The sequence below is a fragment of the Triticum aestivum genome, chromosome 3A, assembly GCF_018294505.1.
Source record: "Triticum aestivum cultivar Chinese Spring chromosome 3A, IWGSC CS RefSeq v2.1, whole genome shotgun sequence".
NCBI lineage: Eukaryota > Viridiplantae > Streptophyta > Magnoliopsida > Poales > Poaceae > Triticum > Triticum aestivum.
Window position 1 is genome coordinate 680,323,804 of NC_057800.1, and position 144,179 is coordinate 680,467,982.

General features: G+C 45.5%; 1 protein-coding gene across 1 annotated transcript; it reads right to left on the bottom strand.

The window, feature by feature from the left end:
- Positions 1 to 122,135: 122,135 nt before the first annotated feature.
- Positions 122,136 to 125,419, bottom strand: LOC123059056 (uncharacterized). The gene is made up of 2 exons (XM_044481702.1): positions 125,085 to 125,419; positions 122,136 to 122,345 (listed from the first exon to the last, which is right to left on the bottom strand). Exons 1-2 carry the CDS (start codon positions 125,404 to 125,406, stop codon positions 122,149 to 122,151), a joined length of 519 nt encoding a protein of 172 aa, XP_044337637.1. The 5' UTR covers positions 125,407 to 125,419; the 3' UTR covers positions 122,136 to 122,148.
- Positions 125,420 to 144,179: the final 18,760 nt, after the last annotated feature.

The window sequence follows — 144,179 nt, forward strand, 5'->3', positions numbered from 1 at the left end:
GGTCCAGAGAGATAGTCCTATATAAGCATGAGTGATAGCTATATGAGACGAATATCTGGATTAAAGGGGATTCAAATATTTAAACTGGAGATCACGACATCGATAATATCATAACGCAAATTGGTGTATCAAACATGCATATTCATTTGAATTTGGGCACACGTGTAATGTTATATAGTTTATCAATATTGGTGATCCATAGATTCTTCAATTACAAACAATGCATGGTTTATATGCAATTAATGTCTAAACGGGATTACACTATATGTTGCGTGTGTGAAACACATTATACATGTTTGAGAAGTAAAAAAACCCGCATGAAACACACATTAATTGGAGACAGTTAGCGAGGAATGCATACATTGGATTTCAACATAAAGTGGTTTCAAATATTTGAAAATCCAAATTGATGGATACAACCTTATGAATCTGAGATCATGCCATTTGTAAACCATATTTATGTATAAATGGTGTTGTGCTTTTGAAAGTATATATAAAAAAATGATGTATATAGAATGTAATTCCAATTGAAAATGGATCCCGCCCGAAAAAAATAGAATACAAACGGGATTCGAATTGAGTTGGCACGGTAAACGTGCACTCTGCAAAATTTGAACGAAGCGGGGAAAGTCGCAGTAACCGTCCGGAACCAAAATCTGCGAGATGGAAATCACTGCTGCCTATCCCTGCCACGCAAAGCCTATATGCTGGATTTCTATAGGTTTCGATAGGGGTAGGTTTGTAATTTCACCCAAACGTGACGTAACCGCCTCTCACCCGGATTCATACACGGTGGGCGCCAAAACACGGTGTGTCCTCGACCGAAATCGACTCCCTCCCCGATTCATATTCATACACGGTGGGCGCCAATAACAAACTCTCGTCGGCAAATATTCGGTGTATGCGAGATTACCGTCCTATCCCCGACCGACTAGTGTTGCTGTGATGTAGTAGAAATTTGAAACGGGGGCTAAGTTTGTAAATTTCATCGCATTTGAGACAAGCGCGCCCTGAATACATGGTTCCCCCTTCCTCTCTACCTCCCTTTTCCCCATTCGTACACCGTGGGTGCCAAAACACCCTCTCCACCCCACCCTCCTCCGTCCGCCACCCCATCCACCACCGTCCTCCTCCACCATGCCGGAGCTGATACCCCGATGCTGCCGTCCATTACAAGAGATCGACCTCTCTCATCCATGGCTTCGGACCGGGATCCTTGCCTCCTGTCCTCTCGCTTCATCCCCGCCATCGTCCACCTTGTCGACGCCGCTCCTACGACCGTCTCATCCACCGCGCCCCGCCGCCACCGTCTACCCTCCTAGATCTGCTTCCATGCTGCCGACAGCCATCGCTACCGTAGCACCGTCAAATTCTTAGCAGATGCCTACACGGCGCCGCACCAGAGGCGGTACTCTTTTGTATCTGCTCAAATTATTTATCGCAGCAAGAAAATAGATCGCCACTACTTTACTCTGATTTCTTGTCTTGGTTGCGAAGTTGCCTTTGTCCGGTTTGCACCTTCAGATCCGCCATGGCACGCTCAACACCATACTCGCAATGCTTATGGTTTTCCCATTTTATATTCCACACTAGTTAAATCACAGTAGACTAAAATTCAAAATTGGGTCAGTCGATTTTTCAGAGCTCGCCGGAGTTCGACGGTGCGATCGAAGGGGCTCGGGTGGTTGTGGGGCCTTGCCGAACGAAGAAAACTCGACATGGGTGGGGGTGGGGTGGGGGTGGGGGTGGCGGAGGAACACATGCGGTGGGGGCCGGTGGTCCGGCCGGCGGCCCGTGCGGTGTTCTGTATGGGAAGAATTAGAGACAAGGAAGAAGAAGGGTTAGGAGACGTAGGATCTTCATCCAACCGCCTGAAATGGTCGAGAGACAGCTAGGAGTTGCATTCTTAATGCGCTCTGGTTCATCATGTGTGGGCACTGCGCAACCAACATTTTATTATCCAAAATCTGCTTGCTCTTCTTTACCATGTTCCTCTTCCGTTCTTCTTTAATATGTACTCTCTCCGTTCCTAAATACAAGTCTTTGTATAGATTCCACCATGGACTACATATGGAGCAAAATGAGTGAATCTACACTCTAAAATGTACCTGGATACATCTGTATGTGATCCATAGTGGAAATCTCTACCAAGACTTATATTTTGGAACGGAGGGAGTATGATAGTAGTACAGTATGTTCCTTGTACTGAAGATGAGCAGGGACATTTGCAGTGTAGAGGTCTATACGGTCGGTTGTGATGGACACTTTGAGCCTCTTTGATTCGTAGGATCTTGTAAACATAGGAATAGGATTTGTAGTGGCCTGCCCACTTGAATCCTATAAGAATAGCAAGGAAATGCGGGGAGCTGTGTCGCCTTTGAGAGTTACATTGATATTAACAGTACCGCACCTTCACTTGAAGAGAGCTGGTATCCGAAGCCTTTCTAGCCGTACCGGCAATACTAGCACATATATTCCAGCAAGTTCCACTTTGCTGATTTTACTCTGATGCTTAAGGTTTTCCCGTTATATCTACACTATGATCTGTGTAGCTGCTTTGTGTCGCACTAGCAGCAGTCCACTCTTGAAGCTAAACACTGCAATGACTTACAAAATTGGCACCAAGGCATTGAGTGCCATTCTGGATGCAATGAAACTCATACGCTCCCCACCTGTTGATTCTTGTTCAGAATATCATCCTAATGACTATTCTAACCTCGAGGAGTCAAAGGCAGATGGCCTGTCCTGTTCACCCATCAAGGTGCCTGTTCTAATTTGGCAATGTTTTATTGATTGCGGGTATCTTGCATATGTTGTCTTGCATTTCTACTTTGTTGCACCGCCATCTGCTTAGTTTACTCATCATATATGTCGAGATGCCATGCCCATCCATTATCAATACATATTCCATCTGTCATCATACCATGTTTTTCCACTCAAATGCTGTTCTTGTGCATCAGACATCAAAAAGGAAGAGGGTTATTGCCGAACCTGAAGGAGCACCAGCAAAGTCCTTGAAAAACGTGGTGGTGCCGAAGAAATCAGACAGCACCCCGCTTATATTGGTTGTACAACCAGTGACACAAAACGTAGTATCGACTCCAGCAGACTGTACCCATACTTCACTGGCCACACCACTAGCCCCACCACACAGGACCTGCACTCCAGCAAAAGGTATACCGATTTCATTTGCCATAGCACCTGTTGTACCACAGAAAAATCCCACTCCAGCAAAAAGTACAGCAAGTCCACCGGCCGAAGACCTATCCCAACTGCAGAGATGGCCAATTCCTGCAGATTGAAACCCCATTCCATTTATTCCCAGTTTAAAATACAATGCTTTCAATGTTGTTAGGGACTACGTGCATATATTCCCATCATGGGAAGATTATTGTGAAGACAAACACCATTTTCACATCTTCCTGTCCAACTTACGTGTAAGTGCTATTATTCATGGCTATTATTTTCCTGTTTTCTGCTGATTGAACACATCAATGTTTTACATTACATTGTTGTAACTAGGTGAGGGTCAATCTGGATAGTCATGACGAGCTAAGGTTGCTTGTGATTTTCAAGGAAGCATTGCAGCAGTATCAGTGTTACCTGAGGAAATCACACTTTGATGGCAAGTCTATAAACGAATTTCTGGTGAAGTCTCCTGTGCTAAATTTAGAAGACATTGAATGGAAAAACCTTGTTATGCACTGGTCTCATTCCCAGGATGAGGTACTGTCTATGAAATCACATGACAATTTGAACTTCTACTTTTCCGCATGTGCCTTTGGATCTTTTTTGTAGGAAATCTGCTCGAAGAAGAATTCCGGGTTGACAAGAACGACAGGATATCTCAAATATGCTGCCCGATGCTTTGCTCTTGTTAGTACTTGTTGTCATGTATCACTATACTTGCATACATACCTGGTTCATTATGTGACAGCAGTATGCATGATAGCTTGCTTATCAATTGTTCCCTCCAAATTATCTGATCTGTATGAATGGTTACATTAGTGTAGAATATATCCAATGCCAATGTTTTTTAGCTCTGCATTGTTCTTGTAAGTACATGCCGTCCTTTATCAGTGTACTTATAATGACAGGTAGTTGTTCATGTACCATCACTCTGCAGCTTATTTTCCTTTGCCCTCCATTTTCTACACATCATATATATATTTACTCTTACCATAAGGTTGATACTGAAGAAGTTTAGCTGTGCATTGCTCTTGGCTGTACCTTTTGCCTATATCGCTGCACTTACATTTATAGCTCCTTGGTTATGTAGCATCACTCTTCATCGTATCTTAAATATTCTCCATTTTTTCATATATTATAACATCTATATTTACTCTTAACAAAATGTAGAATAAAGGCAATGCTTTTGAAGAAGATTCTGTGGTAAACTTCTTGAATTGCCCCCCCCCCATCAGCATGGACAAGGCCTTTATAGAGCCTGTCTTCACCAATAATGTAAGTTTGTCCATCTCAAGCCTTCCAACTTTGTTGTATATATTTGGTTAGGCATGACTGCAACAGCTGTTTATTTTTGGTGTTTGCATCAAATTGCTTGTATAAAGTTTATTATATGTAGTTCATAAACAAAAGTTTGTCCTTTCTCAATTTAAGTTTTCAGTTGTACAACCAAGTTCCTTCTTCATACCATGTAAATTAAACTATACAGAGCAAGTGATCTTCTTTTGCACTGCATGTATGCTTCTGTTCTTCATCTGTAATCTAGTGATGTGGTGAACCTACCCACTACAGCACAATGTCATATTCTGCAATGTCTTAACTATGAAAAATGTCATATCATTCTACTATTATTTAAAACGTCTCTTTATTTGCCAATCTGAAATGGTATAAATTGAAAGCACACTAACCATTGATACTTATGAGTTCTTGATCTGTAATCCAGTGGTGTCGTGAAGCTGCCAACTCCTTCACAATGTCATTTCCTGCCATGTCTTGACCTGAACAATACCATATTGTGTTAATGCAATTTAAACTGTGTCACTTTATTCGTCAATAATAAATGTGATGAATTGTCAGCACTGATACTTTTATGTGCAAAACTTGTCATGTGTCTGCTTGTTTATCTTTCAGAGTGAGGAAGATATAAGTGTTTAACAAGCGCAGTCTCATCATCTTGCTCAGCTGCTTGCGCTGCAGCTCCCTAGCAGGGCTAACATTTCTCGAACTCTATTGAAGTATTGTCGGTTTTGTATATTATTTTGTCGGCGTGTTTATTTGCACTGGTGGCGATCTTTGATACCCAGTGTATGTAATCTACTGTCTGCTTGTGCTTTATTATCATAGTGGTGAACTTTGATGCCCAGTGGATGTAATATGCCATAATTTCTTTATTGTATAGTATAGGTTTTTTCTTATTCACGATGCTGCAGTTATTTCACTGTATATATATATATATATATATATATCCTGCTTCGCAGTAAACCGGCCAAACCTAAAATTATGGTACATAATCGGGCCGTCATGCAATCATGATGTAGGTTGGGCCTGAAACGTGCCGATCAATTCATGGGCCGGCAGCAGCCCGAAATGAACCCCGACCCATGATTGTGTGAATCAAATCACGGGCTTTTAACAGGCCAAAATTGTCTGGGTCCTTGTTTGGCCCAATCAGATATCAGCTACGAGCAGGCCAGCTGCAAATCGGGCCGTAGTTAGGCCCAACTATATGACGGGCTTTTAACAGGCCGAAATTAATATAGGGCCGAAATGTTAAACGGGCCCTTAACAGGCCAAAACTAATATCAGGCCGAATTACTAAGTGGGCCTTTAGCAAGTGGGCCCAAAAGCATAGTGTCCAGTTTACGGGCCGAATCTGATATGGGCCATAATTGAGCCCAAAGCCTCTTAAAGGGCCGGACCTGATCTGGGCCGTAATTTGGCCCAGAACATGGTAGGCTTTTAATGGGCCGGATCTCATATGGGCCACTATTAGACCCGGAGCGTGGCAAGCCATTAATGGACCGGATCAAACACTACTAGGAAAAGGGCTATAGATGGAAATGACACTAATGGCGCACCAGACATGTGGTGCGCCATTACTATATACTAATGGCGCACCGTCTGTTGGTGCGCCATTAGTGTGGAAGACACTAATGGCGCACCAGGCACATGGTGCGCCACTAGTAGCAAAATGTTTTTTTTCATTTTTTCAAACATACTAATGGCGCATCCGGGCAGAGTGCGCCATTAGTAGTTAGAACTACTAATGGCGCACCAGCCATAGAGTGCGCCACTACTATATTTTTTTTACTTTTTTGCAAAACTACTAATGGCACACCGTTGCATAGTGCGCCATTACTAGTTTAAACTAGTAATGGCGCACTGTGCCACGGTGCGCCATTAGTATAAAAATTATTTTTTTTACTTTTTTGCAAAACTACTAATTGCGCATGTCTGTGTGGTGCGCAATTAGTGTGTTGGGTTACTAATGGCGCATGTCTCTGTGGTGCGCCATTAGTAACCTGGGACCAGCTAGATATTTTTGGATAGCCACACCTACACACTCACTTTCCCCACTTCATTCCCCCACCTCCTTCTCTAAGCTTGTCGGCTGCCTCCTCCTCCTCACCTCATTTGCACCATAGATTCATCAAAATTAAGTGTTGAAAATACCTTTTTTTATAGGTAAGTAAGGGGAAAGCTATCTTCATGTTGTAGATCTACTTTTTTTCTCCCTAGCTCGCTCCAACAACGTGCACATGCACTTTTTGTGGCCTAGCTAGATCTATGTATGTTTGTGGTGTTGCATATGTTTGTCATGTTGCATATATGTTTGTGTTTGCAGGTACCAGTATTTGAAATGCGACAGTTGCCAATATTTTGCCGGAATGTTGATTCATTTCCGTTTCGGCGAGAATTTTGGCACTATGCATTCTTTTTGGTCCTATTTTTAGGGAAAGTCATGCCAAATTTTTTCTTGGTTCTAAAATATCGTTTTGCTCTACCCCGCAGGCGACCATGGTCCGCACGATGACCGAAGGCATCGTGAATAGGTTTTTGAGCTCCGCGAAGGCCGAGATGCTTCAAAAGAACGAGACGAAGATAAGATGTCCGTGTCGAAGATGCAAGCTGAAGAGCCTTATTGCGGACCCGAATTCCGGGCAGGTGCGGGACCACCTGCTCCTGCGTGGTTTCATGGATGGCTATCGGTGGCAAGGTGATGAAGATGACTATGAAGTCGTCCATGGGGGCCGGGCAAGAAATGAGGAAGGGCAGCAAGACAACCACTACAAGAAAATGTCAACTTGTGACCACCACTATTGGTCACTGAAAGGTCATGGTTTTTCATTCGCGACCTTTTTGTGACCAAAAACAGAAGGTCAAAAGCTAGCGGTCATAAACTTACTATAGCGACCTTTCTTCTGGAATGGTCGAAGACGTTTATGACCAAAATACGTCTACTGTGGCGTTTTGGTCACTAGCAACCTCCCCAGGCCACGTAGGCATCCAGCGTGGCAATCTGACGTGGCACAAGATTCAACCCGGTCCAATTCGATTTTCTACATGGGCCTAGCCCAACAATTCGTCCTATTTGTGTTTTTTCTGTCTGTCAATTTTTGGTTGGGTTCATGGGCCAAGCCCAATATTGCAGCCTTTTTATTGTTGGGTTGTGGCCTTTTTGTCTAAACGAATTTAGTTTTTTTTCCAAAAGAAGGGTCGACTAGTCAGATGGGTCCCAGTTGTCAGGTTCTAGTAATAGGTTCCCATTTGTCATGTTGTGGTAAGCGGGTCCTATCAATTGAGACTCATATTCTTCATATTTCAAGCATTATTTAGATTTTCGGAGACAAAAACACACATGATACTTAAATAAGAGCAACCAGATCACATAATACAAGCTCTATCCATTCCAATACAGAAGACCATACTGCTTTACAAGCTCTACAATTGTAATATAGTACTGCTTTACAAGCTCCTTCCATGTGATCACAAACTACCTGCTCCTGTCGTGAACATACTGGACTCGCTGGATGAACATAGTTGCCAACAAACAAAAGTAAGAAAAATAGGGTGAGTTCTTAGATTTAGACTCCTAACAAGCTCTACTAGATGAACAACATGTCGGACTCGCTCGACGACCATAGTCAGGGCTGGGAACAAACAAAACAACAACATGGCTTCCACTGTCATCCTGTTACATGAATCAGAGAAGAATTAGAATAACTGGGGAAATATATGTCGTAGCTAACAAAGTAAGAAACAATAGTTAACAAGTCTGGGTCGTAGAAGCTAGAAGTGTCCCTTCAGAGAGACAAGAACTTAGAATTGATGCATGGATCTTATTCTAAACAGCATAAACACCATGGCAATAACAAATTAACAGTAACAAGATCAGTGTTAGTAGAATTAAGTACAAGGCAATCACGGGTACCAATCCAGTGCAAGTTAATAGAGAAAATATGTCAAAGTTACTCAGATTTACTAATGTGCTTTTCATACTACCAAATTGAAGGTAAAAGATGTGTACTGATTCAACACTACAAACTAATTTCTGAAAGCTTTACCAAAACATTGTTTAGTCGCTTGGTGCTAAAGCGATAGATGTTGAACACTAACTGCCAGCGATAGTGCTAACCAGCAGGTACTGCACCTGCGACCGCCATCACTAGCTTGGAAGCAATAAGCACAGCATAGGTTGGATAGGAATCATCCTGGTTGTGTGTTCACGAATCACCTACATGTACCAGACCCCACCTACCTATCCAAATTGGCAAACAATTCAGATCTGCTCAATGATCTTGCAGGCTAAAGTTAGAGAATATGCCCAGAATGACAATGCCAAACCATTTACATGTACCAGACTCCATCCACTGGTCCAAATTGCTAGCTAATCAGTTCACATATACTTGCACAATATCAACAAACATGAACAACATGGCCAACTCAAATTAGAGCGTTTGGTCGGTCCCAGGCATGGATTTGGCACACAGATAAGCAGTAAATCAGGAATCTGTGCTAGGTAAGGAGGGATTGAGACCGGAGAACATTACCATCCGGAGATCCCAGCTCGCAGAGGTTCTCTCCTCAAGGTTGGGTCGTGCGCGGATCATAGCTACATTGATGTTGCATCTAGCAATTTGCAGGCGGCCTGTCGTGAACATGAACATATTATGTCAGGGAAAGCGGATACTTCGTCTAAATAAATACATCTTATTGCAGGAACATTTCGCTGATTCCGTGGCGGAAACGTATAACACAGATGATGATACACTAATACACTGTGCATACTTGAAAATGCCAGAAGAGTTAAAATTATTAAACTGAGAGCAGTCACAACAAGACAACATACTTGAAAATGCCAGATTTAGCATACCTCTATTCCTACGTACTACTACACATAGGTTAACAACTAGGAGAGCAACAGAGCATGCCAAGACTGCAATTGGCTGACTGATTGCTTCATAGTGCCAAGAACAATGCTACATGTACAAGTACAACAAAATAAGAATCTCAGGCCTCTATAATTCTCTAGTTACTTAGGCAACAAACATCATTGCAAATTTTAATGAAATGCATAGGTCCAGCCGATGATTACACAACAGCAACTACTACAGACATTGGCTGGAGAAATGCTCATCTTTTTATTCATTGTAAAAGAAATTTTGAGTTCAAGCAGTAGTACTAGTTACTGACTACACATGTAGGTGCATATGCAGGTTCATACTACAGACTACAGTACAACACCAACTTGACACCCGAGTAGTCCAACTTGATAGGTGGGAGTAACATTTACAGTATCAAGCTTGGACTTGCATCCCACATGTCAATTATTCTACTACCTTGAAGCTAGAGCATGCATATGCAGGTGGTATAACATAACATAAAGAGCAATGACTTGATAAGTCTGCCCCAATAGTCTAAGTGATGGAAAACCAAATATTTCAACTAATCAAGAAAGACCTTGCAGAAATGGCCTCGTCCACGCCTTTTCTTGGCCCCAAACTGAGGCCTTCCATCATCCACTCGAATTCGCCATTGTTGCTCAATGTACAAAAGGTCCCTGCCAGGAGGACGAAATCAAATGAATAAGAACCCCACATAAACAAAGAGGCTATAACAATGATTCTGCAAAGTATATTCACATATGTTTGCTTATGAAGCCAGAGCTAACAATCTAAAAATTCAGAATCATAGTGCCTCATTCGATAAATTATTGTATACACATGAATATTTTGGAGCTTCTAAGATAGGGCACATGTGAAATGTATAGTACAATACTGTATACTTGCTGTGTGCATATGTATAATTAACCTTCAGTGTATCGCATATCGAATACAATTAGACTACTAGTACCTAGAAATCATATGCAACTTTGTTTTTGCTCTAGACCAGCCACAAGATCATAAAAGAAATCATAAGTATCTGGTGCATTTGATATACTAAAGCAGCTGCCTGAACAAACAGAAGTTCTACATCTTCACTCTGTAGCAACATTTCATGACAAATGGTGATATTTACTCTGTAGAAACATGTGATCATCTAAATTAACATGCTCCAAACTGAACCAGGCACTAAATTTACATTCTGACAACATTGCAGTGAATTTCCTTATAATTTTTGTACTACTACTAGGAGGTAGAAGATGATAATTGGTTTGGACGAGCAGTGTGTCTATCCCGGCAAGCCAATGATTAGAATTTAACACTTTTGAGCAAAGAGGCAAAACGAAGACTGGTGGGAAGGGCTCTAAACTACAATCCAGCACCTGATTCCTCAGCCTCAGATGCAGCCGCCCACCTGCGGTGCTTTCTCATGCAATCATTACCAAGGTGGAGCGGTGGAGATCCTGGTGGGCGCCGGTGGTCTCGTCCCTGACGGAACATTGCAACGACGCATTAGTCAGATCGGGACCAAGCAATTCACAAATCGGGACGGGGTGGGATCGGGGCGCGCGCGTGCGCGATACCTTGGGGTACTGCTGCTGCTGGTGCTGGGGCGGCGGCCTTCTTGCTGGCCCTGCATGGCTTGTCGGGGTCCTCGTCGTCTCCTCACGCACAGGCGCGCCAGCCATCGTGGTTTCGGCGACCTCGGATGAAGAGGAGGGCGTCAGCGTCCTTGGAGCGGAAGCAGAGGAGACCGATGTAGCGGAGACCAGTGGCGGGGTCGGAGACGAGCACGAACGCGTTGCTGGAGTTGCAGACGGTGAAGACGGGTGTGCTGGTGAGTGCGTGCGCGACCTCATTGGGCCCGAGCATGAGGGACTGAGCGGCACTACAGGGCCCCGGCGAGCGCGGGACGGCGAAGCGAGAGGTAAGGTTGGAGAGTAGTGCTGGAGGAAGGAGGAACGAGAGTAGTCAGCAGCGGCTGCGTCACCGCAGAAGCTGCAGAGGAGCACGGTGCGCGGCGATGGGACGCGGGAGATTCGAAAGGTGGGAGGGAGAAGGGAGGGGGAGCTCGATCTAAGGGAGGGAGACGGCGGTGGCAGGGATCGAGGGGAGCGCCATCGATGGCGGCGGCGAGGAGATGGGGGGAGGAGGGGTGCGATGGGAGGAGGGGATTGATGGGACCTGGGTAGGGTTTGGGTAGGTGGATGCGGCGCATGCACGCGCCTGCGAGCAAGCCAGCCACGGTGGCGCCCCTCTCTCCATTGCGGCGGTGCCTCTCTCTTAGTCTGGGAGAAGGGAGAGGCAGCGAGAGTTGATCGGGGGAGAGGCGGCGGGAGTGTATAGGGGGAAAGGGGAGAGGCGGCGACGGGAGTGGATCGGGGGAGAGGGGAGAGGATCTGAGTTAGGGTTTGGGTAGTTGGGTTGTGGTTGGGTGAAGGGTGAGGGCTGCCGTTGGATGCGGAAGCATCCGATGGGGGTTGATGCGTGATCCGCGTGATATGCCCATGGACCAATCAGAACGCAGCAAACCATTTGATGACCTTATGACCATATAAATTGGTCGTGATCAATTCAAGATAAAAATTTCATTCCATTTTTCAGTGCTCAAAATGATTTTTTTTGTGAAAGTCCTACCAAGTATGTGTTCAAATGATATCATATTTTTCACAAGTTTACATTGTGGATTTTCATACAATATTGACAAAGGGAGTTTTCATTTTCTTTGGACGACAATTTTTTTTTCCATTTCTCGAGTGCCCAAAATAAGTTTTTTTATGAAGGACCTATAATATATTTGTTGCAAAATTGGACCAAATCAATTTTCTAAAATACTAGGACATATCTAATGCACAATTGACCAAATGGTTGGGTGTAAAAAGTTTTGATCCACCTCTCGTGAAAAAGACAAATTTCCGCCGATTCAGCTGGAAGCGGGTCAAATTTGAACTGCAGCTGCCTCATAGTTTGCTATTTATTTTTTCAAAAAATCATTTCTAGGTACATAAGTATCTATTTAATCAGAGAAACACCAAAAAAATTCCAAGATTCAACCACTAGCTAGGAACGGTCATTCTTGCCGTTTTGACCGCATTTTGAAATGGGCATAAAAAATTCAAAAAAAAAACAAAAAATTGGGAAACCTTCGCATGGTGTCATTATATGTGGCCATGTTCCTTGGAAAAATAACAAACTTGTAATATGGCAATTATTTTAAAAAAGTGTTCTAAAAAACGAGCTATCACGTGTGGAGATCAATGGCTTTCAAGCCAAATGATCAATCTTATGGTCACATTCATGGCATAGTTTGTTCAAATGATCTCATATTGTGCACAAGGGTGCATATTGGAATGGCAAACAATGTTGCCTAAGGAATTTTTCATTTTCTTTGGACAAAAAAACCATTTTCGATTTTTCGAGTGCCCAAAAGGAGGTTTTTTTTGTGAAGGACCTCCCAAATAATGGTTGCAAAATTGGACCAAATCAATTTTATAAAATACTAGGCCATATTTAATGCACAATTGACAAAATGGTTGGGTGTAAATTTTTTTGATCCACCTCTCCTGAAAAAGACAAATTTCTACCGATTCAGCTGGAAGCGGGTCAAATTTGAACTGCAGCTGCCTCATAGTTTGCTATTTATTTTTTTCAAAAATCATTTCTAGGTACATAAGTATCTTTTTAGTCAGAGAAACACCAACAAAATTCCAAGATTCAACCACTAGCTAGGAACGGTCATTCCCGCCGTTTTGACCGCATTTTGAAACGGGCGTAAAAAATTCAAAACAAATCAAAAAATTGGGAAACCTTCGCATTGTGTCATCATATGTGGCCAAGTTCCTAGAAAAAATAACAAACTTGTAATACGACAATTATTTTAAAAAAGTGTTCTCAGAAACGAGCTATCACGTGTGGAGGTCAATGGCTTTCAAGCCAAATGATGAATCTTATGGCCACATTCATGGCATAGTTTGTTCAAATGATCTCATATTGTGCACAAGAGTGCATATTGGAATGGCAAACAATGTTGCCTAAGGAAGTTTTCATTTTCGTTGGACGAAAAAACCATTTTGCATTTTTCGAGTGCCCGAAAGGAGGTTTTTTTGTGAAGGACCTCCCAAATAATTGTTGCAAAATTGGACCAAATCAATTTTATAAAATACTAGGAAATATTTAATGCACAATTGAGAAAATTGTTGGGTGTAAAAAGTTTTGATCCACCTCTCGTGAAAAAGACAAATTTCCGCCGATTCAGTTGGAAGCGGGTCAAATTTGAACTGAGCTGCCTCATAGTTTGCTATTTATTTTTTCCAAAAATCATTTCTAGGTACATAAGTATATTTTTAATCAGAGAAACACCAACAAAATTCCACGATTCAACCACTAGCTAGGAACGGTCATTCCCGCCGTTTTGACCGCATTTTGAAACGGGCATAAAAAATTCAAAAAATTGGGAAACCTTCGCATTGTGTCATCATATGTGGCCAAGTTCCTAGGAAAAATAACAAACTTGTAATACAGCAATTATTATAAAAAAAGTGTTCTTAGAAACAAGCTATCATGTGTGGAGATAAATGGCTTTCAAGCCTAATGATCAATCTTATGGCCACATTCATGGCATAGTTTGTTCAAATGATCTCATATTGTGCACAAGAGTGCATATTGGAATGGCAAACAATGTTGTCTAAGGAAGTTTTCATTTTCTTTGACGAAAAAACCATTTTCCATTTTTCGAGTGCCCGAAAGGAGGTTTTTTTGTGAAGGAACTACCAAATAATTGTTGCAAAATTGGACCAAATCATTTTTATAAAATACTAGGCCATATTTAATGCACAATTAACAAAATGGTTGGGTGTAAAATTTTGTGATCCACCTCTCATGAAAAAGACAAATTTCCGCTGATTCAGTTGGAAGCGGGTCAAATTTGAACTGCAGCTGCCTCATAGTTTGCTATTTAATTTTTCCAAAAATCATTTCTAGTTACATAAGGACCTATTTAATCATAAATACATGGTTTGGTGGCGATACGTCGAGGTTTGGGCGGCAGCCGAGGGACCCAACTCTAGAGCGCGTAAACTTGCATGCCCGCCGCGTGGTCACCGCGCGATCGTGACGTTGCCATGTGTTCTGCGTGGCATAGGCATGTCTAGTGGGTTGGGCACTCCCCAGGTTGGTGCTAGGAAGAAAATTACAACATAAAATTCTCACCAGGAGACCGATCGATGCTCAAACATGAATTAGCAGCCAAGTGTTTGATTAGCGGTACGGGAAATGTACATGGCTAATGGGCGTGAGTTTTGGCTGAGGATGATCAATTACTAAGAAGACCGTGTTCACAAATTTTTAGCTCAAAAGGAGGAGCCTAGGTGGTACTTGCTTTGCAAACTACCACACTGGACATAACTACGAATGTTGAAGCTCGGCTCAAAATAATGAATGTATTGAGCTAGCATTTGGTGGAGAATGGTTATTTGGGCATAGGAAAGCGCTGTAGAAAATGGATACTATTTGGACATGCCAAAGTGGTACTTCCTTCACAAACTGTTGTTCTGAACAGAATAGGAAAATGAATATTTTTGAATTATTTTTGAACTAGGAAAGGAAGGTTTTTACATATTTGACGAAGATATGACCCAAAGAATTTATGAGATTTTTTTGGGAATTTTGGGAATGACAGAAATATAGGTTGCTTCACAACCTAGGGCAAAAACTGCCACATGGACATGACACATAGGCAAAACTGATGAGATGGCGCCTAGTCATCGCAACCCACCACAATTTACAAGGCTATGACCATCTATATTGGTCGTTAACAACTAGAAATAAGCCAGCGGACTAGCGTTGTTTGCTTTATGACCATTTCGTGTAAGGAAATTATGACCTTTCTGACCAAAATGGTCGTAATGGTTTAGGGTTTGGAGCCCCCCAGACAGCTTTTGACCAATTGGTCTAAAATGGTCATAAATTTATGACCAATTCTTCGAGGGTCACTGACAGAAGTTCATAAGTTGACATATTTCTTGTAGTGAACCACCGCGGCTTGGGCGGGCGAGAAGACGAATAATCTCCTGGACATGATCACGGCGGTGATGCTGTACACAGTCATCATGTAGAAGATGCCGTACATGATGATGAGGAAGATGCCGGAGCAGACGAAGGCCATGATCATGAAGATCTAGATGCCGGAGGAGCAGACGACGATGGACCATCGATGGGCTGGGTGTAGGACCCTCATATTCAAGAGCTGCTTCTCAAGTAGACGAATAACGCAAGAGCTGTCGCCCGAGAGAAAGCTAAGCTGGATCAACTGGAGATAGACGCAGTTACTCCATTGTATGAAGGATGCAGACCCGAGGATACCCGCCTGAAAGTAACGCTCATGGCTTTGGAGGTGAAGGTAAAACACAAATGACCGATGCATGCTTCGACGAGAACATGTCAATCTGGCACGAACGTCTTCCCAAGGGGAACAAGTGCCCGACCAGTTCCGAGGAGGCGAAGAAAGTCGTGTGTCCTCTGGATTTACCGCACGTGAAATACCATGTGTGCATGAACAATTGCATCATTTATCAGGGCGAGCACGCGGATTCTACCATATGTCCGGTGTGCGGCGTCACTCGATACAAGAGGAAGAAAGCTCCTCGAAAAGTGGTGTGGTAGTTTCCGATCGCTCCTCGTCTGCAGCGGTATTTCGCGGACCCTAAGGTAGCAAAGCTCCTGCGTTGGCACACGGATAGGGAGGAGAAGAAGCGAGTGTTGGAAATATGCCCTAGAGGCAATAATAAATTGGTTATTATTATATTTCCTTGTTCATGATAATCGTTTATTATCCATGCTAGAATTGTATTGATAGGAAACTCAGATACATGTGTGGATACATAGACAACACCATGTCCCTAGTAGGCCTCTAGTTGACTAGCTCGTTGATCAAGAGATGGTTACGGTTTCTTGACCATGGACATTGGATGTCATTGATAACGGGATCACATCATTAGAAGAATGATGTGATGGAAAAGGCCCAATCCTAAGCCTAGCACAAAGATCATGTCGTTCATATGCTAAAGCTTTTTCTAATGTCAAGTATCATTTCCTTAGACCATGAGATTGTGCAACTCCCGGATACCGTAGGAGTGCTTTGGGTGTGCCAAACGTCACAACGTAACTGGGTGGCTATAAAGGTACACTACAAGTATCTCCGAAAGTGTCTGTTGGGTTGGCACGAATCGAGACTGGGATTTGTCACTCCGTGTAAACGGAGAGGTATCTCTGGGCCCACTCGGTAGGACATCATCATAATGTGCACAATGTGATCAAGGAGTTGATCACGGGATGATGTGTTACGGAACGAGTAAAGAGACTTGCCGGTAACGAGATTGAACAAGGTATCGGATACCGACGATCGGATCTCGGGCAAGTATCGTACCGCTAGACAAAGGGAATTGTATACGGGATTGATTAAGTCCTTGACATCGTGGTTCATCCAATGAGATCATCGTGGAACATGTGGGAGCCAACATGGGTATCCAGATCCCATTGTTGGTTATTGACCGGAGAGTCATCTCGGTCATGTCTGCATGTCTCCCGAACCCGTAGGGTCTACACACTTAAGGTTCGGTGACGCTAGGGTTATAGAGATATTAGTATGCCGAAAGTTGTTCGGAGTCCCGGATGAGATCCCGGACGTGACGAGGAGTTCCGGAATGGTCCGGAGGTAAAGAATTATATATAGGAAGTGCTATTTCGGCCATCGGGACAAGTTTCGGGGTCACCGGTATTGTACCGGGACCACCGGAAGGGTCCCGGGGGTCCACCGGCTGGGGCCACCCACCCGGGGGGCACATGGGCTGTAGGGGTGTGCGCCTTGGCCTATATGGGCCAAGGGCACCAGCCCCAAGAGGCCCATGCGCCAAGAGATGAGGGAAAGGAAGAGTCCTAAAGGGGGAAGGCACCTCCGAGGTGCCTTGGGGAGGATGGACTCCTCCCCCCCCCTTGGCCGCACCCTTCCTTGGAGGAAGGGGCAAGGCTGCGCCCTCCCCTTCTCCCTTGGCCCTATATATAGTGGGGGGAAGGGAGGGAAACCAGACCTAAGCCCTGGCGCCTCCCTCTCTCTCCCATGACACATCTCCCTCCTCCCGCAGCGCTTGGCGAAGCCCTGTTGGAATCCCGCTACTTCCACCACCACGCCGTCGTGCTGCTGGATCTCCATCAACCTCTCCTTCCCCCTTGCTGGATCAAGAAGGAGGAGACGTCGCTGCTCCGTACGTGTGTTGAACGCGGAGGTGGCGTCCATTCGGCGCTAGGATCATCGGTGATTTGGATCACGACGAGTATGACTCCATCAACCCCGTTCTCTTGAATGCTTCCACGCGCGATCTACAAGGGTATGTAGATCCACTCCTCCCTCGTTGCTAGATGACTCCATAGATTGATCTTGGTGACACGTAGGAAAATTTTGAATTTATGCTACGTTCCCCAACAGTGGCATCATGAGCCAGGTCTATGTGTAGTTTCTATGCACGAGTAGAACACAAAGTAGTTGTGGGCGTTGATTTTGTTCAATATGCTTACCGTTACTAGTCCAATATTGATTCGGCGGTATTGTGGGATGAAGCGGCCCGGACCGACCTTACACGTACTCTTACGTGAGACTGGTTCCACCGACTGACATGCACTAGATGCATAAGGTGGCTAGCGGGTGTCTGTCTCTCCCACTTTAGTCGGATCGGATTCGATGAAAAGGGTCCTTATGAAGGGTAAATAGCAATTGGCATATCACGTTGTGGTTTTGCGTAGGTAAGAAACGTTCTTGCTAGAAACCCATAGCAGCCACGTAAAACATGCAAACAACAATTAGAGGACGTCTAACTTGTTTTTGCAGGGTATGCTATGTGATGGGATATGGCCAAGAGGAATGTGATGAATGATATGTGATGTATGAGATTGATCATGTTCTTGTAATAGGAATCACGACTTGCATGTCGATGAGTATGACAACCGGCAGGAGCCATAGGAGTTGTCTTAATTTATTTATGACCTGCGTGTCAACATAAACGTCATGTAATTACTTTACTTTATTGCTAACCGTTAGCTGTAGTAGTAGAAGTAATAGTTGGCGAGACAACTTCATGAAGACACGATGATGGAGATCATGATGATGGAGATCATGGTGTCATGCCGGTGACGATGATGATCATGGAGCCCCGAAGATGGAGATCAAAAGGAGCAATATGATATTGGCCATATCATGTCACTATTTGATTGCATGTGATGTTTATCATGTTTATACATCTTATTTGCTTAGAACGACGGTAGTAAATAAGATGATCCCTCATTAAAATTTCAAGAAAGTGTTCCCCCTAACTGTGCACCGTTGCGACAGTTCGTAGTTTCGAAGCACCACGTGATGATCGGGTGTATAGATTCTTACGTTCGAATACAACGGGTGTTGACGAGCCTAGCATGTACAGACATGGCCTCGGAACACATGCAAACACTTAGGTTGACTTGACGAGCCTAGCATGTACAGACATGGCCTCAGAACACAGAAGACCGAAAGGTCGAGCATGAGTCGTATGGTGGATACGATCAACATGAAGATGTTCACCGATGTTGACTAGTCCGTCTCACGTGATGATCGGACACGGCCTAGTTGACTCGGATCATGTAATCACTTAGATGACTAGAGGGATGTCTATCTGAGTGGGAGTTCATAAGATGAACTTAATTATCTTGAACATAGTCAAAAGGTCTTCGCAAATTATGTCGTAGCTCGCGCTTTCAGTTCTACTGTTTAGATATGTTCCTAGAGAAAATTTAGTTGAAAGTTGATAGTAGCAATTATGCGGACTAGGTCCGTAAACTGAGGATTGTCCTCATTGCTTCATAGAAGGCTTATGTCCTTAATGCACCGCTCAGTGTGCTGAACCTCGAACGTTGTTTGTGGATGTTGCGAACATCTGACATACACATTTTGGTAACTACATGATAGTTCAGTTAAACGGCTTAGAGTTGAGGCGCCGAAGACGTTTTTGAAATGTCGCGAAACATATGAGATGTTTCGAGGACTGAAATTGGGATTTCAGGCTCGTGCCCACATCAAGAGGTATAAGACCTCCGACGATTTTCTTAGCCTACAAACTAAGGGAGAAAAGCTCAATTGTTGAGCTTGTGCTCAGATTGTCTGAGTACAACAATCATTTGAATCAAGTGGGAGTTGATCTTCCAAATGAGATAGTGATGTTTCTCTGAAGTCATTACCACCAAGCTGCTAGAGCTTCGTGATGAACTATAATATATCAGGGACATATATGATGATCCTTGAGATATTCGCGATGTTTGACACCACAAAAGTAGAAATCAAGAAGGAGCATCAATTGTTGATGGTTGGTGAAACCACTAGTTTCAAGAAGGGCAAGGGCAAGAAGGGATACTTCATGAAACGGCAATTCAGCTGCTGCTCTAGTGAAGAAACCCAAGGTTGAACCCAAACCCGAGACTAAGTGCTTCTGTAATAAGGGGAACAGCCACTGGAGCAGAATTACCCTAGATACTTGGTAGATGAGAAGGCTGGCAAGGTCGATAGAAGTATATTGGATATGCATTGTGTTGATGTGTACTTTACTAGTACTCCTAGTAGCACCAGGGTATTAGATACCGGTTCGGTTGCTAAGTGTTAGTAACTCGAAATAAAAGCTACGGAATAAACGGAGACTAGCTAAAGGTGAGCTGACGATATGTGTTGGAAGTGTTTCCAATGTTGATATGATCAAGCATCGCACGCTCCCTCTACCATCGAGATTGGTGTTTGCGTTGAGCATAGACATGATTGGATTATGTCTATCGCAATACGGTTATTCATTTAAGGAGAATAACGGTTACTCTGTTTATTTGAATAATACCTTCAATGGTCTTGCACCTAAAATGAATGGTTCATTGAATCTCGATCATAGTGATACACATGTTCATGCCAAAAGATATAAGATAGTAATGATAGTACCACCTACTTGTGGCACTGCCACTTAAGTCATATCGGTATAAAACGCATGAAGAAGCTCCATGTTGATGGATCTTTGGACTCACTCATTTTTGAAAAGTTTGAGACATGCGAACCATGTCTATTGGTGTATATGCATGAAGAAACTCCATGCAAATGGACCGTTTGGACTCACTTGATTTTGAATCACTTGAGACATGCAAATCATACCACATGGGCAAGATGACTGAAAGCCTCGTTTTCAGTAAAATGGAACTAGAAAGCAACTTGTTGGAAGTAATACATTTTGATGTGTGCAGTCCAATGAGTGCTGAGGCATGTAGTGGATATCGTTATGTTCTTACTTCACAGATGATTTGAGTAGATGTTGAGTACATTTACTTGATGAATCACGAGTCTGAATTATTGAAAGGTTCAAGTAATTTTAGGGTGAAGTTGAAAGATCGTCGTGACAAGAGGATAAAATATCTATGATATGATCATAGAGACGAATATCTGAATTGTGAGTTTGGCATAGAATTAAGACATTGTGGAAATTGTTTCACAACTAATATAGCCTGGAACACCATAGTGTGATGGTCTGTCCGAACATCATAACTGCACCCTATTGGATATGATGCATACCATGATGTCTCTTATCGAATTACCACAATAGTTTATGGGTTAGGCATTAGAGACAACCACATTCACTTTAAATAGGGCACCACGTAATTCCGATGAGATGACACCGTATGAACTATGGTTTAGAGAAACCTAAGCTGTCATTTCTTAAAAGTTTGGGGCTGCAACGCTTATGCGAAAAAGTCTCAGGCTGATAAGCTCGAACCCAAAGCGGATAAATGCATCTTCATAGGACACCCAAAATAGTTGGGTATACCTCCTATCTTAGATCCTAAAGCAATAAGGGATTGTTTCTAGAATCGGGTCCTTTCTCGAGGAAAAGATTCTCTCGATAGAATTGAGTGGGAGGATGGTGGAGACTTGATGAGGTTATTGAACCTTCACTTCAACTAGTGTGTAGCAGGGCGCAGGAAGTTGTTCCTGTGGCACCTACACCAAATGAAGTGGAAGCTTATGATAGTGATCATGAAACTTCAGATCAAGTCACTAACAAACCTCGTGGGATGACAAGGATGTGTACTACTTCAGAGTGGTACGTGATCCTGTCTTGGAAGTCATGTTGCTAGACAACAATGAACCTACGAGCCATGGAGAAGCGATGGTGGGCCCGGATTCCGATAAATGGCTCGAGGCCATAAAATCCGAGATAGGATCCATGTATGAAAACAAAGTGTAGACTTTGGAAGAACTACTTGATGGTCGTAAGGCTGTTAGGTACATATGGATTTTGAAAGGAAGACGGACAATGATGGTAAGTATCACCATTAAGAAAGCTCGACTTGTCGTTAAGATGTTTTCCGACAAGTTCAAGGAGTTGACTACGATGAGACTTTCTCACTCGTAGCGATGCTAAGAGTCTGTTGGAATTATATTAGCGATTACTGCATTATTTATGAAATCTTGCAGATAGGATGTCAAAACATTGTTTCCTCGACGATTTTCTTGAGGAAAGGTTGTATGTGATACAACCGGAAGGTTTTGTCAATCCTGAAAGATGCTAATAAGTATGCAAAGCTCCAGCAATCCTTCTAAGGACTGGAGTAAGCATCTCGGAGTTGGAATGTACGCTTTGATGAGATGATCAAAGATTTTGGGTTTATACAAAGTTTATGAGAAACTTGTATTTCCAAAGAAGTGAGTGGGAGCACTATAGAATTTCTGATAAATATATGTTGACATATTGTTGATCAGAAATGACGTAGAATTTCTGGAAAGCATATAGGGTTATTTGGAAAGTATTTTTCAATGGAAAGCCTGGATTAAGCTACTTGAACATTGAGCATCAAGATCTATAAGGATAGATCAAAATTCTTTATGGTACTTTCAAATGAGCACATACCTTGACATGATCTTGAAGGTGTTCAAGATGGATCAGTCAAAGAAGGAGTTCTTGCCCGAGTTGTAAGGTATGAAGTTAAGACTTAAAGCTCGACCACGGTAGAATAAAGAGAAAGGATGAAGGTCGTCCCCTATGCTTTAAGACATAGGCCCTACAGTATGCTATGCTGTGTACCGCACCTGAAATGTGCCTTGCCATGAGTCAGTCAAGGGGTACAAGAGTGATCCAAGAATGGATCACAAGACAGCGTTCAAAGTTATCCTTAGTAACTAGTGGACTAAGGAATTTTCTCGATTATGGAGGTGGTAAAAGAGTTCGTCGTAAAGGGTTACGCCGATGCAAACTTTGACACTAATCCAGATTATTCTGAGTAGTAGACTAGATTCGTATAGTAGAACAGTTATTTGGAATAGCTCCAAATGTAGCGTAGTAGTTGCATCTACAAGATGACATAAGAATTTGCGAAGTACATACGGATCTGAAAGATTCAGACCCGTTGACTATAACATCTCTCACAAGCATAACATGATCAAACCCAGAACTCATCGAGTGTTAATCACATGGTAATGTGAACTAGATTATTCACTCTAGTAAACTCTTTGGGTGTTAGTCACATGGGGATGTGACCTTGAGGGTTAATCACATATCGATGTGAACTGGATTATTGACTCTAGTGCAAGTGGGAGACTGTTGGAAATATGCCCTAGAGGCAATAATAAATTGGTTATTATTATATTTCCTTGTTCATGATAATCGTTTATTATCCATGCTAGAATTGTATTGATAGGAAACTCAGATACATGTGTGGATACATAGACAACACCATGTCCCTAGTAAGCCTCTAGTTGACTAGCTCGTTGATCAATAGATGGTTACGGTTTCCTGACCATGGACATTGGATGTCATTGATAACGGGATCACATCATTAGGAGAATGATGTGATGGACAAGACCCAATCCTAAGCCTAGCACAAAGATCATGTAGTTCGTATGCTAAAGCTTTTCTAATGTCAAGTATCATTTCCTTAGACCATGAGATTGTGCAACTCCCGGATACCGTAGGAGTGCTTTGGGTGTGCCAAACGTCACAACGTAACTGGGTGGCTATAAAGGTACACTACAGGTATCTCCGAAAGTGTCTGTTGGGTTGGCACGAATCGAGACTGGGATTTGTCACTCCGTGTAAACGGAGAGGTATCTCTGGGCCCACTCGGTAGGACATCATCATAATGTGCACAATGTGATCAAGGAGTTGATCACGGGATGATGTGTTACGGAACGAGTAAAGAGACTTGCCGGTAACGAGATTGAACAAGGTATCGGGATACCGACGATCGAATCTCGGGCAAGTATCGTACCGCTAGACAAAGGGAATTGTATACGGGATTGATTAAGTCCTTGACATCGTGGTTCATCCGATGAGATCATCGTGGAACATGTGGGAGCCAACATGGGTATCCAGATCCCGTTGTTGGTTATTGACCGGAGAGTCATCTCGGTCTTGTCTGCATGTCTCCCGAACCCGTAGGGTCTACACACTTAAGGTTCGGTGACGCTAGGGTTATAGAGATATTAGTATGCGGTAACCCGAAAGTTGTTCGGAGTCCCGGATGAGATCCCGGATGTCACGAGGAGTTCCGGAATGGTCCGGAGGTAAAGAATTATATATAGGAAGTGCTATTTCGGCCATCGGGACAAGTTTCGAGGTCACCGGTATTGTACCGGGACCACCGGAAGGGTCCCGGGGGTCCACCGGGTGGGGCCACCCACCCCGGGGGGCACATGGGCTGTAAGGGTGTGCGCCTTGGTCTATATGGGCCAAGGGCACCAGCCCCAAGAGGCCCATGCGCCAAGAGATGAGGGAAAGGAAGAGTCCTAAAGGGGGAAGGCACCTCCGAGGTGCCTTGGGGAGGATGGACTCCTCCCCCCCTTGGCCGCACCCTTCCTTGGAGGAAGGGGCAAGGCTGCGCCCTCCCCCTCTCCCTTGGCCCTATATATAGTGGGGGGAAGGGAGGGAAACCAAACCTAAGCCCTGGCGCCTCCCTCTCCCTCCCATGACACATCTCCCTCCTCCCGCAGCGCTTGGCGAAGCCCTGTTGGAATCCCGCTACTTCCACCACCACACCGTCGTGCTGCTGGATCTCCATCAACCTCTCCTTCCCCCTTGCTGGATCAAGAAGGAGGAGACGTCGCTGCTCCGTACGTGTGTTGAACGCGGAGGTGCCGTCCGTTCGGCGCTAGGATCATCGGTGATTTGGATCACGACGAGTACGACTCCATCAACCCCGTTCTCTTGAATGCTTCCGCGCGCGATCTAAAAGGGTATGTAGATCCACTCCTCCCTCGTTGCTAGGTGACTCCATAGATTGATCTTGGTGACACGTAGGAAAATTTTGAATTTATGCTACGTTCCCCAACAGCGAGAAGATGACGCAAATGATCCGGAGATAAATAAAAAAGACAAGATGCTGAGTCACCCTAAGGATGGGAGCCAGTGGCAAGCGTTGAACTTCGAACACCCAGAATTTGGGAAGGATCCAAGGAACATCGTGCTAGGCGCGAGCACCGATGGAGTCAATCCGTTTGGCAGCCAGAGAAGCACACATAGCACCTGGCCTGTGTTTGTGTGGATATACAACCTTCCCCCCTGGTTGTGCATGAAGAGGAAGTACATTCACATGAGTATGCTAATTGAAGGGCCGAAACAACCAGGGAACGACATCAATCTGTATCTGGGGCTGCTGAAAGAGGAGCTAGACACACTGTGGAAAACGCCAGCCAATACGTGAGACACCGCAGAGAAAGAATATTTCCCTATGAGAGCCGCACTGCTCACGATGGTGCACGACTATCTCGGTTACGGATATCTCGCGGGGCAGGTGGTCCACGGATTTTCTGGATGCGTTAGGTGCATGGATGACACAACGTATCGCCAGCTAGATAGAGATCCCGGATCTTCGAAAACCGTGTTCATGGGACATCGAAGGTGGCTTCGCGACGATGACCCATGGAGGAAACGCAAGGATCTGTTCGATGGTGAAACCGAACTCCGAAGACACCCGCGTACGAGGAGCGGCGAGGAAATAGACGGGCTGTTGAAAAATTGGAAAGATTGCCCACTGCCGGGAAAGAAGCAAAAGGCGCCAGAGCCAGGAAAGAAGCAAAAGGCGCTAGAGTCGCTGCTGAAGGTATGGAAAACGAGGTCTGTTTTCTGGGACTTGTCATACTGGAAGATCCACCGTGTGCCTCACAGCCTTGCTGCCATGCATATCACGAAGAACGTGTGCGGGAGTTTGCTTGGTACCCTGCTCAACATGCCAGAGAGGACCAAAGATGGGCCGAAAGCAAGGGCAGACTTGAAATCAATGGGCATCAGGCAGGAGCTTCACGCTAATGATGATGATGAGGCGAAGCAGGACACAGAAAGTCGTCGCAAAGGCAAAAAGGCCAAGAAGACCGGAAATGACTACCCTCCCGCGTGCTTCACTCTAAGTCAAGAGGAGATCGAGCAGTTTTTCATCTGCCTCGTAGGAGTAAAACTTCCTTATGGTTATGTGGGGAAGATAAGCAGATACCTAGACCCAGCGAAGCAGAAGTTCAGCAGGATGAAGTCTCACGACTGTCACGTGCTGATGACGCAGATACTTCCAGTTGCAATCCGTGGGATCATGGATGCGCACGTCCGTGAAACGCTATTTGGCCTATGCAACTTTTTCGACGTCATCTCTCGAAAGTCGGTTGGCGTGAGGCAACTCAGAAGGCTACAGGAAGAGATCATGGTGATACTATGCGAGCTTGAGATGTACTTCCCGCCCGCATTCTTTGATGTTATGGTGCATCTGCTGGTCCATATCGTGGAGGATATCATCCAACTCGGGCCGACGTTCCTGCACAGCATGATGCCGTTCGAAAGGATGAATGGTGTCATCAAAGGATACGTTCGCAACATGTCATGTCCAGAGGGAAGTATAGCCAGGGGCTTTCCGACCGAAGAGTGCATCTCCTACTGCACGAATTATCTAGGCATCGAGAACCCCGTTGGTCTGCCCGTTAAGAGGCACCTCGGCAGGCTCGCTGGATGGGGTCACCGTGAGGGTCGCCGCGAAATGCATGTCGACTTCGAGGGTCAACTCGTCGACTTTGAAAGAGCAAACCTAGTCGCGCTACAACACATAGACGTGGTCGATCCTTGGGTGGTAGAGCACAAAACCTTTATTGAGAAGACGTACAATGACCGAGGCCAACAGAGGACGGATGGAGATATAATCAAAGAGCACAACTCATGTTTCACGCGTTGGTTCAAGCAGAAGCTTCTGTCGTACCCTTTACATGAGGATTCTTCCGTATAATCAAAGAGCACAACTCATGTTTCACGCGTTGGTTCAAGCAGAAGCTTCTGTCGTACCCTTTACATGAGGATTCTTCCGCGGAAGAACAACTCATATTCGCCTTGTCACAGGGCGCCGAGCACAACCTGATGACCTATGAGGCGTACGATATCAACGGCTACACATTCTACACCAAGGACAAGGACATGAAGAGCGATGGTTATCAGAACTCCGGGGTAACGATGGAATCCTACACCGGTAACGACAAGGACAGATACTACGGAAGGATCAAGGAGATCTGGGAGCTGAGCTACGCTGGAGAGAAGGTCTCGATGTTCTGTGTCAGATGGGCCAAGAGCGTCCTAAAAGAAGACCGGTATTTCACCACCATGGTTATACCCGAAGCCAAATCCAAGACCGCGGGCGCAAACGTCACCGCGAAAAATGAGCCATGGGTACTGGCTTCCCAAGTGGACCAATGCTTCTTCATTACCAACCCGTCAAAGCCCAGTCGTGTTGTCGTGAGGAGAGGCAAAAGGAAGATCATCGGAATGGATGGAGTAGCCAATGAGCAAGACTTCGACAAGTACGGCGACCCGAAGATCGAACATGACGACGACGATGAAGTAGCAGCATACACCACAAGAAGAAGCAGGACCACCCTACCTAAAGGACGTCCGTTCCACAGAAGAACTCCATTTGCGGAAAAGAAGGGCAAGAAGATTATGAACAGATAGCTAGCTAAGATCGACTGTATTTAAATCGTAGTCTTCATTTCTCGATTGTATTTCATGGGCACTTTTTGATATCATGAATATTTTTAAATTTCATGGGCACTTTTTGAATTCATGAATATTTTTTCAATTTTGATGATATTTTTTCATATTCAATATGATAAAATATTGAATATTCATGAGGACACTCGATCTCGATCCCCCTCCATCTCGATCTCGATTCCCCCTCCATCTCGATCTCGATCCCACCCGCGCCTCCTCTCCCCTCTTCATTTTTTAAATAATAATAATAATAAAGTGTAGACTACAATTGTTGTTAAACAACAATTATTACTGTTTTTATAAAAAAATATTACTGTTTCATATTCATATTCATTTTCTAAAAAATTATTACATGCAACAAAAAAATTACTTATGGCGCACCTCTGGCTGGTGCGCCATTGCTATATATATAAAAAAAGATTACTAATGGTGCACCTCTGGCTGGTGCGCCATTGCTATGTAAAAAAAAGATTACTAATGGCCTCTGCATGGTGCGCCATTGCTATGTAAAAAAAAGAATACTAATGGCGCACCGACCGCAGGTGCGCCATTAGTAAGATTCCCCCCTAGCTAATTCCCTCCCTCTCGCCAGATCCCCTTCGTCCCTCTCCCTCGCCCCCTAGCTAATTCCCCCCGCTGCCCCGACCCATGCCACCGCCGCCCCCGCGCCTCCATCGCCGCCCCCACGCCGCCGCCGCCCCCGCGCCTTCGTCTCCGTCGCCGCCCCGACGCCGCCACCGCCCCCGCGCCTCCGTCTCCATCGCTGCCCCCGCGCCTCCGTCTCGGTCGCCGCCCCCACACCGCCGCCGCCCCCGCGCCTCTGTCTCCGTCGCCGCCCCCGTGCCTCCTCATCATGGTCAGGTAACCCTCCTCCCTCTGACTCTCTTCTCCTCTCTTCCTCCTCTCCTTAGCTAGTAGTGTATAATAATGGGAATTGGAGCTCATTAAGTTAGCCACGGTTGGGTGTCGATATATTCAGGCGCAAGCTCTCGTGATTTTGTTTACTTCTATACTAGTACTACTCTCCACACACATTGAATAATCTAGAACCATTGGGTTAACCCGAACTTAATTTTGTGATGGTGCATTAGGAGGATCAGGAGACAAGTTGCAGTGCTGCAAGTGGCAAGAAGAAGAGCAGCAAGCATTAGATGCTTGCACTCCTGCTCTTATTTGCTTTTGAAGCAAAGTTTTTTTCCTAGCTGGAATAACATAGTAAAAAAGAAGTGTCTGAACAAGCTGTTGCTTTTTGCTGTGAATGTGCAGGTGTTCCTGGGCTGAGGGAGAGGATAGAGGCACGAGGAGGAGAAGAGCACCTGGACCAGAGGTGAGGATGAATGAGCTAGTGTTTAAACCATGGCTAACTTAATTTGTGTTTGGGGTTGGAGCTGGGAAAGAGAGACAGAGGGATAGGAGGGGGAGGGGAAAGAGAAATGTTTATTTTAGGGTTTAATTAGACTCAAGATTCTGGTGTTTAACCCTGTTGTGTTGCTTCTAGAAATAATATAAAAGCTGTGAAAAAGAAATCTGTGGAGTTGGCACTTTACATAAGGTTGTAGATCATTGTAGTGTCCTAATGTCTAAGACTATTGCATTGGAGGTTCATCTTGCAAACATATCAAAACTTGCAAACATTTTATTACTTGTTAAGTAGGATCAACTGCCCCTCCATTCTTGCTGCATTAAACCATAGGTGGAAATAGGGCCAAGTGATTAGGCCCAACTTAGAATTCTCCTTAGCATCAATAAACCCTAGATGATAAACCCAACATAGGTGGCAATAGAGCCAAGTGATTAGTGCCAAGTGATTAGGCCCAACCTAGGGTGCCTCGGCATCGATAAACCCTAAATGATGAAAACTTAACTTGGCTTCTATAGGGTGCCTCGGTGTCGATGAGAACCTAAATGATGTATGCTTAGGATTTTAGGGTGCCTCGGCATCGACAAAACCTAAATGATGAAAGCTTAGGCTTTTAGGGTGCCTCGACGTTGACAAACCCTAAATGATAAAACCATGGCTTTTAGGGTGCCTCGGTGTCGATAAGAACCTAAATGATGAAAGCTTAGGCTTTTAGGGTGCCCCGGTGTCGACAAACCCTAAATGATAAAAGCTTAGCTTTTAGGATGCCTCGGTGTCGACAAACCCTAAATGATGTAGTTTTGAATTATGAACGTAGGATATGTCGTCATCATCATCGGACGACGAAAGTCTCCCGGCGGAGTGCGACTGGTGCCACAACGATCGACGTCTGTGCGACATGCCTCACCTGGACGATGATCGGCGCTTCAGCATTAAGCTCGAGGAGACCTTCGAAGTTGAAACGGTACACAACGGCGATAAGTGTTATTTTCATAATTAAGCATGACTTCAACTATTTCAACGTGTAATTTTCATCTTTTACAATTCGAGTATAGCTTATCCCATGCCATGCAAGACGCTATGTCTTGGAGAGGATGGATTTTGAAGACCATGAAATTTCTAAAACAAAGAAAATTCAACTAAGGACTCATCACGATGTGGACTTTGAAGTAAATCTATATAATTCTGAGAGCGTAACCCATTTTGGTTGCAAAAATTGGGAAGCATTTTGCAAGATGTATGGTTTTGATGAGGGTATGCTTATCACCATGGACCTTGGTAATCCTGACATCAACCAAGACAATATGGACATTTGGGTCCTTGTTGATACGCCTCCAGTTCTACCGCTATGTGAGTTTCTCAAACATAGTTATTAGCTAATTTATATTGTTTATTTCAAAATAGTTGACAACTTATTTCCATTGACAGCTTATTTTTATTGTTCAAAGAATGTGCGGGAGATGGTAGACAAAACCCACTACACCGATGGCTCCGAATTAACAACTTACAAGGAGAAAAATCATCTGGTCGGATTTTGTACTGACATTGAGAATTACATTATCCACAATCAAACTCCTCAACATTATGGTAAATACGTGCCACTAGTGCATGTGTTCAACTATGGTAACTACCATGGAGATACCCTAGTAAGATTTTTACTATTACGACATCCGTGCATCTTTTGCATACTTCTAAAACTAGTACATCATTGCTAACTATGAAGTTATTACTATGTTTTTCAACAGATAATCCCAGAGAATTGTGTGCCTCATATGATGTATCAGAAAGGTAGTGTTAATGTTTTGAACATACAGCCAGGTCGTCCTACGAATCTCAACTATCCATACGAGATTTCTAAAAGAAGTGGAGACATGAAAATCAAAGGATGGAAAAAATGTATGGACAGTCGTAAGGAGCTTCTTGGAAGCAAAAGGAAGCAAAGCGCAAGAATTGGAGACAGGATGTTCTCCATTCTCCATAATGGAGAGTCAGGGTCTATATTGTTTTATGCTATTTTAGCTTAAATAGGGTATTTAGGTCCTTCGTAATACTGATGATCATATGCTAAGAACAATTAAGTAGGGTTGGTTCGATGACTATCAAGATGATGATCGTATGACTTGTTATGAATAATGAGTAGAAGTTGTATGATGATGATTAGTAGGACTTGTTAGGATTAGTATTACTTCCGACAAACTCGATACTCGCGGTCTCGAGACTTGTAATGTTTTATCTTTGTTCGGTCTTTTGAATTCGGAGACTAATATGATAAATTGTATTCAGAGACTAATCTTCTATTGAATTCGATGAATCTGCTATTGCTGTGTGCTACTAAATAATATATTTTGTAACCTGTGCAAAAATACGAAAAGTAAAAAAAAAACCTAATATTCATACTAACGGAGCATCACTACAGAGTGCGCCATTAGTATGCCAAGTATACTAATGGTGCATCCATCCGCAGTGCGCCATTAGTGTGCCAAAGACATGGTTAAATATGGCCCTGGGAGGCATACTAATGGAGCATGGTGTTATATACTAATGGCGGTGCGCCATTAGTATACCAGATACTAATGGCGCACCAGTGGTGCGCCATTAGTAAAAAAATACTAGTGGCGTGATACTAATGGCGCACCAGTGATGCGCCATTAGTAGGCAAAACTGGTGCGCCATTAGTAGGCCTTTTCCTAGTAGTGAAATATGGGCCGACATTTGGCCCAAAACATGGCAGCCAGTTAATGGGCCGGCCTACTAGGGACCTCAAAATCTTGTGGGCCTACAGCTGGGCCAACCCATTAATGTCGGCAAAATCTCGTGGGCCTTTAGCTGGGCTGGCCCATTATGACCCGCAAGAATCTTGTGGGCCTTTACCTGGGCCGGCCCATTATGGCACAAAAAAATCTTGTGGGCCTTTACCTGGGCCGGCCCATTATGGCCCGCAAAATCTTGTGGGCCTTTAGCTGGGCTAGCCCATTATGGTCTGCAAAATTTCATGGGCCTTTAGCTGGGTCGGCCCATTATGGTCCGCAAAATCTTGTGGGCCTCTAGTTGGGCCGGCCCATTTAAACTTGTTGGGCCGTGCCACGTGTCGACGTATCATAGGCGCCTTCTGTCCAGTGAGTGGATGACATCTGTCCCGACGATGAGCCGACACGTGTTTCCTCTAGCCAATGATGATTTTACACGTGGAAAATCCCCATTGGTCGGGGCTGTTAACGGGTTATCGGATCCAAAACCTGACCCGATAGCTTAACGGCGTTCCATTACGGTGGATGCCACGTGTCGGTCACCCTTGACGAAAGCACTTCTGTGAGGCGCGATTTATCGTCATGGAAGTGGACACTTCCGTGATGATAATTTTGGTAATGTCATGGAACACTTCTACGACAGCACAGGTATGACTATCTTGATTCTGTCATAAATTTGTCATGGATGTACATACATGACAAAAAAGCGACCTACTGTGACAAACACGTATCATCACAGAAGTGTATATTTTTGTAGTGTCCTTTTTTGTCTTCTCCACATAACCCCCATCACCATATTCTATTCCACCCATAGTGCTATGTCCATGGCTCTCGCTCATATATTGTGTGAAAGTTTATAGGTTTGAGATTACTAAAGTATGAAACAATTTCTTGGCTTGTCATCCGGGTTGTGCATGATGAGAGCATTCTTGTGTGACGAAAATGGAGCATGACTAAACTATATGATTTTGTAGGGATGAACTTTCTTTCGCCATGTTATTTTGAGAACACATAATTGCTTAGTTAGTATGCTTGAAGTATTATTATTTTTTATGTCAATATGAACTTTTATCTTGAATCTTTTGGATCTGAATATCCATACCACAATTAAGAAGAATTACATTAAAATTATGCCAAGTAGCACTCCACATCAAAAATTCTATTTTCATCATTTACCTACTCGAGGACGAGCAGGAATTAAGCTTGGGGATGCTTGATACGTGTCCAACGTATCTATAATTTTTGATTGCTCCATGCTATATTATCTACTGTTTTGGACATTATTGGGCTTTATTATCCACTTTTATATTATTTTTGGGACTAACCTATTAACCGGAGGCCCAGCCAAGAATTGTTGTTTTTTTTGCCTATTTTAGGGTTTCGAAGAAAAGGAATATCAAACGGAGTCCAAACGGAATGAAACCTTCGGGAACGTGATTTTCTCACCGAACATGACCCAGGAAACTTGGACCCTATGTCAAGAAATAAAGGAGGAAGCCACGAGGTACGGGGGCACGCCTACCCCCTAGGCGCGCTCTCCACCCTCGTGGGCCCCCTGTTGCTCCACCGACGTACTCCTTCCTCCTATATATACCTACGTACCCCCAAACAATCAGAGAAGGAGCCAAAACCCTAATTCCACCGCCGAAACTTTTTGTATCCATGATATCCCATCTTGGGGCCTGTTCCGGAGCTCCGCCGGAGGGGGCATCCATCACGGAGGGCTTCTACATCAACACCATAGCCTCTCCGATGAAGTGTGAGTAGTTTACCTCAGACCTTCGGGTCCATAGTTATTAGCTAGATGGCTTCTTCTCTCTTTTTTGATCTCAATACAATGTTCTCCCCCTCTCTTGTGGAGATCTATTCGATGTAATCTTCTTTTTGCGGTGTGTTTGTTGAGACCGACGAATTGTGGGTTTATGATCAAGATTATCTATGAACAATATTTGAATCTTCTCTGAATTCTTTTATGTATGATTGGTTATCTTTGCAAGTCTCTTCAAATTATCAGTTTGGTTTGGCCTACTAGATTGATCTTTCTTGCAATGGGAGAAGTGCTTAGCTTTGGGTTCAATATTGCGGTGTCCTTTCCCAGTGACAGTAGGGGCAGCAAGGCACATATTGTATTGTTGCCATCGAGGATAACAAGATGGGGTTTTATCATATTGCATGAATTTATCCCTCTACATCATGTCATCTTGCTTAAGGCGTTACTCTGTTTTCATGAACTTAATACTCTAGATGCATGCTGGATAGCGGTCGATGAGTGGAGTAATAGTAGTAGATGCAAGCAGGAGTCGGTCTACTTGTCTTGGACGTGATGCCTATATACATGATCATACCTAGATATTCTCATAACTATGCTCAATTCTGTCAATTGCTCAATAGTAATTCGTTCACCCACCGTAAAATTCTTACGCTCTTGAGAGAAGCCACTAGTGAAACCTATGGCCCCCGGGTCTATCTTCATCATATTAACCTTCCAATACTTAGTTATTTCCTTTTCTTTTTTACTTTGCTTTTATTTTAGTTTGCATCTTTATCACAAAAATACCAAAAATATTATCTTATCATATCTATCCAATCTCACTCTCGTAAGTGACCGTGAAGGGATTGACAACCCCTTATCGCGTTGGTTGCGAGGAGTTATTTGTTTTGTGCAGGTACAAGGGACTTGTGTGCAGCCTCCTACTGGATTGATACCTTGGTTCTCAAAAACTGAGGGAAACACTTACGCTACTTTGCTGCATCATCCTTTCCTCTTCAAGGAAATCCAACGCAGTGCTCAAGAGGTAGCAGCGTCGGTGAGTCGCTTCATCAGGCCGAAGTAGCTGCTAGGAATGGTTTCGGCTGGCCACAGTCGGACTATGATGTCCTTCATGGCCAAGCCAGACATCCTATGCAGCTCCGCCAATTGCATCATCTGGTTGTTCAACAGCGTCGGACGCTCCGGCGCCAGGTACTATGACCAGAAGAGCTTCTCCGTCATGTTTCCCTCTTGGGCCTGAAAAAACTGTGCGGCGTCGGCAGCGCTCTTCAGAAGATCAGCAAAGGCGTCTGGAGAACTTCATAGTCGAGTGAGCAAGGCATATTTCGGACTGCCAAATTTACTTTGCAAAAGAAAGGGCTTACGAGACGCTATCTGTTCGGCCTAACGGATCTCCTCGCGAGCCGCCCGGGACTCGCTCCGCGCTTCCTTGCCCTCTTGGAGGGCCTTGGCGAGATTGACCGCTTGGGCTGTATTCTTCTCCTCCAAGGCCTCGCACTTGCCGTCGGCATCCTTGAGCTCTTGCTCCACCTTGATCACCCTCTCCTCATACTGGCAGCGGGCAACCTGCTCGGCCTTTAAATCCACAGCCGCTTTGCCTGAGGCCGCTTTGGCTTGCGCAAGGGCACTCTTGAGGGTCTATACCTCGGCCGCGCTACCTGCAATCATATTCATGGCAGCGCATGAGCTTAAACTGCGCATTTGAATATCCAGGTGCATAAAACAATCTTTTAAAAACATACCTTGCGCCTCATTGAACCGCTTGTTAATGCGGTCGATATCATCATCAGCCAGCTTCAGCTTCCGCTTGAGTTTGGAAACTTCAGCGGCCTGGGCGGTCGCCACCAATAGGGAAGTCTATTTACCAATAGACAAGCATGTTACCTCCTGCGATTATTACTTGATCCTCTTTTTGGCCGTTTTTCAAAACCAAACAGAGTCTTAGGGGCTACTATCTATAAACAGGCATATTTTTCATATCAAAAGTGGCTAAGAATATTACATCGCATACCTAGAAGCTTGTTAGCAGGCTGGTGAAGGCTTCGTTCAGCCCGATCTTGGAGGATCAAACCTTCTCAACCACCACACCCATCAGGGTGCGGTGTGATACATCCATTTTGCATCATGCTTCTATACCAATATTTATTGCATTATGGGCTGTTATTACACATTATGTCACAATACTTATGCTTATTCTCTCTTATTTTACAAGGTTTACATGAAGAGGGAGAATGCCGGCAGTTGGAATTCTGGGCTGGAAAAGGAGAAAATATTAGAGACCTATTCTGTGCAACTCCAAAAGTCCTAAAACTCCACGGGAGTCATTTTTAGAATATATACAAAAAATTGGGAGAAGGAAGTACCAGAGGGGGGCCACCCACCATCCATGAGGGTGGGGGCGTACCCTACCCCCAGGCGCGCCCCCTACCTCGTGGGCCCCCTGGCATGCCTCCGGTGCCCATCTTCTGCTATATGAGGTCTTTCGTCCGAGAAAAAATCATAAGCAAGCTTACGGGACGAAACTCCGCCGCCACGGGGTGAAACCTTGGCGGAACCAATCTAGGGCTCCGACGGAGCTGTTCTACCGGGGAAACTTCCCTCCGAGAGGGGGAAATCATCACCATCGTCATCACCATCAATCCTCTCATCGGGAGGGGGTCAATCTCCATCAACATCTTCACCAGCACCATCTCATCTCAAACCCTAGTTCATCTCTTGTATCCAATCTTTGTCTCCAAACCTCAGATTGGTACCTGTGGGTTGCTAGTAGTGTTGATTACTCCTTGTAGTTGATGCTAGTTGGTTTACTTGGTAGAAGATCATATGTTCAGATACTTTATGCATATTAATACCCCTCTAATTATGAACATGAATATGATTTGTGAGTAGTTACGTTTGTTCCTGAGGACATGGGAGAAGTCTTGCTATAAGTAGTCATGTGAATTTGGTATTCGTTTGATATTTTGATGAGATGTATGTTGTCTCTCCTCTAGTGGCGTCATGTGAACATCGACTACATGACACTTCACCATTGTTTGGGCTAGGGGAAGGCATTGGGAAGTAATAAGTAGATGATGGGTTGCTAGAGTGACAGAAGCTTAAACCCTAGTTTATGAGTTGCTTCGTAAGGGGCTGATTTGGATCCATATGTTTCATGCTATGGTTAGGTTTACCTCAATACTTCTTTTGTAGTTGCGGATGCTTGCAATAGGGGTTAATCATAAGTGGTATGCTTGTCCAAGGAAGGGTAGTACCCAAGCACTGGTCCACCCACATATCAAATTATCAAAGTACCGAACGTGAATCGTATGAACGTGATGAAAACTAGCTTGACGATAATTCCCACGTGTCATCGGGAGCGTTTTCCTCGATATAAGAGTTTGTTCAGGCTTGTACTTTTCTACAAAAAGAATTGGGCCATCTTGCTGCACCTTATTTACTTTTATTACTTGTTACCCGTTACAAATTACCTTGTCACAAAACTATCTGTTAACGATAATTTTAGTGCTTGCACAGAATAACTTACTGAAAATTGCTTATCATTTCCTTCTGCTCCTCGTTGGGTTCGACACTCTAACTTATTGAAAGGACTATGGTAGATCCCCTATACTTGTGGGTCATCAAGACGCTTTTCTGGCGTCGTTGCCAGGGAGTGAAGCGCCTTTGGTAGGTGGAATTTGGTAAGGAAAAATTTATATAGTGTGCTGAAATTTACTATCACTTGTTACTATGGAACATAGTCCTTTGAGGGGCTTGTTCCGGGTATCTTCACCCTGACCAGTAGAGCAAAGAGTTGCTCCTCAACCTACTGAATCTACGAAAAATGTTTACTTTGAAATTCCTTCAGGCATGATAGAGAAACTGCTAGCTAACTGAGGGAGTCCTGGATTAGGGGGTCTCCGGACAGCCGGACTATCTCCATTGGCCGGACTGTTAGACTATGAAGATACAAGATTGAAGACTTCGTCTCGTGTCCAGATGGGACTCTACTTGGCGTGGAAGGCAAGCTAGGCAATATGTATATGGATATCTCCTCCTTTGTAACCGACCTTGTGTAACCTTAACCCTCTCCGGTGTCTATATAAACCGAAGGGTTTTAGTCCGTAGGACAACGATCACAACATACAATCATACCATAGGCTAGCTTCTAGGGTTTAGCCTCTCTGATCTTGTGGTAGATCTACTCTTGTACTACCCATATCATCAATATTAATCAAGCAGGACGTAGGGTTTTACCTCCATCAAGAGGGCCCGAACCTGGGTAAAACTTCGTGTCCCTTGTCTCCTGTTACCATCCGGCCTAGACGCACAGTTCGGGACCCCCTACCCGAGATCCGCCGGTTTTGACACCGACATTGGTGCTTTCATTGAGAGTTCCTCTGTGTCGTCGCCGTTAGGCTTGATGGCTCCTACTATCATCGATAACGATACAGTCCGGGGTGAGACTTTTCTCCCCGGACAGATCTTTGTATTCGGTGGCTTTGTACTGCGGGCTAATTCGCTTGGCCATCTGGAGCAGATTGAAAGCTACGCCCCTGGCCATCAGGCCAGATTTGCAAGTTTGAACTATACAGCCGACATCCGCGGAGACTTGATCTTCGACGGATTCGAGCCACAGCCGGGCACGCCGCACTGTCACGATGGGTATGACCTAGCTCTGCCGCCGAACAGTACCCCAGAGGCCGCGCCCGCATCAGCTCCGACCCTTAGCTCGGAGCCAACTGCGCCAATCGAGGACGGGTGGTTAGACACCGCCTCAGGGGCTGCAGTCTCAACGGCGATCGAGCCAAACACCAGCATAATCCTCTGTGCAGCCCGTGACTCCAAGGTGCCGGACTCTTTCTCTGACTCCGAACCATCCGTGCCCCTGCCAATCGAATCCGATTGGGCACCGGTCATGGAATTCACCGTCACGGATATCTTTCAGCACTCACCCTTTGGCGACATCCTGAATTCACTAAGATCTCTCTATTTTTCAGGAGAGCCCTGGCCGGATTATGGCCAACAGGATTGGGATGCGGACGACGAAGAAATTCGACGCCCACCCACCACCCACTTCGTAGCCACTGTCGATGATTTAACCAACATGCTCGACTTCGACTCCGAAGACATCGACGGTATGGACGACGATGTAGGAGACGAACATGAATCAACACCTATAGGGCACTGGAAAGCCACCTCGTCATATGACATATACATGGTGGATACACCCAACGAAGGCAATGGTGATGACATAGCGGAGGATGACCCCTCCAAGAAGCAACCCAAGCGCCGACGTCAGCGGCGCCGCTCTAAGTCCCGGCAAAGCAAAAGTGGTGATACCGGCACAGGAGATAATAACACTCCGGATAGTGCTGAAGACAACAACAATCCCCTCCAGCAAGATTTAGAGCAAGAGGATGAAGGAGCCAGCTCTCCTGAGAGAGCGACAGACGGAGAGGAGGAAGAGGATCACATGCCCCCCTCCGAAGACGAGGCAAGCCTCGGCGACGATGAATTCGCCGTACCAGAGGATCCCGTCAAACAAGAGCGCTTCAAGCGCCGGCTTATGGCCACGGCAAATAGCCTGAAGAAAAAGCAGCAGCAGCTTCAAGCTGATCAAGATCTGCTAGCTGATAAATGGACTAAGGTCCTCGCGGCCGAGGAATATAAACTCGAGCGCCCCTCCAAGAGTTACCCAAGGTGCAGGTTACTACCCCGACTGGAGGAAGAAGCGTCTGATACAGCTGATCGGCCACCTCGTGGCCACGATAGAGAGGCATTCTAGCCAAAAGCTCAGCCTCCACCCCAACGCCATTCAAATAAAAAGGCATGGGGAGATACGCCAGACCCGCAAGACATATTGGAGGACAAGGCAAAGCATTCAAGATCGATCTACTTATCACGAGGGCGCACCACTCTGCAATACAACAAATGTCACGCCGGATACAGTAGAAGCAAATCTGGCCGGGCCAAACACAGCGGGCAAGACCCATTCGAGCTGCGTCGAGATATATCCCAATACAGAGGCGCCGCACACCCCTTATGCTTCACAGACGAAGTAATGGAACATCAATTCCCAGAAGGTTTCAAACCTGTAAATATTGAATCATACGACAGCACAACAGATCCCGCAGTATGGATTGAGGACTTTCTCCTCCACATCCACATGGCCCGCGGTGATGACTTACACGCCATCAAATACCTCCCACTAAAGCTCAAAGGACCAGCGCAGCATTGGCTTAACAGCTTGCCAGCGGACTCCATTAGCTGTTGGGAAGATCTGGAAGCCGCATTCCTCGACAACTTTCAGGGCACTTATGTGCGACCACCAGACGCCGATGATTTGAGCCACATAATTCAGCAGCCAGAAGAGTCGGCCAGGCAATTCTGGACTCGGTTCCTTACAAAGAAAAATCAAATCATCGACTGGCCGGATGCGGAGGCCTTAGCGGCTTTCAAGCACAACATCCGAGACGAGTGGCTAGCCCGGCACCTTGGTCAGGAAAAGCCGAAATCTATGGCAGCTCTCACGACGCTCATGACCCGCTTTTGTGCGGGAGAAGACAGCTGGCTGGCTCGCAGTAATAACATATCAAAGAACCATGGTACCTCAGATACCAAGGATGGCAACAGCAGGTCACGTCGCAACAAGCATAAGCGCCGCATTAACAGCGAAAATACTAAGGATACGACAGTTAATCCCGGATTCAAAGGCTCTAAACCCGGTCAGGGGAAAAAGCCATTCAAACAAAGTATGCCGGGTCCGGCCAGCTTGGACCGTATACTCGATCGCTCGTGTCAAATACACGGCACCCCGGACAAGCCAGCCAATCACACCAACAGGGACTGTTGGGTGTTCAAGCATGCCGGCAAGTTAATTGCCGAAAACAAGGATAAGGGGCCGCATAGCGATGACGAGGAGGAGCCCCGGCAGCCGCACACTAGAGGACAGAAGTGGTTTCCCCTGCAAGTGCGGACGGTGAACATGATATACCAACCCACATTCCCAAGAGGGAGCGGAAGCGTGCGCTCAGGGACGTATATGCGTTGGAGCCAGTCGCCCCAAAATTTAACCCTTGGTTCTCCTGTCCGATCACCTTTGATCGCAGGGACCATCCCACTAGTATCCGTCATGGCGGATTTGCCGCACTGGTCCTAGACCCAATCATTGACGAATTTCACCTCACTCGAGTCCTTATGGACGGCGGTAGCAGCCTGAACCTGCTTTATCAGGACACAGTGCGCAAAATGGGTATAGACCCCTCAGGGATCGAACCCACAAAAACGACCTTTAAGGGCGTCATTCCAGGCGTAGAGGCCCATTGCACAGGCTCAATTACACTGGAAGTGGTCTTCGGATCCCCGGATAACTTCCGAAGTGAAGAGTTAATCTTCCATATAGTCCCGTTCCGCAGTGATTATCACGCGCTGCTCGGGCGAACCGCATTTTCTAGATTCAATGCGATACCGCATTATGCATACCTCAAGCTCAAGATGCCAGGACCTCGCGGAGTTATTACAGTCAATGGAAACACAGAGCGCTCTCTCCGAACAGAGGAGCACACCGCGGCCCTCGCGACAGAAGCGCAAAGCAGCCTCTCAAGGCAATCAACCAGTTCAGCATTTCAAAGCCCGGACACCTTCAAGCGCGCTCGGGGCAATCGGCAAATAGACCGCCTAGCGCGATCTGAGCTCGCGTAGCAACATGGTGGCCACCCCAATCCCCACCCAACGGTGATATTCGTGCCGCGCGTACATAATTATGCATTAAAAATACCATGGGCACAGGTGGGGAGGGGGGGCACAACTGCGGCACGCCCCAAAACGCGGCCTAAACCGCACTAGGGGCTTCCCGTTTGGTTATTTTTCTTTTTCTTTCAGGACCTTAATCTCTGGAAACACTGTCCGGCAGCACTATTGCCGAACACATGATGCAGCAACCAAGGAGGCAGACAACTACGTTATATAACAGAATTCCCAGGTTGATTACAGATTTCATATCATTCCTCAGCTCGCCCTTGGAAGGGACATAGTCCTACTCTTTGCTTATCGCACTATCTGTATCACTCCGCTTTAACGCAATTTTTCAATAAACAATGCATGACATTACGACTATTATTGCATTCTTGTTATATATATATATATATATATATATATGTGTGTGTGTGTGTGTGTGTGTGTGTGTGTGTGTGTGTGTGTTCATTAATGACGCCTTGCAACCATCCACTCTGGTACGGCCGATACACCACAGGGGCTTACGTACCCCACAATGCGGTGTGAAAAGTCCGAACACTTTTACAAGTGCGGCACCCCGAACTTATAGCATTATATGCATCAGCTCCGAATCATGTCTTTGGTCAAATGTTGGGTTTGCCTGGCTCCTATGTTTTGGTACCTTACGTTCCGCTCTATCGGCTAAGGTAGCGCTAGGAGAACTACTGCGATTGTGCCCCGGTTCTGCTGGGCTGAGCACCTCAGTAAAGAAAGCTAAAACTGACTGTCATGATAAGGCGAGAGACTGGTCGCTGTTCGGCGAGGTTTTTCGAGTCCCTAAAGACTTATGCCGCTTTGGGCGAGGGTCCGGCCCTGTCCGGCTTAAAGGCGTGTATCGCGCCCCGAATTTGGCCTTCCGAATACCAGGGGCTTCGCTGAAATTTAAAATTATAGAATTCTATGGCTAAGTGAGAGCGATAAAGCATTATTAGTCTGGTTGCCTTGTTCGTTGTGCTGAGCACCTCCCTCGAAGGACCCAAACATGGGAACAAGAGTGCTCAGGTTTATCCCGAACACCCCAGCACTCGTGGCATGGGGGCAGAAGCCGAGGGCTAGCCATCTCTCAGATTGGATAAACAGCCAAACAGAAGGTAATACTTTAATTTCCAACAAGCATTGCATAGCGCATATGAAACAAGTTTTCATACATACAGGATAAAACGAGCAAGTCTCATTCAAATATTACATCTTTTGAACACTCATCCGCGATAAGACGGGCACCCGGCAGAACACCCTTGTAGTACATCTCGGGGTGGCGGTGCTCCTTGCCCTCCGGCGGCCCCTCCTTGATCAGCTTCACGGCGTCTGGCTTGACCCACTGCATTTTTACACGGGCGAAAACCTGGCGTGTACCTTCAATGCAGACAGATTGCTTGACGACCTCTAGCTGTGGGCAAGCATCCACAAGCCGCCTCACCAGGCCGAAGAAGATGTTCGGAAGGGCATCACCAGGCCACAACCGGACTATAAGGCTCTTCATGGCCTGATCGGCCGCCTTATGTAGCTCGACCATCTGCTTCAGCTGGTCGCTCATCGGCACCGGATGTTCGGCCTCAGCATACTGAGACCAGAACAACTTCTCCATCAAGCTTCCATCCTCGGCCTAGTAAAATTGTGCGGCATCGCACACACTGCGGGGCAAATCTGCGAATGCTCTTGAAGAGCTCCGGATCCGGGTAAGTAATCGGTAATTTACTTTTACATGCTTGCTTTGCATATAGAAAGCCTTACCCGCCGCTATCTTCTTCATTGCGTCGATCTCCTGGGCCTCGGCCTTGGCACTCTTTGCGCTCTCAAGGGCCGCGGCAAGCTCAGACTCTCGCGTCTTCGAGTAAAGCTCCAACGCCTCGTGCTTTGCCACGAGAGCCTGGAGCTCTTGCTGCACCTCTCCCACTCGAGCCTCGTGCTTCTCTCGCTCGGTGCGCTCCTTGGCCGCTGTATCTTCGGCCTTGGTTAGCGCTTGCTTCAGGGTCGCCACCTCGGTCGTGGCCCCTAACAAACATACAATGATCCTGTCATTTTGCAATCGCGTCCTTTTTTATATATACATATCTATAGACGGGGTATTACTTACCCTTGTTCTCCTCGAGCTGCCACTTGGCAAGGCCGAGCTCTTTCTTGGACCCCTCGAGGTCCTGCTTCAGTACGGCGACCTCCGCAGTTAGTGCAGCGGACGCCAGCAGCGAAGCCTGCATATGCATATTGACATACTTATATTAGACTCCTGCGATATTATTTGATCCTCCGTTCGGCTTTTCTTTGTGAACACCGAACAAAGCATCAGGGGCTACTGTCTATGCGGTAATATTTCTACTACATTTGAAACACACTTACCTCAAAGCATGTTAGAAGGCTGGCACAGGCTTCAGTCAATCCGCTCTTGGCAGACTGAACCTTCTGGATCACCGCACTCATGATAGTGCGGTGCTCCTCGTCGATGAAAGCGCTGCGAAGCGCTTCCAGTAGATTATCCGGTGCCTCTGGATGGACAAAGGACACCGACATAGGCGTTTTGCCCCTCTTAGAAGGAGGCCGCCTGCCCAAGTCCGAAACCGCTGAAGGGTCCGACACGGTGTTCAGCTGAGGGCCGAACTCGGAGCTCTCGGGGGCCCCATCCCCACGGCTCCCGGAGTCCGGAAGGTCGCCTTGAGACGCCTCCGGGACTGTCTCCCCTCGATCCAGTGCCTCTTGAGAAAACACCTCAGCATCGTCGGCAGGATGAGGGGAGGTGGCGGTCGGGACCGGATCGCTATCCATGTCCGACGAGCCCAGGGAGCCGTCCGATGATACCTCGATATTGGCTCGTGGCGGCCTGCATAATTATGTTCGGAGATTAGAGAAAGCAGTGCGACAAAGGAATCCTATGGGTTACTTTGGTATCCGAATACTTACGATCTCCCCAGGGGCTTGACCCTGGGCAACCACTCGCCTTCGCCCTCATCGGCGGCGGTGGAACTGTCCGGAAGGAGAGTCCTTCCCTTCTTGGACCCTCCGACCTCCCCGGTTGGGGCGGCCATTCTTTTCTTGTCTCCCCCAGTCGGTGGGGGAGCATCTTCTTCTTCCTCGTCTTCGGGGGAAGAGTGCACCGTAGAGTCATCGGACGGCGAGTCTGACGACGCCTGGCGTCGGGAACTCTTTCGGGTTCCCTTGGCCTTCTTGGTCTTCTCCGGCACCTTATAAGGGGCCGGAGTCAACATCTTCGCCAGAAGAGCGTCTGCGGGGCCTCCGGGCAAAGGAGCCAGATAGTCGATCTGTCCGGCAATCTTCTGCCAGTCCTGTCAAAGGTACGGGAGTTTAGATCCCATATAGAGTCAATCTATATAAAAAGTATCCTGTGAAAGGTAAAGCAGCTTACCGCACTGGCTTGGCACTTCGCGCTAAATCCGCGATCCTCAGTAATAGGGGGAGGGACCTCGGCACTTTTGAACAGCACCCTCCAGGTGTCTTCATGAGTCGTGTCGAAGAGCCTGTTTAGAGTCCGGTGTTGCGCCGGATTGAACTCCCACAAGGTGAACTCCCGTTGTTGGCACGGGAGTATCCGGCATATGAGCATAACCTGGACTATGTTGACAAGCTTGAGCTTCTTGTCCACCATGTTTTGAATAAATGTTTGGAGTCCGGTCAGCTCTTTCGAACTACCCCAGGACAGGCCCATCTCTTTCCAGGAGCTGAGCCGCATGGGGATGCAGATCGGAACTCGGGGAACGCTACCCATGCGGGGTCGCGCGGCTCGGTGATATAGAACCACCCCGATTGCCACCCCTTTATAGTTTCCACAAAGGAGCCCTCGAGCCATGTTATGTTGGGCATCTTGCCCACCATGGCGCCTCCGCACTCCGCCTGGCGGTCGCCCACCACCTTCGGCTTGACATTGAAGGTCTTCAGCCATAAGCCGAAGTGGGGCTTGATGCGGAGGAAGGCCTCACACACGACGATAAACGCCAAGATGTTGAGGATGAAGTTCAGGGCCAGATCATGGAAATCCAGGCCGTAATAAAACATGAGCCCTGGACGAAGGGATGGAGAGGGAATCCCAGTCCGCGGAGGAAATGGGTGAGGAATACCACCCTCTCATGGGGCCTGGGGGTGGGGATGAGCTGCCCCTCATCTGGGAGCCGGTGTGCGATGTCGTCGGGCAGGTATCCGGCTCTCCTCAGTTTCTTGATGTCTCCCTCCGTGACGGAGGAGACCATCCACTTGCCTCCCGCTCCGGACATGGTTGGAGAAGGTTGAGGTAGGAGTGTGGACTTGGGCGCTAGAGCTCGAGTGTGCGGGAACGGATGAGCAAAGGAGGAAGAAGGCATGGATAGAAAGGTGAATCCTTATCCCTTTATATGGGAGGACGAAACTAAGCGTCCCCACTTGCCTGGTAAAACTCGCTTATCCCCCAAGCGCCACAATTGATGGCGCGGTTGGGTTACCCACGCCCGTATTGATGAGAATCCCGTAATAAGGGGACACGATCTCTGCTTTGAAAGGACATGTCGAAAACTGCCTCGCGGTATGTGCGGGGCTGGTTAAAAGAAACGGTTTGAATAATCACCGGGCCATGACGTAACATCATGCTGCCAAAACAAGCCAGCAAATTAGATCTGCGAAAATATTATTCTCTCTACGGTGGAATGTGGAACTTATTTTGTAGGGTCGAACACTATCCTCATTTTCAAGTTCTTCCGTGATGTATTTTCAAGTTCTTCTGTGATGTATTTGGAGAAGGAACCCGCCTTGCAATGCCGAAGACAATATTGCATGCCGGACTCATCGTCATTGAAGCCTGGTTCAGGGGCTACTGAGGGAGTCCTGGATTAGGGGATCTCTGGACAGCCGGACTATCTCCATTGGCCGGACTGTTAGACTATGAAGATACAAGATTGAAGACTTCGTCTCGAGTCCGGATGGGACTCTACTTGGCGTGGAAGGCAAGCTAGGCAATACGTATATGGATATCTCCTCCTTTGTAACCGACCTTGTGTAACCCTAACCCTCTCCGGTGTCTATATAAACCGAAGGGTTTTAGTCCGTAGGACAACGATCACAACATACAATCATACCATAGGCTAGCTTCTAGGGTTTAGCCTCTCTGATCTCGTGGTAAATCTACTCTTGTACTACCCATATCATCAATATTAATCAAGCAAGACGTAGGGTTTTAGCTCCATCAAGAGGGCCCGAACCTGGGTAAAACTTCGTGTCCCTTGTCTCCAGTTACCATCCGGCCTAGACGCACGGTTCGGGACCCCCTACCCGAGATCCGCCGGTTTCGACACCGACACTAACCCTTTTACATGAGATGGAACATTGCATCCCGATTTGCACCTAATCTATGTGGATGAAGTTTGTGGATTATTTAAGCTTGCAGGTATGCCCGAGGATGTTATCAAGAAGAAGATCTTCCCATTATCTTTGAAGGGAAAGGCATTGACATGGTTTAGGCTATGTGATGATATGGAATCATGGTCGTAATTATATTAGAAGTTCATCAGAAGTTCTATCCTATGCATCTTGTTCATCATGATCGTAATTATATATATATATATATAATTTTTGGCCTCGCGGAGGAGAAAGCATCACTCACGCTTGGGGGAGGCTTAAGTCAATGTTATACGCATGCCCCAATCATGAGCTCTCAAGAGAAATTATTATTCAAAATTTGTATGCTCGGCTTTCTCTCAATAATCGCTCCATGCTCGATAGTCGATACTTCTTGTACTGGTTCTTTTATGATGAAGACTATTGAATTCAAATGGGATTTATTGGAAATAATTAAACACACCTCTGAAGATTGGGATCTCGACGAAGGTAAGCAGTCAGGTATAACACCCAAGTTTGATTGTGTTAAATCTTTTATGGATACCGATGTTTTCCGTGAATTTAGCACTAAATATGGACTTGACTCCGAGATAGTATCTTCTTTCTGTGAACCCTTTGCTACTCATGTTGATATCCCTAAGGAGAAGTGGCTTAAATATCATCCTCCTGTTGAAGTAAAAGTAGTTGCACCTATTAAACTTGAAGAAAAGACTATCACTTATAATGTTGATCCTATTGTTCCTACTGCTTATATTGAGAAACCACCTTTCCCTACTAGAATAAAGGATCATGCTAAAGCTTCAATTGTGGTTTGTAAGAGTAATACTAGAATACATACACCCCTTGAGCAAATTAAAGTTGAACCTAGTATTGATATGGTTAAAGATCTCTTGGCCGATAATATCGATGGGCATGTTATTTACTTCTATGATGAATCTGCTAGAATTGCTAGACCTGACACTAAAAATAAACATAGACCTGTTGTAAGCATGCCTGTTATTTCTGTTAAAATAGGAGATCATTGCTATCATGGCTTATGTGATATGGGTGCTAGTGATAGTGCAATACCTCATTCCTTATACAAAGAAATTATGCATGATATTGCACCTGCTGAGATAGAGGAAATTGATGTTACAATTAAGCTTGCCAATAGAGACACTATTTCACCACTTGGGATTGTTAGATATGTTGAAGTCTTGTGTGAGAAAGTTAAATATCCTGCTGATTTTCTTGTTCTTGGTTCCCCAAAAGATAACTTTTGTCCCATTATATTTGATAGACCCTTCATGAATACTCTTAATGCTAGGATAGATTGCAAAAAGGATGTTCTTACTATTGGTTTGGGGGATATGTCTCCTGAGTTTAATTTTGCTAAATTTCGTAGACAACCCCATGATAAAGAATTTCCTATTAAGGATGAAATTATTGGTCTTGCTTCTATTGCCGTGCCTCCTAATGATCCTTTAGAACAATATTTGGTAGACCATGAAAATGATATGTTTATGAATGAAAGAAGGGAAATAGATGAAGTATTCTTTAAACAGGGACCTATTTTGAAACACAACTTGCCTGTTGAAATCCTAGGGGATCCTCCTACACCCAAGGGTGATCCTGTGTTTGAACCTAAACCTTTACCTGATACTCTTAAATATGCTTATCTTGATGAGAAAGTGATATATCCTGTTATTATTAGTGCTGACCTTTCAGAGCATGAAGAAAAGAAATTATTGAAAACTTTGAAGAAGCACCGTGTTGCTATTGGATATACTCTTGATGATCTTAAGGGCATTAGTCCCACTCTATTCCAACACAAAATAAAATTGGAGAAAGACGCGAAACCGGTTGTTGATCACCAACAATGGTTAAATCCTAAGATGAAAGAAGTGGTAAGAAAAGAAATACTAAAGCTTCTGGAGGCAGGTATAATTTATCCCGTTGTTGATAGTCAGTGGGTAAGTCTTGTCCATTGTGTCCCTAACAAGGGAGGTATTACTGTTGTTCCTAATGATAAAGATGAATTGATCCCACAAAGAATTTTAACAGGTTATAGAATGGTAATTGATTTCCGCAAATTAAATAAAGTTACTAAAAAGGATCATTACCCTTTACCTTTTACTGATCAAATGCTAGAAAGATTATCTAAACATACACATTTTTGCTTTCTAGATGGTTATTCTGGTTTCTCTCAAATACCCATGTCAAAAGAAGATCAAGAAAAGACAACTTTTAGTTGCCCTTTCGGTACTTTTGCTTATAGACATATGCCTTTTGATTTATGCAATGCACCTACTACCTTTCAAAGATGTATGACTGCTATATTCTCTGACTTTTGTGAACAGATTGTTGAGGTTTTCATGGATGATTTCTCCATATATGGAACTTCTTTTGATGATTTCTTAAGCAACCTTGATCGAGTTTTGCAGAGATGTGAAGAAACTAATCTTGTATTGAATTGGGAGAAGTGCCACTTTATGGTTGAGGGAGTCCTGGATAAGGGGGTCCTCGAACAGCCGGACTATATCCTTTGGCCGGACTATTGGACTATGAAGATACAAGATTGAAGACTTTGTCCCGTGTCCGGGTGGGACTCTCCTTTGCGTGGAAGGCAAGCTTGGCAATTCGGATATGTAGATCTCCTCCCTTGTAACCGACTCTGTGTAACCCTAGCCCCCTCCGGTGTCTATATAAACTGGAGGGTTTAGTCCGTAGGACAACAACAATCATAATCATAGGCTAGCTTCTAGGGTTTAGCCTCTACGATCTCGTGGTAGATCTACTCTTGTAATACTCATATCATCAAGATCAATCAAGCAGGAAGTAGGGTATTACCTCCATCGAGAGGGCCCGAACCTGGGTAAACACTGTGTCCCCCGCCTCCTGTTACCATCCGCCTTAGACGCACAGTTCGGGACCCCCTACCCGAGATCCGCCGGTTTTGACACTGACATTAGTGTTTTCATTGAGAGTTCCTCTGTGTCGTCACCATAAGGCTTGATGGCTCCTTCGATCATCGGCAACGATGCAATCCAGGGTGAGGTTTTTCTCCCCGGACAGATCTTTGTATTTGGCGGCTTCGCATTGCGGGCCAACGCGCTTGGCCATCTGGAGTAGATCGAGAGCTACGCCCCTGGCCGTCAGGTCAGGTTTGAAAACTTAAACTATACTGCAGACATCCGTGGAGACTTGATATTTGATGGATTTGAGCTCGTGTCAGGTGCGTCACACATTCACGACGAGCATGACTTAGCTCTGCCACCAGACAGTGTTCAGGAGATCACACCTGTGGCAACTCTGGCCCTCGATCTAGAGCAGATCGCGCCGTCCGAGGACGGGTGGATGGACCCCTCCACGGAGGCCGCACACTCAGCGGCGATAGAGCCGAATACTTACTTCACCTCCTACGAGACCTGTGTTGCCAGATCCTTGGATTCGTCCCCGGTCACGGGCTCCGAACCGCCTGCGTATGTGCCTATCGAATCTGATTGGGCGCCGATCATGGAGTTTTCCTCCGCGGATATCTTTCAGCACTCGCCCTTGGGCGATGTGCTAAATTCATTAAGGTCTCTCTCCTTGTCAGGAGGCCCTTGGCCGAACTATGACCGGCTGGAGTGGGAAGCGGACGACGAAGAAATTCGTTCCCCACCCACCACCCACTTAATAGCCACTATCGACGACTCAACCGACATGCTTGATTTCGACTCCGAAGACATCGATGGTATAGACGATGATGCAGGAGAGGAACAGGAACCACCGCCCACAGGGCGCTGGATAGCCACTTCATCACACGATATATACATGGTGGATACACCCAAAGAAAACAATGACGAGGAATGGAAGGATGCAATGAAGGATAATCCCCTCGAGAAGCAACCAAAGAGATGACGTAGGCGCGCTCCAAATCCCGCCTCGGCAAAAACAGCGATAACAGCGCAAGAAAGAATAATACCCCGGTCGACTCCAAAGCAAATGACGACCACATGGACCCACGGACAGAGTAGGATGAACCAGCGGACGGAGAACATAGTACGGAGCCACTATCCCATCATGGCGACGCCGAGGGTAAAGCTCATCAACCTATCTCCGGAGAGGAGAACACTCCGGACGACGATGCACACATCATCCCGGAAAGGCACTTGGAGCAAGAGGACCTCCAGAGGCCTATTGCCACCGCGAGTAGTCTGAAGAAGCAGAAGAAAAGGCTTAAGTCCGTGCAAAATACACTTAACAGTAGATGGAACAAAGTGCTCGACACTGAAGAAAAGTACGGTGCCAGCCGCCACACAAAGAGCTATCCAAAGCGCAAGCTGCTGCCCGAATTCGATGACGAGGCCTTAGAGCCTATACAGCCGAAAAATAAAATGGCCGATCAGCCGGATCGACCACCCCATGGCCGTGATAGGGCGGCTAATGATGTTGCACATAAGTCAGCACACGATTTACGTGAGGACTTGCACCAAAAAGCAGGTATGACCAGGGCCATCTACGGATCTAGGAAGCGCACTCCGACATAGAATCAAAACCAAACACTACAACCGTCAGAACGCCATGACACATCCAAATACAGGGGTGCCGCGCACCCCCTATGCTTCACCGATGAGGTTCTGGATCACGAATTTCCAGAAGGATTCAAACCCGTGAACATAGAGGCATACGACGGAACGACAGACCCTGGGGTCTGGATTGAGGACTTTATCCTTCATATCCACATGGCCTGCGGAGATGATCTCCACGCCATCAAATACTTGCCCTTCAAGTTGAAAGGACCAGCTCGGCACTGGCTGAAGAGCCTCCCCGAAAACTCAATTAGAAGTTGGGAAGAGCTTGAAGATGCTTTTAGGGTTAATTTTCAAGGGACCTATGTCCGACCTCTGGATGCAGATGATTTAAGTCATATAATTCAACAGCCCGGAGAGTCGGCCCGAAAGCTTTGGAACAGATTCCTCACTAAGAAGAATCAAATTGTCGACTGCCTGGACGCCGAAGCCTTAGCGGCTTTCAAACACAGTGTATGGGACGAATGGCTCGCCAGACACCTCTGTCAGGAAAAACCGAGGACAATGGCAGCCCTAACAAGCCTTATGACCCGCTTTTGCGCGGGCGAAGATAGTTGGTTGGCCCGTAGCGGCACTAGCAACCCAAGCACATCCGAAGTCAGGGATGGCAATGGAAAACCACGACGTAATAAAAGCAAGCGTCGAAACAATGAAGACAGCCTGGACAACACGGCGGTAAACGCCGGATTCAGGAGCTCTCGACCCGGTCAACAGAAAATGCCATTTAAAGGCAGCAGAGATGGACCGCCCAGCCTAAACAAGATTCTAGACAGATTATGTCAGATTCATGGCACCTCCAACAAACCCGCAAATCACACCAACAGAGAATGCTGGGTCTTCAAGCAGGCCGGCAAGCTAAACGCCGAACACAAGGGGAGGGAGACACCAAGCGAAGATGAGGATGAGCCTCGCCTGTTGAACACTGGGGGACACAAAAAATTCCCACGGGAGGTCAAAACAGTGAACATGATTCACGTAACGAAGAGGAGGAGAAAACGCACACTCCGAGACATATGCGTCGTGGAGCCCTCTACCCCCAAGTTTAACCCTTGGTCGGCCTGCCCGTTCACTTTTAATCGCGGGGATTACCCGACTAGTATCCGGCATGGAGGATCGGCTGCCTTGGTACTAGACCCAATAATTGATGGATACCATCTCACCCGAGTCCTTATGGACGGCGGCAGTAGTCTTAATCTGATATATCAGGACACAGTCCGCAAAATGGGGATAGACCCAACAAGAATCAACCAAAGCAATACTACCTTTAAAGGAGTAATAACAGGCCCGGAGGCCCGCTGCATGGGCTCTCTAGTACTAGAGGTTGTATTCGGTTCTCCCGACAACTTCCGAAGTGAAAAGTTAACCTTCGACATCGCTCAATTTCGAAGCGGCTATCAAGCACTACTCGGAAGAACGACCTTTGCTCGTTTTAATGCAATACCGCATTACGCTTATTGAGGGAGTCTTGGATTAGGGGGTCTCCGGATAGCCAGACTATATCCTTTGGTCGGACTGTTCTACTATGAAGATACAAGATTGAAGACTTCGTCTCGTGTCCGGATGGGACTTTCCTTGGCGTGGAAGGCAAGCTTGGCAATACGGATATGTAGATCTCCTCCCTTCTAACCGACTTTGTGTAACCCTAGCCCCCTCCGGTGTCTAAACAAACCAGAGGGTTTAGTCCGTAGGACAACAACAATCATACCATAGGCTAGCTTCTAGGGTTTAGCCTCTACGATCTCGTGGTAGATCAACTCTTGTAATACTCATATCATCAAGAACAATCAAGAAGGACGTAGGGTATTACCTCCATCAAGAGGGCCCGAACCTGGGTAAACATCGTGTCCCCTGCCTCCTGTTACCATCCGCCTTAGAAGCACAGTTCGGGACCCCCTACTGGAGATCCGCCAGTTTTGACACCGACATTGGTGCTTTCATTGAGAGTTCCACTGTGTCGTCACCGTAAGGCTTGATGGCTCCTTCGATCATCGGTAATGATGCGGTCCAGGGTGAGGTTTTCCTCCCCGGGCAGATCTTCGTATTCGGCGGCTTCGCACTGTGGGCCAATTTGCTTGGCCATCTGGAGCAGATCGAGAGCTACACCCCTAGCCATCAGGTCAGGTTCGGAAACCTAAACTACACTGCCAACATCCGCGGAGACTTGATCTCCGACGGATTCGAGCATGTCAGGTGCGCCGCACAATCACGACGAGCATGACGTAACTCTGCCGTCGGACAGTGTTCGGGAGATCGCATCCGCAACTACTCCGGCCTCCAATCTGGAGCAAATTGCACCATCCGAGGATCGAGGGATAGACCCCGCCATGGAGGCCGCACTCTCAGTGGCGATGGAGCCGGATACTGACTTCACCCCTTACGAGAGTCGTGTCGCCGAATCACGGGATTCGTCTCCGGCCGCGGACTCCGAGCCGCCTACATCCATGCCTATCCAATCAAATTGGGCGCTGATCATGGAGTTCACCTCCGGGGATATCTTTCAGCACTCGCCTTTCGGCGATGTGCTAAATTCATTAAGGTCACTCTCCTTGTCAGGAGAACCTTGGCCAAACTATGTCCGGCTAGAATGGTGTGCGGACAACGAAGAAATTCGCTACCCACCCACCACCCACCTAGTAGCCACTGTCGACGATTTAACCGACATACTTGACTTCGACTCCGAAGACATCGACGGTATGGACGACGATGTAGGAGACGAACAGGAACCACCGCCCACAGGGCACTGGACAGCCACCTCATCACATGACATATACATGGTGGATACACCCAAAGAAAACGATGACGAGGAACGGGAGGAGATAGCGGAGGATGACCCCTCAAAGAAGCAAACAAAGCATCGGCGTAGGCACCGCTCCAAATCCCGCCTCGGCAAAAATAGCGATAGCAGTGCAAGAGAAAATAACACTCCAGTCGACTCCAGAGGAAACGACGACCACATTGCCCCGGCTGCAGAGCACGATGAAGCTGCAAACGGTGAACATAGTACGGATCCGACGTCTGAACACGGCGACGCCGAGGATAAACCTCATCAAACCCCCTCTAGGGAGGAAAACAGTCCGGACGAAGATGCACACATCATCCCGGAAAAGCACTTGGAGCAAGAGAACCTCCGCAGAAGGCTTATTACCACAGCGAAGAGTCTGAAGAAGCAGAAGCAAAGGCTTAAGGCCGCACAAAATACGCTCAACAGCAGGTGGAACAAAGTGCTCGACAACGAAGAAAAGTATGGTGGAAGTTACCACGCAAAGAGCTATCCAAAGCGCAGGCTATTACCTGAATTCGACGATGAGGCCTTAAAGCCCACACAGCCGAAAAATAATACGGCCAACCGGCCGGATCAACCACATTGCGACCGCGATAGAGCGGCTAACAAGGTCGCACATAAGTCAACACACGATCTACGTGAGGACTTGCACCAAAAATCCAGTATGACCAGATCCATCTATGGATCTAGGAAGCATGCTCCGGCACAAAATCAAAACCGAATACTACAACCGTCTGAACGCCATGATACACCCAAATACAGGGGTGCCGCACACCCCCTATGTTTCACCGATGAGGTGCTGGACCATGAATTCCCAGAAGGATTCAAACCAGTGAACATAGAGGCGTATGACGTGACCACAGACCCTGGGGTCTGGATTGAGGACTTTATCCTCCATATCCATATGGGTCGCGGAGACGATATCCATGCCATCAAATACTTGCCCCTCAAGCTTAAAGGACCAGCTCGGCACTGGCTGAAAAGCCTCCCCGAAAACTCAATTGGAAGTTGGGAGGAGCTCGAGGATGCTTTTCGGGCTAATTTTCAAGGGACCTATGTCCGACCTCCGGATGCAGATGATTTAAGTCATACAATTAAATAGCCCGGAGAGTCAACCCGAAAGCTTTGGAATAGGTTTCTCACTAATAAGAACCAAATCGTCGACTGTCCAGACGCCGAAGCCTTAGCAGCTTTCAAACACAGCATCCGAGACGAATGGCTCGCCAGACACCTCGGCCAAGAAAAACCGAGAATGATGGCAGCCCTGACAAGCCTCATGACCCGCTTTTGCGCGTGCAAACATAGCTGGTTAGCCCGCAGTAGCACCAACGACCCAAGCACATCCGAAGTCAGGGATGGCAATGGAAAACACGACACAATAAAAACAAGCGTCAAAATAAAGAATATAGCCCAGATAATACGACGGTAAACGCCAGATTCAGAGGCTCTCGACCAGGTCAGCGAAAAAAGCCTTTCAAAGGCAGCAGAGATGGACCGTCTGGCCTAAACATGATTCTTGACAAACTATGTCAGATTCATGGCACCCCCGATAAACCTGCAAATCACACCACAGAGAATGCTGGGTCTTCAAGAAGGCCGGTAAGCTAAACTCCGAACACAAGGGGGGAGACACCAAGCGAAGACGAGGACGAACCTTGCCAGCAAAGAACTAGAGGACAGAAAAAATTCCCACCAGAAGTTAAAACAGTAAAATGATCCATGTGACGAAGAGGAGAAGCAAACATGCACTCGAGACATACACGCCATAGAGCCCGTCACCCCTAAGTTCAACCCCTGGTTGGCCTGCCCAATCACCTTTGATCACAGAGATCACGCGACAAGCATTCGGCATGAAGGATTGGCTACCTTGGTGTTAGACCCAATAATAAATGGATACCATCTCACACGAGTCCTTATGGACGGCGGCAGTGGTCTAAATCTGATATATCAGGACACAGTCCGCCAAATGGGGATAGACCCGACAAAAATAAGCCACAGTAATACTACCTTCAAGGGAGTAATACCAGGCCCAGAGGCCCGCTGTACGGGCTCTCTATTACTAGAGGTTGTATTCGGTTCTCCCGACAACTTCCGAAGCGAGAAGTTAACTTTCTACATCGCTCCATTCCAAAGTGGCTATCAAGCACTACTTGGAAAAGTGGATTTCGCTCGTTTTAATGCAGTACCGCATTACGCTTCTCGCAAGCTTAAGATGCCCGGTCCACATGGCACCATCACAGTTAGTGGAAATACTGAGCGTTCTCTACGCGCGGAAGAATGTGCGGTGGCTTTAACAGCCGAGCACTAGACGGCCTCACCAACCAGAATAAATGACAGGTCGTCAAGACCACAGACACGGTTAGACAAGTCTGGCACATATACATGAGATTAGTTTGATGGTTAAACCCTCATAGACGGTACCAGGGGCTTCCCACATGTAATCAGGGCTAGTTCGGCTCAACTTGACTTATCTTGAATTTTAATGGTTTATTGATAATAACCAATTTTCTGGCACGGCAACTTTCACCTAAGTTCTTCTCTTTTACAGATGACAATCGTGCTACATCCGTCCAGGACACGGCACAACGGAGACACAGGCGCAGACGTGCAGCAGGGACCCGCTCAAAGGTTTCTTTTCAGATTAAGACCCTGCGTAAACCTTTTTTACTATCTCTTGTTGTTCACATCCTCCGGATACTCAATACAGCCGAGAAGGATACTGACGTTCTTGGCATGTGGACACGTCAGGATATTGCACGTACCTGGACACTCGGGGTTTATTATTAAGGGCATTGTTTAGCTCGGCATATGTTATAAAGACCGAATACCTTAGGGAGTGTTCGGCGTCGCGAGTTTGGCCTTATATGCATCAGCTCCGAATCATGTCTTTGGTCAAATGTTGGGTTTGCCCGGCTCCCATGTTTTGGTACCTTATGTTCCGCTATATCGGCTAAGGTAGCACTAGGAGAACTACTGCGATTGTGCCATGGTTTATCTGGATGAGCACCTCAGTAGAGAAAGCCGAAAACTGGCTGTCATGATAAAGCGCGAGACTGGTCAACCACTCGATGACTTAGCAGAATCTTCGGGATTCCTCCGCATTAATGAAGGGCCGTTTCCCGGTCATGTACGTACGCGCCCCGTATTCAGACGAGCGCAGAAGTACGAGGGGCTATATAGTAGTCCCACCGTCAAACTCCTATGGCTAAGTGAAAGTGTTAAAGCAATATAGTCTGATTGCCTCGTTCGCTGCGCTACCACCTCCTTCATGGACCAAGACGTTGGATCAAGTGTGAATACGTGTTTTTTGCGAACACCCCCGCATTATGTGCGTGGGGGCTGAAGCCGACGACTGCAATCTTTCAGGTTATATACATATATACATAAACGACCGCACAGGAGGCATCATAATACTTTCAGGCAAAAGTATAAACACAGCCTTTATAATTCAATAAAACATTGTTTTTACAATGGGAATACATGTCACTAGAACACAATATTCTTCTAGCACTGAGCCTCTATCGAACGAGCGCCTTCAAGGACTTCTTCAAAGTAGTGCTCGGCAGCCACTCGGCCCACAGCTGAACCCTGTGTTGCAATAGTGGTGGCCTCCATCTCTGCCTAGTATGTCTTGACATGGGCAAGTGTCATCCGCGCACCCTCTATGCACGCCGACCTCTTCATAGCGTCGATGTGCAGCACAGCACCCAGGAATTATTGCACTAAACTAAAGTAACTATTTGGCCTTGGCCCTCCCGGCCACAGATGATCCACAACAGACCTCATGGCAAGTCCGGACAACCTATGGAGCTCAGCCCACTTGGCCATTCGCTCATTCAACAGCAGCGGACGCACTGGAGCATGGAACTGTGACCAGAACAGCTTTTCCACTTCACGATCTCTTTGATCCTTGAAGTACTCGGCCGCATCAGCAGCACTTGCTGCCAAATCCACGTATGCGTCTGCAGAACTCCATAGTTGATCAAGAGGAGCATACTTCGGATCTCCGAACTTAGTCCGCAAGAAAAAGGGCTTCCCAGCCGCGATATCTGCAGCTTGACGCGGCTCCTCCTTCATCGCTCTGATTTTAGAGTGGGCTTCCTTGGCTGCTACCATGGCCTTCTCCAAGTTTGTTGCCTTCGCTCTGCTTTCTTTTTCAAGAAGCTGGTAATGGTCAGCGGCATCTTTCAACTCAATGGCCATCTTGGCTATTCTTTCCTTGCTCTGGCAATGCCCGGCCTGTTCGGCCCTCAGCTCTCCGACCGCCTTTAGAGCGGCCGCATCGCTATTTCTTGCTTGTTCCTTGGCTCGGGCAAGCTCCGCCCGAAGGGTCTCCACAGTGGCAGCTCCATCTGCAGTCACAACATATTAAAGATACCGGCATCATGCTCCTCTTACTATGTGTTGATCACCAGAGAAATCACTTACCATGTGCCTCGTCAAGCCGCTTGTTGACAAGCATGATGTCGGCATCTACTGCATCAAGTTGCCGCTTTAGCTCGGCAAACTCATCAGTCCGGCTAGCCACCAGACCTTCATCCACCTGCACATAAAGGCGGTCTGGTTATTACCTGGGACTATGATCCTTTGTTTGCCGCCGTTTTCAATGGCAACCAGAGTCTTAGGGGCTACTATCTGCATAGGGCACACCTAGCGTGTGCGGTACTATCAAAAACATACACTATTTCACGTACCTCAAAGCCTTTCAGCAGGCTCATAAAAGCTTCATGCAACCCGCTTTCGGCGAATGAAATCCTTTCAATTACCGTACCCATTAGCGTACGATGCGCTTCTGAGATGGCCGCTTGCTCCAGAAGATCCTTCAGTGCGTCCGACCGCACACTGTACGGTTCCGGACTCTTTCTGTTGCTCTCTTTAGGAGCCGAATACTGAGGACTCCGGGTGGCCAAAGGATTACCCTCTGGCCTTGGCGGATCAGGAGAAACCCTCCGCGATGACACTTTAGGGTCGCCCGCCTCATGAGGCGGGGTGGTAGGGGGAGGTGTTTCGCTCTCCATCATCTCCGGAAGAGGATCCCCCGAAGACGAACTCTGTCGAGAAGGGCTACGATCCGAACTACAAGATATAAGCTTCGGTTATTGTCTTCAGAAGTAAGGTAGGATATTTTCACTATTAAGTACTTTTTCACTTACAGCTCGGTCGAGGGCTCATCCCCTTGCAGGCACTGTGCGGCAAGAGTACCCTCCAAGACGGGACCCTCTGGCGAAGATTTGTTCCCCCGTTTGAAAACCTTTGTTTCCGGGTCTTCAGAGGTGTTCCTCTTCCTTCCTTGGGGAGAGGGAATGTCAGATTCTTCTCCCTGGTTATCCTCCTTCGCGGAGGTGCTAATTCCCCCGGTTTGGACGAATAGTGAGCGAGGCCAGCTTTCAGCCTGTGTATTCCCCCCTTTATCTTCCCCTGAGGGTGCCTGATAGGGTGCCGGCTCGAGCATTCTGTCTAGTACGGGATTGGCCATGCCTTCGGGAAGGGGGGCCGAACACCTGATCATATTCGCCTTGGTTATCCAGTCCTGGTCAAAGAGCAACTTTTCAGAATGATGTTATGACAGCGTGTTCGGCCATGGGATTACTTACTTGGGTATCAGGGCGATTATAGCTCGGACCCGCATCCTCGGTGGTGTTCGGACACTTTATTTGGGGTCCCAAGAACAATTTGTACATCTCTTCGAGCGTCATGCCGAGGAAGTGCTGAATAGTTTGCGGTCCTTCCGGGTTGAACTCCCACATACGGAGGGGTCGACGTTTGCAAGGTGGGACCCAACGAACTAGCATAACTTGCATTACCGAGACCAGGCTGACATCTCTCTCAAGGAGATCTCGGATGCGACTCTGCAATATCGGCACATCATTTACTGGCCCCTAGTTCAGTCCCTTGTTGATACATGACATCAGTTGTGGTGGGGGGCCTGAGCGAAAGACAGGGGCGGCTACCCACTAGGAACTCCGGGGAGCTGTGATATAGAACCACTCCCGCTGCCACAAACTGGACACCTCCGGGAAGGAACCCTCTGGCCATGGAGCCTCGGCTCTTTTTCTTATTACGGCACCTCCGCACTCTGTGCGCCACCCCTCGATCATCTTCGGCTTCACATTGAAGGTCTTGAGCCACATGTCGAAGTGTGGGGTAATGCGGAGGAAGGCCTCACACACGACGATGAACGACGAGATGTGAAGGAGGGAATCTGGGGCTAGATCATGGAAATCTAGCCCATAATAAAACATGAGCCCCCTAAGAAAGGGATCCAGAGCGAGGCCTAGCCCTCGGAGGAAGTGAGATATGAACACAACACTCTCATTGGGTTCGGGAGTGGGGATGACCTGCCCGCGGGCGGGCAGCCTATGCGAGATTTCGGCGGTCAGATACATGGCCTCTCTCAACTTCTTGATGTCCTCCTCTGTTACAGAGGAGGGCATCCACCGACCTTGGAGGTTGGATCTGGACATGGTTGAAGGTCTGAAGCGCCTGACCTGAGCCTAGGGTGTTGGAACTCGAGGCAGGGGAAGGATTCGATTGAGCACGAGAAGGAAAAAGGACAGGCCTTGGCCTCTTTATAAAGAGGGTGAATATCAAGCGTCCTCCTCATGGCCGTTTGGGACTTTCTTAAAATCGAGGAGTCATACCAACGGGCACGAGTGGGTTACCCATGTCTGTATTGATGATAATCCCGTAATAAGGGGGACATGATCTCTGCTTCGACAAGATGTGTCAAGAAAACCGCCTTGCAATATGTGCAGTGCTGGTTGAGAAAAATGGTTCGAATAATGACCGGGCACGAGTGGGTTACCCATGTCCATATTGATGAGAATCCCGTAATAAGGGGGACACGATCTCTGCTTCGACAAGACATGTCAAGAAAACCGCCTCGCAATATGTGCAGCGTTGGTTGAGAAAAATGGTTCAAATAATGACCGGGCCATGACATGATATCATGCTATCAAAATGTGTCAGCAGATTAGATTTGTGGAAATATTATTCTCTCTATGGTGGTATGTGGAACTTATTTTGCAAAGCCGGACACTATCCTTGTGTTCAAAATCTTCTATGGAGTATTTGGAGGAGGAACCCGCCTTGCAATGCCGAAGACAAATCTGCGCGCCGAACTCATCGTCATTGAAGCCTGGTTCAGGGGCTACTGAGGGAGTCCTGGATTAGGGTTTCTCCGGATAGCCGGACTATATCCTTTGGCCGGACTGTTGGACTATGAAGATACAAGATTGAAGACTTTGTCTCGTGTCCGGATGGTACTTTCCTTGGCGTGGAACGCAAGCTTGGCAATACGGATATGTAGATCTCCTCCCTTGTAACCGACTTTGTGTAACCCTAGCCCCCTCTGGTGTCTATATAAACTGGAGGGTTTAGTCCATAGGACAACAACAATCATACCATAGGCTAGCTTCTAGGGTTTAGCCTCTACGATCTCGTGGTAGATCAACTCTTGTAATACTCATATCATCAAGAACAATCAAGCAGCATGTAGGGTATTACCTCCATCAAGAGGGCTTGAACCTGGGTAAACATCGTGTCCCCTGCCTCCTATTACCATCCGCCTTAGACGCACAGTTCGGGACCCCCTACCCGAGATCCGCCGTTTTGACACCGACACTAATCTTAAGCTTAAGATGCCCGGTCCACGTGGCATCATCATAGTTAACGAAAACACACAGCGTTCCTTACGTGTGAAATAATGTGTGGCGGCTTTAGCAGCCGAACACTGAACGGCCTCTTCAACTAGAATAAATGATCAATCGTCAAGACCGCGGACACGGCTAGATGAGTCTGGCGCACCACTAGCTATAACAGCTCGGATAAACCTAAGACTGGATCGATGGATATACCCCCATAGGTGGTGCTAGGGGCTTCCCGCATGAAAAAAGGACTACAGTTTGGCTTGACCTTATTTAGATTGAATTTTAATGGTTTACTAAGAATAACCAATTTTTCGCACGAAAACTTTCACCTGGGCTTTTCTCTCTTATAGATGATCATCGTGCTACACCCTTCCAGGATACGGCACAACGGAGACACAGGCGCAGACGTGCAGCAGGGCCCCGTTCAAAGGTTTCTTTTTAGATTAAGACCCTGTGTAAACCTCTTTTACTGTCTCTTGTTGCTTTACACTCTCCGGATACTCAACATAACCAAGAGGGATGCTGGCATTATTGGCATTTTGTCATGTCAGACTAATGCACGTACCTAGAAATTCAGGGCTTATTATCGAGGGCGTTACTCAGCCCAGTATACGTTGTAAAGATCGAATACCTTAGGGAGTGTTCGGCATCGCGAGTTTGGCCTTATATGCATCAGCTCCAAATCATGTCTATGGTCAATAGTTTGGTTTGCCCAGCTCCCGTGTTTCGCTACCTTATGTTCCGCTCTATCGGCTAAGGTGGCACTGGGAGAACTACTGCGATTGTGCCCTGGTTCATCTGGATGAGCACCTCAGTAGAGAAAGCCGAAAACTGACTGTCATGATAAAGCGCGAGACTGGTCAACCACTCGAGGACTCAGCGGAATCTTCATGATTCCTCCGCATTAACGAAGGACCGGTTTCCCAGTCATGTATGTATGCGCACCGTATTCAGATAAGTGCGGAAGTACCAGGGGCTATATAGTAGCCCCACTGTCAAACTCATATGGCTAAGTGAAAGTGTCGAAGCAATATAGTCTGATTGCCTTGTTTGCCGTGCTATCACCTCCTTAATGGACCAAGACGTTGGATCAAGTGTGAATACGGGCTTTTCCAAACACCCTCACATTATATGCGTGGGGGCTGAAGCCGACGACTGCAAACTTTCAGGTTATATACATACATAAACGGCCGCATAGGAGGTATCATAATACTTTCAGGCAAAGTATAAACACAGCCTTTATAAGCTAAATAGCATTGTTTTTACAATTGGGATACATGTCACTCGAACATGATACTCTTCGAGCACTGGGCCTCTATTAAACGAGCGCCTTCTAGGACTTCTTCAAAATAGTGCTCGGCCGAGACCTGGCCTACGGCCTGACCCCAGGTTGCAATAGCGGTGGCATCCATCTCTGCCCAGTATGTCTTGACACGAGCAAGAGCCATCTATGCACCCTCTATGCATGCAGACCTCTTTACAGCGTCGATATGCGGCACAGCACCAAGGAATCATTGCACTAAACCAAAATAACTATTTGGCCTTGGTCCTTCGGGCCAAAGATGATCCACGACAGACCTCATGGCAAGCCCGGATAACCTATGGAGCTCAACCCACTCGGCCATTTGCTCATTTAACAGCAGCGGACGCGTTGGAGCACTGAACTATGACCAGAACAACTTTTCCACTTCATGATCTTTTTTATCTTTGAAAAACTCAGTCGCATCAGCAGCACTCATTGTCAGGTCCGAATACACGTCTGCGTCACTCCATAATTGATCCAGAGGGGCATACTTCGGATCTCCGAACTTCATCCGCAACAAAAGAGCTTCCCATCCGTGATATCTCCGGCCTGACGGAGCTCCTCCTTCGTCGCTCTGATTTCAGAGCGGGGTTCCTTGGCTGCTACCATGGCTTTCTTCAGGTCCGCCGCTTCCACTTGGCTTTCCTTTTCAAGAAGCTCATACCGGTTGGTGGCATCCTTCAGATCAATAGCCATCTTGTCCATTTTATCTTCGCTCTGGCGATGAGCAGCCAGTTCGGCTCTTAATCCTTCGGCAACCTTTAGGGCGGCCGCATCACTTCTCCTGGCTTGTTCCTTGGCTTAGGCAAGCTCCGCCCGAAGGGTCTCCACGGCGGCAGCTCCATCTGCAGTCACAGCATGTTATGATACTAGCATCATGCTCCTCTTAATATCTAATGACCACCGGAGAATACATACCCTATGCCTCATCAAGCCGCTTGTTCACAAGCACGATGTCGGCATCTACCGTATCAAGTTGCCGCCTCAGTCCGGCAAACTCAGTAGTCTGGCCAGCCACCAGACCGTCAGCCGACTGCACATGGAAGCAGTGCGATCATTACTTGGGACTATGATCCTCTGTTTGCCGCCTTGGGACCACAACCAGAGTCTCAGGGGCTACTATTTGTATAGAGCACACCTAGCATGTGCGGTACCGTCAAAAAATTTATATATTACTTTGCATACCTCAAAGCCTCTTAGCAGACTCATAAAAGCTTCATGCAACCCTCTTTTGGCGGATGAAATCCTCTCAACCACCGTACCCATTAAAGTATGATGCGCCTATGAGATAGCCGCTTGCTCCAAAAGACCCATCAGTGCGTCTGGTTGCGCACCAGGCAGTCCCGGACTCTTTATGTTGCTCTCCTTAGGAGACGAATGCTCCGGACTTCGGGTGGCCGAAGGGTTACCTTCTGCCCTCGGTAGATCAGGAGAAATCCTCCGTGATGACACCTCAGGGTCGTCCGCCCAAGAGGTGGCGAGACAGGGGGAGGCGTTTCACTCTCCATCATCTCCGGAAGAAGATCCCCCGAAGACGAACTCTGTTGAGAAGGGCTACGAGTCGAACTACAAGATATATGTCTCGGTTATTGTCCTCGGAGATAAAGCAAGATATATTTACTAAAAGTACTCTGGTTCACTTACAGCTCGGTGGAGGGCTGACCCCCTTGCGGGCACTGTGCGGTAAGGACGCCCTTCGGGGCAGGGCTCCCTGGCGAAGGTTTCTTCCCTCGTTTGGAAACCCTCGTTTCCAAGTCTTCAGAGGCGGTCCTTTTCCTTCCTTGGGGAGAGGGGATTCTAGATTCTTCTCCCCGATTATCCTCCTTCGCGGAGACACTAATTCCCCCGGTTTGGATGAGTAATGCATGAGGCCCGCTTTCGGCTTCTTTTTTCATCCCTTTATCTTCCCCTGATGTCACTTGATAAGGTGCGTGCTCAAGCATCCTAGCTAGTATAGGATCCGGTGAGCCTTCGGGAAGGGGGGCCGAACACCTGATCATCTTCGCCTTTCTTATCCAGTCCTGGCCAAGAGCAATTTTTTCTGAATGATGTTGTGACAAATAAAAAGACAGCATGTTCGACCGCTAAATCACTTACATGGGTATCTGAACGATTGTAGTTTAGACCCGCATCCTCGATGGTGTCCGGACACTTTATTTGTGATCCGAAGAACAGTCCATACATCCCTTCGAGCGTCGTGCTGAAGAATTGCTGAATAGTTCATGGTCCTTCTGGGTTGAACTCCCACATACAGAGAGATCGACGTTGGCATGACAGGACCCGATGAACTAGCATAACTTGCATCACCTTGACAAGACTGACATCCCTCTTGAGGAGATCTCGGATGCGACTTTGCAATGCCGGCACGTCATTAACTGGCCCCTAGTCCAGCCCCTTGTTCACCCATGACGCCAGTTGTGGCGGGGGGCGAACGGAAGGTGGGGGCAGCTACCCACTTGGTACTTTGGGGAGCTGTGCTGTAAAACCACTCCCGCTGCCATAAGTTGGACACCTCCGGGAAGGAACCCTTTGTCCATGGAGCATCGGCGCCTCTGCTTATTGTGGTACCTCCGCATTCTGCATGTCGCCCATCGATCATCTTCGGCTTCACATTGAAGGTCTTGAGCCATGAGCTGAAGTGTGGGGTGATGCGGAGGAAGGCCTCACACACGACGATAAACGACGAGATGTGAAGGATGGAATCTGGGGCTAGATCATGGAAATCGAGCCCGTAATAGAACATAAGCCCTCTAACAAAGGGATCAAGACTAAAGCCTAGCCCTCGGAGGAAGTGGGAAACAAGTACGACACTCTCGTTGGGTTCGGGAGTGGGGATGACCTGCCCTTGAGCAGGCAGCCTGTGTGAGATTTCTGCGGTCAGATACCTGGCTTCCCTTAGCTTCTTGATGTCCCCCTTTGTGACAGAGGAGGCCATCCACCGGCCTTAAAGGTTGGATCCGGACATGGTTGAAGGTCTGAAGCGCTTAGCCCGAGCCTTGGGTGTTGGAACTCAAGGTGGGGGAGGGGAAGGGTCGAGCGCGAGAAGAAAAGGACAGGCCTTGGCCCCTTTATAAAGAGGACGAATATCAAGCGTCCTCCGCGTGGCTGTTCGGAACTTTCCTAAAATCGAGGAGTCATACCAGCAGGCGCGGTTGGGTTACTCACACCCGTATTGATGAGAATCCCGTGATAAGGGGACACAATCTCTGCTTCGACAACACGTGCCAAGAAAACCGCCTCGCAATATGTGCAGTAGCTGGTTGAGAAAAATGGTTCGAATAATGAACGGGCCATGGCATGATGTCACGTTATGAAAAGTTGTCAGCAGATTAGATTGGTAGAAATATTATACTCTCTACGGTGGTATGCGGAATTTGTTTTTGCAGAGCCAGACACTATCCTTGTGTTCGAAATCTTCTATGGAGTATTCGGAGGAAGAACCCGCCTTGCAATGCCGAAAGCAATCTGCACACCGGACTCATCGTCATTGAAGCCTGGTTCAGGGGCTACTGAGGGAGTTCTGGATTAGGGGGTCCTCGGAAAGCCGGACTATATCCTTTGGTCGGACTATTGGACTATGAAGATACAAGATTGAAGACTTCGTCCCGTGTCCGGGTGCGACTCTCCTTTGCGTGGAAGGCAAGCTTGGCAATTCAGATATGTAGATCTCCTCCCTTGTAACCGACTCTGTGTAACCCTAGCGCCCTCCGGTGTCTATATAAACCAGAGGGTTTAGTCCGTAGGAAAACAACAATCATAATCATAGGCTAGCTTCTAGGGTTTAGCCTCTACGATCTCGTGGTAGATCTACTCTTGTAATACTCATATCATCAAGATCAATCAAGCAGGAAGTAGGGTATTACCTCCATCGAGAGGGCCCGAACCTGGGTAAACACTGTGTCCCCCGCCTCCTGTTACCATCCGCCTTAGACGCACAGTTCGTGACCCCCTACCCGAGATCCGCCGGTTTTGACACCGGCAATGGTTAATGAAGGTATTGTCTTGGGGCATAAAATTTCTGAAAGAGGTATTGAAGTTGATAAAGCTAAATTTGAAGCCATTGGAAAGATGACGTGTCCTATGGACATTAAAGGTATAAGAAGTTTCCTTAGTCATGCCAGTTTTTATAGGAGGCTCATTAAAGACTTCTCAAAAATTTCCAGGCCTCTGACTAATCTCTTACAAAAAGATGTTCCTTTTCTCTTTGATGATGATTGTGTAGAAGTATTTGAAATACTTAAGAAAGCTTTGATTTATGCACCTATTGTTCAGCTTCCTGATTGGAATTTACCCTCTGAAATTATGTGTGATGCTAGTGATTGTGTTGTAGGTGCTATTCTAGGACAAAGGGTTGATAAGAAATTATATGTTATCCAATATGCTAGTAAAACTCTAGACAGTGCCCAGAGAAATTATGCTACTACTGAAAAAGAATTCTTAGCAGTATTATTTGCTTGTAATAAGTTCAGACCTTATATTGTTGATTCTAAAGTAACTGTTCACACTGATCATGCTGCAATTAAATATCTTATGGAAAAGAAAGATTGTCGGGGATATACCCCGCGGCGTAAACCAGTCGGAAGTATAACCCGGCCGGACTTACCGTTTCATCTGTAACTCGCTAGAGGATTGGCGACTTATGTGTCTAGCGGTTCACTGGTATGACGATTCACGAGCCTGAAGACTCATTGGTGACCCGGTGCATGTTCCAGATGGATGACAAGGCCCAAGGCCCAGAAGGCCGGCTCATGTTATGGTGGGCCGGTTTAAGAGGAAAGGTGTGAGGAATATTTGTCTTACAGGGAGTTAAGACCTGGACTTGTATCCGGTTTGTATTAGTAATAGACTAGTCCTAATCCTAATAGGACTCCACATGTAACCCGCCCCTTCAACATATATAAGGAGGGGCAGGGCTCCCCAAAGAGGGACAAGCAAGAAGAAACAATCTTAGGGCTAGACACAAAGAGGAGATTCGGTTGACAGCGACTCCCTCGTGATGATAATGAGACCTAGCCTCAAACAGTATGTAGGGTTGTTACCGGATGATGTTTCCTGAGGCCCGAAGCTGTCTAAATCCTTGTCTTGTGCGTTGATCCACCTTGCATCTCTCGTCCCGATCAACCCCTCTCAAGCTACCACAAAGATGCGCTGGCCTCCCGACTAAGTCCTCACACTAGGACATCTGCCGTGACAATTCCACGACAGTTGGCGCCCACCATGGGGCCTGCGCACGATGTTGATGAGTTCTTGGAGGGATCCTCCCAGGAGATCGAGAATTTTATAATTTACCAGATGAAAGTCGGTTTCAGAAGGATCTACGTCGTTGACGAGCAGTCAAAGCAACATGTTCAGATTCAATCTAGATGAGTCAAGGTTCTGCAAGTTGCCAAGCCAAGACAAATCGCCCTGGCAATGGTCACGTTGGACAATGGAAAGTGTGGTCAGCAATTAACAATGGAACCTACTTGGAAGGGTCTATGTCAGAGTCATATTGGTTAATCCGGATTTACAGTCGATTAGATTTGAAGGATACGAGGGTTTGGTGTTTTATCTGCACATCGTCGGGGCAACGCGATCTGTCGAATCTGAGTTGGAGATCAATACTACCGTATGCCGGGTTAGATCAGTAAAAACACGCCTACAGAGACAAGGGTCAAACCTGAAGCGGTTTCATACATTGAGCTGCTAAAAGCTGCTGCTACTGTTGCATGGAGGAGGACTACTTCTAAATAAACAAATTATGCTACTGTTGCTTAAAGGCAATGCTACGTGGATGCTATTCGCATCAAGTGATCCATCTAGTACTTGAGTACTGCCTATGTTAAAGCTTAGATTTTGAGGAGATATTATTGGTGGACACCACTCCATGTGAGCATGCATGTTTGGACAAAGGACTACCGCACCGGCCTCGCCTCCACTCCAGCCGCATGTTGCCGCAGTCTTGAGTCGCCCGCCTGGGTGGCTGGCCTTACCCCGCCGCTCGCCTGTGGCTGCAGTTCCAATGCACGGCCTCTTCTGCCGCTCTGGGCTGCCAGCCCGCTTCATCGGGTCAATTCTGCAGCAGCTACGAGTAGTCCTTGGGTTAAAGACAATCTGCCGGCCCGCCGGTTTCGTACCATTCCTGAAGTAGCCCCGCGGTGAGTTGCTGTCTGTTTCAGCCACCGCTACAGCCTTCACAACCGAGCGTCTCGCCGCTATCGTAATCCGCCTCACTGCTCCTGCCTATGCGTTCCCAAATCGCCATTGAAACCTGTTGTTTCTACCTGCGGGCCTCGATGCCGCCTCTGCTGCATAGCCGCAGCCTGCCAAGTCGCTGGTGATGGAGGTCGTTCCATAGGCGAAGAACAATTAACAAAGGGTCAAACCACCGCTCACAACCTATGATTCGGAGTCAGATCAATCAAGTCATGAAGACTGACGGGAGCGCGGCATACTATGTGCCTCGTGGACCATCAGAGCACAAGTTGCCGAAGAAGGCATATTCCACCGGAGTGGTGTTGTATATGAGTGCAGCAGTTGTACCCAATTTTACACTGCTCCACGTCTCCGCCCTGCTGCCACTCTTGTGACCATGGACGCAACCCGGGGTACCCGCGACAAGCCGGCCTACCGGCGCTGGACAATACTACGAGGTGCTATCCTTCCTTCATATTTTATCAGCACAAATAATGTTTTTTCCAAGAACAATTACTCTGATCTTTGCTATTTTTGGGCAGGATCATTATTTGTTAGAAGGGTGTCGCAAAGGGACACGCGCCAAGATTATTGCACCAGGGCTGGTCGGTGCCATGCTGCTGGTTGGCTACATGGGTAAGTCGCCGTCCCCCGCTTCATCAACACACGGGACTAACTTGCCCGTCCGTGCCGGCTTACAACACCGCGGCCAGCTCGTTCGTCCGTATCGGCTTACAACGCTGCGGTCGGTTCATCCGTTTGTTCCTGCGGGTGACTCATCTGTGGTTGATTTTAGCTTCACCGCGGTGGATAAATTCCGGCCTAACATATCAGGTGACATCTATGTAAGTCTATTTTTGACACTTATTGTTTTTTGTCAAAAGAACAATTACTTTGGACTGTATATTTTGATATGCAGGACAATTATTCATTATAAACGTGGTCTATACCATGGGTACGGAGCACGCGCTAGCAATGTTTTGCACTGGCATTTCGTCCGTGTCATACCATCCGGTGAATGAACGTGAGCAAGTCGCCGTCCCTGTGGCCCGGTTTATATCAGCTTTACGGGACCACGCTTGTGATTAACTCGCTCATCCGTGCCGGTTTACGACATCGGTGCCGGTCTTCCCTGTCCGCACTGGCTTACAATGCCACGGCCGACTCATTTGTCCGAGCTGCCTCTGAAGCTGCAGTCATCTTTGTCGACCGTCTCTCGCGGCCTGGTCTGCATCAACAAACCGGGCCGCACCTGTTTGCATGAGTTATTTATTGAGCATGAGCAAGTCACGGCTTGGGTAGCCCGGTTTTCTTTCAACAAAATGGAGGCAAATTATCATATACTATCAACCGTCGTCTACACTGGGTGGCTCAATGGGCAGGCACACAAGTCGCCGCCACTACAGTTTGGTTAACTTCGAATCGCCAGTTGGAAGGAACCATTGGCCGAGTTGCTGACACGGCTCATACGGGATCATTTATAACCCACCGCAGTCACCTCAACCTTCTATGGATTCACATCGTGTTATCAACACCAATGATATACAAGTTATGCCGGTTTATATCACGGTCAAATATGGAGAATCTCAAGTCAACTCCTCGAGTCACCTTGAGACTCGGGGGCTACAATACTATGACTCAGCAAATGTTGCCAGTTTTCAGTAAAGTCAAGAACCCTAGGACGTTGGAGGGAAAGATAACCCGGTTCCGGAGGCTACTACCATATGCATGAAAATTAAAAGACCGTCAGAAAATTTCTGGTTCAAAATGAAGAATGCCGGTATAAAATCCGGTTCAAGGGAAATCTGTTCTCCCACAAGGCTCTAAGGCTCTCAAATCCGTTTTAAGAATTTCCGGTTCAAAAAAAGAATTAACTTCTCGCAAGTTCGAGTTTAAAAGCCGTCAGAAAATTTCTGGCTGAAAATGAAGATTTCGGTTTACGATCCGGTTTGAGGGAAAGATGTCTCCCATAAAGCTCTGACTCTCTCAATAGCCGGTTCAAAATCCCGGTTCATGAAGAATTTATCTCTTGCAAAAAATTAGAAGTTGCCGAAGAGGACCTGCTGCCATGATGCGCGGTTCAAACATGGGTATCATGCCTTATTGCCTTATCATATTATTGATCACTTGGGGGCTTGGTCGTATTCGAACTATAGCTACACCTCTTGATCGGCGCAAGGCCACCAGAAAAATCACTAGGGGGCTTGGTCATATCTGAACCATAGCTACACCTCTTGATCGGTTTGAAACCACAAAGGGATATCACTAGGGGGCTTGGTCATATCTGAACCATAGCTACACCTCTTGATCGGCGTAAGGCCAACATGAATTCACTTTGGGGCCAAAGAGAGTGTTGCAAAAAGCACAAACTCAAACATGGGCACCCACTGAGCACAACTCAAAAAGTTACTTGGGGGCTCTTTGTGCAAAGCAACAAAGAGTTTGAAAGGACCCTGGTAATTGGCTATCAAGCCACGACTTGGAAGCCTGGTGTATTCACCTAAAACCCCGGGTTAACCTGCCTTCATCAAGTAAGCCACTCTTGTTCAGGTAATCCTGGTATGACCTGCCGAACGTTTGACAAGTTAATCTTATACAGACCCTGAACTTGTCAAAGTTAAAAGAACGATTGGTTAATTGGAGGCCCATCTTAAAAGGCTTTGTTAAATGGTTTAACTCAGCGGCCTGGCAGCCCATGAAAAGCCTCGATTTGGAGCCTGGCAGCTCGTAAAAAGCCTCGCATGTTCTTTTTGAGTTCTATTTGCCAAGTTTTTTCGCCTTTGTTGATGTTCATAATATCTTCTGGTAAACCGGCGTCCTTGACCCGGCTTGGCGCTCAACTACAAGTTGTCACTACATGATCAGTTATAATCCGGCATTCATTAACCCGGTCTGGTTTTGACTAACAAGTCGCCAGTATTATAAGGAAAATCTGGTGTTTATTATATCCTGGTGCGGTTTATTATCATAATCCGGCAAATTAAGGAAGGAGTTCTCAATACTCAAGATTGGGGTTACCACCCTCACTACAAAAGTTGGTTAAACCAACGAGGTGATTCTATGTCACAGGTATCATCTATGTCAAATTTGATTATCTTCAATTACAGCCTTGGTTATAAACCCTGGCTATATGTTTGGGCATTATGCCCCGCCCGCTGGGTTATAAGAATTCCGGCTTATAATGAATGCGCATTAAGTTGCCATTGGCCAAGAGCCGCCGAGTATTTCAACTCCAGATTTATTTATCAACTCGTAAGGTTTTCAAAGTCGCTTCAGCGCAATGGCTATTATTTTATCAATGGATATGGTTTATTCTACAATTGAAGGGATAGTCCCGAGTCGCTGCAGGCTTACGACCCGGTGCTTGGGGGCTACATTTATTCAAATTGAGATTACATCAAATATGCAAGTCCCATGTCACTGCCAGCATACACCATGGCACTTGGGGGCTAATGTAAAGTCATTATTTGCTCATTTTATTGAAGAACCAACTCATCACATTGTAATGAGCCAGCCCTTGGGGGCTACCAATTGCTCCTGTCAACAATTCAAGGTACACAAGTCTTAATCCATTATATTGAAGGGTCCACTCCTCAGTTGGTAAAGTATAAAGCCCCATGATGGGAGTTACATCATATGATGTTATTTTCAATGGAGTATATATAAAGTTCCAGCTCAGTATTATCTTCCTGAGCCGGCCCTTGGAGGCTACATGTTGCTGTTAATGTCTACATGATCATATTTTTAAAGTCCCTGCTCATTATTTGCATAATAACCCGGCCCTTGGGGGATACACTTGTTGAAGTTTTTTATGAGCATAAGGCAATTACAAGTCCCAGGTTGCTGCAAGCATGACAACCCGGCGCTTGGGGGCTACATATGTGGGATATTCAGTTTTGACTAATGATTGAGATGAATAATCTGGATTTCTTCAAGGTTGCAGCATTTATATTGTAACAAGTCTTAAGCTATCACTATGTTCTCCTCTTAAGACTTGGGGGCTACAGGTAATATGGATATGAGGGAGAGAAGTCTTCAAAATTCTCAGCTTTGACCCGGCATTGGCAACAATCATGACCCGGAGTTTATAACAGTCATGACCTGGAATCAACAGTTTTCATAACCCGGAAATTTTGGATAAACCGGCAAGTTTTTGAGTTGAATATTTAAAGACCGATATTTTTGTCAAGTCAGAGCATTGAAGGCCGATTCAAATGGATTCTTTATTTACAATATTTCTTCTAGAAGCAAATTAATTATGAAGTTGGTCTATTGACCCGGATTTTCTAGAAGGAAATGACAAGGACTTAAGGATGTTCATGTGCCGGTTTACAAGAAATTCTTAACCCGGAGCACAACCTGTCAATTTTGTTCTTGTGTTTATTTTGCAGTATAATTTTACCATGGATAAATCCAAGCTAAACTTGGGGGCTAATGTCGGGGATATACCCCGCGGCGTAAACCGGCTGGAAGTATAACCCGGCCGGACTTAGCGTTTCATCGGTAACCCGCCAGAGGATTGGCGACTTACGTGTCTGGCGGTTCACTGGTATGACGATTCACGAGCCTGAAGACTCATTGGTGACCCGGCACGTGTTCCAGATGGATGACAAGGCCCAAGGCCCAGAAGGCCGGCTCATGTTCTGGTGGGCCGGTTTAAGAGGAAAGGCGTGAGGAATATTTGTCTTACAGGGAGTTAAGACCTGGACTTGTATCCGGTTTGTATTAGAAATAGACTAGTCCTGATCCTAATAGGACTCCACATGTAACCCGCCCCTTCAACATATATAAGGAGGGACAGGGCTCCCCAAAGAGGGACAAGCAAGAAGAAACAATCTTAGGGCTAGACACAAAGAGGAGATTCGGTTGACAGCGACTCCCTCGTGATGATAATGAGACCTAGCCTCAAACAGCATGTAGGGTTGTTACCGGATGATGTTTCCCAGGGCCCGAAGCTGTCTAAATCCTTGTCTTGTGCGTTGATCCACCTTGCATCTCTCATCCCGATCAACCCCTCTCAAGCTACCACAAAGATGCGCTGGCCTCCCGACTAAGTCCTCACACTAGGACATCTGTCGTGACAATTCCACGACAAATATGCTAAACCTAGACTTATTAGATGGGTTCTCTTGCTACAAGAATTTGATTTGCAGATTATTAATAGAAAGGGAGCTGAGAACCCCGTTGCAGACAACTTGTCTAGGTTAGAGAATGTTCTTGATGACCCACTACCTATTGATGATAGCTTTCCTGATGAACAATTAGTTGTCAGAAATGCTTCTCGTACTGCTCCATGGTATGATGATTATGCTAATTACATTGTTGCTAAATTTATACCACCTAGTTTCACATACCAACAAAACAAAAAGGTTTTCTATCATTTAAGACATTACTTATGGGATGACCCACACCTTTATAAAGAAGGAGTAAATGGTGTTATTAGACGTTGTGTACCTGAGCATGAACAGGAATAGATCCTACACAAGTGTCACTCTGAGGCTTATGGAGGACACCATGCTGGAGATAGAACTACACATAAGTTATTGCAATCTGGTTTTTATTGGCCTACTCTCTTCAAGGATGCCCGTAAGTTTGTCTTGTCTTGTGATGAATGTCAAAGAATTGGTAATATTAGTAGACGTCAAGAAATGCCTATGAATTATTCACTTATTATTAAACCATTTGATGTTTGGGGCTTTGATTATATGGGACCGTTTCCTTCCTCTAACGGGTATACACATATTTTAGTTGTTGTTGATTACGTTACTAAGTGGGTAGAAGCTATTCCAACTAGTAGTGTTGATCATAACACCTCTATTAAGATGCTTAAAGAAGTTATTTTTCCGAGGTTTGGAGTCCCTAGATACTTAATGACTGATGGTGGTTCACATTTTATTCATGGTGCTTTTCGTAAAATGCTTGCTAAGTATGATGTTAATCATAGAATTGCATCTCCATACCACCCACAGTCTAGTGGTCAAGTAGAACTGAGTAATAGAGAGCTCAAATTAATTTTGCAAAAGACTGTTAATAGATCTAGAAAGAATTGGTCCAGGAAACTTGATGATACATTATGGGCTTATAGAACTTCAAATAAAAATCCTATGGGTATGTCTCCGTATAAAATGGTTTATGGAAAAACATGTCACTTACCTCTCGAACTAGAACATAAGGCATATTGGGCCATTAAAGAGCTCAATTATGATTTCAAACTTGCCGGTGAGAAGAGGTTATTAGACATTGGCTCACTTGATGAATGGAGAACCCAGGCTTATCAGAATGCCAAACTGTTTAAAGAAAAAGTTAAAAGATGGCATGACAAAAGGATACAAAAGCGTGAGTTTAATGTAGGTGATTATGTTTTGCTATACAACTCTCGTTTAAGATTTTTTGCAGGCAAACTCCTCTCAAAATGGGAAGGTCCTTACATTATCGAGGAGGTCTATCGTTCCGATGCCATAAAAATCAACAACTTCGAAGGCATAAATCCGAGGGTGGTGAACGGTCAAAGAATCAAACATTATATCTCAAGTAATCCTATAAATGTTGAAACTAATGTTATTGAAACCGTATCCCCGGAGGAATACATAAAGGACACTTTCCAGAATGTTTCAGACTCCGAAAAGGAATAGGTATGAGGTACGGTAAGTAAACCGACTCCAAAACAGTTCTAATGCAATTTTTCTCCGTTTTGGAATATTTAAGAAAATAGGAAAATAAGAAGCAGTCCGGGAAGGACACAAGGCGTCCACGAGGGTGGAGGGCGCGCCCTACCCCCTGGGCGCGCCCCCTGCCTCGTGAGCACCTTGTGTGCTCTCCGGACTCTCATTTCTTGCACGATACTTCTTTTGGTCGGTAAAAATTCATTATATAATCTCCCGAAGGTTTTGACCACCGTACCATGCAAATATCCTCTGTTTTTGTTTCGAGCTGTTTTTTTGACTGATCTAGATCACCATGACGTCTCCAAGTGCCCCCGAGGACAAGTTCTTCGAGAAGGTCATCAACCCCTACCTCGCGAAAGTGCTGCAACACCCTCAAACCATTGAGATGCGTGAGGGGTTGCTGCACATCCGCGATGTTGAGGGACCAAGGAGGACCGGAAGCGTGGAGACAAGACTTGAGGCAATGGAGCAACAAGTTTTCAAGTGCTAGGAGATGGTGGAGCGTGGACTCGATGCCAACCACATAATGATCACATAGTTCACCAACAACACCAAGAAAGATGCCAGGAACATCGGGGAGACCATCTTCAAGCTTCACAAGAAAATCAAGCATCTCCAAGCCCAGATCTATAACCTGCAAAACCAAAACTGTGAGTATGAATATAGATTTGAGAGGATGATTTTGGTTGCAGATTCGAGGATGCCGGAGACTCGATCATCCTTCTATGATGGTGAGCCTATGCCTTGGAAGATGGACGACAAGCCTACATCATCAACAACTCTATCATCACCACCTCCGAGGAAGGAGACATAAACACATGGGTATGGGCACTCCCCTTGGCAACTGCTAAGCTTGGGGGAGTGCCCCGGTATCGTATCACCATCACACTCCTATCTTTACCGTTTTTCTTAGTTCGATCCTTTTGGTAATATCTTGATCTAGTAGAATAAAGTTTTAGTATGATCTAGTTTTGAGTTTTTCTTTATGATCATTCTATGTAATCAAGTCCGTGAGCTATATATAAGAAAGATTAGTGTTGAGTCAAGGGCTTTGCTATCTTGCTTTGATCTTGAGGGAATAAAAAAAGAGAAGAGAAAGAATAAAAAGAAATAAAGAGATCATATGGATCTTATGGAGAGTAATGACTTCACATATAAAGAGTGTGATGAATAAAACTTGTTGAGAGTTGACAAACATAGTTTTGGTCATCATTGCAATTAATAGGAAGTAATAAAGAAAGAGAGGTTTTCACATATAAATATACTATCTTGAACATCTTTTATGATTGTGAGCACTCATTAAAATATGACATGCTAAAAAGTTGAGGTTGGACAAGGAAGACAACGTAATGGGTTATGTTTTCTTACATCCGAGATAAATTATATTGTCATGGATCATCCAACATGTTGAGCTTGCCTTTCATTCTCATGCTAGCCCAATTCTTTGCACCAAGTAGAGATACTACTTGTGCTTCCAAATATCCTTAAACCCAGTTTTGCCATGAGAGTCCACCATATCTACCTATGGATTGAGTAAGATCCTTCAAGTAAGTTGTCATTGTTGCAAGCAATAAAAATTGCTCTCTAAATATGTATGATTTATTATTGTGGAGAAAATAAGCTTTATACGATCTTGTGATGTGGAAGAAATAAAAGCGACGGACTGCATAATAAAGGTCCATATCACAAGTGGCAATATAAAGTGATGTTCTTTTGCATTAAGATTTCATGCATCCAACCATAAAAGCACAAGACAACCTCTACTTCCCTCTGCGAAGGTCCTATCTTTTATTCTTGTCTCATACTTCATACAAGAGTCATGGTGATCTTCACCTTTCCTTTTTACATTTTATACTTTGGCAAGAACAATGTGTTGGAAAGATCCTGATATATATAGCTAATTGGATGTGAGTTTTCATGAACTATTATTGTTGACATTACCCTTGAGGTAAAAGGTTGGGAGGCAAAACTATAAGCCCCTATATTTCTTTGTGTCTGATTAAAACTTCATACCCATAAATATTGCGTGAGTGTTAGAAATTGTGAAAAACTAAATGATAGTTGAGTATGTGGACTTGCTGAAAAGCTCTTTTATTGACTCTTTCCGATGTTATGATATATTGCAATTGCTTCAATGACTGAGATTATAGTTTGTTACTTTTCAATGAAGTTTCTGATTCATACTTGAAATTGTGAAAGAATTGTTACTTTAGCATAAGAAATCATATGACAATATATATATATATATATGTGTGTGTGTGTGTGTGTGTGTGTGTTGCTGTTATAGGAAAGATCATCATGCCCTCATGTCTGTATTTTATTTTATCGACACCTCTATCTCTAAACATGTGGACATATTTTTCGATATCGGCTTCCGCTTGAGGACAAGCGAGGTCTAAGCTTGGGGGAGTTGATACGTCCATTTTGCATCATGCTTTTATACCAATATTTATTGCATTATGGGTTGTTATTACACATTATGTCACAATACTTATGCTTATTCTCTCTTATTTTACAAGGTTTACATGAAGAGGGAGAATGCCGGCAGCTGGAATTCTGGGCTGGAAAAGGAGCAAATATTAGAGACCTATTCTGCACAACTCCAAAAGTTCTGAAACTCCACGGGAGTCATTTTCAGAATATATAAAAAATATTGGGCGAAGGAAGTACCAGAGGGGGGCCACCCACCATCCACGAGGGTGGGGGCGCGCCCTACCCCCTGGGCGCGCCCCCCTGCCTCGTGGGCCCCCTGGCATGCCTCTGGTGCCCATCTTCTTCTATATGAGGTCTTTCGTCCGAGAAAAAATCATAAGCAAGCTTACGGGACGAAACTCTGCCGCCACGGGGCGGAACCTTGGCGGAACCAATCTAGGGCTCTGGCAGAGCTGTTCTGCCGGGGGAAATTCCCTCCGGGAGGGGGAAATCATCACCATCGTCATCACCATCGATCCTATCATCGGGAGGGGGTCAATCGACATCAATATCTTCACCAGCACCATCTCATCTAAAATCCTAGTTCATCTCTTGTATCCAATCTTCGTCTCCAAACCTCGGATTGGTACCTGTGGGTTGCTAGTAGTGTTGATTACTCCTTGTAGTTGATGCTAGTTGGTTTACTTGGTGGAAGGTCATATGTTCAGATCCTTTATGCATATTAATACCCCTCTGATTATGAACATGAATATGATTTCTGAGTAGTTACGTTGGTTCCTGAGGACATGGGAGAAGTCTTGTTATAAGTAGTCATGTGAATTTGGTATTCGTTCGATATTTTGATGAGATGTATATTGTCTCTCCTCTAGTGGTGTCATGTGAACGTCGACTACATGACACTTCACCATTGTTTTGGCCTAGAGTGACAGAAGCTTAAAGCCTAGTTTATGAGTTGCTTCGTAAGGGGATGATTTGGATCCATATGTTTCATGCTATGGTTAGGTTTACCTCAATACTTCTTTTGTAGTTGCGGATGCTTGCAATAGGGGTTAATCATAAGTGGGATGCTTGTCCAAGGAAGGGAAGTACCGAAGCACCAATCCACCCACATATCAAATTATCAAAGTACCGAACGCGAATCATATGAACATGATGAAAACTAGCTTGACGATAATTCCCATGTGTCCTCAGGAGTGTTTTCCTCTACATAAGAGTTTGTTCAGGCTTGTCCTTTGCTAAAAAAAGGATTGGGCCATCTTGCTGCACCTTATTTACTTTTATTACTTGTTACCCGTTACAAATTACCTTATCACAAAACTATCTGTTACCGATAATTTCAGTGCTTGTAGAGAATACCTTACTGAAAACTGCTTATCATTTCCTTCTGCTCCTCGTTGGGTTCGACACTCTTATGTATCGAAAGGACTACGATAGATCCCTTATACTTGTGGGTCATCACAATGCTCCTCCATGATGGAAGCATGTCGCAGTGCCTCCACCAGAGTGTTCGGCGCCTCCGGATTAGTGGAGGTCGCCGCCGGAGTTGGCACTCTTCCCTCCTTTGAAGGGGGTTTCTCGCTTAATTCCGGAGCCACATGGGTCTCCGGGATGGTGTTCGGCTGGGGGCAGACTGGTCAGGGCCCCCATCGTCAGTCTCGATGGGGGTTGCACCCCCCATGTTCTCGGCAGCCAAGGCATTACCCTCTGGCGCCGTCTTCGTGGCCTCCCGCACCTCTCCATGGTCCGGAGAGGCCCTTCGGGACAACACCTCGGTGTTATCCATGGTGGTTGGCAGAGAGGCTCACGGAGGCGTCTCGCTCTCCACCATCTCCGGTGCCAGAGAGTTCCCCTCGGATGACGATGGTTGGGGGAGGTCGCGGACCGGACTAGAACACACAATATAATATGCTATATTACAATCATAAAAGACCGGATATCTGTAAAGTATCCTTTGGCACTTACGATGTGGCCAGGGGCTTTTCCCTGGAGCGCCTCTTGGGGGGTGTTCGACATCTGTGTCCGAACCATCTGAGAGGGTTATCTTCCCCCTCTTGGACGCTTCCGACTCCGGGTCTACGGAGGCGAGCCTTTTCTTCTTCCTCCCCTTAAGGGGAGAATCGCTTTCTTCCTCCTTCTCTTTGTCTTCATCTCCCTCGTGGGAGGAGAGAGCTTCAGTATCTCCGGACACTGCGTCCGAAGTACCTTTACAGCGGAGGCCACCCTTGGCCTCCTTGATCTTCTTCTTGGCCTTCTTTTCCGGCGACTGATACGGTGCCGGGGCCAGCATCCTCGTTAGCAGAGGAATAGCTGGGTCTTCAGGTAGCGGAGCCGGACACTTGATCTGCTCTACCTTCGTTGTCCAGCCCTGAAAAAGGAATGAAAAATTCAATATGCCCTTTGATTTGTGAACCGAAGTTATGTTCAAAAATAAAATACTTACCGGAGTGGCCGGATTCGCGCTGTCGAGGCCGATGTCGTCGGTCTTCTTTGGCCATGTCTTCCGAGCCTTGAAGAGCAGCTTCCAAATCTCTTCGTGCGTTGTGCCGAAGAATCGCTGCAGGGTCCACGGCCCTTCCGGATTGAACTCCCACATATGGAGAAGCCGACGCTGGCAGGGGAGGGTCCGGCAAAAAAGCATCACCTGAATCACGTCAATGAGACTAGTGTTCTTGCTTATCATATGATGCACTTTTGCAGCATCATCACTTTGTTGGTCGACCCCCAGTCCAGACCCTTGTTGGTCCACGACGCAAGCCGCATAGAGGGTCCGGATCTGAACTCAGAAGTGGCCGCTCATCCGGCGCCGCAATGTTCAGTGATGTAGAACCACTCCTGTTTCCATACCTTGATAGTCTCCACGAAGGCTCCTTCGGGCCAGGTAGTGTTGGGGAGCTTGCTCACCATAGCACCGCTGCAGTCCGTGTGCTGCCCATCGACCACCTTCGCCTTCACGTTGAAGACCTTGAGCCATAGGCCGAAGTGTGGGGAGATGCGGAGAAGCGCCTCGCACACGATGATAAACACTTAGATATGGATAAAAGAATTTGTGGCTAGATCATGGAAATCTAGCCCGTAATAGAACATGAGGCCGCAGACAAAGGGGTGGAGGGGAAACCCTAGTCCGCGGAGGAAGTGGGGGATAAACACCACTCTTTCACCGGTCTCCGGAGTGGGGATGACTTGCTTTTTGGTGGGGAGCCTGTGCGTGACGTCCGCAGTTAGGTACCCCACCTCCCGGAGCTCCTTGTCCTTCTCCGCGATGGTGGAGGCCATCCACTTGCCCTATGAGCCGGATCCAGACATGGCTGGAGAGGTTGGTGGCGGTGGGAAAGATCGAAGCTTGGGCACTGGAGCTCGAGGATGGGAAAGTAGAGGAAGGAAGAAGGCATGGGGTAAAAAGATGGGATCTTCATCCACTTTTATAGGCAGTGAATATCAAGCGCCCCCCCCCCCCTCAAGCCTTAAAACTCGCATGTTCCCAAGGGGTCGTGTGAATGACACAGTTGGATTACCCAAACTCGTATTGATGAGGATCCCGCAATAAGCGGACACGATCTCTGCTTTGATAAGACGTGTCAATAGAGGTTGCGCCTCGAAACGCGAAGCGGGAGGCCCAAAAATGGTTCAAAGTGATAAGGAGGCCAGACGTGACGTTTCACCGAAAAAGTTGTCAGTTGGCAGAACTTGTTTTGATTAAGTATTCTTGCCTTCGTGATTGAGAGTTGTGATACAGAGCCGGATACAGTTCTATTATTCAGAAGATTGTTTTGAAGTATTCGGAGGAGGAACCCGCCTTGCAATGCCGAAGACAATCTGTGCGCCGAACTTATCGTCATTGAAGACTGGTTCAGGGGCTACTGAGGGAGTCCTGGATTAAGGGGGCCCTCGGGTGTCCGGGCCGTGTGTTATGGGCCGGTGGGCCGTGAAGATACAAGGTAGAAGACCATCCCCGTTGTCTGGATAGGACTCTCCTTTGTGTGAATGGCAAGATTGGCATCCGGATGTATAGTCTCCTTCCTCTGTAAACTGACTCTGTACAACCCTAGGCCCCTCCGGTATCTATAAAAACCAGAGGGTTTAGTCCGTAGAGGCTATCAGAACTCATATAAGCTAGACATCTAGGGTTTAGCCATTACGATCTCGAGGTAGATCAACTCTTGTAGCCCACATACTCATCAAATACAATCAAGCAGTAAGTAGGGTTTTACCTTCATTAAGAAGGCCCAGACCTGGGTAAACATCGTGTCCCCTTTGTCTCATGTTACCTTCGATCCTCAGACGCACAGTTCAGGACCCCCTACCCGAGATCGGCGGTTTTGACACCGACAATAGGTTCTATAATGTATGCCATGCTATGTACTAGACCTGATGTGTGCCTTGCCATAAGTTTGGCAGGGAGGTACCAAAGTAATCCAGGAGTGGATCACTGGACAGCGGTCAATAATATCCTGCAGTGATCATACTTAGTGCAAAGTGAAGGCTAGCAAAAGATTGGCAAATGACCAACCAAGAAACGAAAAATCTCATAAGCGAGCATTAAGCATAACTAACACTGAATAATGCACCACATGTAGGATGTAATTTCATTGCATAACTATTGACTTTCTTGCTTGCATAGGGAATCACAAACCTTAACACCAATATTCTTACTAAAGCATAATTACCCATCAACATGACTCACATATTATATCAACATATCTCAAAACTATTACAAGGAATCAAGTTTATTTTGTCCAATGATCTTCATGAAAGTTTTTATTATATCCTCCTTGGGTATCTATCACTTGGGACCAGTTTCATATGTTGCCTTTGATAGCTCAAACAAATCTAAGTGAAGAACATGAGCATAAAAAAATTCTTCTCTCAAAAAATTGAAGTGAATCAAGAGATAATTTCTTAAAAAATTACTAACTCTCAAATAAATCTAAGTGAAGCATGGGAGAATTTCTTCAAAAATACTAAAGCACACCATGCCGAAAAACATATAAGTGAAGCACTAGAGCAATTCCATAGCTCATAAAGATTTAAGTGAAGCATAGAGAGCAATTCTAACAAGGCATGGAATAATTTTGGCTCTCTCAAATAGGTGTGTCCAGCAAGGATTCATGACTAAGAACACAAAGCAAGACAAGCAAAAACTCATATCATACAAGACACTCCAAGCAAAACTCATAATATGTGATGAATAAAATATAGTTTCAAGTAAAATACCGATGGTTGTTGGAAGAAAGAGGGGATGCCACTCGGGGGCATCCCTAAGCTTAGTTGATTGATACTTATTGAATATTATCTTGGGTTGCCATGGGCATCCCCAAGCTTAGCCTTTTGCTAATCCTTATTCCTTCATCCATCGGTCACCCAAAACTTGAAAACTTCAATCACACAAAATTTAACAAAACCTTCGTGAGATCCATTAGTATAAGAAAGCAAATCACTATTATAAGTACTGTTGCAAACCCATTCATATTTTATTTTTGCATTATATCTATTGTATTCCAACTTTTCTATGGCAAAAAATCTTCAAAGAAAACCATAGAATCATCAAAACAAGCACACAACGCAAAGAAAACAGAATCTGTCAAGATGATGTATTACAGAACGAGTAAAGAGACTTGTCGGTAACGAGATTGAACTAGGTATGGAGATACCGACGATCGAGTCTCGGGCAACTAACATACCGATAGACAAAGGGAACTACGTATGTTGTCATAAAGGTTCAACTGACAAAGATCTTCATAGAATATGTTGGAACCAATATGGGCATCTAGGTCCCGCTATTGGTTATTGACCAGAGAAGCGTCTCGGTCATGTCTACATCATTCTCGAACCCGTAGGGTCCACACGCTTAACATCTATTGATGATATAGTACTATATGAGTTATGTATGTTGGTGACTGAATGTTGTTTAGAGCCTCGGATGAAGATCACGGACATGACGAGGAGCTCCGGAATGGTCTGGAGGTAAAGATTGATATATAGGATGAACGTATTCAGGTTTCAGAAAGGTTTCATAATGCACCGGATTACCATCGGAGTGTCGGAAGGGGTTTCAGGAGGCCACCAGTAGGTTATACATACTTAGTGGGCCTCATGGGCCAAGGAGGGAGGCGCACCATCCCACAAGGGGGCTAGGCGTGGTCCACCTCCCCTGCCCGCGTGCCAGAAGGAAGGAGGGGCCGCCCTAGGGCAGCCAGCCCCCCTTTCCTTCCTCCCATGCACCAAATATGGAAGGGGAGCTAGGCAGGCGCCTAGGGCAGCCATTGGCCACTTGGAGCATGCCTTAGGGCTGCCTCTCCTCCCCCTCCACCTATATATATGAGAGGAGAGGAGGGGCACCACACACCACAAATCCCCAAACCGTGTGCGGCGCTCTAAACCATTGTGCTTGGCGAAGCCCTATGGAAATAGTTTTCACCACCACCGTCACCACACCGCGTGGTGCCGGAACTCATCTACTACTTCCCCTCTCCTGCTATATCGAGAAGGCGAGGACGTCATTGAGTTGAACGTGTGCTGAACGCGAAGGTGTCGTGCGTTCGGTGCTTGATCGGTACGGATCGTGAAGTTGTACGACTACATCAACCGCGTTGATAAACCCTTCCGCTTAGTGATCTACAAGGGTATGTAGATGCTCTCCCCCTCTCATAGCTAAGCATCTCCATGGATAGATATTGCGTGTTTGTAGATTTTTTTTTTGTTTTTCATGGGACGTTCCCCAACACGCGGGGGAGCCGACGGCGTGTGCCGGCGCCCGGGCGGCCGGGGTGCGCTATTGTGACAGTGTCACGGGGAGGAGCGCCCGTTGTCAGGCCCCGGGGATGTAGCCATATCGGTGAACCTCGTTAACAAATCATGGTGTTGTTCTTGTGTGATTGCTTGATCCTCGGTAAATCGACTATGCACCTCGAATTTATTCTAACAAGTGGTATCATGAGCAAGGTTCGATTTAAGGTTGCGGCTATTGATCTAGATGTGGAGAAGAATTCGTCGAATTGATCAGCGGTCGAGCAGTGCGACCAGCAAAGATTGATGGAACGGGGGGTGTTCTACTCATGTCAAAAGTAATTGGAAGAAGCAGATGGCAGCTTCATGAGGCACTCGACGAGATTGGATTGTGTACCGCCAGTCACACGTGCAGCCAAAGGCGGGCAGCGAAAGATCGCGCGTACGGTGACAGTTGCGTATAGCCGGATCGATCGAAAACACGAGGTAGCTGATGTACTCAGATGCGATGGTGCAAGACACAGGCCTCGTGGGGTTGCAGTTGGGGTCCGAGCGCAAGCAGCCAGCTGCTGAGGTGTTCGGGCAGCGGCCCGTGGCCCAACACTGGTAGCCAGGAGGCCGGTTGAAGGCTCAAGGATGGACCCAGGACTGGGCCAAGGCGTGGCGGGAAGGTGGACAGGAAACGATCCATGATCACGTGCGGAAGCTGCAGACACTAGTCTTATTGGAAAAAGGAAGCGTCTAGACTAATGATTGCTAGCGTTGGTTGGTGCTATTCATCATGAGCAAGGAGAGGGAGAGGCAAAGTCAATCATACATGGAGACATGGTGGAGTTGGATCTCTATGACTTCATGCATATGGAAAGGCTGCTAGATGGATTTCCTCATTGGCTCTCTTTTCTTGGTAAACGTACAGATTATGTACGGGATGACAGTGGTTGTACGTTGCAATGAATAAAGATGCGGGGAGTCGTGGGTTCAGGTGGAGATTTCCTGGTTCAATCAGCTACGTGTAATCAAGCGTTGCAACGGGACGCAAATGCTATTTTTACATCAGGTGACCATGAAGTTGGGATATTTTCAATGTCGGCAAAACAGATAACTTTGGATAATGGCATTTGCACTACAACAAAACATGTCAGTAGGTACGCTTTTTCTAAGACGCTTTTATATTCGTCTCTAAATTAGGAAGTATCTATTATGTAGAGACGCTTTTTAGGACGATGTGCATAGCGTTACAAATTTCACCTTTAGAGGTGCATCACATTCATTATTATTTTCATGTGTAGATATGTAGCCACGATTTTTGAGACGTTTGAAAAGACGACGCTATGGCTTAGAGAAGAATTTAACAATAATCTATAATCTTTTCTAAGAGTAATAACATGTAATCTTGTAATGGTAGGCTGTAAATAAAATCAAACTAATAAAATTGACAAAACACTAACCGGAAACGACCTGCCCATCTTTGCCAACAAATGAAACCGAAATCTCTTGACGAAACTCAGTTTTTTTTGGGTTGAAACACGGAACAGAAATCTCTTCGTGCGCACCTCCCAGACCTGGGAGCCCCTATTTGACGCCCTTTGCGTCAAATTGTCAGCGTGACGCACAGAGAGGGAGCCTGACTGGGCAAGTCCATCGAGTTCTAGCGCGTGACGAAAGAGAGCAGAAAAAGGAAACGTGCGCGACCCAGGATTCGAACGGGAGACCAACTATGTACTATAACGCGCTCCAAGCCAATCTAGCTAACCAATTTTTTTTTAGGGAATCCAGCTAACCAATATTATTGTCAATAAGGCAGTGCATATCTTAAAGAACTAAACATCGATGTAGAACCGGAATGGTGTACAGTAGCGAACCGGAACTACTACTGTAGCGAACCGAAAGTAGCTATTGTAGCGAATCTGAATTAGTCTCTGGGGTGAACTTTTCTTAATGTATATTTTGAAAAAGTACCAACATGTCTTCAATTCATGAAAAAAAAAACCCGGAGATAAGAACATTTTTTGAATATGTGAACAACTTTTTTTGAAAAGGCAGAAAAAATTGAACGGAAAAATATTGCTTTAAAAATATAAACCATTTTTTTGAATTTGTGAACAAATTATGAAATTTTGAACAGCTGTTGAAACAGCGATTTTTTCGAATTTTTTAAGAAATATTTGAAAAGTGGAACATTTCATGATATTTGGAGCAAAAATTTCAAACTGCAATTTTGTTTTTGAATTTGTGAAAAAAAACTTTAAAATGGAACATTTCATGAAATTCCAAATGATTTGAAATTGAGAACATTTTCTAAAGTTCCTGAACATTTTCTGAAACGCGGAAATTTTTCAATTTCTGACAAAAATTCGTAATCCCGGAAAATGGAACAGTTCATGAAATTCGAACAGAAATTTAAAATCATGAACATTTTTTGATATTCTTGAATATTTTCTGAAATGCAGACATTTTTTTAGTTTTCGACCAAATTTGAATTCACCTTCTGAACAATAAAAATAAAAATAGAGAAACATATTTTAGAGATCCTGAACATTTTTTCAACTTGTGGACAAAGTTTAAAGATAGGAACATATTTTAAAATTCCTGTACATTTTTTGATAACAGAATATTTTTTGAAAAACCTGAACAAAATTTTAACAAAATTTGAACCTTTCGAAAGAAATATTAAAAAGAAACTCAACTTGAAAAAGAAAAAGGAAAAAGGAAAGTAAAAAATGGAACAAAAAAGTGAAAATAAAAAATAAACATAATAGAAAAGAGAAACAAATAAACGAAAAATATAAAAAGGAAAAATACGAAAAATCAAACAAAAAGAGAAAACCAGACAAAATTGTTCAGGAACCTTAAAACCGGAGCTTGAACCTTCTCAAAGCCAGGATCTATAGTCTTAAAACGCACATGGTTAAGACTACTGGGCCGCCCACCAGGAGCAATGCGATTTTGTTTAACGCGCGACCAATAAATCCCAAAAAAGAAGTGACCTAGCGAACTTGAACTCAAAACCTAGCGCAGCTGGACTCCGCTGCTTGGTAATGGAACAGATAACTCTTGGTGAATGTTACCAAGTGTAAATATTTAATAACACACTGCAGCGTCGAGATTCAGAAACATTTCTGATTATTTTCGAAAACTGCCAAAAAATTGAAATCTCAAATATTAAAAAAAGCAAATTTCATTTAAAATTCTAGTTTTTTTTAAAAATGTGAACTGAAAATCCGACATTTTGTGAAAAACATAAATAAATTTGGAAATCCCCCCCAAAACATTAAAATGCAAGCACTTTTTGAATATTCTTCCTTAAAAACAAGAGCAACTTTTGAAATGTCGAATTTTTAAAAAAGTGAACATTTAATTTTAAAGGGTACAAGTTTTGAAAACATGAACAAAATTTTAAAAATGCCAATCATTTTTTATATTTTCGAACATTTATTGAATATTGTGAAGAAAATATGAAGTTCTGATTTTTATTTTTTTGAAAATGTGAGCATTTAAAAATATATTTTTTGTAAAATGTAAATGAAATTTTGAATTCCAGGAACAGTTTGGAAAGAGTTATAGAAAAAACAAAATTTAAATATTGTTGAATTAATGAAAAAGAAGTGGAAAATGAAATAGAAAAAAAGTAAAATAAAAATAAAAATAAAAATAAGAAGAAGACACAAAACTTTTTCAAAATTTTAGGTAGTTGCTACGTGTGCAAACCCACACACCACGCATGGGTACCCGTGGGATGGATGTGCTCTCTTCTAGCACAAGAAGAAACAAAACTTTATTCCATGTAGCCGATTGTCTTGTGTTCATCACCGCGCTCACACCATGTCGCCCCAATTTTAGTGAGCTCACTGTGCCACCATGCCCTTCCTTCTTATGGTCGACATTGTACATCAGAACATTATAATTATATTTTGATATAATTATTGTTTTTCTTTAGAAAACAATCACTGACAATATGTGAGCAATAAATAATTTTTTTCTTGAAACGATAGGATTCCCGCATTCATTAAAAAAAGTTACTCGGTTAATTGGAGAAAACCAAGCGAGAACAAAATAGTCCGATTAATTATGAAGAACCGGGAAAAGCAAACACAATCGTTGAGCGACACACAAAAGATACCCCACCGCACACTACTCCAAAGAGAGACTCGTTGAGTCAACACGTATGTGTCATCATCATCACTAATCTTCTAGAGGCGTCCTCGCCATTCATGAACTCTGAGCAAATCTTCAAATCCGCCGTAGGTGATCGTCGACCCAATCCACACTGTACAGGCCGTGTGAAGATGTATGAAGATCTGCACCAGAACTTAGTTGCCTATGACTAGACATTGCAACTCCGACGCTCACGGAGAATCATGAAGAAGAACTAGGCACAACTAGTGCCACATAAGACCATTGAGCGAACCACCTGATTTCGTCATCGTATGCCATCGAGACCCCACCATCACAACTTTGACTTCACACGAACAAAAAAGCCATCGGAGAAGAGCCGACTATGCCCCAACCATTGCCACGTCTTCGATATTGCTCCCCTCATCATCATTGCCAGAGAAATTCTCGACGCCAACACCGGCGTCTTCCACTGACCCCGCTCGCCAATATCCAACTCCAAAGAAAAAGCCCCATGGGAGGGGGATGTGACACCAAGACGCCGCCATCGTCTGATAAATCCAAGCTAAACTAGGGGCTAATGTTGGGGTTATTCCCCATGATGAGACCCGGCACTAGTGTGACCCGGTTTTCAAGCTTCCAGGTTCGAAGAGTCACACCGCTTCCGGGGACGCCGGCTCCCTCAAGAAGAAGCCCGCCGTTGCCGCTGCCACACAGGCTTTTCCGGCGGCGCACCACGGCAGCGGTGAGGGGGGAAGACAATGGAGGAGGCGGTTATTTGTGGTGGCTAGGTTCATCGCTGTGTGGAGCGACGCGGGCCCTGATGTGTGCTTCTTAATGGCATATGTGCAAAAAATAATAACAGAGCAAGTGTATGACCATCGGCCCATTCGTTCCTTTATTTAAGATGTATTTGTTTTTTCAAAAGTCAAACAAATGTATGTTTGACCATGTTTTAGAAAAATATATCAATATCCACAATACGAAAATTATATCAATACGTAATGGAAATAAATTGTCATTTTCCTAAATGATTACAATTAAGTTTTCCTGCATTTCGTTTGGAGGAAATTATTTTGGCCCTTGGCGCTCTTATTTTTCTTTTGCCGCCAGAAAATATCTCCCCGTGTATATTCTCTCTCACCCACGCCGCCATCTCCCCACTTATCTCCTTCAACCACCAAATCCATCTAATGGGATCCCTCCCTGGCCGGTGATGTGCATCGCCTCCACATAGGAGCGGCAATCGATTCGCTTGGTGGCAGACTGAGGGAGACTCGGTGGGCGGCGAGCGATTGGATGCGGCGGAGGTTGGGGGACAGAGACCGGCTGGCGATTGCCCCGGGGGCGGCGGCGGTGGCGATTGGGCGGCAGATCGGAGGAAGCATCTGCTGCGACGTATAACTTCGTCTTCAACCTATAGGTGGAATATGCAGAGCAAGCACAGAAGTACATCTGTGCCGCCTAGGATAGCCACCCCAGATTCGTCGTTCCCCTGCCCATTGTGATCTGATCGCTCAAGCTATGGTACAGAAAATCTTCAAATTCTTCTAGTATCTCATACTTATGTACAGTAGTAAATTGATTTCCTGCTTAATCGTTGTAAATTTTAGTTGTTCAACTCTGCAAACTGAAGGTGCTCTGGTCCGTGGTAGCCTGGTAGGAGTCACATCAATAGAAAAATCTTCTGAACATTGGGCATACATACAGTTTGCATGTTCGCTCGGTTTGATTGCTTCTCGATTGGGTTGCTTGTTGTTTACAGATCATGGGGAGAGATGAAAAACTACCAGCCTGGACGACGCTCGTCGTGTCTGGCGTACAACCTGTTGCGTGTCAATGACGGCTTTGTAAGGCGGCAGTGTTGGCGCCGGGCGCCGGCAACCACCTTTGGCTCCGCTCCTTGTCACCATTTTGCCATCCGTCCTCATGCGTGGCCCTCGCGGCAAAACTCTAGACATCAGGTGGGGATTGGTGACCATCGGCGTTGTTGCCTTGGAGCTACCAGCGCACGATTCTACCTCTGACGTTTCATGCCCGGGTGCTATTTATTGGACTCACTCCACTTGAGCTCAAGTGATGCAATCATACAGGTCTGTCTAGCCGCCTCCCTTGTCTGTTTGTAGTCTGCTTTCTGGCAAGTAGTACAAATTGGTCTAGCCACAGCCCACAGCCGCACATGTGCCCCTGCATTCAAACAAATGGAATTAAGATTCGAAGTTAGTAGAAAACTGATAACATGTTCAGAGTTTTCACATCACACAACCAAGTAAACTCCCATACACAGGGGACACGAAAATGGCGCATCCATGTTTTGATTGCATCCGTGTATTCAACAATCACATAGCATGTTACGTTTCACCTGGAAAAAAAAGATCACAGAACATATTTTACTTGAAGTTTCTTTATTACCTTAGTGAATTAGAGAATAGAACAATAATGTATCTTTTGTTATGAGAATGATTGCATGAATAGTACATCTAGTTCAGGAAAAAAAGGATCGGGAGAAAATATTTGATAGTTGGAAACGAACTATATCAGTTATAATATTCTAATATGCTAATTATTTCCTTAATGAAATGCTCACTATATATATTCAGAAGTATAACAGAGTTACATAGGTGTTACTCTACTGATTTGGCTCTGCTTCTCCTGTTTGCAAAGAGGATTTTCTTATTTCTGCTATCTGGTAGTTCTTATCTAATAATGGTTATCATTTGCCATTGATAATATTATCTCGTAGTTTAATTCTGCCTATAGCTCAGGATTTGATTTCATTCACCATCCATTATTTAGCTACTTCAACGTCCTACTAGCCTTGCTATCTCTAAGGAGAAACATAAATGTCGAATGATGTTGTCATTCCTGACACTGAAAAATGGTCATGTTTTTCAGGCCCAACAGGTGTTACCTTTGATAAAGAATGCAGATCATTTACTATCTCTTTGTCCATTTCAGGGGAGAGCATTTCAAAGGAATCATGGACTTGAGGTGTAAGGTTACATGACAAGCTATTTTTCTCACGCAGTTTGATGAAAAAATTCATGAAGTCCACTTCCTTGTTTATTTGGCTCATGATTAATGTTTTTTAACTTCCAAATGTTGGCTAGCAATTGATATTCTATGATTAAACATGTCATAATCCATTGATTTACGGTCACTGTTACATTTGATAATTTATAATCACATAAATGAACTTAAATTGTTCCGGGCCTGTCATGTTTAGCATTTATTTACATTATAGTACAATGAATATATGATGGAAACAACGTCGCAAGATCAGTCAGCACTATTGGCTGGCACAGCAAAACATGGATACGCTTCTAGTTTACATGATGAGTACTTCATTTGTTTGCATCATGCATGCATGTTTAGCTTTCAAAATAAATTATTATGTTGTAACAAAACCTTAATCTAATCAGACCAAAAGTATGTGTAGAATAAGGCTACTTAGTGCATTCCTAGTACATGATATCGGAACTCCTGGAAATTATCATTCTTGAGGTGATTATGTGTCTCCATTCACACCTCTTCTTATTTAATTGCAGAATGCTCATACTGAAAATAGCAATGCAGCCAAGTTAGGTGGTCTTCACCAAGTCACTAAGCAGGTACATATATGCTAGGTATCCAAACAGTTGTATAATTGTAGTTGGTCTAATTCTCTATGAAATTGTCCTTCTTTGCGTAAAGTGAAATCTTCCCAGTTTTATGAATAACAAATGTTTCATTTCTTGCAAAAATGGGATAAAACTGAAGTCCTGTTCTTTTCAATCAATTTGAGAAGCTAAAACAAACCCGTGACCAATGCAATTTTAGGGGGTAAAGATATAACATATGTGGTTGAAGGAGACATGCTTGGAGAGCAGTATGGTGCAGTCTTTGTCTGTGGCTCTACAAATCTAGGTGATGTGAACTGGTTAGACCATATGAAAAATTCCAAACAGTAGGAGATGTTGGTTATGTTTTTTCTTGACCTTGCTCACATGTAAGTATGTTTCCATACAAGCATCGAGTGTGCTCCAATATCCACATTTAAGATACTTTAGTTATCAAAATCTTTGTGGCTTTTAGGTACAAAAAACTAAGCCAACCATTCAAACAAAGCATTTGTATGATACACTTATAATTTATCAAAGAACATCTTATCTTGCACTTGCCTAAAACATTGTTCATTTTCATTTTCAGGGTGGTTGAGGGTTTGAAAAGAGAGTGCATTAAGGGAGCCATGAGTAATTGGGTAGTTAAGGATTTGAAAAGGGAGTGCACTGAAGGAGCCAGGATCAGTTGATGGACCAGTCTGTGAATGAACAAGTATTGTGGCTTATGTTATATTTTAGCTTAATTGAGAACTATAGTTCTAGCCTATATGATATTTTATTATTTATTTGCATGTTCTGTATGAATATCTGTTAATATCCAGTTGTGAACTTTGGTGTAAGTATCTGTTCGGGCTGATTATTCCACTCAGCTTGCCTTTTTTTTGGAGGGGAACTCAGCTTCTCAATTTTGATAACGTGAAGTTTGCAAACGCAATCTATGATGTGGAATCGTGCCTTCATATGATGATATTATTTGATTAATCTACATATGCGGCCATGTCATGATAAAATGATCATTTGAAATGATGAAATACAAATTCAAAATAAATCAAACCATATTTAAAGTAAAATATCCCATTTGTATCGAGTCGCTTATGTATATTTAAAGATAAATATAACGTCTCTAACGTGTATAAGTATCGAGCCCATGATTAATGTATTTATAGAAGTGCCTCAATGGTATCGAGACGCAAATGAAACGTGTCTACGTGAGTAGAGACATGATATGAGCGTGTCTATCATAACGCCTCTACCTGTGTAGACACGATGTTGAACGTTTCTATATAGCGTCCCATGTCATCTAAAGACGCTTCACAAGCGTGTCTACATGGTTTGAGACGGTCCGTGGGAAGACGCTCCAAAGACGCTTTACTAAAACGACTCTACAGTTGCCTAGAGGTGAAATAACACGTCCCTAGGTATGAAATTTGACGTCTCTACTGGCAGTTTTTGTTGTAGTGTTGTGGGTAAATAATATTTTGAAGCAACGGGTATGCTTGATGGTGTAGTGGGATGCCAAGTCAATCCAGATAGATCTCCGGTGAAAGGCGACATGAGTATAAGGCTTGAAGCAGGAGTCTGGAGCCCATCGTGGCAAGATCATGCATACACAGGGCGTTAAGCAAAGCATGGAGATGTGTAGGGAGGACACGGCGCAGGGTAGAGCATGATTGCAGTCGGATAATTTTGGCTAGGTTGGACTAGACAGTCTAACGGATTGACATAGATATCGGTTGGACAGAAGATGGCGGTGATTTCAGCAACGACGACACAGGAGCGTGATGCTGATGGTGGCTGAATTTTGGGGCGTGGAAACACGTGGTGCAGGCCTGAGGGCTTGTGCGGTTTCGACAAGACTATGGCGCGGGGTTGATTCAAGACAGTGTACACATGAAAGCTTGAAGTCAACAGGGCGCGGGATAGCATGGCCAGCTACATGGAGTCATGTTGAAGGTGGAGCTAGAGTATGATAGATCACTTCACTCTGTGCTGATGGAAGGGCTACGGTGTAAGATGTTGGAGAATCAAAGCCTATTTCAGCGGGATAGCGAGAGACAAAGGATTGGACTGGGCCCGGTGGTCTGATGGAGATGTGATACTCGGCATCGGTCGGTGATGATCGGTGGTTCTCTGAAGTGAGGGTTGAGGCGGTGTGGGCTAGCTACCTGGGAGACTTGAACAAGACAGCAGAGGCTCGACGCGGTGATAGTGGCGAGACGTGCGGTAAGCACGGGACACAGTGACAGGCCAAGGAACTGGTGGTCAGACATGTGGTCAGACAAATTGTGCAGGGGGTGCTGAAGCAGTGTTGATGAGTACCAGATTCAAGTTGGTGAATGGGTCTATCGGTGTCGATTGATGGACAGGAGTTGACCATGGAGAATCTTAGAAAGTGAAGGAAAGTCTAAAATTGTCAAAAGCTGAAAGAGTACATGGTCATATATTCTGTGGTGTTCAATGCACGTGGCAAAGTGCGGATGACAAGTAAAGAAGGAGGCGGAGTGCTATAGTTGTGGGACATGTCAGAGACTATCCGGGAAAAGGATGAGACAACGGTGAATTTGACTTAGGGTGCCACAGGGCGACGGTGAAGTTTCTTCAAGTTTCAGACAGACGGTCAAGAAAGGGCGGATGTTGAGTTCAGGTAACTCTTATATGTGGCATCCAATATGTGAGTGGTTCACTTTCATGCACGTCAATGGTCGTTGTGTGATGGCGTTGAGCGGATACTTCGGCAGTTGGAAGCACAAAGTATAGTAAAGAGGAACTTAATTTTGCTCGAGCGTTGATTGTGAAGAAGACGAGAAGGGATTACAGTTGCAGGTGGAGTCACGTGGAGTCTAGGAGTAGCAGTGGTACTCATGGCATATCTCAAGTCCAATGTACATGGAGGTTCGACGCATGGATGAATCCATGGTGGTGGAGAATATTCTCCAAGGTGGAGTTTGTTAGAATTGTGTCGAATATTATTGTACAAGGTAGGTTACAGTTGGACTTGGAGTCGTACAGTGTGTAGACAGGATATGGAGTCATGTCCAAGTAGGACACTTGTATCCTAGGCCTCTTATATAATGAGCGGGTAGACACACGATGTAACCTATGCCAACATAATAGCACGGGCATGTGGGGGGCCGGCGGTGTGTGCCGGCGCCCGAGCGACCGGGGTGCGGTATTGTGACGGTGTCACGGGGAGTAGCGCCCGTAGTCAGGCCCCATGGATGTAGACATATCGGTGAACCTCGTTAACAAATCATAGTGTCGTTCTTGTGTGATTTTTTGATCCTTAGTAGATCAACTATGCACCTCGGATTTATTCTAACAATTGCCTTGGATATCGTCATAATTATTTGCTCTTCTATCAATTGCCCAACAATAATTTGTTTACCCGACGTATGCTATTTTCTTGAGAGAGGCCTCTAGTGAAAACTACGAGCCCCGAGTCTATTTCCTATCATATTAAAACCAAAAATACATTGCTGCAATTTTATTTATTTATTTTGTGTTTTAGTTAGATCTATTCATCAAATCTCATACAATTTAATCTATCTCAATACCGTTGAGGGATTGACAATCCCTTCACACGTTGGTTTGCAAGTATTTGTTGTTTGTGTGCAGGTGTTGTTTACATAGTGTTTCTTGGTTCTCCTACTGGATTGATAACCTTGGTTTCATAACTGAGGAAAATACTTACCTTTGTTGTGCTGCATCATCCTCTCCTCTTCGGGGAATTACCAACGCAGATACAAGCAATCACTGCTCATCCAGAAAGCCACGATCATCGGCCAGCATGTCTACGGCGGCATTTTCATTCGCCTGTTCACTGGTGATTTGTCCCTCCGCGTGCCGACACTCATTGAGGAGACAGAGGTTATAGTACTGGTCCTCCTGTGCTTGCTGGAACACCAAGACTGGCGGTGCTGGTAGCTCTTCCGCCATTACGGCGTCGAAGTGCAGCCGCACCTACTCTATGGTGAACACGGCATGAACCGACGCAAGCGGTGGTGATACGTCTCCAATGTATCTATAATTTTTGACTGTTCCATGCTATTATATTATCTATTTTGGATATTTTATATGCATTAATATGCTATTTTATATTATTTTTGGGACCAACCTATTAACCTAGAGCCCAGTGCCAGTTTCTGTTTTTTCCTTGTTTTTGAGCTTCGCAGAAAAGGAATACCAAACGGAGTACAAAAGGAATAAAACTTTCGCGATGATTTTTCTTGGACCAGAAGACACCCAGGGGACTTGGAGTCCAAGTCAGAAGAGCCGCAAGGTGGCGACAAGGGTGGAGGGGGAGCCCCCTACCTTGCCACCTCCTAGGGACTCCTCTGACCTAGCCCTTGGGCCTATATATTCATTTATATTCTAGAACCACCAGAAGCATCCACAAAAACACTTTTCCACTGCCACAACCTTCTGTTCCCGTGAGATCCCATCTTGGGGCCTTTTCCGGCATCCTGCCGGAGGGGGATTAGATCACGGAGGGCATCTACATCAAACCTATTGCCCTTCCGATGAAGCGTGAGTAGTTTACCTCAAACCTACGGGTCCATAGCTAGTCGCTAGACGGCTTCTTCTCTCTCTTTGATTCTCGAATACCATGTTCTCCTCGATGTTCTTGGAGATCTATCTGATGTAATCTTCTTTTACGGTGTGTTTGTCGAGATCCAATAAATTATAGATTTATGAGTTGATTATCTATGAATATTATTTGAATCTTCTCTGAAATCTTATATGCATGATTTGATATCTTTGTAATTCTCTTCGAACTATCGGTTTGGTTTGGCCAACTAGATTGGTTTTTCTTGCAATGGGAGAAGTGCTTGAAGGAAATATGCCCTAGAGGCAATAATAAAGTTATTATTTATTTCCTTATAATCATGATAAATGTTTATTATTCATGCTAGAATTGTATTAACCGGAAACATAATACATGTGTGAATACATAGACAAACAAAGTGTCACTAGTATGCCTCTACTTGACTAGCTCGTTAATCAAAGATGGTTATGTTTCCTAACCATGAACAAGTGGTTGTTATTTGATTAACGGGATCACATCATTAAGTGAATGATCTGATTGACATGACCCATTCCATTAGCTTAGCACCCGATCGTTTAGTATGTTGCTATTGCTTTCTTCATGACTTATACATGTTCCTATAACTATGAGATTATGCAACTCCCGTTTACCGGAGGAACACTTTGTGTGCTACCAAACGTCACAACGTAACTGGGTGATTATAAAGGAGATCACAGGTGTCTCCAAAGGTAAATGTTGGGTTGGCGTATTTTGAGATTAAGATTTGTCACTCCGATTGTTGGAGAGGTATCTCTGGGCCCTCTCGGTAATGCACATCACTTAAACCTTGCAAGCATTGCAACTAATGAGTTAGTTGTGGGATGATGTATTACAGAACGAGTAAAGAGACTTGCCAGTAACGAGATTGAACTAGGTATTTGGAATACCGACGATCGAATCTCGGGCAAGTAACATACCGATGACAAAGGGAACAACGTATGTTGTTATGCGGTCTGACCGATAAAGATCTTCGTAGAATATGTAGGAGCCAATATGGGCATCCAGGTCCCGCTGTTGGTTATTGACCGGAGACATGTCTCGGTCATGTCTACATTATTCTCGAACCTGTAGGGTCCGCACGCTTAAGGTTACGATGACAGTTATATTAAGAGTTTATGCATTTTGATGTACCGAAGGTTGTTTGGAGTCCCGGATGTGATCACGGACATGACGAGGAGTCTCGAAATGGTCGAGACATAAAGATTGATATATTGGAAGCCTATGTTTGGATATCAGAAGTGTTCCGGGTGAAATCGGGATTTTACCGGAGTACCGGGAGGTTACCGGAACCCCCCGGGGAGCTAGATGGGCCTTAATGGGCCTTGGTGGAAAAGAGAAGAGGCAGCCCATAGTGGGCCGCGCGCCCCTCCCCTCCCTTGGTCCGAATTGGACAAGGAGAGGGGGCCGGCCCCTCTCTCTCTTTTCCCCCCTCCGCGAGTCCTATTCCAACTAGGATTGGGGGGGGGGGGGAATCCTACTCCCAGAGGGAGTAGGACTCTCCTGGCGCGCCCTATGTGGCCGGCCGGCCTCCCCCCTTTGGTCCTTTATATACTGAGGCAGAGGCACCCTAGAGACACACAAGTTGATCCACGTGATCTATTCCTTAGCCGTGTGCGGCGCCCCCAGCCACCATAGTCCTCGATAATATTTTAGTGGTGCTTAGGCGAAGCCCTGCAGCAGTAGTACGTCAAGATCGTCACCACGCCGTCGTGCTGACGGAACTCTTCCCCGACACTTTGCTGGATCGGAGTCCGGGGATCGTCATCGAGCTGAACGTGTGCTAGAACTCGGAGGTGCCGTAGTTTCGGTACTTGATCGGTCGGATCGTGGAGACGTACGACTACATCAACCAAACGCTTCCGTTGTCGATCTACTAGGTATGTAGATCACACTCCACCTCTCGTTGCTATGCATCACCATGATCTTGCGTGTGCATAGGAAAATTTTGAAATTACTACGTTCCCCATCAGTGCTTAGGTTTGGGTTCAATCTTGCGGTGTCCTCACCCAGTGACAAAGTAGGGGTAGCAAGGCACGTGTTGTTTTGTTGCCATCGAGGATAAAAAGATGGGGTTTACATCATATTGCTCGATTTTATTCCTCTACACCATGTCATCTTACTTAAAGCGTTACTCTGTTCTTTATGAACTTAATACTCTAGATGCAGGCAGGAGTCCGTCGATGTGTGGAGTAATAGTAGTAGATACAAGCAGGAGTCGGTCTACTTGACACGTACGTGATGCCTATATTACATAATCATTGCCTTGGATATCTTCATAACTTTGCGCTTTTCTATCAATTGCTCGACAGTAATTTGTTCACCCATCGTATTATTTGCCTTCAAGAGGGAAGCCTCTAGTGAAACCTAAGGCCCCCGGGTCTATTTTCCATCATATTAGTTTCCGATCTACTATTTTCAATCTTTTATTTTCAGATCTATAAACCAAAAAACCCCAAAAATATTTTATCTTTGTTTAGTTTTATTTATCTATCTCTATCAGATCTCACTTTTGCAAGTGACCCTGAAGGGATTGACAACCCCTTTATCGCGTTGGGTGCAAGTGTTTGATTGTTTGTGCATGTATTGGTGATTTGCGCGTTCTTCTCCTACCGGATTGATACATTGGTTCTTAACTGAGGGAAATACTTACCTCTACTGTGCTGCATCACCCTTTCCTCTTCAAGGGAAAAACAAAAGCAAGCTCAAGAAGTAGCAGGTGGCGCCGGCTCCTGGTCGGAAGCCTCGTCCATCATCTGGTCCTCGTCGCTGAGCTCAGCGAGCTCGCCCGCGAAGAAGACAAGATTAATCACACATAAAAAAAGACGGGATTAGAACAGAAGACCTGTGTTATGCGGTAGCTTACTGCATCTACACCTGGAGACTGACCAATCAAGCCTCCGATTTGCTCTTCTACATCAGATACCTCATACTAGAAATCTTAAATCCATACAAAAGCATGCAAATGAAAAAGCGTAAGTACTACATAGATCAAGTAGCCTAGTCCTCGTCTGAGATGTCCAATATCTCTGTGCCCAGCGCCAAGTACATGTGCGGCAGCGGCAGCTGCGGCTCCTCGGCATCCATCTCCACTTCGACCTCGTTGAAGAGTATGTTGGTCGCCGCCCATTCCTGCCGGATGAAGCGTCGGTTGGCCTCCACATAGGCCTCATCCTGGATGGACTCCAGGATGGCCTTCTGCTCTGCCGTCTCGTTCGCATAGGCGACAGCGAACTCCGCCTCCGCTCCCTTGATACGTCTCCAATGTATCTAATCTTCATAACGCTTTTCCTCTTAATTTGGACTCTAATTTGCATGATTTGAATGAAACTAACCCCGGACTAACGTTGTTCTCAGCAGAATTACCATGGTGTTGTTTTTGTGTAGAAATAAAAGTTCTCGGAATGGAGCGAAACTTTGCGAGGATTTTTTTATACAATAAATAAGAATTTATGGAGCCAAGATCCACCGGAGGGGGGCACCTGGGTGGGCACAACCCACCAGCGTGTGACCCCCCTCCTGGCACGCCCAGGTGGGTTCTCCCCACCTGGTGGCCCCGCAGACCGTGAAACCGACGCTATAAAATCCTATTTTTCCAGAAAAAATATCAGGGAGAAAGAATTATCATGATCCACGAGACGGAGCCGCCTCACCTCCTGTTCTTCATCGGGAGGCCAGATTTGGATTCGGTTTGGGGCTCCGGGGAGGGGGGGTCTTCGTTCTTCGTCATCACCAACCCTTCTCCATTGACAATTTCATGATGCTCCCCACCGGGAGTGAGTAATTCCTTCGTAGGCTCGCTGGTCGGTGAGGAGTTGGATGAGATTCATCATGTAATCGAGTTAGTTTTGCTAGGGCTTGATCCCTAGTATCCACTATGTTCTAAGATTGATGTTGCTATGACTTTGCTTAATGCTTGTCACTTTGGGCTCGTGTGCCATGATTTCAGATCTGAAACGTTTATGTTATCACCATTATATCCATGTTTTAGATCTGATCTTGCAAGTTATAGTCACCTACTACGTGTTATGATCCGGCAACCCCGGAGTGACAATAGTCGGGACCACTCCCGGTGATGACCGTAGTTTGAGGAGTTCATGTATTCACCTTATGTTAATGCTTTGTTCCAGTTCTCTATTAAAAGGAGGCCTTAATATCCCTTAGTTTCCAATAGGACCTCGCTGCCACGGGAGGGTAGGACAAAAGATGCCATGCAAGTTCTTTCCATAAGCACATATGACTATTTATGGAATACATGCCTACATTATATTGATGAACTGGAGCTAGTGCCGTATCGCCCTAGGCTATAACTGTCTCATGATGAATATCATCCAACAAGTCACTGATCCAATGCCTACGAATTTATCTTATATTGTTCTTGCTAAGTTACTACTGCTATCGTTACTGTTGCACTTGCTACAAACTATTGCTATCATTGTTACCGTTACTGTTATTGTTGTCACTATTATCAAAACTATCATATTACTTTTCTACTGATCATGTTGTTGTAGATAATTAATCTCCAGGTGTGGTTGAATTGACAACTCAGCTGCTAAGACCTTCAAATATTCTTTGGCTCCCCTTGTGTCGAATCTATAAATTTGGGTTGAATACTCTACCCTCGAAAACTATTGCAATCCCCTATACTGGTGGGTTATCAAGACCTTTTTCTGGCGCCGTTGCCGGGGAGCATAGCTATATTTGTTGAGCAACTTGGGATTATTATCAATTTATCACTATGAAGAATCTGAAGGATGCTAAGACTAAGATTTTTCCCTCTAAGACGAGGGGAGGTAAGGAACTGTCATCCAGTTTTGCTTTAGATTCACCTTCTGTTATAAGTAGACTTGCAACACCACCACATGCTATTAATTTTGATATGTCGCAAGTTATTAATGATGCTACTTCTACAATGGATAATGCTTATGATGATGCTAGTACCTTGCTTGATAATGATGATGTGACACTTGGTGAGTTTCTTGATAAACAAATTGCTAGAGTAATACAACATGATGTTGTTGAATCTGATGATGAGCTTGAAACTGAATCTCCTGAAACACCTGATAGAACTAGCCTTCCTACATATGAATTGCCTAAGGTAGTGGAAGGTTATGTTATGAATGAGGAGACAACTAGAGATATTTTTGCTTGTAGGGATAGAGATGATCTAGAGAAATTATTATGCAAGTATAAACAAAAATCTCTGAATGCTAGAATGAAATATGATCCTAAGTTTGCTACTTCACCTATCTTATATTGATGATAAGGATTATGAATTCTCTATCGACCCAGAGTTAATTACTTTGGTTGAATTTGATCCTTTCCATGGTTATGAAACTGAAAATGTTGTGGCGCATCTTACTAAGTTGAATGACATAGCCACCCTTTTTTACTCATGATGAGAAAATTCGCTATTACATTATTCTCTAATTATTTCCGTTCTCATTAAAGGGTGATGCTAAATCTTGGTACAATAATCTTGCTCATGGTTGTGTGCATAGTCCCCAGGATATGATTTATTACTTCTTTGAAAAATATTTCCCTGCTCATAAGAAACAAGTTGCTTTACAGGAAATATTTAACTTTGTGCAAATTAAAGAAGAGAGTCTCCCACAAGCTTGGGGGAGGCTTTGCCAGTTACTTAATGCTTTGCCTGATCATCCTCTTAAGAAAAATGAAATACTTCATATCTTCTATAATGGACTAATCGATGCTTCTAGGGATTTCCTAGATAGTTGTGCTGGTTGTGTTTTCAGGGAGCGAACTGTTGGGCAAGCTGAAGAATTATTGAATAACATATTGAAAAATTATGATGATTGGACTCTTCCTGAACCACCACCTAAACCCACTCCGAAGAAGAGGGGTATATTATATCTCAGTCCTTAAGATATGCAAGAGGCAAAGAAATCTATGAAGGAAAAAGGGTATTAAAGCTGAGGATGTCAAAAATTTACATCCTATTGAAGAAATACATGGGCTTAATACACCACCACTTCCTAAGGTGGTAGAGGTAAATTCTCTGATGAAGTTCAATGATAATGACAATCCTCACAATATGCACCCTAGCCAATGCCTTTATGAGTTTGAAAACTATATTAGAAAACAAGATCACTTCAATGCAAATGTTATGAAACAGTTGAAATACAATTCTGATATGATTGCTTGCTTGAGTGACTTGTTATTTAGAATCTCAAATGATGTTAGAGGTGTTGGAAAGCATGCTTCTACGGTTCGAACTCAATTAGAACAAGTTTCTAAATCTCAAAGAGAGTTTCTAGATGAAATGAACAATAATATACATGACTTTGCTATTAGAGTTGCAACTAGAGGAGGTAAAATGACTCAGGAACCACTTTATCCTGAGGGACACCCAAAAAGAATTGAACAGGATTCACAAAGGAACAACACCACTGCACCTAGTTCTTCTAAAAAGAAAAGGAAGAAGAAAAATGATAGGACTTTGCATGCTTCTAGTGAACCTGAAATAGAAAAACCTCCTGATAATGATAATGAAACTTCTATCTCTGATGCTGAAACTCTGTCTGGTAATGAACATTCACCTAGTGATAATGAAAAATATAATGCTGATATTCATGAAGACTCTCAACCAAATAATAAAGAACCATGCAATGATGTTGAGATAGAACCACATGTTGATCTTGATAACCCACAACCTAATAATAAAAGGTATTATAAAAGTAACTTTATGGCTAGAAAACACGGTAAGGAAAGAGAACCGTGGGTTCAAAAACCTATGCCTTTTCCACCTAGGTCAACTAAAAAGAAAGATGATGAAGAATTTGAATGCTTTGCTGAAATGCTGAGGCCAGACTTTCTGCGTACTCGCTTGACTGATATCTTGAAAATGCCTCCTCATGAAAAGTATATGAAAGACATCATCACTAATAAGAGAAAAATACCGGAAGCTGAAATCTCCACTATGCTTGCTAATTATACTTTTAAAGATGGACACTACAAAAAAAGACACATCCGTGACATTTTGGGCCAAACGAAAAAAAATTATGTCATACATATGACACTTCTATGACGATAATTGTGACAAAACCCGCTATCATCATAGATGTGGTGGGCTCCTACTTCTATGACAAAAAATCATGACAGAAAATGGGCCTTTTGTCCTGGGCGGGCCGGAGACGCAGCTGCATGACATTCTTTCGGCCGTCCATGATGGAAAAAACCATGGTAGAAGCAAGGGGGAGGAAAATTTCGGGGAGTTCCCTGTTACGGTGGGAGGTCGGGGGCCGAACGATGCGTGTTTCGCTCGTACACATACGCGCGTGTGTGCGAGGTGTTGGCTCTAACTGAAACCGAGCGAGGCGTTGGGCTCTAATTGAACCCGAGCGATTGCACTGCAGGCTACGCGTTACTGAAGCCGAGTGATCGATCGATGGCTGTTAACTGAACCCGATCGAGCGATTCCTTCGCTACTGCTGCTAACTGAAGCTGATCGATTGGATGAACAGTGAGCATTGCGCGGGGGGGGGGGGGTTGGATGAATAGTGAGCGGCGGCGTTGCCTCTGGATGAACAGGACCCCATGGTGTGGTGGAGGGTTGGATGAACAGTAGACGGTGGAGGGGTGCCCGTGGAGGGGTGGTCGAACAGGACCCCGTGGTGTGGAGGGATGGATGAATAGTAGACGGTGTTGGGGTGCCCATGGAGGGGTGGTTGAACAATAGCCAGTGGAGTAGCGCGCGCTGGAGGCTGGATGAACAGGAGCCCGTGGAGGCTGGAGGAGGTCGACGGTAGCCCGTGGAGGCTGGAGGAGGTCGACGGTGGAGATGAACAGTATCCCGTGGAGTCCCATTTTGTGGTACGCCACACCCCTCCCAATGAACAGGACCCCCGTTTCGACCGTAGGAGGTCCGTTTCATTCGTTTTGCGGTACGACACACCCCTCCCGATCAACAGGACCCCCGTTTCGACCGTAGTAGGTCTGTTTCCTCCGTTTTGCGGTACACCACACCCCTCCCGATCAACAGGACCCCCATTTAGACTATAGGAGGTTTGTTTCCTCCATTCTGCGGTACGCCAGGCCTCGTTTCCATCGCATGTTCCGTCCAAGCCCTCCCGATGAACACGACCACGCATTCCGTTCTGACCCAGCCGGTTGGCTCCCATGCATTCCGTTGCCTCCCGATGAACACGAGCATTTTGTTGCCTCCCGATGAACACGACGCATTCCGTTGCCTCCCCATAAACACGACGCATTCCGTTGCCTCCCCATGAACACGATGGCAACGTTGTTTCTCTGTTCGGACACAGCCATGTACACGAGCCCTCGCCGTACGTATGCGCGAGTAGGCGTTCGAGACCACGCCCGTATGTACACATACGTGGCCGTATTTTCTTTCTTGCACCCTGGCCGCTGTACGTATGTGTACATGCTACGTGCTCGCCTCTACTACGACATGTGTGCGCCTCTACATCCACCAGTATATATGTACGTACATGTTTGCGACCAGAATGACAACGCTACTTACGCTTCGACCAGGTGGGTCCCGACTGTCAGGCACTTCCTTGCATGCGAAGATGTAGCTGGTGGGTCCCAGCAGTCAGGGGGCGAAACGTTTTTTTGCCCGGACGCACTTCCTTGCGTGCGAAGATGTAGTTGGTGGGTCCTAGCAGTTAGGGGGGCGAATCGTTTATTTTCCCAGACGCACTTCCTTGCGTGCGAAGATGTAGCTGGTGGGTCCCAGCAGTCAGGGGAAACGTTTTTTCGCGAAATACATTGGCCCGTCCGGTGGGTCCCAGCTGTCAGGTGGAGGAATCATTATTTTCCGCGTAATAAGGAGGCACTTCCTTGCTGCAGCCGTGGACCCAGCTGTCAGCCTCTCCACATACAGTCCACGTCCGATGGAAGCCGTTCCTTGACCACGTTGACCACGCTGTGCCGAGAGCACCAGGGCGGTGGACGACGGCGAGGCCTAGGAAGGGGACGACGCGGAGCCGGGGAAGACGCGGCAGTGGAAGCCCGCTGCGGTGTGAGGCTGTCGTCGCCGCAAAGCCTGGGCAGCGGTGGGAATAGTAGGGGGTAGTGAGGCCTCCGCGGCAGCACATCCGGCCACGGAAGGCAGGAGCATGCGGCACGACCGGCGCTGCTTTGGGCGGCTGGAGCAAAAAGACCAGAGGTTGAAGAAGCACTACGGCCGTTGGATGGACATCATACGGTCACTAGAGCTAGAATCGTTTATATTGACTAAGTTGACAAAGCCCTTTGTCACCGTCAACTTAGTAGCCCCACAAGTCAGCCTCCCACCAAGGTGGGTCCCAGCTAGCAGGGGGTATTCATTTTTTTGTGCGTAATGAGGCACTTCTGGTGAGTCCGAGCTGACAGCAGGGGGGACGTTTTTTTGCGAAATACGGTGGCCCGTCAGGTGGATCCCAGCAGTCAGGGGCAAACGTTTTTTTCGCGAAATACTGGTGGGCGTCCGGTGGGTCCCTACTGTCAGGTGGAGGAATAATTATTTTTCGCGTAATAAGGAGGCACTTCCTTGCGGCTGCCGTGGACCCAGATGTCAACCTCTCCACGTACAGTATTCTTCCGATGGAATTCGGTCATTGACCACATTGACCACACCGCGCCGAGAGCACCACGTCGGTGGACGACGGTGAGGCCTAGGAAGGGGACGATGCGGAGCCGGGGAAGACACGGCAGTGGATGCCCATGCGGAGAGGAGTACGAGGGTTCACTGGTTCGGCCGCGCTGCCGTCGCCGCAGAATAACAGGGGGTGTGGGTGAGTGGAGTGGAGGGATGGCCTGGCCAGCGGTGGGAGTAGTATGGGGACGGTGAGGCCTCCGCGGCAGCACAGCCGGCCACGGGAGGCAGGAGCAGGTGACACGACCGGCGCTGCTTTGGGCGGCTGGAGCAAGAAGACCAGAGGTTGAAGAAGCACTACGGCCGTTGGATGGACATCGTACATTCAGTAGAGCTAGAATCGTGCATATTGACTAAGTTGACAAAGCCCTTCGTCCTCGTCAACTTAGTAGGCCCATTATAATGGGTCCCAGCTAGCAGGGGAGTATTCATTTTTTTGTGCGTAATAAGGAGGCACTTCCTTGCGTGCGAAGTTATAACTGGTGGGTCCGAGCTGTCAGCGGTGGTAATGCTTTTTTCGCGAAATACAGAGGCCCTTTCGGTGGGTCCCACATGTCAGGTGGAGGAATCATTATTTTGCGTGTAATAAGGAGGCATTTCCTTGCGTGCGGCCGTGGACCCAGCTGTTAGCCTCTCCATGTACAGTCCACTTCAGATGCATGTCGGTCGTTGACCACGCCACGCCGAGAGCACCAGAGCGGTGGACGACGGCGAGGCCTAGGAAGGGAACGTCACGAAGGCAGGGAAGACTCGGCAGTTGTTTTTGTTTCCCACGCGAAGGGGAGTACGAATGTACGAGGGTTTACTGGTTCGTCTGCCGTCGCCGGGAAATAACAACAGGTGTGGGTGAGTAGAGGGATGGCTAGGCAAGCGATGGGAGTACGGTGGGGCGCTGAGGCCTGCGCGGTAGCACAGCCGGCCGCGGGGAGGAGGGAGCAGGCAGTCCCGCCGGCGCTTGTTTGAGCGGATGGAGCAGGAAGAGCAGAGATTGAAGAAGCATGACGGCCGTTGGATGGACATCCAACAGTACACAGGCCATCTGTGGAAAGCCTCAAATCTGTGGAAAACAGCATACAGCCCATCTGCCATTATTTCAAATAATTTACAGCCCATTTGCTAATTCTTATGGGTTTTTTTGGAGCCCATATTCTTTTTGTTAGCATTACAGCCCATATTGTGGCCACGGTTAAAATATTATACGAAATTTTGCATATGTCGATGCGGTCTGAACTGTTTTTAATCCCAAAATTTCGAGTCACATTCAGACTGATTTTAAAAATAAATGTATATCAATATAAAATCCAATAAATTGTCCACGCATAAAAATCAATGCAATTTAAAATCTCGAAATGAAAAAAAGATATTTGAAACTAATTGCCGGTTTGATGTGTTTTAAAAATGTACAACCCATTTCTCATTACTGATAGGCCATTTTCTCGGCCAGCCGAATGAAGCTCTCCTCGTCTTGAAAGATTTGCAGCCCAACAGGCCTGATAAAGCGACTTACTTGACAAATCACAAAAAAACTGGGCTAGCCATTTTCAGAAAGAAAAAAAACTACTGGGCTGGTCTGTGGTAAACATAAAAGAAAAGGCTGTCTAGACAGGCCAGAGTGTCCCGCACAGCCCAGTTGACACCCTGCTTCCGTCTCAAAAACAAATTAGATAAATGCCACTCCAATTATGGCGATTCATAAAAATGCCACTGCAATTTCCAAACTTTGAAAAATGCCACTGCAATTTTTGCAAACTTTGAAAAACGCCACTGCAGTTTGCAAACTTTGAAAAACGCCACTCCAGACTTCGAAAAATGCCACTAGAAATGGCATGAAATGGCATTTTTCAAAGTTTGGAAATTGCAGTGGCATTTCTCGGATACACCAGATTTGGAGTGGCATTTATCAAATTAACCCAAAACAAAAATAACTGGGCGAGCTGCTGGGTCCCTGGTGTCAGCCGCTCGTTGTGCAATTCTCTCGTTTATTGACTACGTTGACAATGGCATGGGACCCAGATGTCAGAAATCCACTAGGAGGAGCCATTTTTTATTGGCTTGAAATAAGGAGGCACTTGCTTGCGTACTGCCATGACCTTGGCGGGTCCCTGCTGTCATCCTCTCCACGTACAATCATCTCCTAATTGTGTACATGTTAACTTGCTAGGCCCACAAGTCAGCCTCTAAACCCGTGGAGGACAAATACAACCCATTTAAAAAAATAACAGCCCATTCCATATGTTCAAACGGAAATTTCAACATTCAGAGCAAAGTAACAGGTCTGATCCACATATAGAGTACTGAACTTCCACGTTGACAACCATCATAGCCAAGTTAACTATCTACTCCCACTAATACTCTAGTAGCGTACAAGTACTAACTTACTCTTAGCTAACTAGACAATGTCGGCCGCCATCTGTGGTACACGCTAAATGCCGGCACCGGCGTCGTGCGCCTCGCCTCGGACTTGCAAGAGGTGCGATAGGGCACGTTGCTCGCGCGCGTTGGCCCTTTCCGTGCTGGCGTGGTCCACCGAAGCTTCGGCTTCCAAGCGGGAAACCCACTTGACGAGCTGGTAGTAAAAATCGGCGTCGCGAACGCGTGCGTGCCCGACAGCCTCCAGGGCTATTTGCCGGGCACCGGCCTCCACGTAGTCCGCCCAGTTGCGGGCGCTCTGCTCGCGACTCAGAGCGTCGGTGCGCTGTTGCTCCATGTCCCGCTGGCGGTGCAAATCGGTGATACGCTGCTCATCCGCCAGGCGGTCACGCTCCAACAACTCCTACTCCTCCGCCATGCGGTCGCGCTCCAACAACTCCTCGATCTCCACATTGCCATCTAAAGACAGATAGAATGCCTCCTCCCTCTGTATGCCTTCCGGTGAAAACCCAAACACTAGTTCCGGCGGTGACCGCCTCCGGTGTCGCCTATCGCGGACGGACGGGGGCATGGCGGACGTGGCGAGCGACGTCGGCCCGGTGGGGGCTTATGAGGATATGGCGAGTTGGGTCACGGTGGCACCGGAGAAGGCCAGGAAATAGTACTTATAGGCGGAAGGTAGCGCGACGGTCATCGGAATTCAATGCATAATGGCTTAGCGCGTCAGCTTGCCGTAGAAAACTAGAGAAATTGAAATTATGACTGTGCCGTCCCGTCCCGTCTGGGTCGCACGCCGGCATGGCGGTCAAACGAGTGCACTCGAATCATCTCCCTCCTTGTCTTCCACGGATTTAAAAAGCCCGCAACAATTAAAGCGTATCTTTTTTCGCATCAGTTAGCTGCCTTAATTACGGCAGGCTGCATGCAGGCACTCAGAATCGCTCGCAGGCACTACGCGAAGCAGCATGCAACGAGTCGCAGCCGAGGGCACGCATGCAGCCACTTAAATTGCTAGAATTAATTAGGCTTAAACTTCTGCATGCCATTAATTATTGCCATGCCTTCGGCTTGCTGCTTTGCTCACGGGACTAATAAACCTAGACGGAGGGAGTACCTTGGTTGGTGAGAGGTCTGAATTAAGCCCTGCAAACCGGAAAGGAGGTACTAGTACGTGCGTGATCCGCTATTTATTCGTGTAGGATCGAGTAGGTCGTTTCTTGAATTGAGCCCTGCAAACCGGAAAGGAGGTAGTACGTGCGTGATCCGCTATTTATCCATGTAGGATCGATAGTGTAGCTTGTCAGTTTCTTCAGAGGTAGGCATTTTTATCCGTGTAGGATCGATAGTGTAGCTTGTCAGTTTCTTCAAGGGTAGGCATTTTTATTCAAAAAACTGCCACTTCGCATCTTGCGTCGCAAATAAAACTGCCAGGAGCGCATTTGTAGGCTAGCTAGTGATCGATCAGTAACTTGTAAACACTGAGCGAACAGAAATAAGTAACTGTTAATGCATCTCAATGATTCACAGATCATATACAAATATGTAGCTCCAAAAGCAAAGATCAGCCACTTCGGATCTTGCGTCGCAACTAAAACTAACTAGTACGATTCCCATACATAAGATCAACATGTTAATGCATCTCAATGATTCACAGATCATATACAAATATGTAGCTCCAAAAGCAAAGATCTAGAAAAAACATTTGTTCTTCCTACTAACATGGATGCTTCTCTTGGCCAACATTCAGTACAGACTGAAAGACAAATTTGTTTGTGAAGTCTACAATTCCTCTTGCAAACGTAAGTGGTTTCACCAACAGCTGGAACCATGAGAATGAACCACACATGATGGAGGAACATCCACTGCAATATGATTTGGTCTTCTCTCGATCACACCGCGAGACTATTTTCGGAATACAAACTTTAACTTAGGCAAAATGATGCCCATTGTATAATCAGACCAAAGCAATGAAGCACCTAGTGTTGGCCAATAAATAGTACAGTACTACTTTTCTGCAGTCCATGAAGTGACTATCCAATCTTTCTGTGTCTATTTTCAAATGGCACTGCATGCAGTGACTATACTATTCTCTTGTGCAGTTCAACCAAAATTGCGGACACTTTGTTTGTTTGCCAAATAGCAACGGGCAGACATCTCTGTCTGCACAAATATCAAGCAGCTAGTAAACATATACCACACCTTGTATTTTCGGTTTAAACATGTCTCTTCCGCTTAGCATCTGTCATGTTCTGCACTGGACAATCTGATACAGTTATGTTTTGCCCTGGACAATTTCATACTGAATTGATTTGCTGGTTCAGAGCAGAAATATAGCGCCTATTCTTCATCAGACCAAGGATATCCATGTTCGCAGTGATGGAAGAGGTGAAATCGATACAACCGAAATTGAGCATCCAATCATTGAATCATGTCCTGCACCTCCAATGTAGGTCCACCCTGCCAATAAATTCACATGCAGACCACTAGTATTACTATCTAATGACAGTACAAAAAGAGTAGCAAGATAGTAGCAAACCATGTACCTTCGTAATGAACAGCTCATAGTGCCACCAATTGGATATAAAGGTTTGGAAAAAAACATGCTCCTAATGTTGAACCAGTTGGACTTTTTGTGCAGTTCCACTAAAATCGAGCATCCCTGTTTGCATAGATATTGAAAGTGTGATTACTCTAAAAGTGGCACTAGTTGAAGCATAGGCTCACAAATATAAGCATTCCAATTTCTTAATGGGAAAAGGTAGCAAGACTGTTTCTAACCACCTGTTTGAAGGAATAAATAAAGCAACAACAACTGATGTCAGGAAGGCATACATAGTTTTTTCTGAAAAACTGAGCCATTCCTGACCTTTCCTCTTCTTTTAAGCAAATTTTGTGCAGTTCTACTAAAATAAAATGCCATCACCGCCTTGACAATTCAGTGACACTGTACAAAAGGAAATGACTTAACATTACACCATGATGTCGGGTATGTAGTCGACAGGCATTAGAGACAACCATACAGACCTCCTCCGATAACATAGAACATTAATTTTAACAAAGGTGTGACTAGCTTTACTGGGATAATTTGAGTGAACTCTACACCCTTTGTTCCTTATGTTGGGGAACGTAGTAATTTCAAAAAAAATCCTACGCACACGCAAGATTATGGTGATGCATAGCAACGAGAGGGGAGAGTGTTGTCTACGTACCCTCGTAGACCAAAAGCGGAAGAGTTAGCACAACGCGGTTGATGTAGTCGTATGTCTTCACGATCCGACCGATCAAGTACCGAACGTATGGCACCTCCGAGTTCAGCACACGTTTGTCCCGATGACGTCCCTCAAACTCCGATCCAGCCGAGTGTTGAGGGAGAGTTTCGTCAGCACGACGGCGTGGTGACGATGTTTATGTTCTACCGACGCAGGGCTTCGCCTAAGCACCGCTACAGTAATATCGAGTTGGACTATGGTGGAGGGGGGCACCGCACACGGCTAAAGGATCAAACGATCAATTGTTGTGTCTATGGGGTGCCCCCCTGCCCCCGTATATAAAGGAGCAAGGGGGGTGCGGTCGGCCAGGGAGAGGGCGCGCCAGGAGGAGTCCTACTCCCACCGGGAGTAGGACTCCCCCCCTTTCCTAGTTGGAATAGGATTCGGGAGAAGGAAAGAGAGAGGGGGAGAAGGAAAGAGGGGGCCAGCCCCCCTTGCCCTAAACTAATTCGGTTTGGGCCTTGGGGGGCCGTGACCCACACTCCCCTTGCTTCCCTCTATTTCCACTAAGGCCCATGTAGGCCCATTAAGCCCCCCGGGGGGTTCCGCTAACCTCCCGGTACTCCGATAAAATCCCGATTTCACCCGGAACACTTCCGACATCCAAACATAGGCTTCCAATATATCAATCTTCATGTCTCGACCATTTTGAGACTCCTCGTCATGTCCTTGATCACATCCGGGACTCCAAACAACCTTTGGTACATCAAAACATATAAACTCATAATATAACCGTCATCGTAATGTTAAGCGTGCGGACCCTACGGGTTCGAGAACTATGTAGACATGACCGAGACACGTCTCCGGTCAATAACCAATAGCGGAACCTGGATGCTCATATTGGCTCCCACATATTCTACGAAGATCTTTATCGGTCAAACCGCACAACAACATACGTTGTTCCCTTTGTCATCGGTATGTTACTTGCCCGAGATTCGATCGTCGGTATCTCAATACCTAGTTTAATCTCGTTACCGGCAAGTCTCTTTACTCGTTCTGTAATACATTATCCTGCAAATAACTCATTAGTTGCAATGCTTGCAAGGCTTAAGTGATGTGTATTACCGAGAGGGCCCAGAGATACCTCTCCGACAATCGGAGTGAGAAATCCTAATCTTGAAATACGCCCACCCAACAAGTACCTTTGGAGACACTTGTAGAGCACCTTTATAATCACCCAGTTACGGTGTGATGTTTGGTAGCACACAAAGTTTTCCTCCGGTAAACGGGAGTTGCATAATCTCATAGTCATAGGAACATGTATAAGTCCTGAAGAAAGCAATAGCAACAAACTAAATGATCAAGTGCTAAGCTAACGGAATGGGTCAAGTCAATCACATCATTCTCCTAATGATGTGATCCCATCAATCAAATGACAATTCATGTCTATGGTTAGGAAACTTAACCATCTTTGATCAACGAGCTAGTCAAGTAGAGGCATACTAGTGAGACTTTGTTTGTCTATGTATTCACACATGTATTATGTTTCCGGTTAATAAAATTCTAGCATGAATAATAAACATTTATCATGAAATAAGGAAATAAATAATAACTTTATTATTGGCTCTAGGGCATATTTCCTTTAGTCTCCCACTTGCACTAGAGTCAATAATCTAGATCACATCACCATGTTATTTAACATCAATAGTTCACATCACCATGTGATTAACACCCATAGTTCACATCGTCATGTGACCAACACCCAAAGGGTTTACTAGAGTCAATAATCTAGTTCACATCGCTATGTGATTAACACCCAAAGAGTACTAAGGTGTGATCATGTTTTGCTTGTGAGAGAAGTTTAGTCAACGGGTCTGCCACATCCAGATTCGTAAGTATTTTGCAAATTTCTATGTCAACAATGCTCTGCACGGAGCTACTCTAGCTAATTGCTCCCACTTTCAATATGTATCCAGATTGAGATTTAGAGTCATCTGGATTAGTGTCAAAATTTGCATTAACGTAACCCTTTACGACGAACCTTTTTGTCACCTCCATAATCGAGAAACATATCCTTATTCCACTAAGGATAATTTTGACCGCTGTCCAGTGATCTACTCCTAGATCACTATTGTACCCCTTGCCAAAAACAGTGTAGGGTATACAATAGATCTGGTACATAGCATGGCATATTTTATAGAACCTATGGCCAAGGCATAGGGAATGACTCTCATTCTCTTTCTATCTTCTGCTGTGGTCGGGCTTTGAGTCTTACTCAGTTTCACACCTTGTAACACAGGCAAGAACTCTTTCTTTGATTGTTCCATTTGAACTACTTATCAAGCGTCTTGATCTATCTCTATAGATCTTGATGCTCAATATGTAAGCAGCTTCACCGAGGTCTTTCTTTGAAAAACTCCTTTCAAACATACCTTTATGCTTTGCAGAATAATTCTACATTATCTCCGATCAACAATATGTCATTCACATATACTTATCAGAAATGTTGTAGTGCTCCCACTCACTTTCTTGTAAATACAGGCTTCACCGCAAGTCTATATAAAACTATATGCTTTGATCAACTTATCAAAGCGCATATTCCAACTTCGAGATGCTTGCACCAGTCCATAGATGGATCGCTGGAGCTTGCATATTTTGTTAGCACCTTTAGGATTGACAAAACCTTCTGGTTGCATCATATACGAATCTTCTTTAATAAATCCATTAAGGAATGCAGTTTTGTTTATCCATTTGCCAGATTTCATAAAATGTGGCAATTGCTAACATGATTCAGACAGACTTAAGCATAGATACGAGTGAGAAACTCTCATTGTAGTCAACACCTTGAACTTGTCGAAAACCTTTTGCGACAATTCTAGCTTTGTAGATAGTAACACTACTATCAGCATTCGTCTTCCTCTTGAAGATCCATTTAATATCAATGGCTCGCCGATCTTTGGGAAAGTCAATCAAAGTCCATACTTTGTTTTTATACATGGATCTCATCTCAGATTTCATAGCCTCAAGCCATTTCGCGGAATCTGGGCTCATCATCGCTTCCTCATAGTTCATAGGTTCATCATGGTCAAGTAACATGACCTCCAGAACGGGATTATCATACCACTCTGGTGCGGATCTCACTCTGGTTTACCTACGAGGTTCGGTAGTAACTTGATCTGAAGTTACATGATCATCATCATTAGCTTCCTCACTAATTGGTGTAGTAGGCACAGGAACAGATTTCTGTGATGAACTACTTTGCTATAAGGGAGCATGTACAGTTACCTCATCAAGTTCTACTTTCATCCCACTCACTTCTTTCGAGAGAAACTCCTTCTCTAGAAAGGATCCATTCTCAGCAATGAATAACTTGCCTTCGGATCTGTATAGAAGGTGTACCCGACATTTTCTTTTGGGTATCCTATGAAGACGCACTTCCCCGATTTGGGTTTGAGCTTATCAGGTTGAAACTTTTTCACATAAGCATTGCAACCTCAAACTTTAAGAAATGACAGCTTAGGTTTCTTGCCAAACCATAGTTCATACAGTGTCATCTCAACGGATTTAGATGGTGCCCTATTTAACGTGAATGTAGCTGTCTCTAATGCATAACCCCAAAACGATAGTGGTAAATCGGTAAGAGACATCATAGATCGCACCATATCTAGTAAAGTACGATTACAATGTTCGGACACACCATTACACTGTGGCGTTCCAGTTGGCATGAGTTTGTGAAACTATTCCACATTGTTTTAATTGAAGACCAAACTCGTAACTCAAATATTCGCCTCTGCGATCAGATCGTAGAAACTTTATTTTCCTGTTACGATGGTTTTCCAATTCACTCCGAAATTCTTTGAACTTTTCAAATGTTTCAGACTTATGTTTCTTCAAGTAGATATACCCATATCTGCTCAAATCATCTGTGAAGGTCAGAAAATAACGATACCCGCCGCGAGCCTCAACACTCATCAGACCTCATACATCAGTATGTATTATATCCAATAAGTCAGTTGCTCGCAACATTGTTCTGGAGAATGGAGTCTTGGTCATCTTTGCCCATGAGGCATGGTTCGCAAGCATCAAGTGATTCCAAAAGTCCATCGGCATGGATCTTCATGCGCTTTATACCAATATGACCTAAACGGCAGTGCCACAAATAAGTTGCACTATCATTATTAACTTTGCATCTTTTGGCTTCAATATTATGAAAATGTGTATCACCATGATTGAGATCCAACAAACATTTTCATTGGGTGTATGACCATAGAAGGTTTTATTCATGTAAATAGAACAAAAATCATTCTCTAACTTACATGAATGACCGTATTACAATAAACATGATCCAATCAAATTCATGCTCAATGCAAACACTAAATAACATTTATTTTAGGTTTAACACTAATCCCAAAAGTATAGGTAGTGTGCGATGATGATCATATCAATCTTGGAACCATTTCCAATACACATCGTCACTTCACCCTTAACTAGTCTCTGTTCATTCTGCAACTCCCGTTTCGAGTTACTATTCTTAGCAATTGAACTAGTATCAAATACTGAGGGGTTGCTATAAACACTAGTAAAGTACACATCAATAACATGTATATCAAATATACCTATGTTCACTTTGCCATCCTTCTTATCCGCCAATTACTTGGGGTAGTTCCGTTTCCAGTGACCAGTCCTTTGCAGTAGAAGCACTTAGTCTTAGGCTTAAGGCCAGACTTGGGCTTCTTCACTTGAGCAGCAACTTGCTTGTCGTTCTTCTTGAAGTTCCCCTTCTTCCCTTTGTTGTGTCTCTTGAAACTAGTGGTCTTGTCAACCATCAACACTTGATGTTTTTCTTGATTTCTACCTTCGCCGATTTTAGCATCGCGAAGAGCTTGGGAATTGTTTACGTCATCCCTTGCATATTATAGTTCATCATGAAGTTCTACTAACTTGGTGATGGTGACTAGAGAATTCTGTCAATCACTATTTTATCTAGAAGATTAACTCCCACTTGATTCAAGCGATTGTAGTACCCAGACAATCTGAGCACATGCTCACTGCTTGAGCTATTCTCCTCCATTTGTTAGCTATAGAACTTGTTGGAGACTTCATATCTCTCAACTCAGGTATTTGCTTTGAAATATTAACTTCAACTCCTGGAACATCTCATATGGTCCATTACATTCAAAACGTCTTTGAAGTCCCGATTCTAAGCCGTTAAGCATGGTGCACTAAACTATCAAGTAGTCATCATACCGAACTTTGCGAAACGTTCATAATGTCTGCATATGCTCCTGCAATAGGTCCGTCACCTAGCGGTGCATCAAGGACATAATTATTCTATGCGGCAATGAGGATAATCCTTAGATCACGGATCCAATCCGCATCATTGCTACTAACATCTTTCAACTTAGTTTTCTCTAGGAACATATCAAAAAATAAAACAGGGGAGCTAAACGCGAGCTATTGATCTACAACATAGATATGCTAATACTACCAGGACTAAGTTCATGATAAATTAAAGTTCAATTTAATCATATTACTTAAGAACTCCCACTTAGATAGACATCCCTCTAATCCTCGAAGTGATCACGTAATCCATATCAACTAAACCATAACCGGTCATCACGTGAAATGGAGTAGCTTTCAATGGTGAACATCACTATGTTGATCATATCTACTATATAATTCACGCTCGACCTTTCGTTCTCAGTGTTCTAAGGCCATATCTCCATATGCTAGGCTCGCCAAGTTTAACCTGAGTATTCTGCATGTGCAAAACTGGCTTGCACCCGTTGTAGATGGACGTAGAGCTTATCACACCCAATCATCACGTGGTGTCTGGGCACGACGAACTTTGGCAATGGTGCATACTCAGGGAGAACACTTTTATCTTGAAATTTAGTGAGAGATCATCTTATAATGCTATCGTCAATCAAAGCAAGATAAGATGCATAAAAGATAAACATCACATGCAATCAATATAAGTGATATGATATGGCCATCATTATCTTGTGCTTGTGATCTCCATCCCCGAAGCACCGTCATGATCACCATCGTCACCGGCACGACACCTTGATCTCCATCGTAGCATTGTTGTCGTCTCGCCAATTTTATGCTTCTACGACTATCGCTACCGCTTAGTGATAAAGTAAAGCATTACAGGGCGATTGCATTGCATACATTAAAGCGACAACCATATGGCTCCTGCCAGTTGCCGATAACTTTGTTACAAAACATGATCATCTCATACAATTTATCATCATGTCTTGACCATATCACATCACAACATGCCCTGCAAAAACAAGTTAGACGTCCTCTACTTTGTTGTTGCAAGTTTTATGTCGCTGCTACTGGGCTTAGCAAGAACCATTCTTACCTACGCATCAAAACCACAACGATAGTTCGTCAAGTTGGTGATGTTTTAACCTTCGCAAGGACCGGGCGTAGCCACACTCGGTTCAACTAAAGTTGGAGAAACTGACACCCGCCAGCCACCTGTGTGCAAAGCATGTCGGTAGAACCAGTCTCGCGTAAGCGTACGCGTAATGTCGGTCCGGGCCGCTTCATCCAACAATACCGCCGAACCAAAGTATGACATGTTGGTAAGCAGTATGACTTATATCGCCCACACTCACTTGCGTTCTACTCGTGCATATGACATCTACGCATAAAACCTGGCTCGGATGCCACTGTTGGGGAACATAGTAATTTCAAAAAAATTCCTATGCACACGCAAGATCATGGTGATGCATAGCAACGAGAGGGGAGAGTGTTGTCTACGTACCCTCGTAGACCGAAAGCGGAAGCATTACCACAACGCGGTTGATGTAGTCGTACGTCTTCACGATCCGACCGATCAAGTACCGAACGTACGTCACCTCCGAGTTCAGCACACGTTCAGCCCGATGATGTCCCTCGAACTCCGATCCAGCCGAGTGTTGAGGGAGAGTTTCGTCAGCACGACGGCGTGGTGACGATGTTTATGTTCTACCGATGCAGGGCTTCGCCTAATCACCGCTACTGTAATATTGAGTTTGACTATGGTGGAGGGGGGCACCGCACATGGCTAAAGGATCAAATGATCAATTATTGTGTCTATGGGGTGCCTGCTGCCCCCGTATATAAAGGAGCAAGGGGGTGCGGTCGGCCAAGGAGAGGGCGCGCCAGGAGGAGTCCTACTCCCACCGGGAGTAGGACTCCCCCCCCCCCTTCCTGGTTGGAATAGGATTCGGGAGAAGGAAAGAGAGGGGGGAGAAGGAAAGAGGGGCCCGGCCCCCCTTGCCCTAAACCAATTCGGTTTGGGCCTTGGGGGGCGCGCCCCACACTCCACTTGCTTCCCTCTATTTCCACTAAGGCCCATGTAGGCCCATTAAGCCCTCGGGGGGTTCCGGTAACCTCCCGGTACTCCGGTAAAATCCGATTTCACCCGGAAAACTTCCAACATCCAAACATAGGCTTCGAATATATCAATCTTCATGTATTGACCATTTCGAGACTCCTCGTCGTGTCCTTGATCACATCCGGGACTCCGAACAACCTTCGGTACATCAAAATGTATAAACTCATAATATAACCATCATCGTAACGTTAAGCGTGCGGACCCTACGGGTTCGAGAACTATGTAGACATGACCGAGACACGTCTCCGGTCAATAACCAATAGCGGAACCTGGATGCTCATATTGGCTCCCACATATTCTACGAAGATCTTTATCGGTCAAACCGCACAACAACATACGTTGTTCCCTTTGTCATCGGTATGTTACTTGCCCGAGATTCGATCGTCGGTATCTCAATACCTAGTTCAATCTCGTTACCGGCAAGTCTCTTCACTCGTTCCGTAATACATTATCCTGCAACTAACTCATTAGTTGCAATGCTTGCAAGGCTTAAGTGATGTGTATTACCGAGAGGGCCCAGAGATACCTTTCCGACAATCGGAGTGACAAATCCTAATCTCGAAATACACCAACCCAACAAGTACCTTTGGAGACACCTGTAGAGCACCTTTATAATCACCCAGTTACGGTGTGACGTTTGGTAGCACAGAAAGTGTTCCTCCGGTAAACGGGAGTTGCATAATCTCATAGTCATGGGAACATGTATAAGTCATGAAGAAAGCAATAGCAACAAACTAAACGATCAGGTGCTAAGCTAACGGAATGGGTCAAGTCAATCACATCATTCTCCTAATGATGTGATCCCATCAATCAAATGACAACTCATGTCTATGGTTAGGAAACTTAACCATCTTTGATCAACGAGCTAGTCAAGTAGAGGCATACTAGTGACACTCTGTTTGTCTATGTATTCACACATGTATTATGTTTCCGGTTAATACAATTCTAGCATGAATAATAAAAATTTATCATGAAATAAGGAAATAAATAATAAATTTATTATTGCCTCTAGGGCATATTTCCTTAATATAAGACGCTTTTTCGGTTCAATTTAAAGTACCCATACGTCTAGTATTTAGAAAAACAGGTAGTAGTTTTCTTGAGCACATATCTTGGAAAGGTTGCCACACTTTATTTATGTCCATACGCTAATGCAACACCATTCGAATACTAAAAATATACACTAATCCAGTGGCTAGTGCAACAGTAGAGTAGTTAGTTTATTACAGGGTATAGTACAATGGTTTTACTGAACAGATTTTAATAAACTCTAGCACTGGAAGGTTTCTATAAGAATTAACAATACAAAATGTAAAGGTAAAAAATTTCAGCATTGGTATACTAGTTGTGCATGAGCATTAAACCAAATATAAAAGTCTGAAGGTAACTAGCATTATTAACTGATGACAGTATAAAAAATTGCAAACCATGTACCTCCAAGGTAAATATCATTTCGAACTCGGGGAGGGGGGCCTTCAAAAATGCTACCCCAATCTTGATAATCGATCAAACATAAAAACTTGATCGAACGAATCAAGAGAACAGCCAGAGGAGGAGGTGCCCACTCTTGACCTTTCCTCTTGTCTTCATAATTGTCTATGCAGTTTAACCAAAATAAAATGACATCAGCGCCTTGGCATTTTGGTGACACTGTACAAAAAATTAACTTATCTCATGAAAGTGAGGTATGTAATCTATAAGCATTAACAGTGCAAAAATCTGAAGGTGGTAACAAGTTTCATCGTTGGTATACTGGATGTGCAACAACATTAGAATGCCTTAGCTGAAAAATCTTTAATACATCCACAATCAACAGCTAACCCTGAAATAATCCAGTGACATTAAATGGCATTGCTTAAATTTATCGCTGGCATTAGACTCGGAGTGTCATTAGTTAAATGTGGCATCACTTTAGCAGTAGCATTGCTTGACTTGACTGCTGGCGTTATACTAACAGCAAAAAAAGTGGCAATAAGAGCATGGGAGGCCCATTCGGACTGTGGGCGCACCAGTACGATGTACCTCCACGGACACAGAGTGGTGAGGGAGGTATGGTTGCCCAGAGCAACAAATATCCAGGCAGCATATGTGGATTACGTCCCATTTTTGTTCTCTTTAGCCACATTTTTCCTATGCGAGGACAACAAACCGATCGACCTGGTCATTCTCTATTGTGTTGTCATGCCTTTCTACCCTTCTTCAACCAAGAGAAACGAGACTCGTTCCTTAGCTACTGATTTTCCCCTTTTCAACCTAGATGCGGGTTCGATGCCTACTCTCTTGGACGGTATAGTCTCCCTTCCTTTCCTTATTCAACCCAGACATGCATTAGTCTGCATGAAGTAGGGTTTCCTTCAATAGTGCAAATTATGGTTTTCGTCTGCGTGGCCAGCAGAGCAGAGAATAGCAAATTGGGAAGATGGTTGTGACACCCCTGATTCAATTGTACACTAATCATACACGCAAAACGTGTACGATCAAGATCAGGGACTCACGGGAAGATATCACAACACAACTCTACAAATAAAAAAAAGTCATACAAGCATCATATTACAAGCCAGGGGCCTCGAGGGCTCGAATACAAGAGCTCGATCATAGACGAGTCAGCGGAAGCAACAATATCTGAGTACTAACATAAGTTAAACAAGTTTTCCTTAAGAAGGCTAGCATAAACTGGGATACAGATCGAAAGAGGCGCAGGCCTCCTGCCTGGGATCCTCCTAAACTGCTCCTGATCGTCGTCGGCGTGCTGCACGTAGTAGTAGGCACCTCCAGTGTAGTAGGAGTCGTCGCCAACGGTGGCGTCTGGCTCCTGGACTCCATCGTCTGATCACAGCAATCGGGTATAGGAAGGGGAAAAGGGGGGAACAAAGCAACCATGAGTACTCATCCAAAGTACTCGCAAGCAAGGAGCTACACTACATATGTATGCATTGGTATCAAATGGAATAAGGGTATCGTATGTGGAATGAACTGCAGAATGCCGGAATAAGAGGGGGATAGCTAGTCCTATTGAAGACTACGCTTCTGGCCACCTCCATCTTGCAGCATGTAGAAGAGAGCAGAAGGTAAGTTCACCAAGTAGCATCGTGTAGCATAATCCTAACCGATGATCCTCCCCTCGTCGCCCTATGAGAGAGCGATCATTGATTGTATCTGGCACTTGGAAGGTTGTATTTTATTAAGTATCCGGTTCTAGTTGTCATAAGGTCAAGGTACAACTCCAAGTCGTCCTGTTATCGAAGATCACGGCTATTCGAATAGATTAACTTCCCTGCAGGGGTGCACCACATTTCCCAACACGCTCGATCCCCTTTGTCCAGACACACTTTCCTGGGTCATGCCCGGCCTCGGAAGATCAACACGTCGCAGCCCTACCTAGGCACAACACAGAGGTCAGCACGCCGGTCTAAATCCTATGGCGCGGGGGTCTGGGCCCACCGCCCATTGCACACCTGCATGTTGCGTACGCGACCGGTGAGCAGGCCTAGCCTCCCTTATACAAGAGCAGGCGTTCCAGTCCAACCCGGCGCGCACCGCTCAGTCACTGACGTCAGGAAGGCTTCGGCTGATACCACGACGTCGAGTGCCCATAACTGTTCCCGCGTAGTTGGTTAGTGCGTATAGGCCAGTAGCCAGACTCAAATCAAATACCAAGATCTCGTTAAGCGTGTTAATTGAAGTATCTGCGAACGCCGACCAGGGCCAGGCCCACCTCTCTCCTAGGTGGTCCCAACCTGCCCTGTCGCTCTGCCACAAAGTAACAGTCAGGGGCCATTGGGAACCCAGGCCCACCTCTACCGGGATGGAGCCACCTACCCCTTCAGCCCCCATCTCCGAACAGTATCATAAGTAATGTAGCAGTATAAGTATATATCATATGCCCGCGATCACCTCCCGAAGTGATCACGGCCCAGTAGTATAGCATGGCAGACGGACAAGAGTGTAGGGCCACTAATGGAACACTAGCATCCTATACTAAGCATTTAGGATTGCAGGTAAAGGTAACAACAGTAGTAGCAAGGACAGGTTATGCATCAGGATAGGATAACGGAAAGCAGTAACATGCTACACTACTCTAATGCAAGCAGTAGAGAGAAGAATAGGCGATATCTGGTGATCAAAGGGGGGGCTTGCCTGGTTGCTCTGGCAAGAAAGAGGGGTCGTCAACACCATAGACGAACTAGGGGTCGCCGGCAGTCTCAGGGTCTACCGGAAAGAAGTAACAGAGGGGGAACACAATAAATAACAGAGCAAACAAAGCAACACAAAGCATAACATGGCAATGCGCGGTGCCAGGGGTGACCTAACGCGGTATAAGGTGATACCGGTGAAGGGGGGAACATCCAGGAAAATATCCTCGGTTTTTCGCGTTTTCGGACAGACGAACGGGAGGGGGAAAGTTGCGTGTTCGCTATGCTAGGGACATGTGACAAACGAACGGACTGCGTATTCGGATTCGTCTTGTTGTTCTGAGCAACTTTCATGTACAAAGTATTTTCATCCGAGTTACGGATTATTTCATAGCAACTTTCATGTACAAAGTATTTTCATCCGAGTTACGGATTATTTTATATTAAAATTTTAAGTTTTAATAAAATTCTAGAATTAATACTAATTTGAAAATAAATATTAAATTGCTACATGCACACACAAAGTGTACACGCCAAAGCAGCACAGAGGTTGACAGTGGGCCAGGTAGGGTCCAGTCAGTACTGTTGACTCAGTCAACATTTGACTGGTCAAATTGTGAATAGTAAAGGTGGGTCCCGGCTGTCATAGACTTAGGTACTTTTAATTTAATTTATCATTTTTAATTTACAGAGGAGGTCTACATGCCATATGTACATAAGCTACTAACCTACTAACCCATCTATTTTAGAATAAAGGGAGTAATTAACTAGTACTACTAACCTATCCTAACACTAACAGGGCCGGTCCTAACACACACGTACGCACACACACAGGACACACACTCACGCACACACACAAGCACAGCTCGGCCATGGGCATGGCCGGCCGTAACAATGGAGGCAGCAAGCGGCCGCATCGACGGACAGTAGCGGCAGCAGCAGCTTGGCAGGAGGAGCAGCAGAGCACTAGTAGCGGCAACTGGGCAGAGCAACCAGCATCGACGGCGGCAGTAGCTGCAGTGCAAATAGCAGCAAATGTTGGAGGCTGCAGCGGCAGCGCTAGTAGTAAGCAGTAGACAGGAGCAGCAGCAACAAGCAAGGAAATGGCCAGGGGCCCATGTGGCAATATCAACTAGCGGAAGCAACAGGGGGTATTAGGAGCACACACACACAACGGGCATGGAAATGGCCAGAGGCAAGTGCGGGCTCGTGCGAGCGGCTGTGGACGTGCGCGCCGGCGAGGCGCAAGTGCGTGGGGCGCGGTTGGGCATCCACGTGCAGACAGGGGCTTAGGCTGGAGCAGCACGGGCATACGGGCGTGACCACGGGCACGGACGGGCCTAGCTCCGGCCATGGCGACTGGTCTTCGTGGGGCGACGTCTACATCGACAGATCGAGGGGAGAAAGCGGGGGAATCGGGAGATGGGCTCACCGCGAGCTCGATGGCGAGGTCGGGGAGGCCGGGGACGGACCAGAGTGGTGGGAATCGACGGCGGTGACGACGACGTGCATGGGGAAGACGAGCTCGATGGCGAGCGTACGGGCCTTCCCGGCTCGTTCCAACGCATGTAGGCGAAGGAGACGATGACGAGGGAGATCCTGGACATCTCGGCTCGACGGGGGAAGGCTGGTGACCGCGGGATCGACGAGGCGACGACGACGGGAGTGCTCGGCTCCGCGTGGGAAAGAAGAAAAATTGGCACGGAGGGGAATAGCACGGGTTCTAGGGTTTGGCCGAGACGGGGCGGCACCATGTAGGCAACGAGGGGGTCGGGATGGTCGCCACGAGACCCGGGCGCCATGGGATGGCCGCCACGATCCCCCTCAGCTCCTGTAGCGAGGAGGCAGATGAGTGGGGTGTGGGTTGGGCTTCTCCCAGGCCACATGGGCCTCTTTTATTTGATTCCTTTTCTGTTTTTCTATCTCGTTACTGTTTTGCACTTTATTTTAATATAAATATGATTTTTTTAAACGTGCGACACTTGTCTCAAAAATACTTGTAAATAATATGGACCGCCACCAAAAGTTTGGGGGCTATATGAACTCATTTAAATTGGATTTGAATTTAAATGGGTCTTTTTAGGTGTTGCTGGTTTAGTTTTAAATAGGTTGTGGCCACTTTAAATATTCAAAAGAGGTTGGTTTCTACATCAAAAATAGTTAGTGAATATCTTTAACCCATCAAACTTTTCCATCTATTATTTGAAGAATTAATTATTTGACTTGTATTCTGAATCTGAATTTGACTGGGTTTGGATCAAAGTGAAGTTTAGGAAATTTAATCATGATGACATGGCATCTTTAGTAGAGGGTTACTGTAGCTAAATTACCCGGGCGTCACAATTCTCCTCCACTACAAGAAATCTTGTCCCGAGATTTAAGAAGGGGGGTAAGGGGAAGGGATTTAGTTACGAAATCCTAACAAGTCTTCGCGGTCTTAGTTGCTCTTCTCGAAGAGGTTGATCCATTACATCGATGTCTTCATTCCTCTGCTTCAGGTCATCATGATGAAGTCATCATCCTTTCTTTAGAAATTTCATCGTACTTACGAAAGGACAAGGGGTAATTTCGGAAGAACGGACCTTACAAGGTTGACTATCTGGCAGATAACTCAGGGAATGTGGTAGAAAGTAACTCTCGAGTAGATACTTAAGAAAATATCGAGAGTAAAGTAAGAAGGTACCATGAGAAGTTTCCAATGGTCAAACAATCGTTCGAAGGCCTAATCAGAAGGTGAAAGGAGATTAGAGCAACGAGAGCAAGTATTGCGTCTGCTACCAGAATAGATCACTAGGCAGGTGGCCCGTGATATGAAGTCAAGCGCGAGAAATAACTTTGACAACATGGTGTATAGGAGACGCAGGTTTCGATCCTGTGGAACTATGGGTCATGGGCCCACCATGTGAGTTTAGGGTAGGAAGGGCGGTGATGTCTTGTATGACCATGTAGGCAAGACATGTCAGCGGATAGCCTGTCAGTTATGTCGGCAACAACGTCGGTACCAAGGGCGAGGGACGAAGAGAACCATCTTCCTGCTCGTTGAACGAGGCGGAACAATAGGCAAAGTTCTCGTCCATCGTTGGTTACCAGAATGTCATCAACAATAGTAACAGGGTCTTACTGGCAGAGTTGTACACCGATGTGTTTGCACAAGCAGAGAATTATTACTGCTTATATCATATAGGTCATAGAAAGGGTTTAAACAAACCAATGGAAAGGGAAAAGTGTCTATCAGATTAAACAGAACAATGGAAAGGAAAATGTGTTTAAACACATATTTCAAGGGTATATCCTTCCCAAGAACAAGTAGAGTATGATATCCAAGACCGGATAGAAGGTAGAAAACCACTTAAGTAAGGGGGAGGAAGCTCATGATATTACCCATACAACGGTGTTTGGATAATTGAGCAGGAAACATTTAGCATTAGCTTCAATGTTCTTGTTGAAAATCGGAATACCATAGACATGCTTCAGGATAGCATTGACATGGTCAACAGGTGAAGATCAGACTTTGGAGACACAAAGGATCCATCCGGAATAACTTGTAGAATAGGTCTTACAATTCCCTCATGGAAGAAGGGATAACCTTGCTGAAAAGGAATCTATAACAACAAGTCCTCCGGCCAGGTGTGATAGGCATGACATCACCTTACCGATATATAAGGACCAATGTAATAACTCTTGGAAATATGTTCCAACCATCATATCTGACCGAGATTCAGATCTGATTGGTGTCAGGATACCTCAGACTTAAGATGCATGAGAAGAAAAAGTGCAACACAAATTGACGAGATGACATTGTAAGATCCTCGGGAAAGGAACTATGGAAGCGAGTTCCGAAACAAGAGTTCATCAATAAATCTAGGAGAGGGTGGGGAGGTGGCTGATGAAATCAGCGACAACGAATCGAGATTTCCAAAAGATGGATTCCCACCAATATTCGAACAAGGAGATAAAATTTGTCAAATCAAATGATATAATGAGGTATGCTCGAGGAAAACATACACAACTAATCATTGATTGAAAGGTGGACCCGAAATATGGGCTTAGGTAGTAAGATCTCAAGGTATAACACAAAACACGAACAAGTTTGTGTTGAATGGAAGGCAATAAAGTGGTTGATGATAACTGCAGGATCAAAAGTATGTCTAGAGGGGGGTGATTAGACTACTTGACCAAATAAAAACTTAACCTTTTCCTAATTTTAGTTCTTGGCAGATTTTAGCTATTTTAGGACAAGTCAAGCAATCATCACACAATTCAAGCAAGCATGCAAAGAGTATATTGGCAGCGGAAATTAAAGCATGCAACTTGCAAGAATGTAAAGGGAAGGGTTTGGAGAATTCAAACGCAATTGGAGACACGGATGTTTTTCCCGTGGTTCGGATAGGTGGTGCTATCCTACATCCACGTTGATGGAGACCTCAACCCACGAAGGGTAACGGTTGCGCGAGTCCACGGAGGGCTCCACCCACGAAGGGTCCACGAAGAAGCAACCTTGTCTATCCCACCATGGCCATCGCCCACGAAGGACTTGCCTCACTAGCGGTAGATCTTCACGAAGTAGGCGATCTCCTTGCCCTTACAAACTCCTTGGTTCAACTCCACAATCTTGTCGGAGGCTCCCAAGTGACACCTAGCCAATCTAGGAGACACCACTCTCCAAGAAGTAACAAATGGTGTGTTGATGATGAACTCCTTGCTCTTGTGCTTCAAATGATAGTCTCCCCAACACTCAACTCTCTCTCACAGGATTTGGATTTGGTGGAAAGAAGATTTGAGTGGAAAGCAACTTGGGGAAGGCTAGAGATCAAGATTCATGTGGTAGGAATGGAATATCTTGGCCTCAACACATGAGTAGGTGGTTCTCTCTCAGAACATATGAGTTGGAAGTGTAGATGTGTTCTGATGGCTCTCTCCACGAGTGAAGAGGAGGTGGAGGGGTATATATAGCCTCCACACAAAATCCAACCGTTACACACAATTTACCAATCTCGGTGGGACCGAATCAACAAACTCGGTCGGACCGAAATAGTAAACCTAGTGACCGTTAGAGATTTTCGGTGGGACTGACATGCAACTCGGTAGGACCGATATGGTTAGGGTTAGGGCATAACGTAATCTCGGTGAGACCGATTACACAAACTCGGTGAGACCGATTTGGTAATAAGCTAACCAGAGGGTTGGTCAGGCAAACTCGGTGGGACCGATTCGCTCTTCTCGGTGAGACCGAAATGTTACGAAAAGGAAACAGTGAGTTTACATTGCAATCTCGGTGGGACCGATCCGCTCTTTCGGTGAGACCGAAAAGTTACGAAAAGGAAACAGAGAAATTGCAATCCCATCTCGGTGAGACCGAGATCCCTATCGGTAGAACCGATTTGCTTAGGGTTTGGCAATGGCTATGACAAGTGAAACTCGGTGGCGCCGGGTTGAAAGAATCGGTAGGGCCGAGTTTGGCTTTGGGTTTAGGTCAAATGTGGATATGGGAAAGTAGCTGAGGATTTTGGAGCATATCATTAAGCACATGAAGCAAGAGGCTCATTAAGCAACACCTCATCCCTCCTTGATAGTATTGGCTTTTCCTATGGACTCAATGTGATCTTGGACCACTAAAATGTAAAATGAAGAGTCTTGAGCATATGAGCTAGAGCCAATCCTTTGTCCTTAGCATTTTGAGGGTTCCACTTTCACCATCCATGCCATGCCAATCATTGAGCTTTCCTGAAATGATCATCTTGGAATAGCATTAGCTCAATGAGCTATATGTTGTTATGAATTACCAAAACCACCTAGGGATAGTTGCACTTTCAATCTCCCCCTTTTTGGTAATTGATGACAACATATAGATCAAAGCTTCGACAAATAATAATAAGAATGAAATATATCGTTGCTTTGAGAAGTATGTGATAAGTAAGAGCTCCCCCTAAATTTGTGCATATTTAAAATTTGCTTTGGACTGCAAATGCACAAAGAGTTAGAGTCATGGGTTACTCTTCCATGTCACATACATCTTGGTGGAGCGCTCAAAAGATAAGAATGAAATACATGCACTCATCACCAAAGAAAGTGAATGATCACATAAGATAGATAAGATATATCAAGCATGCATAAGTGTAGCTTATGATCAAACACATGATCATCAATGTCTCACAAGCATATCAAAGTATCTCAACCAAAAGCAAACAAAGTTTGAAAAAAACACCAAATAAAGCAAGAGAGAATAAAAGCAACACTCTCTCTCTCGAAGCCTATGATCTATACATTTTTCTCCCCCTTTGGCAACAAGTTACCAAAAAGTTCCTAGAAAATGCATAGTGCTAGATCGACTCTCAGGCTTGATCTTCTGGTGGTGGTGGAGTCTGGATCACTCCAAGGACGAAGGCTTCTGTAGACGTGGTTGGAGCTGGAGCTGAAGTAGATGCTGGAGCTGGTTGGGCTGGTGCTGTGGCTGGAGCTGAGGTGGTGGCTCTGGTGTCAGGAACTGGCACTGCAGTCGACCTCTGAGCTCGTGGCACTCTGGCAAATGCATCAGTTGTAGTCTTCCCTTTCCTCTCCCGCATGTCATCTTGAAGTTGCTCCACTGCTGACTGAATCTCTGTTACTTTGACATCCATGTCATAGAACTTTTGTTCTATGATCCTCTCTAAGCTCTCATGATTCTGAGTGAGGGTGGCCAGTCCTTTCTCAATCCTCAGTATGGATGCAATCAAGTAACTAAGCTGCTCTTGCTTGGTTTTCAAGAAATACTCAGATGCCTCCTCTTGAGTTGGCATCTTTGCAGCTTTCTCCTTCCTTGCCTTCTCCTTCTATGCTTGAGCATGAACTGATGATGGATCATCCTTGTTCATCACAACTTCATTATCTTCAAAATCTGGATGAATAGGCAAATGTTCCTTGTCCAATAGGTATATGCATGTGCCCATCTTGGAGTTAATCAGCTCCTGGATCTGAGGGGCATCACCACAGCTCCTCTTCTGATCTGCTGCAGTTCTCTTGATGGTCTCTACCATGAGGCTCATGACTTTGAATTTCTGTGGCACATCAAAGATATGAAGCAAGTTGATTGCATGGCCTCTGATCATCTTGTGATCACCTGACTTGGGCAACAGAGTGTGCCTCAAAATCCAATTGATAGTTGGCAACCCTGACAGAAGATAATGTACAGACCCAAACTTGAAGGTATCAAGTGCCTTGTTTGGAATTTCCTTGTACATGTTGGACATAGAGTTGTGGTCCATCTTATTCTTGGCATATATGTCTAAGTCATCCTCATGCTCCTTTGGGGCATTGATGAGCTATGCCCACTCAGCAACTGTTGATTGGTACCTCGTACCTTCAGACATCCACACAATCCTTCCATCTGGATAGAAGTGTGCTGTGGAGTAGAACTGCATGATCAGCTCTTAATTCCACTTTGTGAGCTTCTGCCCAACAAAGTCTGCTACTCCACAAGCCTTGAAGCTGTCTTGCACTCCAGGATAGTGCTCTTCATTGTCCTTGATGAACTGCCAATCTACCCATCTCATGTCACAAACAATGGGCTTCTTATCCAACAAGACTGTCTCATAGAAGTCCTGCTGTTCCTTAGTGTGGAACCTATAGTCAACAGCAGTTCTTCTTCTTGTAGCATATGGATCTTCTGCTCTCCACTTTCTCAGCCCTGAGTCTCTTCTGATCTTCATGTCCTCAGCCACAGGATGAGCATCATTGTGGTCTGGGATCTTGGGCTTTAGCTTCCTGAGAACTTGGCCTTCCTCTTCTTCTGCAGTGTCAGGCACTGGGGCCTTGTTCTTTTCAGCAGCTGGTATGCTCCTTGTGTTCCTCTTTGGAGCTGTCTTGGCCTTTGATGCAGCCTTGGGTGCTTCCTTGGGCTTGGATGCAGTAGCCCCTGATCTTATAGCATCACCCATCAGCTTTTGTGCCTTGGGTGCTGGTGCAGCAACCTCTTCTTCCTCTTCCTCTTCAGAATCTCTCATGATTGAGGATCTCCCAAGCACTCTAGCAGTGGTCTTTTTGATCCTCTCCTTCCTCTTCTTCCCTTCTGCAGCAGCCTCTTTGGGTTCAGATCCCAAAGGGACTTGAGTAGATGCTCTGGCCTTAGACATTGGAATTCTCTTTGCAGGAACCTTTTGCTTCATGCCTGGCTTCGTGGCAGCATCAGTGCTATATTCCTTCTTGAGCACAACTTTCTTGGAAGTGGCTTCTTCTTCTGCCACATAGTCCTCATCCTCTGATTCTGAGGTTCTTTTCTTCCTTTGTCTGGTGGCAGCTTTTGGCAAGTTACTAGGAGTGCTCCTGCTGCCTTCATCTGAGGAACTGGAGGGACTAGTGCCCTCACTCATGTGCACTTGCTGCTCTGACAGGTTTTGGCTATCACTCTGATCTGACATGATGAACAAGCTGACTGCTGACCCTGTGAACAGTTTATAGATGAGGTAGAGTGGATGAGCATCACAAAATGCAGAGATTTTTGCAAAAGAATGATTCAAAATCTTAGTTTTAGTTTCCCACAGAAATCATTTCGGATCTACCGATTTTTAAACTCGGTGATACCGAAGCAGTTTTGGAACCTAAACTAGTGAACTCGGTCAGACCGAGTCACAGTTCGGTGGCACCGAGACTGCTAGGGTTTCACAAAGTTCCAAAATCGGTCACACCGATTAGTAATTCTCGGTCAGACCGAGTCTCACTTGTGCAATGGCATGAGCCAAATCGGTGGGACCGAGTTTTTCAACTCGGTGGGTCCGAGATGGTTTCGGCGGAAACCTAACCCTAAAGTTTTCGAATCAATCCTATTCTACGAACGCATTGACTGGATAGGAGTGTTTCAATCGTGGCTAGAAACAATAAGATCACAATGTGCTAGGAATCAGATTGGGGATAGCACAAAGATCGAGTCCATACCCTAGTTCGGCGGAGACTCGCTACGGCGGCAACGGCGGGGTTGAATTCCGTTGACGGCGATGGAGACCAGCGACTGGAGGCGGCTGGCGGCGAGGAGACGATCCGGAGACCACGTTGGCAGAGCGAGCTATCGCGCGGGCGAAGGGGTTCGGAGAAATTTCCAAATTTTTGCCCGTGCCTATATATAGCCCGACCCTGTCGGTGTGACCGAGTGGAACAACTCGGTGGCACCGAGATGCAAAACTGTATACAGTTATTGCAACTCGGTGTGACCGAATGGTTCAAATCGGTTGCACCGAGATCGAAAATTCAGATCAACTTAATGATCTCGGTAGGACCGAAAGTAGGATATCGGTCAGACCGAGAATCACAAAGAGGTTTTGGAAGTTTAAGTCTATGACGAATCGGGGACTCCGAGTGCTCCTCACACAGAGTGGTTCGAATCTGACTTGATCAAATTTTGTGATGTAGCATGAATAGAGTTTGAGACGAGAAAAGCATAGATAGCTAGAGGAGGTTCTTAGGCATTCTTGTCCATCCACTTGGCAAAAGGAAATAAAACCAAACAATCAAAACAACAAGTGGATGTCCTCGAATGAGTAAAATATGCAACCAACATGCTCACACAATAAAATGGCAATTGAAATATGTGACAAAGCATGCACAACCAATTCTAGCATCTATCAAGCAATTGGCGATGACTAGGTCATCTATATATGAGTATATTGACTTAGGAGTCAAGTGAGAACACTTGATCATAGGTCATACTCATCGTTTAAGCTCAAGTGGGGTTACCACTTTTACATAAAGCATTGTTGTGTTCACATCTTTAGAGTTGCTTTAGCTCAAGTCTTAGAGTAAAGCTCCCCCTAGATGTGATATCCCCCCTAAGAGGGATGAACTAACCTTGGGTTTTGTCGATGATGACTTCATGTAGATGTTGAAGATGTGGATGCTCAATGTTGATGTAGATCACTTGGAGCTATCCATTTGAGTGAATTGCACTTTCAATACCTACATGGGTTAGTCCCACAAGGAACAAACAAGGATATCCATAGACATAGAGTGATGCACACACAAGATGATGTCCATGAAAACTTTTAGGTTACCTTGTCCCTTGTCTTACCAACAAGAGGGTTTGTGACTCCTTGAACTAGTGCAAGATGTGGAAGTTGATTGCACTTGTTCTTGCCAAAATGATAAGAGTGAAGTATGTTGGCGGAGTCACCCTCAAGAACTCTCTAGTTCTTCTTCTTTTGGATCCACACCATCTTGATGGGAATCCTTGGAGTTGTAGTCGTACTTGATGAAGTGGAACTTGAAGTGGTCTTGGGAATCCACTTGACTAAGGTCTTAGGAGCTTCTTCAAATGCATCAATTTCCTCTTGAAGCTTGTCCTTGCCTTTTTGCTTGTAGTCTTGTGGTGGAAGATCATCTTGAGCTTGTGTCCCCTTGAAGGAAGTAGGATCATACTTCTCTTGTTGAGGAACAAACTTTGTCTTGGGGTATTGATCTTCTTCCCACTCAACTCCATTGGCATTGAACTTTCGTTCAAAACCAACACCTTGATTCTTCCGGTGCCTTCCTTGCTTGCGCACAATTTCCTCGAATTGCTTACTCCCGGCAAGGCTTTTGTACACTCCTTTCTCTATAATTCCCTTCAATAAGCTATTTTCTTGCTCAAGTGTAACTTGGCTAAGAGAATCATTAGTGGAATCAAGAGAACTACTAGAAGCAACAATATTGGATTTAGCATGATCATTGTTACTACTAGAGGAAGAATCTTTCTTGTTCTTGTTACTAGACTTGACTTGAGGCATGTAAGTGGATAAGAGTAAACGCTTGGCAATGTAAGAAGAACTTTTCTTGCGGAGATCATCATTGATTGCCTTTAAAAACTCATGCTCTTGCTCAAGATTGAGCTTTTCAAAGCGTAACTTCTCATGAGCTCTTAAAAGTTCTCGATGATCTTCGAAGATAGTTTCATGAGCTAACTTAAGAGTGTTTAGTTCTTTAGTTAGAGCCTCAATCTTCTCCTTATCATTGTCATTCGTTTTATCTTGATTAGCATGATTAATTGACGTTTCATCATAGTATTCATCACTAGAGTTGTCAACAAGTAAATCATCATCACCTAACAAGTCATCTTCATCACTATTAAAATCAACATACTCGGGGTGTGTTACCTTAGGACCTTTGGCCATGAAGCATCTTCCAATTCCTTCATTTGGTGAGTCAAATATGTCGTAGGAGTTGGTTGACACAAGTGCTAGACCGGCAACACCTTCATCTTGAGTATATTCGGAATCGGAGTGATAACTTCTCTCGGAGTGGTTGTCGGAGTCGGAGCCGGATACCCATTCACCAACATGAGCTTGATGTCTTCGTTTTGTGTAGCTCCTTGATGATTTTTCCTTCCTTTCCGAATCCTTGCTTCTCCGTGAGTGTCTTCGTTCATAACGATCATCTCTACTCCTTCTCTCTCTTGGTGGTGATTCTTCTCTTTTGCTTCTTCTTTTTGGAGAGTCTTCTCTTCTCTTGTAGGGAGCCGTACACTCATTGGAATAGTGTCCGGGTCTTCCACAATTGTAGCAGTTTCGCTCTCGACTAGAAGATCTTTTGTCATTGTAGGACCTTGACTTGGAGCTTCTATCTTTGCTTCTACTCTTGTAGAACTTGTTGAAGTTTTTCACCATTAAGCTCAATTCTTCATTGAAGTTTTGTTTCTCACTTGATGATGTAGGGGCTTCACATGAGGCTTTGTAGGCACCACTTGATTTGTTGTGAAGTTCCTCTTTATCCTTAAGTGACATCTCATGAGCAACAATTCTTCCAATTACCTCCGTTGGCTTGAGATCTTTGTAATTGGGCATCATTTGGATCAATGTGCACACAGTATCATATTTTCCATCCAAGGCTCTTAGAATCTTCTTGATGATGAATCTATCGGTCATCTCTTCACTTCCTAAGCCGGCAATCTCATTTGTGATGAGAGCAAGCCTAGAGTACATTTCAGCGACACCTTCACCATCCTTCATTTTGAACTTGTCAAGTTGACTTTGAAGCACATCCAATTTGGATTCCTTGACGGAGTCGGTACCTTCGTGCATATCAATCAAAGTGTCCCAAATTTCCTTTGCATTCTCAAGACGGCTGATTTTGTTGAATTCTTTGGGGCACAATCCGTTGAAGAGAATATCACAAGCTTGAGCATTGTATTACAACATCTTCAACTCATCCACGGTAGCTTCACGGTTTGGTTCTCTCCCATCAAAGACATCTTGCAAACCAACACACACAATAGCTCAAACGGCGGGGTTATGTCCAAGAATATGCATTTTCATTTTATGCTTCCAACTAGCAAAATTAGTACCATCAAAGTAAGGACCTCTACGGTGATAATTTCCCTCGCTAGACGCCATACTCTCCTAGGTTGTGAAACCAAGGCTATGACCACCAAAAGCTATGGAAATCAAAGCAAATGGAGACCAAAGCTCTGATACCACTTGTAGGATCGAAAGTATGTCTAGAGGGGGGTGATTAGACTACTTGACCAAATAAAAACTTAACCTTTTCCCAATTTTAGTTCTTGGCAGATTTTAGCTATTTTAGGACAAGTCAAGCAATCATCACACAATTCAAGCAAGCATGCAAAGAGTATATTGGCAGCGGAAAGTAAAGCATGCAACTTGCAAGAATGTAAAGGGAAGGGTTTGGAGAATTCAAACGCAATTGGAGACACGGATGTTTTTCCCGTGGTTCGGATAGGTGGTGCTATCCTACATCCACGTTGATGGAGACTTCAACCCACGAAGGGTAACGGTTGCGCGAGTCCACGGAGGGCTCCACCCACGAAGGGTCCACGAAGAAGCAACCTTGTCTATCCCACCATGGCCATCGCCCACGAAGGACTTGCCTCACTAGCGGTAGATCTTCACGAAGTAGGCGATCTCCTTGCCCTTACAAACTCCTTGGTTCAACTCCACAATCTTGTCGGAGGCTCCCAAGTGACACCTAGCCAATCTAGGAGACACCACTCTCCAAGAAGTAACAAATGGTGTGTTGATGATGAACTCCTTGCTCTTGTGCTTCAAATGATAGTCTCCCCAACACTCAATTCTCTCTCACAGGATTTGGATTTGGTGGAAAGAAGATTTGAGTGGAAAGCAACTTGGGGAAGGCTAGAGATCAAGATTCATGTGGTAGGAATGGAATATCTTGGCCTCAACACATGAGTAGGTGGTTCTCTCTCAGAACATATGAGTTGGAAGTGTAGATGTGTTCTGATGGCTCTCTCCACGAGTGAAGAGGAGGTGGAGGGGTATATATAGCCTCCACACAAAATCCAACCGTTACACACAATTTACCAATCTCGGTGGGACCGAATCAACAAACTCGGTCGGACCGAAATAGTAAACCTAGTGACCGTTAGAGATTTTCGGTGGGACTGACATGCAACTCGGTAGGACCGATATGGTTAGGGTTAGGGCATAACGTAATCTCGGTGAGACCGATTACACAAACTCGGTGAGACCGATTTGGTAATAAGCTAACCAGAGGGTTGGTCAGGCAAACTCGGTGGGACCGATTCGCTCTTCTCGGTGAGACCGAAATGTTACGAAAAGGAAACAGTGAGTTTACATTGCAATCTCGGTGGGACCGATCCGCTCTTTCGGTGAGACCGAAAAGTTACGAAAAGGAAACAGAGAAATTGCAATCCCATCTCGGTGAGACCGAGATCCCTATCGGTAGAACCGATTTGCTTAGGGTTTGGCAATGGCTATGACAAGTGAAACTCGGTGGCGCCGGGTTGAAAGAATCGGTAGGGCCGAGTTTGGCTTTGGGTTTAGGTCAAATGTGGATATGGGAAAGTAGCTGAGGATTTTGGAGCATATCATTAAGCACATGAAGCAAGAGGCTCATTAAGCAACACCTCATCCCTCCTTGATAGTATTGGCTTTTCCTATGGACTCAATGTGATCTTGGACCACTAAAATGTAAAATGAAGAGTCTTGAGCATATGAGCTAGAGCCAATCCTTTGTCCTTAGCATTTTGAGGGTTCCACTTTCACCATCCATGCCATGCCAATCATTGAGCTTTCCTGAAATGATCATCTTGGAATAGCATTAGCTCAATGAGCTATATGTTGTTATGAATTACCAAAACCACCTAGGGATAGTTGCACTTTCAATAACACGAATCATCGAGGGGAAGGATGGTATGGCACATCAAGAATTCGATATATATCTTGGAAGAGCTTAGGATGTTGATGATGATCACGACACAGTTGTCGAGAGATTTCATGAAGATGTAATCGGTCGGCGATGCCATCAAGTCAAATGATGATGAAGCGAAAAGTTATGCGAACCAAGGGTAGGACATAAACTCGAGATCAAGTTTGATGTTCAAGGAGAAATGATATGACGAGGAAGTTCGACGTAAGATTAGCTCATCGTCGAAAATTGTGCTCCGAGAAGGACCAGGTGGCACAATTAAAATTTAGCACGATAATGATATAGCCGATTGGGCTAGGAATGACTTGAAGGATTATTAAACTCATAAGCAACGAAAATTACTTAGAGTTAATGAATCAGATTATGGACTCGATTCACTATCGGTGTCCCTGAGTGTCTAACAACTCAGAACCCGAGGAAAAATTGGGATCGGTGAGAAATAATACTTGAAGAAGAACTCATAAGAAGTAATATGGTTCTGTGATTTTATCGAGATACCATGGGGTAATACTCGAAGGTAGAACATAATAGAGGTTGCAGAGGTGTATTGATCTGCAGAAGACAAGTGCTTTAACTAGTCCGAGAATTAAAATCAAGGAGAAAATATGACCGGAACCACGATTGCAAAGGATCAATTCACAGATACCAAATGATATTATATCAAGGGAGTAATTATTATTACAAGAAGCTTCCATGATAGGATATACATCGTGTCCATGGGCATGAACACAAAGTTCAAGGTCGACTCCCACTTCTTCAATGCATAACCTTTCGTTCACTTCTCGCGTTTCAAAAATGACATTACTGTTGAAAATTTTTACCTGGTGAAATACCAGATAAGTATGACACGTGAAATCTTTCGGGATCACACAGATTAAGGAAGGCATAGGTTCACCCATAGGGGCTTCTTATAAACATATACCACAAGTTTCAAGAGTAAATATCTCCAGCTCAAAAGCAGAGCATGGTTGGCCAATCAGGGAATAGGATTTACCAATGGCATTATATATCAGAGGAAGAACTTCCAAAGTGATAGAATATGAAGGACGTTGTCAGATAAAATCTAACAAATGATTTGATGGTCCTCAAGGGATCTGATGTAAGCATCGGTACTCAACTAGAGGAAGAAAGAATGCAAGGAGATCAGATTATCGAAGCAACTGACTAACTCAAAGCTCAAATGCAAAGGAATTATCAATTCCAAGACATGGGATCAGAAGCAATACTCTGATTAGGGATGGGTAAATGGAACAGCCTTAGGGTTACAATCGATGGCAATTTGATTGGTCGAGATCCAGCTCATGTTTAAAAATGACGTCTGAGCTAGAAGAAAGAATTCTAAGATTCTTCTGAGGATTGCAACCAATCGCAACACGTTGAATCAATGGACTCAAAATTATAATGACAATGGATGCCAATAAGATTACCAGATTTATGGGATTAATCATAATGCATGCAAGCAAGAATTTCAAGAGCAATAGCTTGCTGAGGGTTTTCGAAAGATTGAATAGCATTTCGAAGACTTTTGTGAAACACATGAGCAACTGGGAATGAGCGGGCACTCAGTAAGTGCGAGGAATTATCCGTAGGGGTATTAATACAGAAAAGAGCTGTAAGCAGTAGACACAAAGCTTTCTCGGAATATCGAAGAATTTTTCAGGGTATCAAGTAATAACAAGGGCAACTGGGTACGAAGGTATAAGCGACAAGTGTAAGTAGTTGTCCTTAAGGATTTACCGGTGGTCGAGAATAGCAAAAGCGGTGGTCACAAAGTCTCGACAGAACACTGGAGAGTATCTTTAAAATCTTTTGGTGTAGTGGGTGATCATCTGTGATAAGGGGCTCTCTGAGAGTAAGTAGTTACGAGAACCTAGAGTCAGAGTTAGTAAATTCATTTTAACCCGAATAGAAGAGAGATTAGAGTCCTAGAGTATAGGTCGAGAAATAAAAGATCCTAATACCACCTAGATGGCGACGTGGGCCCGTAAGGCACACAGCCATGTTAGTAAAAGTTTTTGTAATGTCTAGACTCGACTTCGGCCAAGGAGTGTGGAAGGGGGATTTCTACAGGCAGTCGGCCCTGATACCAACTTGTGACGCCCATGATTCAATTGTACACTAATCATAGACGCAAACGTGTACGATCAAGATCAGGGACTCACGGGAAGATATCACAACACAACTCTACAAATAAAAAAAGTCATACAAGCATCATATTACAAGCCAGGGGCCTCGAGGGCTCGAATACAAGAGCTCGATCATAGACGAGTCAGCAGAAGCAACAATATCTGAATACTAACATAAGTTAAACAAGTTTTCCTTAAGAAGGCTAGCACAAACTGGGATACAGATCGAAAGAGGCGCAGGCCTCCTGCCTGGGATCCTCCTAAACTACTCCTGATCATCGTCAGCGGGCTGCACGTAGTAGTAGGCACCTCCAGTGTAGTAGGAGTCGTCGCCAACGGTGGCGTCTGGCTCCTGGACTCCATCGTCTGGTCGCAGCAATCGGGTATAGGAAGGGGGAAAAGGGGGAACAAAGCAACCGTGAGTACTCATCCAAAGTACTCGCAAGCAGGGAGCTACACTACATATGTATGCATTGGTATCAAATGGAATAAGGGTATCGTATGTGGACTGAACTGCAGAATGCCAGAATAAGAGGGGGATAGCTAGTCCTATCAAAGACTACGCTTCTGGCCACCTCCATCTTGCAGCATGTAGAAGAGAGCAGAAGGTAAGTTCACCAAGTAGCATCGTGTAGCATAATCCTAACCGATGATCCTCCCCTCGTTGCCCTGTGAGAGAGCGATCACCGATTGTATCTGGCACTTGGAAGGGTGTATTTTATTAAGTATCTGGTTCTAGTTTTCATAAGGTCAAGGTATAACTCCAAGTCGTCCTGTTACCAAAGATCACGGCTATTCGAATAGATTAACTTCCCTGCAGGGGTGCACCACATTTCCCAACACGCTCGATCCCCTTTGTCCGGACACACTTTCCTGGGTCATGCCCGGCCTCAGAAGATCAACACGTCGCAGCCCTACCTAGGCACAACAGAGAGGTCAGCACGCCGATCTAAATCCTATGGCGCAGGGGTCTGGGCCCATCGCCCATTGCACACCTGCACATTGCGTACGCGGCCGGTGAGCAGACCTAGCCTCCCTTATACAAGAGCAGGTGTTCCGGTCCAACCCGGCGCGCGCCGCTCAGTCGCTGACGTCACGAAGGCTTCGGCTGATACCACGACGTCGAGTGCCCATAACTGTTCCCGCGTAGTTGGTTAGTGCGCATAGGCCAGTAGCCAGACTCAGATCAAATACCAAGATCTCGTTAAGCGTGTTAATTGAAGTATCCGCGAACGCCGACCAGGGCCAGGCCCACCTCTCTCCTAGGTGGTCCCAACCTGCCCTGTCGCTCCGCCACAAAGTAACAGTCAGGGGCCGTCGGGAACCCAGGCCCACCTCTACCGGGATGGAGCCACCTGCCCCTTCAGGCCCCATCTCCGAACAGTATCATAAGTAATGTAACAATATAAGTATATATCATATGCCCGCGATCACCTCCCGAAGTGATCACGGCCCAGTAGTATAGCATGGCAGACGGACAAGAGTGTAGGGCCACTGATGGAACACTAGCATCCTATACTAAGCATTTAGGATTGCAGGTAAAGGTAACAACAGTAGTAGCAAGGACAGGTTATGCATCAGGATAGGATAACGGAAAGCAGTAACATGCTACACTACTCTAATGCAAGCAATAGAAAGAAGGATAGGCGATATCTGGTGATCAAAGGGGGGGCTTGCCTGGTTGCTCTGGCAAGAGAGAGGGGTCGTCAACACCGTAGACGAACTGGGGGTCGCCGGCAGTCTCAGGGTCTACCGGAAAGAAGTAACGGAGGGGGAACACAATAAATAACAGAGCAAACAAAGCAACACAAAGCATAACATGGCAATGCGCGGTGACAAGGGTGACCTAACGCAGTATGAGCTGATACCGGTGAAGGGGGAAACATCCGGGAAAATACCCTCGGTGTTTCGCGTTTTCGGACAGACGAACAGGAGGGGGAAAGTTGCGTGTTCGCTATGCTAGGGACATGTGACAGACGAACGGACTGTGTATTCGGATTCATCTCGTCGTTCTGAGCAACTTTCATGTACAAAGTATTTTCATCCGAGTTACGGGTTATTTTATATTAAAATTTTAAGTTTTAATAAAATTCTAGAATTAATACTAATTTGAAAAGAAATAATAATTGCTACATGCACACACAAAGTGTACACGCCAAAGCAGCACAGAGGTTGACAGTGGGTCAGGTAGGGTCCAGTCAGTACTATTGACTCAGTCAACATTTGACTGGTCAAATTGTGAATAGTAAAGGTAGGTCCTGGCTGTCATAGCCTTAGGTATTTTTAATTTAATTTATCATTTTAATTTACAGAGGAGGTCCACATGCCATATGTACATAAGCTACTAACCTACTAACCCATCTATTTTAGAATAAAGGGAGTAATTAACTAGTACTACTAACCTAGCCTAACACTAACAGGGCCGGTCCTAACACACACGTACGCACACACACAGGACACACACTCACGCACACACACACAAGCACAGCTCGGCTATGACCATGGCCGGCCGTAGCAACGGAGGCAGCAAGCGGCCGCATCGACGGACAGTTGCGGCAGCAGCAGCTTAGCAGGAGGAGCGACGACGGCAGTAGCTGTAGTGCAAATAGCAGCAAATGTTGGAGGCAGCAGCGGCAGCGCTAGTAGTAAGCAGTAGACAGGAGCAGCAGCAACAAGCAAGGCAATAGTGGCAGTATCAACTAGCGGAAGCAACAGGGGGCATTAGGAGCACACACACAACGGGCATGGAAATGGCCAGAGGCAAGTGCGGGCTCGCGCGAGCGGCTGTGGACGTGCGCGCCGGCGAGGCTCAAGTGCGTGGGGCGCGGTTGGGCATCCACGTGCAGACAGGGGCTTAGGCTGGAGCAGCACGGGCATACGGGCGTGACCACGGGCACGGACGGGCCTAGCTCCGGCCATGGCGACTGGTCTTCGTGGGGCGACGTCTACAGCGACAGATCGAGGGGAGAAAGCGGGGGAATCGGGAGCTGAGCTCACCGCGAGCTCGATGGCGAGGTCGGGGAGGCCGGGGACGGACCAGAGTGGTGGAAATCGACGGCGGTGACGACGACGTGCATGGGGAAGAGGAGCTCGATGGCGAGCGTACGGGCCTTCCCGGCTCGTTCCAACGCATGTAGGCGAAGGAGACGATGAGGAGGGAGATCCTGGACATCTCGACTCGGCGGGGGAAGGCTGGTGACCGCGGGATCGACGAGGCGACGACGACGGGAGTGCTCGGCTCCGCGTGGGAAAGAAGAAAAAGCGGCGCGGAGGGGAATAGCACGGGTTCTAGGGTTTGGCCGAGACGGGGCGGCACCATGTAGGCAACGAGGGGGTCGGGATGGTCGCCATGAGACCGGGGCGCCATGGGATGGCCGCCACGATCCCCCTCAGCTCCTGTAGCGAGGAGGCAGATGAGTGGGGTGTGGGTTGTGCTTCTTCCAGGCCACATGGGCCTCTTTTATTTGATTCCTTTTCTGTTTTTCTATCTCTTTACTGTTTTGCACTTTCTTTTAATATAAATATGATATTTTTTAAAACGTGCGACACTTGTCTCAAAAATACTTGGCAATAATATGGACCGCCACCAAAAGTTTGGGGGCTATATGAACTCATTTAAATTGGATTTGAATTTAAATGGGTCTTTTTAGGTGTTGCTGGTTTAGATTTAAATAGGTTGTGGCCACTTTAAATATTCAAAAGAGGTTGGTTTCTACATCAAAAATAGTTAGTGAATATCTTTAACCCAACGAACATTTTCCATCTATTATTTGAAGAATTAATTATTTGACTTGTATTTTCAATCTGAATCTGACTGGGTTTGGATCAAAGTGAAGTTTAGGAAATATAATCGTGATGACATGGCATCTTTAGTAGAGGGTTACTGTAGCTAAATTATCCGGGCGTCACAATGGTGGAGTGGAAAAAGATCCACATGCGACGACGTGGCAGATGGGGCAATAGAACAAGGTTATGGTTCGAAAAGAGGTAGCATACCCGAGGGTCGGCGGGAAGTGGCTTCGCTCGTGGTCGTCGTCCTCCGCACACACTACGGCAGCGAGCTCAGGGATGGAGGCCATCCCGCGAGGGCGCTAGGTCTGAGAGGACTGCCTTGTCAGTGCGTGACCTCGCTCGCTGACGACGAGTGCGTCAACGCTGCACGTCCTTTTCTTCCCGACGGATCTGTGACCACCGGTGAGGAGGGAGAGAGGGGCCGTCTTTTTTGACCTGGAGAGAGGGTGGTAGTGTGAGAAGCAAGT

Excerpts from the sequence above, each read along its gene's own strand:
- LOC123059056 (XM_044481702.1), bottom strand. The coding sequence starts at position 125,406 with ATGGTGCCGCCCCGTCTCGGCCAAACCCTAGAACCCGTGCTATTCCCC. Across the intron at positions 122,346-125,084 it reads ACCTCGCCATCGAGCTCGCG|ACGATGGAGTCCAGGAGCCA; the intron begins GTGAGCCCATCT and ends TGCTGTGATCAG.